This window comes from Hippopotamus amphibius, chromosome 11 (genome assembly GCF_030028045.1).
Source record: "Hippopotamus amphibius kiboko isolate mHipAmp2 chromosome 11, mHipAmp2.hap2, whole genome shotgun sequence".
In the NCBI taxonomy this organism is placed as follows: Eukaryota; Metazoa; Chordata; class Mammalia; order Artiodactyla; family Hippopotamidae; genus Hippopotamus; species Hippopotamus amphibius.
In genome coordinates, this window is record NC_080196.1 from 112,835,919 (window position 1) to 112,957,814 (window position 121,896).

The 121,896-nt window shown below is 46.6% G+C and overlaps 2 protein-coding genes, 1 non-coding gene and 1 pseudogene across 8 annotated transcripts; 3 read left to right on the top strand and 1 right to left on the bottom strand.

Annotated features, from left to right (window-relative positions):
• Positions 1 to 20,981: 20,981 nt before the first annotated feature.
• On the top strand, positions 20,982 to 33,009 carry LOC130830948 (basic salivary proline-rich protein 1-like). Its single transcript, XM_057698222.1, has 8 exons — positions 20,982 to 21,066; positions 21,137 to 21,312; positions 22,085 to 22,717; positions 23,364 to 23,563; positions 31,964 to 32,196; positions 32,261 to 32,443; positions 32,503 to 32,752; positions 32,850 to 33,009. Exons 1-8 carry the CDS (start codon positions 20,982 to 20,984, stop codon positions 33,007 to 33,009), a joined length of 1,920 nt encoding a protein of 639 aa, XP_057554205.1.
• On the top strand, positions 26,215 to 26,315 carry LOC130832126 (U6 spliceosomal RNA; annotated as a pseudogene).
• Positions 32,938 to 118,754, top strand: ZNF236 (zinc finger protein 236). 6 transcript variants are annotated; one of them, XM_057698920.1, is made up of 32 exons: positions 32,938 to 33,225; positions 46,895 to 47,037; positions 48,229 to 48,393; positions 57,862 to 58,040; positions 60,502 to 60,626; positions 60,927 to 61,099; positions 62,959 to 63,102; positions 65,805 to 66,008; positions 66,944 to 67,172; positions 70,436 to 70,708; positions 71,979 to 72,182; positions 78,101 to 78,242; positions 78,889 to 79,149; positions 81,730 to 81,983; positions 82,729 to 82,830; positions 83,330 to 83,481; positions 84,774 to 84,877; positions 86,717 to 86,868; positions 87,601 to 87,813; positions 89,379 to 89,661; positions 91,841 to 91,944; positions 93,597 to 93,962; positions 94,710 to 94,855; positions 94,949 to 95,189; positions 95,589 to 95,768; positions 98,477 to 98,632; positions 104,724 to 104,911; positions 107,216 to 107,347; positions 109,126 to 109,323; positions 111,429 to 111,558; positions 113,483 to 113,659; positions 114,454 to 118,754. In XM_057698920.1, the coding sequence occupies exons 1-32, from the start codon at positions 33,171 to 33,173 to the stop codon at positions 114,576 to 114,578; spliced, it is 5,700 nt and encodes a 1,899-aa protein (XP_057554903.1). In that variant the 5' UTR covers positions 32,938 to 33,170; the 3' UTR covers positions 114,579 to 118,754. The 6 variants fall into 6 exon arrangements, with proteins under 6 accessions (XP_057554903.1, XP_057554906.1, XP_057554904.1 ...); XM_057698923.1 differs by having other exon boundaries at positions 84,792 to 84,877; XM_057698921.1 differs by having other exon boundaries at positions 83,330 to 83,478.
• LOC130832181 (U6 spliceosomal RNA) lies at positions 99,307 to 99,413 on the bottom strand. The gene has a single exon (XR_009048253.1). It is a non-coding gene; the product is annotated as a U6 spliceosomal RNA (small nuclear RNA).
• Positions 118,755 to 121,896: the final 3,142 nt, after the last annotated feature.

The following is a 121,896-nucleotide window of genomic DNA, read 5'->3' on the forward strand; positions in this document are numbered from 1 at the left end:
TTAAAGAGCAAACAGAGATATGCAACAGAATAACTGAAATGAAAAAATACACTGGAAGGAACCAATAGCAGATTAACTGAGGCAGAAGGACGAATAAGTGACCTGGAAGACAGAATGGTGATAATCACTGATGCGGAAAAGAATAAGGAAAAAAGAATGAAAAGAACTGAAGACAGCCTAAGAGACCTCTGAGACAATGTCAAACATGCCAACATTCGCATTATAGGGGTCCCAGAAGGAGATGAGAGAGAGAAAGGACCTGAGAAAATACTGGAAGAGATTCTAGTTGAAAACTTCCCTAACATGGGAAAGGAAATGGCTACCCAAGTCCAGGAAGTGCAGAGAGTCCCAGGCAGGATAAACCCAAGGAGAAACACACCAAGACATATAGTAGTCCAATTGACAAAAATTAAAGACAGAGAAAAGTTATTAAAAGCAACAAGGGAAAAACGGCAAATAACACACAAGGGAACTCCCATAAGGGTAACAGCTGATTTCTCAGCAGAAACTCTGCAAGCCAGAAGGGAGTGGCATGATATATTTCAAGTGATGAAAGGGAAGAACCTACAACCAAGAATACTCTATCCAGCAAGGATCTCATTCAGATTTGATGGAGACATCAAAAGCTTTACAGACAAGCAACAGCTAAGAGAATTCAGCACCACCAAACCAGCCCTACAACAAATGCTAAAGGAACTTCTCTAAGCGGGAAACATAAAAGAAGAAAAGGACCTACAGAAACAACAACAAAACAATTAAGAGAATGGTAATAGGAACATACATATTGATAATTACCTTGAATGTAAATGGACTAAATGCACCAACCAGAAGACACAGACTGGCTGAATGGATACAAACACAAGACCCATATATATGCTGTCTCCAAGAGACCCACTTCAGACCTAGGCACACATACAGACTGAACGTGAGGGGATGGAGAAAGAAAGCTGGAGTAGTGATACTCATATCAGATAAAATAGACTTTAAAATAAAAAATGTTATAAGAGACAAGAAAGGACATTACATAAAGATCAAGGGATCCATCCAAGAAGAGGCGATAACAATTATAAATATATATGCACCCAATATAGGAGCACCTCAATACATAAGGCAAATGCTAACAACTATGAAAGAGGAAATACAAGGCAGAAATAGAGACACAGGTGTAGAGAACAAACACATGGACACCAAGTGGGGAAAGCGGGGAGGTTTGGTGGGGGATGAATTGGGAGATTGGGATACCAAATGGTGCACTCTAAATATATGCTGTTTACTGTCTGTTAACTGTATCTCAATAAAAGTTCTTAACAAAATAAAATAAAATAAAAAAATACAAAAAAAAAGGCTATTCTTGCAGGAAAAAAAATTCTGTAAATAGTCATTCATCTTTTGTATTTGGAAAAAGGTTTAATCAGGTTAAAACCAATTCCTAAACAAGTACAAAATACTGCACGCACAAGTATACAGCCGGAATTCGTTCCACTGGCAGCAGGAGACCTACACCAGTCGATGCTCGTGGTCCTACCACGTAGGGACCACCTGGACAGCAGGTAGTTCACCATCCCATGGAGCTCCCTGCCTGGGAACTTCTTTAGTGATGAGTTATTACTCACATAGCAGCCTTCAGACTCTAGAGCCACCTTCTTCAGTGCATTTAAAGCCCCGTTTCCCAGTGCAGACCTGCAGTGGTTTGCGTCAAGCTGTGCTCGTGGGGTGGTTCCAGTCCCGCCGATTTACAGGCAAAGCAGTGACTCGTGACCCGCTAGTGTGGCGACATCAAGGATGACGGTAACTGAAAATCGCTGAATTTAATTTATAGCTTCTCCTGATGAGCCTGTGACATTGCCACACAGGAGGCCTGGGCAGAGTTCATTAGGAGAGGCGGGCGATTCCAGCAGCACCATGAGCCACGGTGATCTTTCAGATAAATTAGGGTTTTTTTCCAGGTCCCTATGAACGTAAATGACAACCTCGGAAGTGATAAAATAATTTCATTCCACTTTTCCAGTATGAAGGAAGGCTGAAAATATCTGGGGGGCGTAAGACTTGCTCTCTTGTGTGCGGGGCTGCTCGTGTGTGACGGGCGAGTGACCCAGGGGCGGCCAGTCCACAGGGACAGGCCCCGTCAGTGGTGCGTCCTCCGGCCCCAGACACCCTTTGAGAAATGAAATCGCCCTTGAAAGGCGGGCACTGCACGGTCATCGGCAGAGTTGCTGCCTGGCCTCTAAATGCCAGGAGCTCTCTGGCCGCAGCACTGACTTTTCTGAACTACTGGGGTAAAACACACACACGTGAACTGTATCACTCGGCCGTTTCACGCGTGCAGGCCAGGGGCCTTGCACTCGCACTGAGGTGCCACTGTCACCACCGTCCGCCTCCAGAACTTTCTCACCTTCCCAAACCGAAACGCTTGACCACCTTGAATTATTTCTTTTGCTCCGCCTTGTCCCACCGAACAGACTGTTCAGTGTCTTGAGAACAGGACAGAGTCTCCAGGGGTGCCAGCACGTGTCCTGTACGTGACAGGAGCCGAGCAAGTATTTGATGCCTGTGGTTTGCATCTTCAGGGAGCCCGCTTAGCTCCTGGCCACTTCTGCTCTCCAGAGAACAGCCTCCTCGTTCTCAGAGTCCCTGTTTACGAAGATCAGCCTCAGCTCTCGGGCTGTAGCCGACTGCACCAGGGCTGCCCCCCACCCAAGAAGGCCAGTTAAAGTCACTCCGCGAGGCCTTCCTCGAGGACAGAAAGAGTCAAGTTAGTTCTGGTAGTGACAGGACATGCAACATTCGAACGGAAAAGCCACGGAGTCCCTAAAAAAGCAGCCCGTGTGGGAACCTGGGATGAGATGAGAGAGGGGAAAAGGGCGTGTGTGAAGGAGAGTCAGAGTGTGTGTGTAAACGAATGCATTGGAGTGTGTGTGAAAGCGTGTGCATGAGGCTTTGTGCAGAAGAGTGTGAGGGAATGTGAGCGTGACAATGCGAGGAAATGTGTGAGCGAATGTAAGTGTGTCGGCGAGTGTTGTGTGAGCGTGTGTGAGAGAATTGTGTGTGTGCGTGGTTATGACGGTGTGTGGCTGTGTGTGACAGCAGTCGTGAGAGACTGTGTGAGAACGTGAACATTTGTGAGAAGAGTTGTGTTGAGAGGATGTGAGGCATCTGTGACAGAGTGTGTGCGAGAGTGTGTAAACGTGAGTGTGGGTGAGACTACGTGAAGGTGTGAGAACGTGTTTGGGAGAGCGCGTGTGAACGCTTGTGAGAAAGTGTGGGCAGGTGTGTATGAGAGTGGTGGTCATACTGTGTGTGAGCAAACGTGTGTAAGAGACTGTGCGAGAACGTATGTGAAAATAAGTAAGGGAATGCCTCCCAGAGTGTGAGACTGTTGAGTGTGTAAAAGAGAACGTGTGAAAGCTGTGTGAGAGAATGTGTGTGTGAGAGAGACTCTGAGTGTAAAGAGTGTGTGAGAAGAGCGTGGCAATCAGCTATTGCTTCTGGTATTTATCCCACTGTTTCTAAATATCCGTGGAAGATAAGGATACAGCTTTCTTAACATCCTGTCTTTCCTTTCCCCCCGTAATCTCGACTGCTTATTCTTACATTTTGGGGAACTCGCAGACACCAGGAGACTGGAATGTTCAACTGCGTCTTTGTTCTTGTGCTCAGTCAGCAGTTCTCATGGAGATCTCCTCCTGTGAGGTCATCGTGTCTGCTCAGAATTGTCAGGACGTTGCTCCACCATCCTCTAGCATCTAACTCTGCTTTTGAGAGGTCCAGTGCCACTGATTTCTGAACGTTCAAAAAACACCATGTCTCTTCCTCTTTCTCTCTCTTTGGGGAAACCCTGGGACCCTGTCTCCACCCGCACCGCTCTTAAGCCGCACAGGGATGTGCTGCATGTCCGTTCGTTGGGCAGATGCTTGGTGGTCCTTTCCACCTGGAGCTGTTGTCCTGCAGTTTGCGGAACTTGTCTGGTATTGATTCTTTTATGGTTTCCTCCTCCATGGTTTTTTCTTTCTGGAACTTCTGTTTATCAGCAGTTGGACATCCTGAATTTGTCTTCTCTTTTTATGTCTATTTTCTTGCACTAGTTTCTGAGAGATTTCTTCAACTGTATCTTCCAATATTTCAATCAATTATTTTATTTCTGCTTTTATATTTGAATTTCCAAGAACTCTTTTTTTTTACTCATCGATGCTCCTTTTATGTGACATCTTGTTCATGTTGCATGGGTAAAATATATTTTCCTTTCTCTGCAAGGACGTTGATTAAAGAAATACTTTTTGAAATTTTCCTCAGCTGCCTGCACTGTCTTCTTTCCCCAGAGTTCCTTTTCTATGTCTGTTTTGTCTCTGTCTTTCACGATGGAATATTTCCTGAAACATCCAGCAATCTTTTTTTTTTAAATTTTTGTTGGAGTATAGTTGATTTACCCGGTCGTGTTAAAGTGTACAGCAAAGTGAATCAGTTATACATATACGTGTATCCACTCTTTTTTAGATTCTCTTCCCACCCAGCTTATTTTGGTAGGGTTTCAGGAGGATGCCGAAGCATTGCGTGTGTTCAGTTTTCCATGTTTAACCAAAATCCTCCTGGGACGTTTTCACACGTTGACGAAGGCCGTGGGGAGGGTGAGGTCAGGAGAAGGAAACATTTCAAAGGAAAAGAAAACAAAATGGGAAAGAAGAGAGGACTGAGGCCAGAAAGTAGAACATTTACCTTTTGGGTTTTTTCCTTCTAAACAGAGAAATGAAACGTTAAAGCCTCTGTTACGTTAGCCTTCATTCTCTCCACATTAAAAAAAACAGTAAGAAATGAAATAATAAACAGCATTGAGAGGTACATTTTGCCTTAGAGGCTGGAGCTGAAATACAGAGAGGTTTCTCTGACTCACTCTCTCTGTATTCGCGCTCAGAGAAAGCCCCCAAAGTTGTGCTAAACATGAAATATGACCTTCTGAGACCATAACTTCTGACAACAGTCCTGTTTCTGACGATACTGCAGTCTTTCTTTCCTTCCCCGGGAAATTCTAGGGCAGGCATCACGCTAGGAGCAGATGGAAAGGAAGCGCGGCTTCAGGGTGACAGGGCTGTTCATCACTGCCGTCCCGGGCCAAGGTGGCATTGTTACTCCTGCCACGCAGGAGGAGCCCAGCGGCTCCCTCTGACAGGTTCCCGAAGCAGGATTTCATGCCATCAGGACTAATTTTATACAGGTAAAATGCCATGAGGCTCTTTCAGAATTAGATAATTGATTTTTAAAGTGCTGCTTTTTAGAGAAAGAAGAGAAAATAATAATGTTCTAGAAACAAAAGCACAGCATCACATCACCCCCACGACGCCCGCCTTTCCTCCCGCGCACACACAAGCGCGCGCCACCCAAGCCCACGACTCCTCCCCAGACATGTACGAAGTTCTGTTACCTGACTTATGGGTGAGCTCGCTTAGAAGGTCCGTCCGTCTGAACACTGGCCGCGTAGGAACCCTGGAGCCAGGCACTCAGGAGCTGCCCGTCTTCACGGGGTGAGAGCCCGGTGAGAGAGCCTGCCCACGGCGTCCCCCGGCTCCGAGGTGGCACACGGGCAGGGCCCTGGCTGTCAGGGAAGGAGTTCGGCCTGACCGCGGGATCCCAGGCTGCTGCCAGGAGGCCAGGGCGAAGGCAGGGACCAGCTCATGCATCCTGCAGGCCCAAACCCACTGGCTGTTTATGAGCTGAGATCACTGAAAACAGAGACTTTGGGTAACTTGCTCGAGGCCACCCTAGAAACTGGGGGAGCCAGGGCCCCAGCCCAGGCAGGGTGGCCCCGAGTCCTGTCATCTCTGGCAGGACTGTGCTTGCAGCTCCACGCGGCCAGAGAGCCAACGAGGAAGGAGGTAGGACGAGACCCGATCCCGAGGTGGGGAGCCGACAGCCCCCAGGCGTGAAGGTCACCGGTTCTGGATCCACGCTGCTCAGCGGGGCAGCGGGTCCCAGATGAGCCACCCACGTGCTGGATCCCGGCCTCATGAGCTGGGCGAGGCGGCGGGGCCAGCTCATTGGGAAGACCCCCCTCAGCTCTGCACTTCCCTGGTTCACATGCTCGTCCTCTGTGGACTTCACTGTGTTCTGTGGTTCTTTTAAATTATTTTCTGTGAAAAAGAACACAGACTTTTTTTTTAATAATTAAAAAAATTTTTTAATTTATTGGCTGTGTTGGGTCTCTGTTGTTGTGCCCGGGCTTTCTCTAGTTGTGGCCAGCGGCAGCTACTCTTCTTTGTGGTGCCCAGGCTTCTCATTGCTGTGGCTTCTCTTGTTGCAGAGCATGTGCTCTAGGCATGCGGGCTTCAATAGTTGTGTCATGTGGGCTCAATAGTTGTGACTCATGGGCTTCATTGCCTCTGTGGCATGTGGGATCTTCCCGGACCAGGGCTCGAACCCGTGTCCCCTGCATTGGCAGGCAGATTCTTAACCACTGTGCCATTAGGGAAGCCCCAAACACAGACTTCTTAAAAGAAATAAAATGCCTCAGAGGCCAGCTTATATAAGTTACAGGAATGTTTCCACTTTGGTTTCTTCGTTAATACACTTAATATTCTGTGCAGCTTTCAAACTGTTCATCAAACTGTTGATCTCCTCCCTCCAGCACCATGTTCCATCCACCACCCTCGCCCCGAAATATGCAGAATCTGCCCTGAAATATGCAGAATCCTGATATCACCACTTGGCCCAGCTGCCTTCAGGTCCACGCTCCTTCCCTCCAGCCACACAGCTGGGCAGGCCAGAGCGTGGCTCCGAACACCAGCCAGGCGTGTAACTGCCCTGCTTGCACACGCACAGCCACTTGACAACACACTGTTGTAACTCCTAGCCCTAACCTTAAGAAGCTCGGTGTGATCTGGCCTCTCCTTTCCTTGTTCTGTGCCATGTATGTCAGCCTCGTGGATGTTTCTGATCCTTAGAGTCCATCGTTTCCCACCCCTTGAGCTTTTTCCCTGATTGTTTTTTATTAAAGAAAATTCACGTCACGTGAAATTCACATCCTGTAACCATCTCAAACTGTGCCACTCGGTGGCGTTTGGTGGATTCACAGTGTTCTGCGACCATCACCACTGTTTGGTTCCAGAACCTTTTCTTCGTCCCGGGTGGAAAGCCCACACCCTTTAAGCCGTCACTCCCATCCTCCCTGCCCTCTAACCCCCAGCACTCACTAATCCGCTTCCTCTCTCTATGCATCTACCTATCCTGGGTATGCCATACAAGTGGAGTTATGCAGCACGTGGCCTTTTGTGTCTGAATGCTTTTGAGTGTCAGTCGTGGTGTAGCAGGTGTCAGGACTTCATTCCTTTTTACGGCTGAATCATATGCCACGCATGGATTACTGCACCACATTTTGTTTACCCATTCATCAGCTGATGAGCGCTTGGGTTCTTTTCACCTCCCAACTACTGTATATGGTGCTGCTAGAGCATGTGTGTGCAAGGTTTTGCTTGAGTCCCTGTTTTCAGTTCTTTTGGGTATATACCTAGAAGTGGAGGTGCTGGGTCTTATGACTGAGGAAACAACAAGCTGTTTTCCACAGAAGCTACACCATCTTCCCTTCCCGCCAGCAGTGCACAAGGGTGTCAGCTTCTCCACAGCCTTCTCAACACTGATTACCCAGTTCTTGATGATAGCCATCTGAGGAGGTATGAAGTGGTATCTCACTGCAGTTTTGATTTACATTTCCTCATGGACTAATGATGTTAAGCATTTTGTTCTTGTGCTTATTGGCAATTTGCGTACCTTCTTTGGAGAAATGTCCATTTGAATTCTTTATCTATTTTTAGTTGGGTTGTTTGTCTTTTCATTTTTAAGCTGTAGGAGTTCTTTGTGTGCAATAAATATTAGCTTCTTATCAGATATGTGATTTGCAAATGTTTTCTCCCATTCTGTAGGTTGGCTTTTCATCTTCTCGGTACTGTCCTTGGATGCACAGATGTTTTGATTTTGATCAAGTCCAGTTTATCTACTTTTTCTTTTGTCACATGCTTTTGGTTTCATAGGTAAGAATCTGCCGGGATGTTGACAGGGACTACATTGAATCTTACATATCACGCTGGTGATGCTAACAGCAGAACAGCATCTTAATGGTTTCAAGTCTTCAGTCCCCCAGGTTTTCATGAGGCTGGCTCCTCCTCCTTACTCAGATTTCAGCGCTTAACTGTCTCCTTCTACTTTAACCTCAGGTAATACCTGCCACTGCACAGCACTTTCCCTATTTACTTCTGTTTTTGGTTGCTTCTGCTCCATCTTTGTCCACTGGAATGCCGCCTACTCGACAGCAGGGTCACACCTGTTTGTTTGCTGCTTTATCCCAGCACCTGGAATCATGCTGCACCTAATAGACACTTAACAAATACGTGTAATGATGAATGAATGGATGAACCGGTGAAAACCGGCAGGGCGAACAGAGCACATTTGCCAGGAAGCAGAGCCGGAGAATTCCTCTCTCCTAACTGGAAGTGACGGCAGGGGGATCTCGTGCTCCTGACACGCAGACACTGCAGACAAGCCTTGTCCTGACAGCTCTGAGCTTAGGAAATGGACTCACCTTCAAGCATCCGCTGTGAGAAAGTAGGTGGGATTGATTTCCGTGGTTGTTAAGAATTCACGGAAGGCACCTACTTGCTATAACATTTACATTTCCTCCCATTTTGTTCGAAGCTGTGTTTTGTCCATCAACCTATTGATGCTACTGAAAGCCGAATGAGCTGAAACGTGTGTTTTCTCCTCAATCTAGTCTGGAATCCCTGTGGGAAGATGAGCTCTTTGCATCAAGGGGCTGTAACCAAAGCACCTCAGTGCTCCGAGCAGCAGTGTGGCATCACAGGGGCTGCCTAGACAGTGGCTCCCCGTTTTCCACCCTCCTGATGTTCGTACATCACACACCCACTCCCGGTGGTATTTCTCCCTCACTCACCGACTCTCCACGGGCGCAGACACACAGCATCCCAGACCCGACCCCTAGTCGAGTCAGTGGCGTGTCATTTCGGGTACAGAGAGTAATAGGAGGGGCCACCAGAGGGGCTGGTAATGGAGCCTGTGTGCACACGGGGTGGCCAAGACTGACGTAGGGGCCTTTGAACCCAGGTCCGGGTCTTCACAGAGCAGATCTCAGCAGCTTATGCGTGAGCACAAAGCAGAGGCCAAGGCTAGGGGATCACAAGAGGCAAAGGAGCAGGTGTCTGTTCTGAGGCCCAGAACAGAAGCTGCCTCCGAAATCCAGGAATCTCACAAAGGGAGGAAGACTCAGGCGCGTGGCCCGGGCACCTCCGGGAGCCCTGCGGACCAGGGAGAGCGATCCGGGCAAGTGGCTGATTTCTGACCCTCTCTGCTCTCGTTTCCTCTTGCTTGGGAGATGGGGTAAAATGTACAAATATACAAACGTATCCGGAGCCAGGAAGATGCTGAGGCACGTGGGTGCCAGCCGGACCCGACGGTCGCAGCCGCTGCAGAGAGCAGAGCGCCCCTGAGGCAGCAGCCGGCACAGTAGAGGTGCCCCTGTCGGACAGGAGCAGGGCTGCTCAGAATCTTGGGGCACGCTCAGTGGTGGGCCTGGGCGAGCAAACGCCCATCAGTGTGTCCTTGCCGGTTACGCCTTGCTGCTCCAGTCACGGCAGAGGTGCCGGGAGTGCTGGGGGTTGGGGGGCACTGCAGCCCTGCCGCCCCCCAGGTCCTGCACCCACACCTGGAGCTCCCCCCCTCACCGTCTCCTTCCACAGCATCCTCAGTCCCACCCACCCCTCAGGTGTATTCTCTGGAGAGAAGGGCTGGATTAGCATAATTGGAGGAAACCACTTTCTTTCCTGTTTCACTCAGTGAATCGGTCAAAACAAGAAGAAGGAGTAAAATGGAGAGGATGCTCTGACACAAGGTGGGGAAGGAACCACCGGCAGGAGACTGGTTACATCCCTGACCGCTGACAGGTGTCCATCTGCAGCACATTTTAAGGATGAGGTCACGTCTCCATTACAGCAGCCGTGTGAAATCTCTCCCCCATTTATAAACATACCTTGGTTTTACTTGAAAAATAGCAAGTGATTTAAGCAAATCTCTCTTTAGTAGCATGTTATAAAATGATTTGGGTAGAAATGAAAATTTATGTCTTTCTCTTTTAAAGGGAGTCGTATGCTGACCTTCGAGGAGGCCAGGACATTTCCCTGTGCTTCTGCCCTTTCCTTTCTCTGCTGCTCTGCTCTGCGCATGTCCCCCCCATCCGTCCTGGGGCCTCCTTCCCAGTGTTAGACCATGTGTGGGGAAGGACGCCTTTGCGTAGTCTTCACATGGGCCCTGAGTGTGGTGTGGGCGGGCTGGTGGCCCACTGACTGGCCGCCTGTGCACGGGTTGCTCTGCTCTGGCTGTATAACTGACACATTGTCCTCAGCCTCCACGAGGAAAGTGCTCATGATGTCAGGATGGGAACGAAGAGTGGGCTTCTAACCAGGACACCATGCGAGTTCACGGCGCATGTGAGTCTGGACACAATGGGAGCCTTTCACACTTCAGGGCAATCGAAATGTCAAATAATTCTGGAAGCATAATGTGCGGCTTGTCACCCCCTCAAACATCTTCATGCTCTCTGTGTGCTGAGGAGGATGCCGTTGGGGCAGGGGGCGGTGAGAGGGGGCGTCTGTCCAGAGCCCCTCCCACTGGCGTGTTTGCCCTGCAGCACCCGGAGCTCACGGGCACACATGCCCCCGCACAGCGCGTTCCAGGGCAAGGACAGAGGGCCCAGCGTCCTCCAGGGCTCAAAGATGTACCAAGTTCACATGCAGAGACCATGGAGTGCTTTGAATGAGTTACTGATTAATCACCATAGCAGTGTTCTCATGATTAATGTATAAAATACCCTTACAGATTAATAAGGAGGCAACCCAGTGACTCCACTCCCACAGAAAATGGTCAGAGATGCAAGCAAGTATTCACAAAAGAAACACTGGAAAGGACAACGAACAAAAAGAAAAAATCCAGCCTCACAAACTGCTAAAGAAATGTGAAACGAGAATGTGGTAACACGCACCTTGTGAGCTGTGCAAGATGGTGAGGGTTTTTCTCCCCCAAATGGTGATGCTCCGTGTTCCTGAAGGTTCCGGAAGCAGGCACACGGATGCGCTGCTGGTGGGACACAGGTGGGCCATGCTTTCTGGAGTGTGGTTCACGCTCATTGGTATGGACAGAGGCTCCGCTCCAGCGAGATCACGTCCGCATCACTGCTCACCCTTGGGGGACGCGTGTATGAGTGTGACGTGGGCATCTCTCCATCACCATGCTTTCCAAAACTGAAAACTTAGAAAGAACCTAGATGCCAGAGGACAGGACCCCCAGACCCTGCGGGCAGCTCTGTCTCCTCTCCCTTCCGCCCACAGGGATGGGACGTGGTTATGTTTATAGCTATTTTTTCTTCCTGGATTCCTGTGCACCAAATGGAATTAGTCACCATCCTGGGCTCGTGAAACATTGTCCTGCTTAGCCCACGCACAGCGCTTTTATAAATGTGTGCCTTTGTACAATAACACTGTAATAAGCACCTAGGAGCCCACCACTGCCCACGAGTGCTTGAACTTGGCAATAACTGCGTCCATAATATATTAATCCACGTTCCTATCGATGAGTATGTGAAGTGTTCTCAGGTTTTCGCACCTGAGCGCATATACAGCATTCCCACATACACCTGATGGTGTACCTTTGCAATTTCTCTCTCTTGTGTTAGTCTCTCTCCTGGGCCTGTCATAACAAAGTACCACAAACTGGGTTGCATAAAACAACAGAAATGTATTACCTCACGGTCCAGGGACCAGAAGCCTGAAGTCAAGGTGTCGGCCGGACCGTGCTCCCCAGGAGGAGGGATCCTTCCTCATCTCTCCCAGATGCTGGGGGTTCCTGCTGATCCATGATTCCATGTATATAACATTTTTTAGATAACAACATTTTAGAAATGGAGTACAGACTGGTGGTTGTTGGGGTTAGAGATGGTGGCGGGGAAGGTAGGTGGGCCAGAAAAGGGATCATTGTGGGACTGTGTGTATTCAGTGTCTAGACTGGGGTTGGAGGATGTACCAACTGTAACGTGGTAAAATTAGAGGGAACTCAGCACACACACAAATGAACGTGACTGACTGGGGAACCTGAATAAGATCACGGAGTTGCAGACTCTGGTTGTGATTGTGGGGCTAGCCTTTTGCAAAATGTTAGTGTTTAGGATCAAAAAGTGGATCTATTTCCCCCCACGTTTGTTTATATCTTTTTGGAAGAATTGTTTGCCATTAATACTAGGTAAGTAAGCAAATAAATAAGCAAATCTGCTGCCCCTCTGCCCGGGGCTGCCGCCCAGGCCTGCTCATTAAACCATTGGCAGGAAGAGCAAACCCATGCTTGGCGGGTGGGATGCCTGCCTTGACTTTCAATTAGGGCCCCAGGTCAGTACCACTGCTTGCGTTTCTCTGCCCGCAGCAGCTTGGTAGGTGCCGCGTTTCTCTCTAGAGGAGCAGGGACGTGCCTGGCACTGCCCCTCAGGTTCAGCCACTCAGGAGGACAGCTGCCCATCTGGATGAGGACCCCTGGCAGCCTCCAAGTTCAAGCACATGCTGTAGAGCAAGTACATCACCCACCCTAGGGACAAGCCGTCCAACTTGTGTTTCCAATGCAGTCATAGATGGATATAAACCTCATTTTATTTTCAGGAGTATCTCCTTCTGGTGCACGTAAGCAACTGTGACTTCCTTCTTTCCTGTCTGTTTTGCACGTGTTACACCAGCAGGAGGTGAGGAGGAAATGCAGGGGTAGGGAAGACACCTGAGGCAGGCCTGGGTTGGTTTTGGTCGGCCAGGTCCAGAATCTCCTGGGGAGCCTGACCTGTCCCATCGCTGTCCTAAGCCCTCCCCATGTTTGTAGAATAATGCTCGGGGGGAACCTGCAGCCCCTCTCAGCATCCAGACACCTGGCAGTGAAGCCCTGAGCCGGGAGGTGGGAGGTGGTCCAGGCTTGGAGGCCCCCGTGGGGTGGAGCACAGGGGTTCTCCAGTCTGGCCTGGTCGCAGTGCAGATGGCTCAGACCCGGGACCAGGGCATGAGCCGGGATGCAGCTCCACCAGACGGCAGAGGAGCTCGCTTACCGTCCACCTTCTGCATCCGCCCTGTGAGCATTTCCCGCAAATCATCACTTTAGCTGTCTCAACTGCAGGAGCCCAGATACCAAACCTCGGCTCACAGATCAAGAAATAGTCTTAGAGGGGCCATCCCACCTGCCGCAGATCCCGCAGAGCTGAGATGGGGCTGAGCCCCCGCGCACAGATAAGTGATGGTCCTGGGAGCTGAGTCACCCCTGGCAACGCCTGCGCGGCTCCTCCTGGATCCGTGATGTCCCCACGGCCCCTGCAGCAGCCGCCGGGCTCCCTCCCCGGCCAGCCCAGCTCCTCTGTCTGCAGCCACGGCTGCTTGTCCATCTGTCCTGCTACTTCTCGTTGTCCACATGGTTGCGGGGTGACGGGGAAGCTGGGTCCCTCTTGTAGAGTGAAACGCCTGCCCTCCAGGGCGACGACTGCTGGATGCGCGGAGGCCTGCTTTCGTTATTTCCATGTTGGAGGTACCGGTTCAGATGACCGTGGTCAACAAAAATAGCCGTGCCGTGTCCACGGCAGTGCCCGTCTGTGTCAGGCTTTACTTGGTCAAGACAAGACACTGCTTTCTGGCTGCCCGACACCTCCTCTGCCCTCACCATCCAGCACTTTTGTCTCTGTCGTGGCCCCAGGCCGACAAGCCCTAACTTTTATTTTGGCCACAGCACAAGGCATATGAGAAACTTCTGGCTAAAAGGGTTGTTTAATGCAAAATCCAGCGTCTCATCCATGTGACTCTTGCTGGCTTCCCTCTTGCCTTCTCTGCTTTGCCTGAGTGGAGCCGTCCTGGTTCCAGCAGGTTTTCAACCACTTAGCCTGACTGTGCCCTGGTGTCCGGTCTCCCTGAGTCTGAGTCCAGCCCATGTTCTCCCTGCGCCCTCTCTCTGACTTGCAGCCTCCAACAGCCGCCTGGTCCCCCCGCACCGGAGCCGGGCCCATCCCCCCCAGATCCCTACTCCAGGCCAGCAGCCCGGCCTCCGCTCTCTATTTTCTGCTCGTCAGCTCCAGTTTGTGACCCTGTACCTGGTGCTAATAAGCCTTTCTGGTGTTTCTCTGCGGTGCCGAAGCCCTGTAAGCTTGAAGACCTCTCGCATGGGCTCCTCCGCCCTCTCTTCAGCATCCTCTCCGTCCCACTTCACTCCACCTTCCGGGTCCCACGTGGGCTCCGTCGTGTTCTGCAGAGCTGCAGTCGGATGGCACCCTGCCTCACGGGCAAACCACACACCCTCCCATGTTCACAGCCCAGCAGTGTGGGCTTAGGAGGCCAGAGAGTGGACTTCTTGATCAAGTCCATGTGGTATGACTGGTACCCATGTTCTAAGTGACTGGCAGATCCTCACATTGGCTCCTTGTCCTCAGAAGCAAGAGACATTGCTGGTAGGAAGGGCCAAGCAGAAGTCTGTAAAATGAACCCAGTTCCCTTTCAGCCCCCAGCCAAGTGGCCGCATTCCTGGAAGGGCTGCCCGAGGTCAGGGCCCCTGCTGAAGACAGGATGCAGGCAAGATGTCCCCATCACATCTCTGCTCAAATCATCTGTCCAGCAAAAGATTTGTCCTGAAAAAACACACAAGGAAACAGACAAGGAAAGAAAACAAAAACCACCAGGTGTATTGTGGTGAGTGATGGCGGACAACCGTGAGCTTCGCCAGGTGGACTGGGTGACTGGGACCCCACCTCTGCTGTCGGCTCCCATGCCCGTGCAGCAGGCCAGGCCCCGAGTAGCTGCAGTGACAGCCTGGCTCCCTCTCCAGGGCCGAGCCGGTCCTGACCCTGCAGGGCACCCACCTGGATTGTCACTGGACCCACACTGAGCCCCCCAAGGGGCCATCTGCAGGGGATTCGGTGGCCGCTTGGTGGCAGCTTGGACTGACCAGATAGGTATCCCCACCTGGCAGGGATAGTAACTTGTCCTTCCTTCCCGGACCCCAGTGGACAGGAATGGACCCCAGTTCTGGATGGTGCCGCCCTAGGGCCTCTGAGGAGGCCACTCACGCTGAGGCATGTCCCCCCAAAGGGCTGATGCAGGGAAGTCCCCAAGAGTTCTCTCTCCCTCAGCCGGGCAGGTGGTTCCAGGAAGCATTTCATAAGGCTCCTCAGAAGGTCCCCGGGGGGTCCATGTGGCCCCAGCTGGAGACTGCGTCCTCGGGTGGCCTCCCTTCCCTGCTTCTGCTCCCTGGGGTCACCTTCCCAAATACGCCACCGGCACACAAGGCTTCTTTGCAGGCTCTGCTTTTGGTAGAACCAGGCTAAGACCCCTCTACTCCCTAAATGCTCACTATATGGAAAACAAGGGCATGATGGGAGGAGTCCTGTGCGTCACTGACCGAGGAAAACGAATTCTCTCATTACCCCTTCCCGGGCTGACGTGAAGCTTCAGAGGCTGTACAACATTACGTGCCTCGCCGCATTTCTTCTGACATTCTCCCTTTACCGCCAGGGAAACTGCTGGGCACTGAAAGGATGAGGTCCTTGGGAAGTTGAAGAGCATAAGCCCCTGGAGAAGGGAGGCGGACGAGACGGAAGGAAGGCCTCCAGGCAGGGCAGGGAGGGGTCCAGAAAGCAGGGAGGGGCGAGCCCGGGCCAGCTCCGCAGCCAGCAGGGTGCCAGAGCCCAGAGGCTTCCACAGCGGCCTGTCTGGCATAACGAGGGCTGATCTTCACCCAAGGCGGTCCACGTGCTCAGGGCTGCTGTCAGAATTGCACACACGTCATTCACAATTCACAACAACCTCTGAGGGAGGCAGACGGGAAATGAACAAGGCAAGGGTGATTCTTCAGCCCGCTGGCTTTTCTCCAACACCCAGGGCTCGGGGGTCCAGCTCCGGGGGCTGGGCTCTCAGGTCACCTTGGGCTGTGGATGTTAATTGTCTGAAGTGAGGGCAGTTGTCTGATCCTAGACTGAGGTTTTCATTGGCATTTTTCGTGTTTTACTCATATTTGTTTCCGGTGCTAAACATGTTCCGCCCAACACGGGCACACAAAGTGGTCGTCACGCCATTGTCACAGTCCCTCAGATGCGCTTGTGATTTTCTACCTACAACTTTGCTGTCTGTTTCAGATCTGAGCTGAGGATGAAGTGAAAGCTTCAATTTCCTTCCTCTTGTGGAGAAATGTCAGGCTTACCCTGCAACTTTTGCAGACTTTTTAATGTAGCAATTTCCTGTGTCTTAAAGGTGAGCTTCAAAAATTCTTGAATCATAATAGTGCTAGAACTAAAGGGAACATTAGCAATCACTTTCTTTATATTAAAAGAGACATGGTACCTATATATATATATATATATATAGGAATATTACTCAGCCATAAAAAAGAATGAAATAAGGCCATTTGCAGCAACATGGATGACCTAGAGATGGTCATACTAAGGAAGTAAGTCACACAGAGAAAGACAAGTAGCATATCACTTATATGCGGAATCTAGAAAAAAATGATACAAACGAACTTACCTACAAAACAGAAACAGACTCACAGACTTAGAGAATGAACTTATGGCTACTGGCGGAAGTGCTGGGGTGAGGGAGAGACTCATAGACTGGGAGTTTGGGATTGGCATGCACCCAGGGCTATATTTGAAACAGATAACCAACAAGGACCTACTGTACAGCACAGGGAACTCTGCTCAAAATTCTCTACTAACCTAAATGGGAAAAGAATTTCACAAAGAATAGAAAAAAAAAGCAAAAATAAACTTAACTTCTTGAAAAAAAAACTTGCTTTATATTAATAAACTGAGTCTCAGAGAAGCTAAGTGCCTTACACCACGAGTACCTCTAAGTCACCATAAGAACTCTGGCCTCCTATCTCCCATTCAGGGGTGTCACTATAGAGAATGTCTCTTGGAAAGATCTGGTATGCAATAGAAAGTTGTAGTATCTTTGCTATATATCGTTGGAAATTAAAACTCACTATGTTATTAACGAGACCCACCTCTGGGAGCAGTAGGTATTGTTACTGTCGACTGAAAGGAAAACGCACAGCATAAGTGCTGTGAGTTTAAATTTTATTCAGGGTCTTACTGAGGACTGTAGCCTGGGAGACAGCCTCTCAGGAGTTCTAAGTAAACTGCTCCAAAGAGGCTGCGGGAGAAGCCAGTGCTTTGGGGCTAGAGAATTCGTGACATCAAATATACATCCTGGTAAAATGTTACTGCTGGTCACAAAGAACAGATATCTCAGGTTAATGATGTTACTACTTTTCTGTGTACGGGAAGATGCAAGAATCTCGTTCATTAAAATTCTTCCTGAGATATAAAACCTACCTTTCTCGGTGGTCTGCCTGTCCAAGCACAGAGCATCCTGTTTCTATCACTTACGAGGCAGTGGGCACTCTAGCAGGTTAACCCTTACAAAACTGGGCGGTGAGCAAAGGCCCCTGTTCTTCTTTGTTTACATCACGTATGTTAAGGTGTTGCTGTGGACTGAATGTGTGTGTCCCCCCAAAATTCATGGCTTGAAACCTAACCCCCAGTGTGACGGTGTTAGGAGGTGACGCCTCTTGGAGGTGATTAGGTCACAGAGGTGGAGCCCTCATGGTGGGACTAGTGCCCTTGTAAACGAGGCCCCAGGGAGCTCTCTCTCCCCTTCTGCCATGTGAGGACACAGCAAGAAGACAGCCGTCTGCAGCTCAGAGGAGAGCTTCCCCAGAGCTCAATCACAGCAGCACATGATCTCAGGTTCCAGCCTCTGGAACCGTGAGAAATAAATGTTTGCTGTTTATGAGACATGCAGCCTATGGTACTTTGTTATTGCAGCCTGCATGGAGTAAGGTATTTAAAAACTAGGAAATACATATAGTTTAAATCTGCACGTAAGTGAGTTCCCAGGCAGACAGTGCAGAGTGAATGTTGGTGTGTGTTAAGCCTCCTGCTCCAAGGGTCATAATAGCCCATCTGTTTGAAAGTAGAGACGTAACCGAAGCTGCAGCCTGTGAGACATGAGCGTCTGTAAGTGCCATGAGGGTTGTTTGGCTTTAATCGTATGTCTGCAGAAATGGTTCTGTGTTACTGCTGCTATTTCACTTTAATTGGGAGATTCAAATAATATACCCCAAAATGTTGTATGCATACAACAAATGGTATAGGAAATAATTTCAGGCAACAACCCAACAAATATGTTTCATTTAAATATCTCTGTATTTATTTCATATGTATTAAAATGTATTGCAAAATGCATATTGTTTAAAAAAAAGGTACCCAAAATAAAGTTAAAACTCAACAACAAGATAATAAACAACCCAATTTTAAAAATGGGCAAAGATCTGAATAGTTACCTCACAAAAGAAGATATGCAGATGGAAAATAAGCATATGAAAAGATGCTCCGGGTCATATGTCCTCAGAACACTGCAAATCAAAACAGCAGTGACACAGCTGGACACCCCTTCTCTGAACGGCAATCCGGGACTTGGACAGCACCAAACGCTGGCGAAGATGTAGAGCAACAGGAACTCTCACTCGCTGCAGGGAGTGCAAAATGGTGCAGCCTCTTTGGAAGACAGTTTGGCGGTTCCTCATCAGACTAAATACAGTCTTATCATGTGATCCAGGAAGCACGCACCTTGGTATTTACCCAAAGGAGTTGAAAACTTATGTCCACACAAAAATCTGCAGGGATGTTTATAGCAGCTTTATTCAGAGTCGTGAAAACTTGGAAACAAACAAGATGTCCCTCAGCAGGTGAATGGATAAGCAAACTATGGCGCATTCAGACAATGGAATATTATTCAGCAGTAAGAAGTGAGCTATCAAGCCACACAGAGGACATGGAGGAATTTTTTATTAAAGAACTTTGATTGAGATACAGTTAACAGACAGTAAACAGCATACATTTAGAGTGTACAATTAGGTATCCCAGTCTCCCAATTCACCCCCCCCACCCTCCCCGCTTTCCCCACTTGGTGTCCATGTGTTTGTTCTCTACATCTGTCTCTATTTCTGCCTTGTATTTCCTCTTTCATAGTTGTTAGCATTTGCCTTATGTATGGAGCTGCTCCTATATTGGATGCATATAAACTTATAATTGTTATCTCTTCTTCTTGGATTGATCCCTTGATCTTTATGTAATGTCTTTTCTTGTCTCATAACATTTTTTATTTTAAAGTCTATTTTATCTGATGTGACTATTACTACTCCAGCTTTCTTTTGATTTCCATTTGCATGGAATATCTTTCTCCATCCCCTCACTTTCCGTCTGTATGTGTGCCTAGGTCTGAAGTGGGTCTCTTGGAGACAGCATATATATGGGTCTTGTTTTTGTATCCATTGAGCCAGTCTGTGTCTTCTGGTTGGTGCATTTAGTCCATTTACATTCAAGGTAATTATCAATATGCATGTTCCTATTACCATTTTCTTAATTGTTCTGTTGTTGTTTCTGTAGGTCCTTTTCTTCTTTTATGTTTCCGCTTAGAGAAGTTCCTTTAGCATTTGTTGTAGGGCTGGTTTGGTGGTGCTGAATTCTCTTAGCTGTTGCTTGTCTATAAAGCTTTTGATGTCTCCATCGAATCTGAATGAGATCCTTGCTGGGTAGAGTATTCTTGGTTGTAGGTTCTTCCCTTTCATCACTTGAAATATATCACGCCACTCCCTCTGGCTTGCAGAATTTCTGCTGAGAAATCAGCTGTTACCCTTATGGGAGTTCCCTTGTGTGTTATTTGTCATTTTTCCCTCGTTGCTTTTAATAACATTTCTCTGTCTTTAATTTTTGTCAGTTGGACTACTATACGTCTTGGCATGTTTCTTCTTGGGTTTATTCTGCCTGGGACTCTCTGCGCTTCCTGGACTTGGGTAGCTATTTCCTTTCCCATGTTAGGGAAGTTTTCAACTAGAATCTCTTCCAGTATTTTCTCAGGTCCTTTCTCTCTCTCTTCTCCTTCTGGGACCCCTACAATGCGAATGTTGGCGCGTTTGACATTGTCCCAGAGGTCTCTTAGGCTGTCTTCAGTTCTTTTCATTCTTTTTTCCTTATTCTTTTCTGCATCAGTGATTATCACCATTCTGTCTTCCAGGTCACTTATTCACCCTTCTGCCTCAGTTAATCTGCTGTTGGTTCCTTCCAGTGTATTTTTCATTTCAGTTATTCTGTTGCACATCTCTGTTTGTTTGCTCTTTAATTCTTCTGGGTCTTTGGTAAGCTTTTTGATCTCTGCATCCAGTCTTTTTTCAAAGTCCTGGATCATCTTCACCATCATTATTCTGAATTCTTTTTCTGGAAGGGTGCCTATCTCTTCTTCATTTAGTTGTTCTTCAGGGGTTTTATCCTGTCCCTTCATCTGGTACAAAGTCCTCTGCTTTTTCATTTTCTCTATCTTTCTGTGGCTGTGGTTTTCAGTTCCACAAGACAAAATACTGCTGATACTGCTTGATACAGCTGTCTGCCCGCTTGTCAACATGGAGGAATCTTAAAAGCACATTGCTAACAGAAAGAAGCCAATCTGAACAGGACACAAACGGCATGATTCTGACTGTATGACATTCTTGAAAAGGCAATATAGAGACAGTAGAAAGATCAGGGGGCGGTGGGGAGAGAGGTGCTTAGGTAGAACACAGCCAGCTGAGGGCAGCGACCTAGTCTCTGTGATACTATAATGTGTGTACATAGCAGGCATTTGTCAAATGCCATAGAACTGTACAAAAGCGAACCTTAAGGTATGAAATTTGGTTAATGTTAATGTCATTAATTGCATCAAATGTAACACACTAATGCAAGGTGTTACTAAGAAACGGTGTGTATACTGGGGGGAGAGTACATGGGAACTCCCTGTGCCAGACGCTCCATTTTTCTGAAAATGTAAAACTATTAAAAAAAACTTTATTAATGAAAACAAGCAAACCCTCAGGGCCGTCGCTCAGCGCACACTGTCGTGATGAGCGGGGGTGACCCCAGCGCGCACCGCGAGCGGCCGGGGCTGCGTGGCTCCCGAGGACGCGCGGCGCCTGACCTGCCGCCAGGTGGCGCGCCTGCGCCCCCGGCGCGGCCTGGGTCCTCGTTCCCTGTCCGTTCTCTCCGTCCCGCTCCTAGCGTCTCTTTCCTTTCCGCGCGGACACCCTCATCCCGGCCCTAGCCGCCTGGAGGTGGAGCCCCCTGCCGTGTCCGCGAGGGCAGCCCCGGCCGGGGCGCTGGGCGAGGGGCGAGCCCGCTCCACCCGCATCTGTCCCCGGGCCGGGTCGCATGCTCCGCCCACCCCGCCCCTCCCGGTGCGGTGACTCTCCGCACCCCGCGGCTCCCTGGCTGGGACCAGCCTCCCCCTACAGGTCCGCCCGCCGGGGGGCAATGAAAACCCAAAGCCCAGAGGGGAGACAGACCCCGCGCTAACAGGGCAGCGGGTATCAGGGTGACGGGGTGACTGTGGGGCTGCGGGCGGGGCGGGGAAGGGGGCCCCAGAGCGGGGACCCCCGGGTCAGGTCGCCGCAGCGCGGGGGACACAGGCCGCGGGGCCGGGCGGGGCCTCCGGGGGCGTGAGGAAGGGTCACGATGAACAACCGCGATGCTCCGTGGGATGGGCGAAAAGCCGGGTCCACGAAATCGCGCTGGAATTAAAACCTGAATTTCTGAAACGAGAAACCAAAATAGGCCACCGAACGGAAAGTCATGTATAACACACTTATCGGATAAAATATTAGTGTTCAGAATATATAATGACTATAGATCTTATAGTAAAGAATATAAACCTAATGTGTGAGGTGGGCAAAAAGAGGAACAGGCAACTCAGTGAAGAGGGAAAACACATGAAGAAAAGTTCAACTTCACTAAAAATTAGGAAACCTGAAATAAGACCCCAGAGGCGGACAGAAGGTGAGTCTGGCCGCCGCAGACGGTGAGGCGGGGGTGTCCAGACTCGGCTGGTGAGACTGTGTATTCCTGGGATCACGTCGGAAAAGCATTTCGGGTCTAACTCCGCGCCTACCACCCGGCCTGCGTACAGCCGCGTGCCTAGGACTGTTCAGGGCAGTATGACTCTAACAACAGCAGCAACAGAACAGAGACAGCCTGAATCCCACCGGCGGGAGCACAGCTGAGACAGCGGCGGCGGGAAGGAGCGCGCGCCCGCACGGGCTCCGGGGCGAGGCCGCCCGCCTCCCCGCGAGGGGCGCGGGGTCCCCGCGGGCTCGTGACACCTCGCGGCCCGGAGCCGCCCGCAGCCCGGCGACGGGGACGAGCGGGCCGCCGAGCCTGGCCCCGGGAGCGCGCTGCTCGGGGCCGCCGCCGCGCCGCCGTCCGCCCCGGCGCTCCCTGGAGAAACGGGGGCTGCGGGTCCCCGCTACCGCCGCTCGAGGCCAGAGGGACGCCCGACCCGCGACGGCGTTTCCCGGCCGAGGCGGCGGGCCTCGCTCGCTCCCGGCAGCTCCGAGGCTGCGGGAGGAAACGCTGCAGGTTTCCCAGCAGCGGCTCGCTCTCCTGGCGTCCGGGGGCCTTCCTCACGCTCGGCCGGCAAACGCGGTTTTCCGGGGCTCCAGCCCCGCGGCGGCCGGGCCTGACCCACCCCGGGCCGCCGCGCTTCCCCTTCCCGCGGGGCCCGGTCCCCCGCGCGCGCCGCGGCCCCGCGTCCGAGCGCTGTTTCCCTCACGCCGCTCCGCGCTCCGCCTCAGCTGCCTGTGCCCCGTGAGGTCGCCCTCGCGGTGGCGGCCTGGTGTGCCTCGGCCCGCCCCTCACAGACCCGCCCCCACAGCCCACTCCCCCCACCCCCCACACCCCCCTCCCACTACACCCCTCCCCCCCACAGCCCACTCCCCCCACCTCCATACCCCACCCCCACACCCCCTCCCACTACACCCCTCCCCCCCACAGCCCACTCCACACCTCCACACCCCCACCCACCACACCCCCACAGCCCACTCCCCGGCACACCCCATCCCACCCCTCCCCCCACCCCACCTTCCCCACCCCCCACACAGCCCACTCCACACCCCCACCCCTCCACACCCCATCCCCCCACCCCCACAGCCCACTCCCGTCCACCCCCCACCCCCGACTCTCCAGTCGGTTTCTGGCTGTCCTCAGGCAGGCGGGTCCGCGGGGGCCTCTGCCGTGTCCTCGAGCTGCTGAGCGCTTCTTGAGAAAGCGGTGAGGCAGGCAGATGCGTGTCACCGCAGTTCTAGCTTGTTCCTAGTAACCATTGTATTTATCTAATTATCATGTTATTATTTCTGCTATCATGTTATTTCAACTTTCTAGGTGCCCAACTAACTCGGCTCATTTCCGGAAGTACTGCGGGCAGTGTCACCTGCAGGCAGGTGTCGGAGCCTAGCTCCGTCTGGCATCTGAACTCAGCGAGTCTGGCGGGAACTCCGACGCCCGCCCAGAGCTCGGCGGCCGGTGGCGCTTGCACGTGCTCGTCGCGTGCGCGGGAGCCCGCAGGGCCCAAGGCTCCGGGCGCCCACGGCTCCCGGCGCCCACAGGCCTGCCTTCCACGATGAGCTCCAAGACGTGCTGCGTGCCCTCAGGCAGGTTATTCAGCCTCTTGCAACAAACTTTCCTAAAGTGGGAGTCTCCACTTCTATTCCTGGAACAACTGAAAGAGGTTAGACATGTGCCTGGTGGTGGCACGTTGATACCCAGCGTTTTTGTTTCCATCTTCATTACCTTAGCTTGAGAACTGGCTGCTGGTGTTTAATTCTTGGCAGATGAGAAACAAACAACAACAACACATCAAAGAACCTAAACACTATTTCTGTGACTTGAAAACTGTGCTAATGCTAAACTCTTCCATAAAATCCAAGTGGAAGGAACACTTCACAAGTCATTCTATGAGACCAGTATTACCCTGATACTAAGAGCACAAAGACACATTACAAGGACAACTACAGACTAACATGCCTCATGAACTAGATGTAAAGGTTCTTAACAATATTTTAGCAAATCCAACATTCATTCATAAAAGACACTCTCACAATCTAGGAAAAGAAGGGAATGTCCTCTACAAAAAACCTATAGCCAGGGGCTTCCCTGGTGGTGCAGTGGTTAAGAATCCGCCTGCCAATGCAGGGGACACGGGTTCCATCCCTGCCCCAGGAAGATCCCACATGCCATGGAGCAACTAAGCCCATGTGTCACAACAATTGAGCCTGCACTCTAGAGCCCGTGAGCCACACCTACTGAGCCCATGTGCCACAACTGCTTAAGCCTGCGTGCCTACAGCTCCTGCTCTGCAACAAGAGAAGCCATGGCAATGAGGAGCCGATGCACCACAATGAAGAGTAGCCCCTACTCACCACAACTAGAGAAAGCCCGTGTGCAGCAACGAAGACCCAATACAGCTAATAAATAGATAAATAAATTTATTTTTTAAAAAAACCTATAGCTAATACAATTAATGGGGAAAGACTGCATTCTTTCTCTCTAATATCAAAGAGGAAGAATACATTTGCTGTTATCATGTCTATCCATTAGTACTAGAAGTATTATTAGAGGTTCTAGCCAGTGAAACAAAGCAAGAAAAAGAAAAAAGAAAAAAAAGCTCCACATTGGAAAATAAGTAAAATGTTTATTTGCCAAAATCATATTCATTTATTTAAAAAATCCTTTGGAATCTGCAGAAAAAGCTAGAATGACATAAATAAGTTTAACAAGGTTTCAGGATAAGGAGACAATATTGAAAAATCAAACAATCAACTTGAAGCTAATAAACAATATATTTAATAAAACATTAAAAATATGAAACGGGAGGGATATATTTGACAAAAGATGGCAAAAGTTGATCACTAAAAGCTACAAATTATAGCAAAGAGAAATTAAAGGAAACTTGAATAAACAGAGATTCTGTGGTCATAGGTTGGATGACTTAATATTGTTAACGTGTACATTTACTCCATGTCGATCTAAAGATTCAAAGTAATTCTACTCAAAAACTCAAAATTTTTTTTAAGAAATTGACAAGCTGGTTTTAAAATTCAGGAAATGTCAAAATGACTTAGAATACCCAAGACAACTTTGCAAAAGAACAAATTTAGAGAACTTTACATGGTTTCAAGATTTGTTATAAAGGTACAGTATTACAGACAATGTAGCATTGGAGAAAAGATAAGAAAAAAAGTAATAGAACAGAATAGAGTTCAAAATAGACTGATACATGTATAACTAATTTTAAACATGGCATTTCAATGGAGAAATGATAATCTTTTAAATAAATGGTGCTGGAACAATTGGATAGCATACTGACAAAAATAAATCTCAACCCTTACCTCATACCACATACAAAAATTAACTCAAGTTGGAGAAAGGCCTAAAAATAAGAGCTAAAACTTCCAGAAGAAAACACAGAAAATCTTAATGACTTTGACAAAGTTTCTTAAAAATGATAAAAGACATGAAACAATTGGTAGTTTGGACCTCAAAGAAATGAAAACTTATGCTATTCAAAAAATACTGTTATGGAAATAAAAAGGCAAGCCACATACTAGGAGAAAATATTGCAAAACATATCTGACAAATAAATTATATTTGGAATATATAAATAAGTCTACAATTCAATAATAAGATGACAAACAATCCAATTAAAACTGGGCAAAAGATTTGAACAGACACTACATCTAGGACAATACACGGACAGCAAATCAGCAGATGAAGAGATGCTCAACATCATTAGTTACTAAAGAAAGGCAAATTAAAACCACAGTGAGATACCATTACACACCCACTAGAAAGACTAAAATTCAAAAGGCTGACCATTCCAAAATGTTTGTGAGGAAGTGAACCAACTGGAAGGTCAGGCACTGTGGGTAGAAATGTAAGATGGTACAACCACTTTGGAAAGCAGTTTAGCAGCTTCTAGAAAAAATAAAGATATGACTACCATATGACCCTGCCACACCACTCGGTATTTACCCAAGAGAAATGAAAGTTTATGTCCATGCCAGGACTTGACACAAATGTTCATAGCAGTTCTGTCTGCAGGCAGGGCTGGTAGGAGGGCAAGGTAAGTGGACACTGGCACAAACCCCACAGTGAGCGCCTCCTTAAGCTTGTGCACAAGGTGCCTTGTTTCTCTTACCCTAGTCTGCATCCTGTTTATAAGTCAAAACCTGAAAACAATCTACACATCCATCTAAGCTGGGTGGTTAGAGAGACTGTGCTATATCCACACAATGAAACATTATTCCGTGCTTGCTTCAACAGCACTAAAAATGGGACAATACAGAGAAAATTAACATGGGCCCTGCACGAGGATGATGTGCAAATTTGTGAAGCATTCCATATTATAAAAGAAATAAGTCCTAGGAATGTAATGTAACTAGAGTTACTAATGGTAACTATAGTTAATAATACTGTGTTGTATATTTGAAAGTTGCTAAGAGAATAGATCTTAAAAGTTCTCAGCATAAGGAAAAAAATTGTAACTGTGTGGTAATGGAAGTTAACTAGAATTATTGTGATAATTTCACAGTATTTACAATTGTCAAATCATTATGTTGTACACCTGAAACTAATACAATGTTATATGTCAATCATATCTCAATACAAAAAGAAAAGAAATACTATTCAGCAATAAAAAGTAATCAATTATTGGTTCATGCAACAACATGTATACATTTCAAAACAATTATTCTGAGTGAGAGAAATTAGACAAAAAGAATACATATTGTATGAGTTCCATTTATACGAAATTTTAGAAAATGCAGTTCATCTATAGTGACAAAAAGAAGATGAGTGGTAGCCAGGGAAATGAGGAGTAGGAAGTAGGGGAAGGAAGGAATACAAAGCAGAATAAGCAGGTTTCGGGGGTGGTAGGATATGTTCACACCTTGATTGTGCTGATGGTTTCACATCTGTACATGTGTCAGAACTTACTAAACTTCACTCTTTAGTGTGTGCAGTTTATTGTATGTAAATTATATCTAAATAAAACTGTTAAAAATAAAACGAGGCACAATAAAAACTTAAGCCATTAATCCTTATTGGATCCTGATTGGGAAAACAAATTTCAGAGACAACTGGGAGTATTTGAACATGGACTAGGTATTAACTATGTTAGGAGATTACTGGTAATTTTTGTAGGTATAATAATGTTATTGTGGATATGTAAGAAAATGCCAGAATTCTTAGGAGATTTATGCTGAACTATTTAGGGATAAAATGTGATGTCTACAACTTATTTAAAATAGTTTGGACAAAAAGAAAGGAAAAATTAGATAAAGCAAATATGGCAAAAAATGTAAGACTCTTGAATCTAGGTATCAGTATACGGGTGTTCATTTGACTATTCTTTCAACTTTTTTTGTACGTTTGATAATTTTACCATTAAAAAGTTGGAAAAACTTACCAAATAAATTTGAAAAAGAACCAAATTACAAGAGATAAACAGAAGATAACTGAATTATCAAACTCAGTGAATAGATTTAACTGAAGACATAGCAGAAGGTAAAATTGGTGAATTGCAAAATAAATCTAAAAAAAGTATCCATAATGCACTACAGAAAGAAAAAGAGGCAGAAAATTTGAAAGAAAAGTTAAGAAACATGGAGAATAAAATGAGAAGTCCTATCATATATCTGGTTGGGATTGCAGGAGAAAGAAATTTCATTTATAGTTTCAAGGATTCCTGATGAATTGTTGAAAGTGTAAATGGAAAGAATCCACACTTAGGCACACCATGGTGACTCTGCAAGACACCAGTGGCTGAGAGGGGCCTTAAAAACTTCCAGTGAAGGTGATAACCTCCAAAGAACAAAGACTGATAACTGACTCTTCATCACCCACAACAGAAGCCAAGCTAAAAATGGAACGTTTTCAGTGAATTGAAAGAAAGTGATCATCAACCTAGAATTATTTAACAATAAAAAGCTCCTTTTAAGAAAGAGGACATGGGGGGGGTTGGGGGGGATGAATTGGGAGATGGGGATTGCCATATATACATTACTAATAAGAAAAAAAAATCAAACTGTAAACTTTAAATATATGCAGTTTATTGTATGTCAAAAAAATAAAAATACTATGGAAAAAAAAAAAGAATGAGGACAAAAAAAAATTTTCAGGTAACAAAAAATGAGTGTTTGGCACTAGTCATGCTTACTAAGTGAAATTGTAAAGTAAGTGTTTGAGACAGAGGGAAAGAGACAGCAGGTGAAGTGAGATATACAAGGAATGTGGAGAACAAAAGAAAATTACAACACGTAGGTATATTTAGACAAATCAGATTAAATAAAGTAATATAATAATATCTTCCAAAGCTTAAAAGTAGCATTAAAACACAGAACAACAATGGTATGTAAATTAGGAAAAGGGTAAAGATATTTAACATTCTACTTTCATAAGTACCATCTTGAAGTTTCTAGGGTTCCCTCAACAGAATAGAGTATATAACTTTCAAATTAGTAAAAGGGAAAAAGTAGAATGAGAAAAAAATGTCAATCCAAAAGAAGGCAAGGAAGTAGAGAAAAGTAAACTTAGATGATGGGAAAAATTGAAAGCAAAAAATAAAATAATAGGCACAGATATCTTTCATACTGTATTTAAAATATCAATACTGGAAGGCAAGTACAAGACTACTCATAGCAGCATATTGATTTAAAAACAAAATCATATGATCCTGCAGTCCCACTCCTGGGCATATATCTGGAAGAACTCTAATTTGAAAATATACATGCACCTCAATGGAATATTACTCAGCCATAAAAAAGAACAAAATAATGCCATTTGCAGTAACATGAATGGACCTAGAGATTGTCATACTGACTGAATTAAGTCAGACACAGAAAGACAAATATATGATATCACTTACATGTAGAATCTAAAAAATGGGGTACAAATGACCTTATTTACAAAACAGAAGTTGAGTCACAGATGTAGAAAACAAACATGGTTATGAGGGGATAAGGGGTGAGGGATAAATTGGGAGATTGGGACTGACATACACACACTACTATATATAAAACAGATAACGAATAAGGACCTGCTGTACAGCACAGGGAACTCTACTCAGTACTCCGTAATGGCCTGTATGGGAAAAGAATCTTCAAAAAAAAAAGGGGGAGCGGTGGTGGATATATGTGTATATGTAACTGATTTACTTTGCTGTACACCTGAAAGGAATACAACATTGTAAACTGTAAATCAACTATATGCCAATAAAAATTAAAACAAAATCAAAAACAAAACAGAACTTGACATAACCCAAAAGTCCATCATGGGTTGAGTGGTCTATGGTACAGTCTCACAACGAAACCCCATACAGCAGTGACAATAAATGAACTACAGCGATGTGCATCGGCATCAGTGAATCTCATACACAACACTGAGCAGAATTAGGAAGAACTTTAAGAAAACGTTCCAAAGCTGGGCCAACTGATGAATACTCCATTTATTTAAAGACATCTAAATGGACTGTACAACCATAAAGGCGAGGGACATCACAGTATCAGGAGAGCAGGTATCTCTAGGGGGAGGACATTCTCCGTCAGGATCACATGTGGAGCTTCCACAGTGTCAGTCCTGTTTTCTAGCTGTGCTCTGTGTGGTGGTTCTGGGGAGCATATGTTTTATACGCACTTTTTTAATGTCTGATATAGTTCTCAACTTAAAAATGAAAAGGAGGAAAAGAGCGGTCTTCCATGGAACTCTCTGACATCCAGGAGGATGAATTTAGAAAACCAACCTACATACAACCTACTAAGGCTGAATCATGAAGAAACAGAAAATCTGGATAAGCCAACAATGAGTAAGGAGATTGAAACAGTAATCAAAAACCTCCCACCAAAGAAAAGCCCAGGACTAGGTGGTTTCACCAGTGAATTCTATCAAATATTTAAAGAAGAATTAACACCAGTCCTTCTCAAACTCTTTCAAAACACTGAAGAGAGGAACACTCCCAAACTCATTTTAGGAGGCAAGAATCATCCTGATCCTGAAGTCAGATAAAGACACTACAAGAAAACTATAGGTCAATACCTCTAATGAACACACATGCAAACATTTTCAACAAAATAGTAGCAAACGGATTTCAACAGCACATTAAAAGGATCATACACCATGATCAAGTGCAATTATCCCTGGGAAGCAATGGAAAACTATAGATACACCATATTAACAGAAAGATAGAAATCATACATTCATTTCAATAGATGTAGAAAAAGCACTTGACAGAATTCAACATCCTTTCATGATAAAAACCCTCAACAAATTGTGTGTATAAAGAATGTACCTCAACATAATAAAGGCCATATGTGACAAAACCACAGCTAACATCTTACTCATGGTGAAATGTTCGAAGGTCTCCCACTATGACCAGGAACAAGACAAGGGCGCCCACTCTCACCACGTCTACTCAGCATTGCACTGGAAAGTCCTAGCCAGAGCAGTTAGGCAAGAAAAAGAAATACAAGGCATCCACATCAGAAAGAAGTAAAATTGTCTCTGTAGATATGTGTAGGTGTGCGTGTATGGTGAGAAAAGAATCCTATGAAATTACATATGGGGTACACTGATAGGGATACAGCTCTCCTCTATGGATAAGTGAGAATCTTGTAACTAAACATGTCTACTTCTCTACTTGGGCTAAGAAATCTGGAGTCTGATTTTCTATTTGCCTTTTATAACTACATAGGATTTTATTAGTTTAGGTGCTTACTTTATTTTCTTCCATGGTCCTGATTTCCTAATCTATTTTACCCTGATATGGATTACTTCCTTTCCAGAACAAAATAGGGTATACATGCACACATACCATCATGCAAGTGGGTTTATAAATGGCCAAGGATTCTATCTGCCTCCAGTCTATTTTCTCAGCCTTACTCTAGCCCTAATAAGCATATGCTAGTACTGTCATATTTTGTCTAAACTTATGTAGACTGCTTCAACGCAAAGGAGCACAGGATTAACAGGTAAGCAGATTTGGTTTGGGTCTTGGATAACTTGTTTACAGGCTGTGTAGCCTTAAACAAACCATTTAATCTCTCTGAACCTCATCTGTAAAACAGCACCTTGAAGGAACGTTGTGAGGATTAGAAGTATTTTATGTAAGGCACTAAAACATACTAAATTAAAAAACCAGGAAATGTTAATATTTGCTAAATCCCATTTGCCATTCACTGGCGGGCTGATGTTGGAGGTTGAATAACCTGAGCTTGTTTCCTTTTACGACTGTAGTTTTTTCAGGAACTGGATGTATTCTTTTCCTTCTTTACCCTGTTGCTTCTACGTAGTAAACCCTTTACCGTCTGTTAGAATCCAACCACTTACTAAGTTTCAGTTGAGAGGGTCTTTCGTATTTTTCTCAAGGTTCTCTGGATCTGTGTCTGTCACCCCATGTTCCAAGTTTCCTAGGGGGACAGATTCTTGTTGCCCTTTGCATTCCCCCATAATACCCTGCATATAGTTGGTGGTCATTATTTATGGCTGTGAATTAATTTTCCTTAGGATACTAACATAATGTTAGACTGCCTTCTTTTGGCTTACTTGACCTCACCTAACACTTTGCTGTCATGTTCCTGTCAGGATTTTGTGAAAGTTAGTATGGGCAACAACAACAAAAATGAAAGCTCAACACATTTCAAATTGTAAATTTTAATGCATCACATCAAAGGATAGGGACATTAATGACTTCTAGGTACGTCTTCCTCAATCCAAGATCCCCGTTTTGGATAGATTTAGGCTCCCAGGCTTCTTGCCCTCGTGTTTTGCACAAGGGTGTTCCCCAAGGCCTTCCTGAAACAACCCCGGGAGATGAAGCGCTCGGCAGTTTCCCTGGAATTACTCGAGCGCAGACACACACAGGACGCAGACCAGGCACGCGGCCCAGGAAGGACGCTGGCTGGGTTGTTTCTTTAACCTGCCTCCACCTGGAAAGCTCCCTGTCACCACCTCTGCCCATTACAAGAGCACCTTTCCTACTTATTTTCCCGACGACCCTACCAGGTGGGTGACCTCGGCTGCCCAACACCTCCGGAGGCGTCGCCGCCAGCTGACCGCGGCCGCTCGCCCCCAGTGCCGCCGGCCGTCCGTCCGTCCCGAGGCCCCGCCGCCAGGTGACCGTGGCCACTCGCCCCCAGTCCCGCCGTCCGTCCGTCCCGAGGCCCCGCCGCCAGGTGACCGCGGCCGCTCGCCCCAGTCCCGCCGGCCGTCCGTCCGTCCCGAGGCCCCGCCGCCAGGTGACCGCGGCCGCTCGCCCCCAGTGCCGCCGGCCGGCCGTCATTCCCGGGGCCCCGCCGCCAGGTAACCGCGGCCACTCGCCCCCAGTCCCGCCGGCCGTCCGTCCCGAGGCCCCGCCGCCAGGTGACCGCGGCCACTCGCCCCAGTCCCGCCGGCCGTCCGTCCCGGGGCCCCGCCGCCAGGTGACCGCGGCCGCTCGCCCCCAGCCCCGCCTGCCATCCGTCCGTCCCGAGGCCCCGGCGCCAGGTGACCGCGGCCACTCGCCCCAGTCCCGCCGGCCCTCCGTCCCGGGGCCCCGACGCCAGGTGACCGCGGCGGCTCGCCCCAGTCCCGCCGGCCGTCCGTCCGTCCCGAGGCCCCGCCGCCAGGTGACCGCGGCCGCTCGCCCCCAGTGCCGCCGGCCGTCCGGCCGTCATTCCCGGGGCCCCGCCGCCAGGTGACCGCGGCCACTCTCCCCCAGTCCCGCCGGCCGGCCGTCCCGAGGCCCCGCCGCCAGGTGACCGCGGCCACTCGCTCCAGTCCCGCCGGCCGTCCGTCCCGGGGCCCCGCCGCCAGGTGACCGCGGCCGCTCGCCCCCAGTCCCGCCGGCCGTCCGTCCGTCCCGAGGCCCCGCCGCCAGGTGACCGCGGCCACTCGCCCTCCGTCCGCCCAGGCCCGAACGGCGGAGCGCGCATGCGCACGGCGCCGCTCCCCGCCCCCACCGCGCGCCCGCGCCCAAGGCCCCTAACGCGGCCCGCCGGGCCATGGAACCCGCCGAAGTTGGCGCGGTTCGAGCTCTCCCGTTCGGTCGCTCGAACGCCTTCCCGCCGTGAGGCCCGCGAGCGCTCGGCTGGGGCTCGGCGGCCGTGCGGGCCGCTCCTCCCGCCTCCGCCGCCCGGCCGGGCGCGCGCCGCGCCCCCGCGCGTGCGCGCTCCGCCGAGTGTATGTGTGTGAGTGTGTGCGGCCGAGGGGTGGGCCGCCGCCGCCGCCGACGATGCCGCGGGGCCGCCCCCCGAAGCCCAAGGAGAGCAAGGCGCGCGGCGACACCGGTAAGCGGCTCCGGCCCGGCCGGCCGCGCTGTGCCGCTCCGCGCGAATATAGTCCCCGGATGCGGCGCGGGGGGCGCCGGGAGCGGGCCGGGCCGGGGGCGGCGGAGCGGGCCGGGGCCGGGGCCGGGGGCCGAGGCGGGGCGCCCCGCGCCCGCTGCCGCCACCGCCGCCGCCTGACTGCCGGGCCGCAGGGCGCGGGCGGAATGATACCGGCGCGGCGCGGCCGGCCCCTCCGCCGGGCTGGGCCTACTTTCCTGGGCCGCGCGGGCGGGCGGCGGGGCCGGGGGCGAGGCGCGCGCCGCCGCCCTCCCCTCCGCTCCCCTCCCCCGCCCTCGCCGTCCTCCCCCCCCCCCCCCCGTCCTCGGCGTTCTCCTCCCGCTCCCCCGCCCGCCGCCCTCCCGGCCCGGCTGCCGCAGGTCGTGGGAGGCCGTTCTGACGCCAAGGCGCCGGCCCGGCGTGCGGCCCCGGGGTGGGGGCGGGGGGCCCGGGGGACGCGCGATTGGCGCCTGTGCGGGGCGGGCGTCCGGGGGCCCGCGGGCCGGGCCCGGGCTCGGGGGCGCCGCGGCGGCCTCCCCTCAGGCGCGGGGCCCGGGCGGGCGCCGGGCGAGGCGGCGTGTGGGGACGCAGGCCGCCGCGGCGCCCTGGGCCCCGGCGCGTGTGGGGAGAGAGGCGGGAGGCGCGCTGCACACTCCCGGGCGCTGTGGGGGCCGCCGCCCGGAGGCCCCGCGCGCCGGCGGGAGTGCAGGCCGGCCGCCTCGTGCGGGCCCCTCGCCGCCTGGGAGCGGGGCTCGGCGCTCGCCCCCGGCCTTGGCCTTCGTCTGCTCAGGGTCACATTTTTTTGCTGTTTTTGTTAACATGACTTCCGCAAAAAGCAGCGTGCAGTGCAGGGGCTCTCGGGGCTCAGTTACTTGGATGAAAGGCGTAGGGTAGAGGAAGAAGGTAGACCCGACCCCGCAGGAGCGCCCCGCAGTCCCTCCCGTCCGCCTGGTGCCGCCCGCACCCCCAGACAGCCCCTCCGCGCCCCCGCGCGGCATCGCCCAGCTCCGGAGCGGTTCCCTCGGGCCCTGCCCGCCGCTTCGGGCGGCTGCTGGGCCCCCGCATGCTCTCCCAGGCCGGCGCCTGCGGGGCCCTTCCCGCGGGCCTCCGGCGGCCGCCTCGCCTGCGCGCCCGAGGCGCCTCTCTCAGGTGGGATGAGAGGGCCACACCCTGATGAAGCCCGTCCCGAGGCGCCCTCGTCCCTCGACCCTGAAGCCCCACTGCTGCGCGGCCCCGTGGGGCCGGCCCTCGTGCAGCGCTCTTCGCCTGCGCGCGGGCCTCTGGGCCTCGACGGCGCGCAGCGGGCGCCTGCTCGGAGACGCGCGCTCGCTCCTGCGGGTCTCAGCGCCTCGGCTTCCTCGGAGGCCGCCTCCCCCTTTCAGAAAGGCGCTGCTCCCCGCCTCACACCCGCCCTTCTCTACCTCAGCGGTCCTCGGGGTGTGGTGCACGGACCCCTGGCAGGTCCTGGAGGCGGGTTCAGGGTCTGCAAGGTACCGGGACCCTGTGGCTTTTTCACTTGGTTAACGTGTGCACTAAGCGTGCACAGGCCACGAGGGGTGACCCTGGCGACCCCGCGGCTGGAGGCAGGGTGGGGGTGGCGCCACCCCCTGCGAGGCTGCGCAACGTCCCTCTGTTCGTGTATCTCACGGGGGACGGCGCGCTGCGGCGGGGGCGGGGCCGCCTGCGGGGCCGCCTGTCTCCTGGTAAACCAGACCCCGAGAGGCGCTGCGAGAGTGAACGCCCTCCTTACTCATGTTTTGGAGAGTGTATTTTTCATAAAAATACATATTTATGTTAACACGTAATAGGCATATTTTTCAGTAAGTGTTTTAAAAGGTGCCCGGTTTTAATTTCTAATAGGGCGCTTGTCAGTAGGTATAACCTTTCTGAAGTTAAGGTCTTTGGTATTTGATGTTTAAGAATATAATGACAGTTAAGAATATAAAGGGGTCCTGAAGCGAGAAGGTTTGGGGACTGTGGTGCCAACAGTTTACGATTTAATGTTTCTCATAATCGGAAATTATTTTGTTTTTCTGTGTCACCCATTATGAATTTTATTTTAAGAAAAACCTGGAAGGTAGGTGGGGCTGTTTACAGATAGGGAAAATGAGGCTCAGAGAGGTTAAGTGATTTGGGAGGTCCACCCAGCTAGTAAGTGTCAGAGTTGGTTTGTATCTACATTTGAATCCAAAGTGTGCCTTGCATTGTTCTGCCTTGATAAATATAAAGCCCTATGTGGGGGTTAATTCATTTATTCAACAAGCATTTTAAAGCACTTCTTGTCACAGGTGGGCACTGTGCTGGGGGTGCAAGGGTTAAAAGCAGTAGGTCTCTGCCTTGGGTCTGCCCCGCCCATGGCAGGAGCGCTGTTTACGGCAGCTGGTACAGGCCCAGGAAGTCTAGTCTAGGCTTCCTGAGGAAGGTGATGTCAAAACTGAAACCTCCAGAATGATTAGGATGAGTTCTACTCAAAAACATTTCCCTTTTTTTTTTTAATGCAACTTGATAACATTTTTAAAAATTGAATTATAGTTAATTTACAGTGTTGTGTTAGTTTCAGGTGTACAGCCAAGTGATTCAGTTATACATAGACATATATTTTTTTTCAGATTCTTTTCCGTTATAGGTTTTTGCATGGTATTGAGTAGAGTTCCCTGTGCTATACAGTAGGTCCTTGTTTACCTGTTTTATATATAGTAGTGTGTATATGTTAGTCCCAAACTCCTAGTTTATCACCGCCTGCCCCCATCCCCTTTGGTAACCATAAATTTGTTTTCTAGTCTGTGAATCTATTTTTGTTTTGTAAATGAGTTCATTTGTATCTTTTTTTTTAAGAGTCCACATATAAATGATAACACGTGATTCTTGTCTTTCTCTGATTTACTTCACACTTAGTATGATAATCTCTTGGTTCATATGTGTTGCTGCAAATGACATTATTTTGTTCTTTTTTATGGTTGAGTAATATTCCATTGTATATATGTACCACATCTTCTTTATCCATTCCTCTGTTGATGGACACTGAGGTTGCTTCCATGTCCTTGCTGTTGTAAGCAGTGCTGCTGTGAACATTGGGGTGAATGTATCTTTTGGAATTAGAAGTTTTCTCCGGATATATGCCCAGGAATGGGATTGTAGGAACATATGGCAACTCTAGTTTTTTAAGGAGCCTCTGTACCGTTCTCCATAGTTTACATTCCCACTAACAGTGCAGGAGGGTTCCCTTTTCTCCACACCCTCTCCGGCATTTGTTATTTGTGGACGTTTTGATGATGGCCGTTCTGACTGGTGTGAGGTGATACTTGATTATGGCTTTGATTTTCATTTCTCTATCATTAGCGATATTGAGCATCTCTTCATGTGTCTGTTGGTCATCTGTATGTCTTCTTTGGAGAAATGTCTATTTAGGTCTTCTGCCCATTTTTTGATTGAGTTTTTTTTTTTTTTGATATTAAACTGTATGAGCTGTTTACATATTTTGGAGATTAGTCCCTTGTCAGTAGCATAAAAATGTTTCTTAAAGTAATAATTAGCATTAGGACATAAGTCAGGAAGTAAGCCGCCTCTGTGAATTGATGGGGGAGCGTTTGCTGAGCACTTGCTTTCTGCCTGGCACTATCCTGGGGGTATAAAGATGAGTGAGATAGGATTTTTTTTTTATCATTGTTATTTTAGTTTACTCTTAATGAGTCATAATGTGATCTTGGTGAAAACTACATTTTGGGATCTTGTATGGCTTCCGTCAGCTTTTCCAGCAGAATGGTTCAAACCTTTTTTCCCTAGCTTGAACCTTTAGTTGGCCTCTTGCTAAGTTTCTGTTTTCTGTTGAAAGGATATTTGTAATACTTCATTTCCAGAGAGCTGAGACAGGCAGACCTTGAGCCAAATGAATAAACAAGTCCTTTCTTGCTCAGATTACCAGTTCAGGCCATTTTAGATTTTCTGGGATGAAGTCAGGAACTCTGTACTCTTCCTTCCAGGGGAGGAGACTGCTAGCATAGCTAACAGAAGTGGAGCTTGAACTTCTTACAGGGCAGCAGGGGAAATGCTCTGAGGCTTTAAGGGGACTCTGCTTCTCTGGCAAAACTAGATGTTATTGGTGGGTAACAGTTAAGGGGAGATAGATTCTGCTTAAAATAATTATTTTCTATCAATATCAGGTAGTGAAGGATGAAAAGATTCCTTCAGAAAGGAGCAACATGTACTCTCCATAATAGAATTTTTTAGGTAGACAGAAACTTGGAGTATTTAGTATTTTGAAGAAAGTGTGATTAGATAACACACAAAATCTAAAGATTTTATGATCCTGGAATCAAGTAGTTAACATGGGTTCAAAATCTTGGTCTTTGACACAAACCTAGCCTGGGAAGACCATAGTGACCTAATTCTTCATTAGATAGAGTCAATTCAGCAGTTTTAAGTGCTTATTGTATATCAGAGTTTTTACATTGTCTCTACACACAGAGACAGTGCTCAAGGAATTAGCAGTATTTTTCAAACTTCTTTTTGCTAGTAGAACTCTCTTATGTGAAATATTGCAGCAAGGCCTCCAGTGGTGGTTTTCACCCTTGGAGTACATTATGGAGTCACCTGGGGAGCTTTTAAAGCTCTCAATGACCAGGCCTTGTCCAGTGACATCCCAGCCTATGGTGGGACCCAGGCATCACGGCTTTTAAAGCTTGCAGGAGACTCGACTGTGTGGCCAAGGCTGAGAACCACTCTGGTTGAAGGGAGGAAGGTTGGGGGTTCAGAGATGGCCTCACACCTCCGAGGTGCTTTCCCCTAACGTTTCTCTCCGAGAACTTGAAAACTGCTGCTTTCCTGGATTAAAATAAAAAATGTATGTAATCTAATAAACTGGAGGAACACACTGTGCTCTCTTAACACAGAATTCAAAAACTGAGTTGTCTGTGGGTCAGACACGAATGCATACTAACAAGGCAGTTAGAGGTGACAGGTGACAGCAGTTAATAGCTGGCTCTGGGGATTTTGCAGAATTGCAGTTCCTGTTTTTTGCACAGGGGCAGGCTCCTACTTTGCTCCATGTGATTATTGCTATAGCTAATGATCTTTTTCAGGAGAAGCCAGACATGTGTTTTTTGAAACCCCTTTATTATTGTATTTGGGTGATTATTTTCATTGAACATCTGTGTAGAGAAGTGCATAGATTTTAAGTGAACAGCGTGGTGAATTTTCATATGTAGCCAGAGCCTTAGCAGTACCTTAACAGTTCCTCTCGTTCCCTCCGTTACTGCTGACCCTGCTGTCCTCTTTTGATGCCATAGGTGAGGTTTAGCTGTTTTTGAACTAAATCGAGTTCATAGTATGTACCTTTTTGTTTCTGGCTTCATTCATTCAGTATTTGTTTTTATGAGATTATCTTTGTTATTATATAGCAGAAATTTGTTCCTTTTCATAGTTGTGTAGTTTTCTGTTATATGAACATACCGTCATTTCATTTATCCTTTCTACTGTAGATTTTTGGGTTGTTTCCAGTTTGGGGTTATTACAAAGAAGTCCTGCTAGGAACCTTTGTGCACGTGTGGGTCATGGTGGGCAGTGTGACTGTACCAGCTTACCAGTTCACCAGCGGGGTATGAACGTTCCACGTGCTCTGTAGCCTTCGTCTTCTCACTCTCTTTGCACTTGGTATTGTTTGTCCTTTTAATAATTTAGCCCTCCTGGTATGTGTAGTGTTATCTCATTTTGATTTTTAATTTGCAGTTCTGTGCGAATAAGGTTTTTATGTTTATTAGCCATGTGTTCTCTTTTGTGAAGCCCGTGTTTAGCCTTTTCCCATTTTTCTACTGAATTGAGCGTTTGTCTTTAGTTAATAGGCTTTTTAGAGCAGTTTTTAGGCTTGCTCAGAGTTGAGCAGATAGTGCAGAGTTCCTGTACACTCCTTGTTTTTTCTTCTCACAGTCTCCCCTCTGACTAACACTTACTTTAGTGGGGTCTGTTTGTAACAAGTAATGAACCAGTTTTGATACATTATTATTAAAGTCCATAGTTGACATTAGGGCTCACTGCTTCCCTAGTTTTGCCTGCTCCAAAATGTCATATAGTTGGGATCATATAGTAGGTAGCCTTTTCAGACTGGCTTTTACTAAGCGATGTGCATTTCGAGTTTCTCCATGTCTCTTGGTGGCTTGGTGTAGTTCGTTTCTTTTTATTGTTCAGTAATATTTGTTGTATGGAGGTGCCACAGTATATTTGTTTACATCTTGAAGGACATCTTGGTTGCTTCCAGTTTTGGGTGATTATGATAAAATTGGTATAAACGTTCATGTGCAGGCTTTTGTGTGGACATAAGATTGTAGCTCATCTGAGTAAATGCCGGGGAGCATGGCTGCCAGCTCCTACGGTAGGGCTGTAAACGGCTTTGTGAGGGATCGCCAGGCTTCACAGTGGGGGCAGCATTCTGTTCTCACAGGAATGAGGGGGAGTTCCTGTTGCTCTGCATCCTTGCCAGCATTTTGTGTTATCGATTATTTTGGATTTTAGCCCTTCTAATACGTGTGTTATTGGGTATCTCATTGTTTTAGTTTGCCGTTCCCTAGTGACTTACGGTGTTGAGTATCTCTTCACATGCTTGTCGTCTGTATGTCTTTGGTGAAGAGTTATGTGTATTTTTATTCTTGATGCATGGGAGTCCTTTGTGTATGCTGCATGTGAGACCTTTGTACTTTCCTGTTCACTCTTTTAAGGATAGTCTTTTGATGAAAGAAGTTTTTAATCTTAATGTTGTCCAGTGTATCAGTCCTTCATGCGTAGTACTTTTGGGACCTGTTTAAGGAATTTTTGACAATTGTAATCATGAAGATATTTTCCTATGTTTTCATCTAGAAGCTTTATTGTTTTACTTCCCACATCTAGATTTACACCCTATCCAAAAGTGATTTTTGTTTATGGTGAAAAGGTCAAGATTTTTTTCTTGTGGATGTCTAATTAATCTGCACTATTTGTTGTACACCTTTGTTGTAAATCAGGTGACTGTGGAGGTGAAGAATTGTTTTTGCATTCAATTCTCTTCTATTGTTTTTTGGTTTCTGCCTATTCAGTTTCTTATTGTCTTAATTACTACACTTTTAGCCCAGGTTCTGGTATCTGGCAGTGTGAGTGTAAGTCCTCTATTTTGGTCTTTTTACTTTCTTGATAGCATCCTTTGATGCACAAAAGTTTTAAATTTTGATGAAGTCCAATTTATCTACTTTTTCTGTGGTTGCTTGTGCCGTTGGTTTCATATTTAAGAAACGGTCACCACTCCATGGTCATCATACTTTTCCCCTTTGTCGTCTTCTGAGAGTTTTATAGCTTTAGTTCTTAAATTGAGGTCTTTGATCCATTTTGAGTTATTTTTTGTGGGTGGTGTGGAGTGAGGGTCCACATTAATTCTTCTACACATGGGTATCTGTTTGTCCCAGAACCATTTGTTGAAGAGACTGTCTTTTCAGTGACTGGCCTAGGCCCCCTTGTTGGAAGTCAGCTGGCGATGGGTGTGTGGGTTTGTTTCTGGATCTCAGTTCTGTTCCATTGGCCTGAATGTCCGTCCACTCTTGGGCCTCCCAGTCCTGCATTCTTTACTGTCTCCCTGGTCTGGACCTGTGACCCATATTTTAATCTATAGGTACCTCTGTTTTAAGATACATACATTGATACCACGTGTACTGTGTATGCATGTTTTATTGGCAGTCGGGACTGCCTCTCGGAGTGAGCTCTCCACGGTTCTCCCTGGCGCTGTAGAGCTCTGCTCATTGCTGTCGCTGTGCTGCATCAGTTGTGTGTTTTTGGAGATGAAAAACAGAATAGTGACAGCAAGCAGATCAACAAGAAATTGTTCTATATGTTATAGAAAGTTGATTTTTTACATTGTCAAAGGAAGCACTATACTCAGCGGTGCACTGCTAGATCATTCTCATAAAAGCTCTCTTCCGTCCAGACCTTGAGCCTAGAATTCTGTGTTTTAGCCAGAAGGTGAGGCTATAGATAATTAGGGTTTTATTTTGTTATAATTTTAACATACTATAGTTTTGTTAAATTTGGATAACGTATGTGTAAGTCTGAATGTACATCTACATGAGTTTAAAGTCTTTCTTTAAAAATAAAAATTTACAGGTGGTAAAAGCAAAGATTTGCTAGAGGGTTGATAATCCTTTTAAAAATAATGAGAGAAAGTATAGTCAACTGAAGCATGATGTCACACGTACAAATACTGCTAGAATAGGCGTCGAAAGCACACCTGAGTAAAGTGAGCTTGTTCCTGGGAAACCTGGGCTGTGAGAACACGAGCAGCCTGGCCCTGTGAGGGACCAGGGCTATGATGAGCGTCTGACCAGGTGTTTATCTTCTGCTCTGTCACGGGAGTATCTCACGTCGTGTATTTGTGGCACCAGTACCGGTGCTCCGTCTCATTGAATCTACTCGTGCTTTTGCCAGATAGGGACTATGGCTTGGCTCTCAGAGGATGTATTTTATCTAGAAAGGACATAAAGAGGCTTAGGCTTACTATTGATATGTGATGCTGTTGATAAAATCCAAGTTCATCTGCTGTTTTGCACTAGGCACAAGGTGGAAAGTGGGGTCTCACCTCAGAAACCATGACGTTAAGAGGTGTGGAAGCATGCCAAATTAGCCTTGAATTCTGAATTGAAATGACTCCTGGTTGTGCCACTGGCTAATTGTGTGATTTTTGACCAAACAGCTTAACTTCTCCGGAGTCTTGGTCTCCTTAGCTGTGAAACAAGGATGGACCAAGTGACTCACCTTTTCCCCAAGTAGATTTTATTTACTTTTAAATTTATTCTTTTTGAATAGCTAATACATTACAGTTTTTCAGAATTTGAAAATATGGAAGTCCCATTTCCCAGCTCCATTCCCTAGTCAGATAGTTGCCTTTTATACGGGCAACTGATCTTATACATATTTTTTTGTAGTTCTACAGGGATATTTTATGCCCATATAAGCAAATGCATGGTATATGTCTGTCCCAAGAAATGATAGCATCTAGAGCATACTGCCTTTGCTGTGGGCTATATTTTGAGGATTACTTTTCCATGAGTATATTTCATTTCCAAATGAGTACTGCCTTAATAGTAAATGCATTTAAATAGCTCATAGGTAAAATTCAAAAAGTACAAGAGTCTTTCCTGATGCTACCCAGCTCTCTTGGTGCAGGCACTTTTGAGTTGACAGATGTTTGTTCTTTCCTAGGGGAAGGCAGATGCTTATGACTGGGGCTGTTAACCCAGAGTATTTGGTTTTCTGAGTGAGATTCTACAAAGAAAATAACGTAGGTGCATTTCAGCTGGCTCCTAGGAGCAACCAAATGGCCGAGGTATACAGTTGGCCCTTGAACAACCTGGGTCTGAACCACATGGGTCCACTTATACGTGGATTGTCTTCTGTGGTAAATACTACACTACCATACAGTTGTGGTTGGTTGAGTCTGCAGATTTGGAGGAACTGTGTATTTAGACGGCCAACTCTAAGTTACTTGGATTTTCTCCTGTTGGAGGATCTGTGCCCCTGACCCCGCAGTATTCAAGGGTCAATAGCATATGTACAAAATAAGAACAGTTAGTAGGTACATAACGAGCTGGAAGAATGTTAAAGCTGAGTTGGTACTTCTGAGGTGGAGGGCATGAATCAGTGAGGCTAAAAGTAGAAATAGACATATTGGTCTTGGGAGCCTCAAACAACTGGGAAGAGACCGAAATAGTCATTAGCTTTTGTCTTATCTCCACATGTTTAGCAAATATTTGTTAGGCACACATTATAAGGCAGGCCTTGTGTGAAGCTTTGGAGATACAGTGATGAAGCAGAAAGGGCCCATAGGCCTAAACACTTCAGAGTTTTACCTGAAAAAGCCCAGCTGCCCTGAAACCTGAGTGTTTGGCAAATGTGGGAGGAACAATAGAAAATGGGAGGAAAGGAAGTAGAAAGGGATTTTTTTTTTTAAAGTAGAAAAGAGGAGAAACAATGGTAGAGATTAGCCAAGGTGGAACCAATTTGAGGTAGGGGTGATGACTGTCCGCCTTCCCAGAGGCTTGCTGGTGACTTCAGAGGGCATTATGGTGTCAGAGGATGACAAGTGAGAGCAGGGGTGGACAGCTAGAGAGCTGGCTTCTTGGAGGAATGTAGGGAATGCTGGGAAGAGGGAAGTGAGGCTGGTGCCTATGGAAAGCAGGGGATGGGAGATCAGCTCTATTTTGGAAAGAGTTTTGTTCAAAACAAAATAAAAACAGGGTAAAAGTTTAGGGCTTAGTTACTTCAGAAACTGAAAATGCCTCATCAGGATTTAGGATAGCTGAGATCTTAAATGCTCAGTGCTTAAGGGTCTAAGTCAGGAGATGCAAATTTGAGTTAAATCCTGGAATGCTATCAATGCAGTAGGTTTTGCTGGAACTGGGTGTCCCATCAGAGCTGTTTTGTGTGGAAGGGATGGACCTAGGTTCCTCAGACTGGGGATGTGGACCACCTTTGCCATGAAGGTTGGCTGGCTGGCCTGAGCGCTGGGACTGTTCTGGGGAAGAGCAGTGTGTAAGCTGGCTCTTCTTGTCCCCAGTGCTACACGCCAGGCCTGCCTGTGTGTGGACAGTTATGGGAGAGTGTGGTTATGGAGTGATGAGTAGGGTATCGAGCAGCAAGCGTGAGTGTCGGAGAAATGGCTGTGCTCCTGGACGGCCGATAGGCTTTTGTCCCTGTAGCACAGCTCTGCGATAGGCGTTAGTTATTTTGGGGTGGTAGAGAGACAACTATCATTATATACTATTTAGAATCTCTACGTAAAGAGTTACACTGATTTTGAAACTGGTCTTCAGGTTTTTCTCAAGGAAGTAAAGGTGCTCAATTTCTGATCTTCGTATATCAGTGTTAAATCTTGATGGTGATTTGGAGTTCTTGGTAGCGGGAAGGGTGAGCAATTGAGGAGAGTGGTGGGCGTGTCTGTGTGTGTGTGAGGGGATGGTCTGGGTCCACTGCCTGGGATTCTACCTCCCGAGGCGTCCTTGCACCAGGGAAATCTCCTAGTGATTCCTCCCGTCCTCTAAGGGAGGTGGGGGGTGGGCAGAAACACATAGTTGAAAACTGCTGTTCTGGATGAGCTCTTAGAGTTGAGCACTGCTAAATGCAGGTGGCTTTGTGCTTATTCCCATTCCGACTCTAGAAGCCTTAGGACTGCGTGCTGCCCGACACCTCACGGGAAGTTCTCGCAGCCTCTTAGAAGTGCCGCCGTGCTCAGGAGGACTGATGTGAACTGATCACACCTCACTTAGATCCCTAGGCCCTTCACAAATCCGGGTGCCCCTGTGGCTGCAGAGATCCCCCGCACAACCACAATGGATGTATGCATATGCATGTGTGTTTGCGTGTATTTTCTCTGAGTTGGTGCATCTCCTGAAGCCCATCTTAAGGATATGTGAATGTCATAGGCCTCTTTCTGAACAGGTACTCTGGGGACCAGACATGTGCATGAACTTGAAGAGGTGGTGCATAAAAGGGGGTGTTTTGAGGCCTCGGACCCTCCTAGAAAGGGCCAGCTCTGAGCGGAAAGCGAGCCACGTGTGGTGGATAGTGCCCCAGCCCCCGCCCCCAGCCCGAGAAAGGATTTGCTCTTCAATGCAGAGAGAACAGCCGCTTTTACAGTGTTTCCCTGGAGCAAAGTGCAAGTCTGGAGATGCTGTGGATTTTAAATTATACTCAACGTGGAAACTAAAACGTTTTTTCCCCCTTTACAGTTATACTTTAATTTAAATTATTGTTGTTTTAAGTTTGTCTTTGAACCAAATTAATATTATATTATCACAGAGGGAAGGACTTACTGAAAAAATAATTTTATTACATTTTGAGCTTTGTTAAAGAGCAATGTCTTAGTGCTTAAAACTATTTTCTAGAAAAGTCTTAATTCATAAGCAAAATGACATCATTTTTCAGTTTTAAATGGGTTGTTTCTTGTCTCTTAGGGGTTTATCTATCAATTGCAGTTAAATTAATTCTCATTTTAAAATAACATACTATGTATTTTCAACATAGAAGCTAAAATAGCATTTTAATTTTGCATTTTAGAAATTAAGTTGAAGGGCTCTTTTATTATTGTATTCAGCCTTTAGGTTAAAACACTTGCTACTGAGTTCTTAAAACACGGTTTTCAACAGATGTTTTACTTATTCCTTCCTGACCTCTGAAGTGTTTCTTCCCATAGTACAGACTTTTCCAAAGGGAATAATGTATTAATTAATGTGTTCCCAGCAATCATTGTATTTGGGCCTGGGGTGTCATACAACGTTTTGTCACTAGTTTAGTGTAGAGATTTTGAATGTGTGGGCTTTGGATAGAATGTGGGTAGAGCTGAGGGTGAATAGAGTAGAAATCGGGTTCATCTTTCCCTTAGTGGGCCCATTTTGTTTATGAATGAGGTTGCAGTCCTTTGAATTACATTTGTATTTCTCAAAACCGGCGTTGGCTTTTCTCGCGGCTCTGCCAGGAGAGTTTTTGAAGCTGTTGTTAGCTTTCTCCATCCCCTTCTTCTCTTCCTCCAGCATGGTCTCACCCCGCCTCCCATCCGCAGGAATTTCACAGTTCTTACTTTTAGGCAGATTCTGCTGTAGACCAGGAGGACTGTTGGCCAAATAGGGAACTGCAGGCTGTTTGCTCAGAAGAGGGATGGAAAGGTCTAGAGAAAATGCTGGAATGCTGTGTTCACCACATGGGTGTTTGAGAAATAGAAGAGTTTCCTGAGCTTGACTTAGTCTTAAAATTTACCCCGTACCCTACTGCCTCCAAATTTCTAAACTCTAGTATTTGGGTCAAGTTGGACACCACGAGCCATGTGGCGCTGCTGTCCCTGTAGGGTTAGTATGCGTTACACTTGTGCCCAAATTATAAGGCGTAGAGCACATTTACTTATTTTCAAGAATGGAAGAGGTTTAGGACATCTTTATGACATTCTTGGTAAATTTTTTTGATTATTATATATTTATTCTTATTTGAAAATACTTTTAGGAGTTCAGCCATTTACCTAAATGGGTTTATAGAAAGCAGACGGTAAAACCTGAGGACTGTCCAAAGCACCGCAGACCTTTCTCTTCCTAAACCGTAACTATGTAAGAGAACAAAAGTTTTTGCCTTTTTGACTTAATCTTGCTTTGCAGCAGTTGTCAGAGGTAGATTGAGTGAGTGCATTAGCTTTTATATTCCTACTAGAGTTTTATTTACTGAGTGATTTAAGAAACTAGATTATCGATGAACTCTCAAAGTGACTTAGAGGAGAAGTGCGTCTGTGGCTTGTTGTGACTTAGAAACAGTATTGAGCAGGCGGGAGAGGCTAAGAAGCTTGATGGCTTCTGTGTGTGGTTGCGTGGGTGTCCAGCCTCAGGGGCTTAGTTCCAGGGTTCTGAAAATCCTGTTCACAGATGTTCAGAATCCTGTAGTCCTGTGTCTCAGTCATCTCAACACTTCTCATTTCTAACTTAAAAATATGTCCGTTAAAAAGATCTAAGATACCATTAGTTTCATCTGAAATCTCTTATAAATCTGACATAATTTTGTTTCAAAACAATAACCAAATAATTTAGTTTCATTTATGTGCTGAGAATAACAACTGGTATTTATTGTTTATACTTATGCAATTTTATAGATGGAGTTTTAACATTGAATGCGGAGAACGCTAATTATGCCTATCAAGTTCCAAACTTCCATAAATGTGAAATCTGTCTGCTATCTTTTCCAAAAGAGTCCCAGTTTCAGCGCCACATGAGGGATCACGAGCGGGACGACAAGGTATGTATTTTAAGGAGGGATGTCGGAAGTGTGAGCGTTGAAGCTGGAGGAATTGCAGGAGTCCACATGTAAACGCTTTTCTCCTAAACTGTGGGCCACTCCATGTCATGTAATGACTATTTTGATGTTTTGTTTTTAGTTGTAGCTCTATTTCTAGCCATCGTTAGGTAATGAGAGGAAGTGAAGAGCGTCGAGTGCATCTAATGAAGTTATTTATGAGTGGATAAAGAAATAATTGTAAAATATGACTTTCTTCAGTAGTTTCATTTTCCCATATCTTGATGTGCTTTTCTCTGGTCTTGCATTTTAAGAAGGTATTTGAGATATTTTAGCTCATATTTCTGTAGGGAGCCGCACTCTGTTAACTAGGGATTGAATCCTCTGGCGGCGCCTCTTGTGGGTTATGTCAAGAGTTTTAGTGTGCTAATGGAACGAGCTGCCTGATATTTGGAAGGTGGCCGTTAAAAGTACAGTGGAAAGAGTGATTGCCTACTTTTCTCTAGGTTAGGAGGATGTAAGCTAGTGAGCCACCTGAGAGCAGAAAAACACCAGGGATCTCTTTTCTGGTGGACGGACGTGACCGGCTCTGGCCGTGCTTGCGGCATGAATGACGGTGCTGTAACTATGATAAAGTGCTAGTGACACCAGCACCTGCTGGCGTTACTCTCCCAAGTTGAAAGTCTGAAAGTACTGACCCGGCAGGGTCTTGCTATTTCCGAGAGAAATACCAGTGATTACTTTACCTTTCTAAAGTAAGTGGCAGAATACCTGCCCTTTGGGGGACATCTTAGATGGGGAAAAGCAACTCTGTTAAGATCTACTAAATGTTTTCATGATGCTTATTTTACTTGAAGCAGTTTTGTTCATAGCAGTGGAGTTGTCTTAAAAGAAGGGAAAAAATCCCACCCTATGAGTTGAAGTGTCTCACTTTTATTTTCATAGAGGCTACATTCTGATACATTTCTTAGTAGAGATATTTTCTACAGGATGTAGTGTCTTCTTAGACTCCTTTGAGAAATTCTGTAAGGAGCTTTACAGTGTCCATTTTGGATTTATTGGCTTCAGGTCCAGAAGGACTTCAGAAGTTGCTTAGAAAGCTTATCTGTGGGTTATGGTGCTTGCTAATATTTGCATGACATTTATTGTGGAAAGGTTGTGTCTCAGTGGCTCTTGCCTTTTCTCTCCACATAGCCACACCGATGTGACCAGTGCCCCCAAACCTTTAATGTTGAGTTCAACCTGACACTTCACAAATGCACCCACAATGGGGAGGACCCCACCTGTCCCGTGTGTAACAAGAAATTCTCCAGAGTGGCTAGTCTCAAAGCACATGTTATGCTGCATGAGAAGGAAGAGGTAATTATTTCGGCCTGTACTTTGTTCACTGATTTTTAAAATGCTTCTAATCCTTAGGAGGATTTTAGGTTTAAACTAGTTTTAAAAAGCCTTTCGTATAGGTTTCAAGAAGTCAGCTATCATTAAGTTTGCCTTGGCTAGTCTCCAGGTCACTGGTAAAGCGTTTATTTTCAGCTCACGTCAGCATCTTAGGACAGAGACATTTTAGTGTGTAGGATATTTGGAGGATCAAAGTATGTCCATAGTGGCTGGCGGAGGTGACCCTCCTTTTTTCCTTAACAAAAATGAACTTTTGTAGGATTTGAGTGGCCAAAAGGAAATTTTCTGCCTCTGAAGATGGTAGACTCTCCTTGCTTGGCTCCTGGGTCCCCTGACATGTGGGAACGTGGGAGCAGAGAGGCCATGCGTGATGACGCCGAGCAGTTTACGCAGCACGGTGCGTAGTCCGGAAAGGGCCACAGGCCTAGTCTTGGGACAGAGTGGAGGAAGACCGGGGTGCGCTGCTGATGTGCACAGAGAGGCCCGCCTGCTCTTAGGGTGGGTGGGCTCACGGTGACGTGTGAGATATCAGCGCCCCCACCCCACTGTTATCATAGGAGATTAGGAAAATGCAAATGTGAAACGGAGAAAGTAAGTCGCCTCTAATTCAACCACCCAAGGATAATTACAGATAACTGTTTGGTTTAGTTTCCTCCTGAGACAGAAAGGCATACAGTATTTACATTGCATATATAAAATTTGCATCCTGAAAATTGAGTTTATACTTCTTATATAGGTTTCTGTCCTCTTTTTATGTCTTTAATTTTTTATATAAAATAATTTATTTTTATCTTTTAAAATCTTATTGTATAAGTAATACATGTTTATTTTGGAAAAAGTTAGAAACTAAAGATCAACAAAAGTAACATAAAAGAACCAATATCGCACTAGTGGAAGAGACCCTTGAACAACGTGGGTTTGAACTCTGCGGGGTCCACTTAAACACGGAGTGTTTCGGTAAATATGGACGACCGTGCTACGTGGTTCCAAGTGGGTTGACTCGAAGGATGGGGAATCCTGGATGGGGAGGGCCCGCTGTAAAGTTACACTTGGATTTTCAGCCACATGGGGTCAGTGCCCTAACCCTTGTGCTGTTCAGGGGTCAATTGTGTAGTCTTTCAGAATTTTTTTTGGCTATGCATGTGCTTGCCATAAAAGTTTATATATTTAAGAATAGTTTCTTTAGTGCAAATATAGTTATAGACTGTTTTGTAACATGCTCTTTTCAGTTAATCTATTGTGAATACGTCTTTCCCTCTTTGACTTTTACTGAACCATGAGTGTTTTCCCCATGTCACTGTTTTAAATTGCCTTATTAAAGTCTTCAAGCATCTGGATATAGCGTCCTGATGTTTTTACCATTTCCTTTCTTATTTAACATTTAAGTTGTTTATGCTTTTTCAATATTATAAATAATATATCCTTGTATCTTTGTTTCACTAGGATAGATTCCTACAGTTGGATTTACTGAATTAACAAGGCTTTTTCAAGTTCTTTGTAGAATACCATGTTATGTTCTAGGAAGCATGTGCTGCTCTATACCTTCTCCTGCAGACTGTAGGCCTGCCTGTCTCGCTTAGCTGTAGCATGGCCTAGAAATGGCCATTGTTTTCTTTTTAAAAGACAGAAAGTGTTTAATATGATATATTAAAATATTTTGGAATAAGTTCACATAGTAAGACTCAAACAGTAGAGAAAGGTTTAGAGAGTGAAAGTTAAGTCTCCATCAGCCCCCGACTTTCAGTTCTCCAGCCAGGAGCAGCTCGCATACAGTTTCTTCTGCATCCTTTCAGGGGCATTCAAAGCACATACACATCTCCGCATCCCCGTTAATACCACCCAGTAGTAGTATTCTGGGCTTTTTTCTTCATTGACTGTATCTTAGGTATTGTTACAGCAGCCACATGGTGTTACATTGTATGTTGTATACACCTGTGTCATATAATCAGCAGGTCTCTGTGTAGATTGTTTCTGCCCTTTGTGTGTACAGGCAGAGCTGCAGTGAGCAGTCTGTTCTTTGACAGGTTCTGGGTCTTGTGATTTGCTTAAAAATACTTCCCAAGAGTGAAATCACTATTTTTTAAAACCCCACCGTGTCTTCTAATGCAGGTCCACACGGTGCAGGGCACACGCGTGTTTCAGAAATGATGAGTTCTCACTCATGCCTCCAGCCCCAGTCTCTCTGCCCCCCAGTTCCTGTTTGTGTGTCCCTGCCTCCACGTTGGGACATGGCTCCCGGCAGTGGCACACCTTCCTCCCCACATTCACTTGGTCCTGTGTTATACCTGAAATTGCTTGGGCCAAACTCCTGTAAGTGAACCCACTGAAGTGTCTTTCGGATTTGAAGTCCGTACAGGGTTATTGCATCTGTTTGCTTTCTCTTTTAGGCCCACCCCATTCCTGTCCTTACGATCTTTGGCTCTCAACGTACTGCCCTCAGTTAGAGTTGGGCTAGTGTGGCCAGAGACAGCTCCATGCAGGATAGGGATTGAACGCCGGGGAGTTCGTCTCTGAATATTAGGGTAGTAACTGTTAGACGCGGAGAAGACGCAGACAGGAGGCCCTCCTTTCTGTGCCCGCCCCATCCTGGGCTTTCAGCTTGTCTTTGCTGTGTTTCCTTTGTGATGATCAGCAAGTGTCTGCATATTCCTTGTCTTACTTCCCTGGTTTATTAACGTGGACTTCAGAATTTTGCCTGATTAAAAATCAGTTGGTATTTTAATTTTGATTGCATTCAATTTTTAAATTGTTAAAGGGGAGAGTTGTGTTCAGTATTGTCTCCAGTATGGACTCCTGTTGTCAGGACACCATTCAGTGATGTCCTGCTCCTGTGGCTTCAGCACAGTGTTCACATTTGTTCTCAGGTGTTTCAACATTTTTAAAAATATCATTTTAGGAAGTCTTTCAGATGTATGTTATTTGTTATTTGTCGGTAGGAGAGGGGTACATTCTTGTATATTGGTTTTGTAGCCTTCTCTTCTGCCAGATTCTCTTTGAGTTTTCAGGTGTACAACCTCATCTACAAATAATTAGGTGTTGAGATTTGTTTTGTTTTGTTTTGTTTTCACCTAGCACATGGGGGTTTAAAATAAACCAGATCTCAACCCCTTGAATTTTCGAACAATTTTAAAATAGCTGCAGACAGCATGTCACTACTTCACCTCTAAATACTTGAGTTTTATCCCCTAAAAACAAAGACACTTTTCCTCATTATCCCAAAACAGTTCCCACACTCAGGAATTTAACACAGCTCTGATAATCCAGCTGCAGACCTCCCCATCAGGAGGGGCAGGTCACTTCTGTGAGAGTGTGCTGGGGAGGTGAGTTGTGCGCAGAAGACTCACCTCTCTCTGTGACCCCAGAAGAGAAGCGTGAGGACGAGTTTGGAGGGAGAGAGGATGCAGGGTGATAGTGGGAGTCGAGGCCCTTCCTGCTGCCTTAGGGCAGGTTTCCCTTTCTCAGTTCACAGCTTCCTTAGTCTCTGTGTCTCAGTAAGTTCTTCACTGAGGCCAAACACTGAGTTCTTTTTATTGAGTAGTTAAATCTAAGCAGCCTAATGAGTCTTTGTGTCTTAAGAAACTTAGTCATTTGAAAAACTACCACATGTAAGTTGGGTACTGCATGACTTTTTAACCCTGAAATTTCCTGTTTCACATTGCTTTTCACTCGTTCCCTGCTTTTTAACCTAAGCAACTGCCGAAACCCAGCTTCACAAAGTTACGATGTCATCGGAAGTGGACGGTGTTGAGCCAGTCGTCTGTGTGACGCGAGACGGTCGTCGAGGGTTGTGTTTCCCTGAGAGTGTCTGGTGTCCCTTGGCCCCTGTGAGTTTGTCATGGTCCTCGGGCTGGATTGGGCTGCACGGCCTCATTTTTCTCTGTGAAGTGGAGACATTGCAGGTCTTCACAGAAGAATGAGGTGGTTGGAGAGAGGCGTGGGAAGCCTGCTTTTTGGAAGTGAGAGCAGAGCCTGACCAAGGACAGGTCCGTGGACTGTGTTCCATGGAACACAGGGACCCTGCTGCAGACAGATCTGTGTGTGTGGCGGCGGGCGGCAGGGAGCAGGGGATGTATGGTTTGTATGGTTTCCTTGCATCAGCCCCGGTGGGAGTCAGATGGTCGTTTGCATCAAGCTTCGGGTTTATGAAGTGTGTGTGATGGGACAGCAGGAGTCAGGGTGTCAGCAGAGGGATGAAATGATGTCACGTGGTCTAGGGTGGATCAGCAGGGAGGTGAAATGAAGCCTGGTGTGTGTGTGTGTGTGTGTGTGTGTGTGTGTGTGTGTGTGTGTGTGTGTGTGAGAGAGAGACACACACACACAGTCCTCTAGCGGGATGATGGCAGTGGGGTGGGGGGAAGATGGGTGAAGCAGTCCCACCGCCCTGGCACCCTGGGCGGGCCCAGTCCCGGGGGTGGTGGTCCAGGGCGCGAGGGACACTGAGCGAGGCCTCTTGCACCCCCGCCAGCCTCAGACCGCTGACGCACGTCAGCAGGACAGCAAGACCACTGTGCTCCGTCCTCACGTTCGTTTCAGATACACCTTCTGAAAGTTTCTCTACCTTCCTCCATGACTGGAAAGAGACTTGACAGTAATTTATCATTTCTAGGCGCTCTTAGGTTTTCATACGTTGTTTTCAAAATCTTCCCTTCATTTTATTTCCTCTTCCACACACTTTGTCCAGATTGTTTTCCAGTTTGTTCCCCAAGTGGAGCTCACAGCTCTTCTAATGTCTGCTGTTTACCCCGTGTGCTTGTGTCAGTTTCCCGTTGCCGTGACGTCGTCTCCCAAGGTGGTAGCCCATCACGTGCAGCAGCTGTGACGGCAGCTCACGCAGCCTGGTCTCATCTGAACCTTTTGTGGCTTTGATGAAACTCCAGCCGTCTTTGTCTCTCACTGTTGTGGTTGTAAGAACATAAACAGTTCATAGTTTCTGACTCCCAATTTTTTTTTCCAAGAGGCCTTTGAAAATGTGTATTTTCTGAAACCAGTTGATTTTACATTTCTGTCACTGCTAACCTGTCATCTGTTTCCTCTCTTAGAATATAACAGATTCTCTGTTAGATCAATACATAATCAGAGAGGAAAAGGTGGAATAGCCAGAAAAGAGGCTTTTTGTAACTGTGGTTTGAAGCTGGGAATGGAAACTGTGAAGTTGCTTCATCTTCTTCCCTTGCACCACCATTTGTGCTGCCAGGGAGAAGGTTCTGGAAGTTGGGGAGTGATATTCAGTAACTTGACCTTAGTAACCCCACGCTGAACAGGAATTCAGGACCAGTGATTTCACATGAGCAGAACAACAACGGAAAAGCTTACTTTGCTGTGCTTATTTCTAATGTGAAAATTTGTTGGCAATATATGAAAACGGTGCTCTTTTTGAAAAATTGGTTGTGTTAGGGTACCGGTTTGGAGTTTCCTGCTCTCACCTGCCAGTCTGGTTCGTACAGCACAGAGCTGGTGCGCAGCCGAGACAGGCCAGGACCCCGCTTGCGTGCTCTGCTCTCTCTGAATGTCACCTGTGCCATGGGGTGGCTCGCAGTGGATGGGGGGGAGGTGGGCCTGGAGGCGGAGCATCAGGCCTGCTGCCACCCCATCAGGTGCAACACAGTCGCGCAGTCATACCATGTAAGAGAGGAAGAATAGATATGGGAACACAATTATCAGTCTTTTCCATGTGTGTTAAATAATACGTTTTAGCTGCCTTTGCCTATTTTGTATGTTTTGTTTCTCAGTTAATTGATTTGAGTATGGTGTATTAGTATTGACTACAGGAATAATTCCTTACTGTTAGTAGTATTTAAAAATAACTGATAAGAATCTGCTAAGGTGAAGTAGACCCTTTGTCCCTGCTCTTACAGCTGAAGATACCTAGTGATGACACAGCGGAGAGATATAGAAGGACTCTGAAAGGTAGAAAGAAGGGGGTGGGCAGCTGGGGGGTTTCAGGACTTGAGGAGCAGTGTGGCAGTGAGTCCCCTGAGCTGCTTCTTTTCCTTGTGTACATCTGGACAGGATGCTGCCAACAGGCATAGATGAAAATGCGGCAAGAAAACTGGTTTCCCCACGGCCAGAACTGGGCAGAGGGTGGTCTCAAATGAGGAAATCTTGTTGACACTGCCAACCCTATTCCAGCCAGATGCCCACTGAAGACCTCGGCAGGGCTGAGTGGAGCGCGATTGTCTACCCCGTCCTGTCCCTCGGAAGCAGATGGCTCTCTGGTCCCCTGACCCCCTGGCATTCAGTAGGGAGCTAATCTTGCATCCCTCTGCTAGCGGAAGGAGGTGGCACACAGGTTCCCCCCAGCGGTGCTGGGGAACCAGGCTGGTCGCTGGCCTTGCGTCCTCTGCCGGCAGAAGCAGGGCATGTTCTGCTTCCCCGCCTGCACCATCACTCCACCAGCAGCCCTGACTTAGCCGCGTGTTGCAGGGTGGGCCAGTGTGCATGGCGCTGTCCACCGCCGGTGGCCGAGAGGCCCTGTGGGGTGGTCCTCCACTCCCCGCCTGGTTCTGTGCTCCCTCTGAACGGGGTGACGCCTGCTAAGAGACGAGCCTGGGGGACTGTGAGGGGCCCAGTGCTGCCGGTGCTCAGAGGAGGGCGGCGTCCTGGGGGTGGGCTCAGGTTTCCCTCGTGCACTATAGAAGCTCCTGTCAAAGGGGAAATGGCTCCCGAGAGCACCTGGGTGGGAGAAAGGACAGCATTTGGACATCAGAGCCTGGGGGCTCTGAGAGAAGGAAGAGGGGTGCAGGGAAAGGTCATGGGTGGCCCTGGAGGAGGGGAGGCAGGAAGGGCAAGTGTTACAGGGTGAGTGGCCTAAAGCAGTTAGTATTTATTGTATTTTATACTCTATTTGACTTTAAAAAATTCTTGTATCTTCAGCCAGATGGGGGCTGACAAGAATGCCATCCAACCCTGGGTGATCTGCTGGCCACAGAGCGATCACTGAAATACCCCAGGACCACCTGCTTCTGGGGGAGGCACTAGCCGCTGCTTCCACCTGGAGGGCCTGATGGGAACTCTGACTGCAGCGAATGCCATAAAATGGACAGGCCGCCCGCTGCCCCACCCCAGACCTCTCACTCCCCACTAAGCCTTGCTCGGGGCTGCCAGGTCGCAGAGAGGGAGGGAGGCCCACCCTGGTTCCCGGGACTTGCTGGACATAACACAGCGGCAGCAATGAAAACCTTCCATCACGTGGCCTGTTTACTTGTTGGCCCAGCATGTACTTGGTCCTGCTTTCACCATATGAGCAAATTGTACATAAACCAGAGTTTTCACTCAGAAAATTCTGACAAGTTTCTGAGTAACATCCACGTGGGTGTCTCCCAAATATACTAATCTGCTCATTTGGTAAAAAAGTGCGTGAAAAGAAGGTGGGTCTGAGCCCGAGCAGTGAAAGAATAGGGTGGGGGTGGGAGGTTGATTTCGCGATTGTAAGTCTTAGTGAAAGGCAGTTCAGGGTGCGGGTGTCCCCAGTGCTGCATTCAAGACAGGGGGCAAATTTTGTTAGGTGTTTTTTTTAAGCTCTTTATTGGAGTATAATTGCTTTACACTGTTGTGCCAGTTATTGCTGTACAACAAAGTGAATCAGCTGTATTTATACATATATCCCCATATCCCCTCCCTCCTGCGACTCCCTCCCACCCTCCCTATCCCAGCCCTCTAAGGCATCACCCATCGTTGAGTTGAGTTGCTCTCTCTGTGTCATGCAGCAGCTTCCCACTAGCTAGTTTACATTTGGTAGTGTGTATATGTCAATGCTACTCTCTCACTTTGTCCCAGCTTCCCCTTCGCCCCCCCTTCTGCCCTGTGTTCTCAAGTCCGTTCTCTACGTCTGCATCTTTATTCTTGCCCTGTCACTGGGTTCATCAGTACCATTTTCTTAGATTCCATGTATATGAGTTAGCATACGGTATTTGTTTTTCTCTTTCTGACTTACTTCGCTCTGTATGACAGCCTCTAGGTGCATCCACCTCACTACAAATAACTCAATTTCATTCCTTCTTATGGCTGAGTCATATTCCATTGTATATATGTGCCACATCTTCTTTATCCCGTTAGGTATTTTTCTAGACAGTTTCCAAGAAAGTGTTTTCTTTACTATCAACAGGATACTAACAAAATAGTAGTTCAATGTTTCCTTAAATTACTATGATAACACTAATTTAAAGTTATTTAAGGTGAAGTCACTACAAGATTGCTCAAAGTGTTCCATTCACCCACATCTTTTCCACAGGGGATACTCTGAGTAGTGTCAGTGAGCAGCCTCACTTTAATGCTCTTTCTGTGCGTGTGCGGGACTGTCGGGTGCAGTGATGAGAAGCAAGTCTGATGGGAGGAAATAGCTGTATACTGTGTTGTTTGGAAATGACAGTTTATGCTCATTGACAGGTCACACTCATTCTTTTCCATGTTTGGATCATTTAAATAAGTACCTGTAGTATGGAATGTCACATGAGTAAACTCACTGAACTTTGTACTAAGTCGGCAGTTCATTATTGAGTACTTCCTCTGTGCCGTGCACCGTTCAGCATCTTACATGCCTCGATGCACTTAACTTTATAACAACCCTGTGAGAGCAGGCATTGCTGTCGCCACTGTTTCACAGACTTCAAGCGGTCAGCACATGCAAACTCATACAGCTAGGGATTGGCAGCCTTAATGTGAACCAAGACCCAACTCCAGAACGTTTGGAACACCACTATCCTAATTGAAATATGAATAGTTGAAAATTTATAGTGGCTATATTTTCAATTACATAATTTTCAAAAGTTAAAACAGATGAAATAAATTTTAACATACTTGTGAAAATATATCCAAAATATTCTAATTAAAATATTAAAAGTTACTGAGCTATTTTACATTCTTTTTTTTTTTTCCAGTAAGTCTTTGAAATCCTCTGTATGTTTTATACTTATTCCACAGCTCTGTTCAGGTACTTAGCCAGGCATGTCTGGATGGGGTCGCAGACTTCTGTAATCAACTGCCTATAAACCAGATTGAAAGAATGATAGGTGTTTCCATTTAAAAATTTACCAGCTGTCATTTTGTTTTGAGGTAGTCTGTTAAACTCTCATCTTAGTTTAAATTCTTTCCTGACCCTTTTGTGGTGTTGAAGTCATTCTGCTTCTCTTTAAAGTTTTCACAGCATAGATGGACAAAATGCTGTTTACCTAGCAGCCAATTTGATACAATTCACTTTGCTCAAAAATTGTATTGTCCTCTCATCTTTTTTTTCCCTATGTTTCTGTCAACAAAGAAATTGCTTTTATATATTCATATTTGGACATGATGGTATATTTTTTTGAGAGGGAAAATAGCGTTTGTTCCAGAGGAAAGTATACTTTGTGTATCAGCCGTTTACAGCACGAGTTCTTTTAAGATGTGATGGTCCTGAAGCGTTTGCTCTGCTCACGGGTGGTCTTTCCTTTGCAGAACCTCATCTGCTCTGAGTGTGGGGATGAGTTCACCCTGCAGAGCCAGCTGGCTGTGCACATGGAGGAGCACCGCCAGGAGCTGGCCGGGAGCTGCACTCACACCTGCAAGGCCTGCGGGAAGGAGTTCGCGACGTCGTCACAGCTGAAGGAGCACATGAAGACCCATTATAAGATTAGGTGGGAGCCTTTTCTCAGAGTAGAAAAATATTGTACAATATATTAAAAATTGGCTTGCTTTGCTCTGATTGGTTTAAAATCTTGGGCTGCTTTGGAAACAAGAACAGGGCAACTCATCTGGTGTGGTGTGGGGATGTCTTTTATAACGTGTTATGTGTTGTGTCTACAGTAGGACAGATAAGGTGGAAAATCAAAAATAAATGTCAGGCTGTAGGGGTAGAAGTTTTTAGCTGTATTATATGTTAAAAGCTGTAGAACAAGGTACTGGCAATACATTTTCATGGGCTGGTAACAAGGTGTGTAGAGTGGATTTACAAGCACCAAATGAGCACCCTTTTTAATGAACTGGTTTATTTATACCACCTAACTATGTAGAGCTCAGATGTGTCCTACACTGTGCCTAGTGTGTATGTAAATATATAAATAAAATGTCCTTTAATCATTACAGACAGCCCTTCAGGCCAGGGTACTTTTATATCCCCATTGTGCAGATGAGAAGACGTAGGCTAGAGAGACCAAGTAACTTTCCCAAGGTTTTACAGCTCACAAGTCAAGTGTTGGGGATTTAAACCCTAATAGTCTGGCTTTCGAGCTCATCATATGAGCAGCCACACCTATATTTAAGTACGTATACACATTTATTCCTAGTAAAACTTAACATGTCTTCGAAATTTTATATTTGACCTATTCCTGATTATATGTTTTTACTGATATTTCCTTTTCTTTATCACATGAAATACAGAGTTCTTCCTGGCCCTTGGTGCTAAGTTAGCTAATAGTGGTGATCAGTGGTCACACTCATCGAACTAATCTCTACAACAAACTGTAAAAGCCAGTATTAATTAACTTTTTAACGACACTGTTATCAGTTTAACTTGCCACCATTCCAAGCTCCAATATTTAGGAAATACCTATACTTTTTAACAACCACCACCACGACAAAAAGTCCCACACCAGTTAATAAAGTTTGTAAAATGCCTGAATACTTTGTAGTATTTGTTTATCCTCTTAGGCACTGTGTTTTGGAAACGTGGACCGAACATCTCCATGTGATCCGGGTGCTCTCATGTGCCCCACTCCCTCCACCTTACTGATTGTTCCCACCGAACACTTCATCATCTCAGTGACTTTACCCCCAGATACTGCTTGCACTCTATCACACTAGACCTGTTTTGAGGAAGTTTTAACCCAGGTACTTTTGACTTGTCCCCAAAGGTTTGGGAGAGATGATTGGCGATCTTTGCGTGCTCATCATGCACTAGAGCACTCTGGCTTCCGGGTCTTCTGGAAGCCAGGCAGACCACCTCCCTCTCATGGAGCTGTTGTCTCACAGGGAAGACAGACAGTGACCAAGCCAGTGGGTTAGTCAGGCGACAGTTTGGGACCGTGGTGGTGCTGAGGAGGAAGTGAAATTGGACTCGTGGAGGGATGCTCCATGGGTGGGGCAGTTGGTGAGGCCCCTGTTTGGTGCAGACCTTCCTTAGGAGGAGCATTTGACATGGGACTCGGGTGAGGAGGAGACTCAGCCCTGCAGGTCTAGGGAGGTGTGCCCCTGGCATGGGGGTGGGGGGTGGGGGGAGCACATGCCACAGTCTGAGCCGCAGGGGAGACGGGATGATGAGAGCCTGCTTTGGTGGGGGAGGGCGGGTTCGGAGTGGCGCATGGGGCTGTGTGACGAGGATGTTATCCCAAGGGTAGCAGGAAGATTTGGGAGGGTTTTACACAAGATCGGGCTGCTCAGCCTTCAGGATGTGGCGTGGCTGCTGTGTGGCCGGGATTGAAGCAGGGAGACCCGTGGATCAGGGCTCCAGAAAGACAGCGCTGTTCTAAGGCCACAGTGGTACCTGCAGGGTGGAGAGATGGGAGCTTCTTTGAAGGTGTTTTGGGGTGAGACCAGCAGCTTTTGGAGATGGACTTGAAGTCAGAGGTGAGGAAGAAGGAAGAATCCAGTGCAACTTCCAAGATTTAAACTTCACTCCTGGGAGCTGCCGTCTCCTGTCATGGAAAGGAGCAGGCTGAGAATAAACGGTTTTATTTGGGACTTGCTAGGCTGGAGGCTCCAGGTGGCCTTCAGGAGGTGTCAGGTGAAGAGTTTGATGCCTGGGGCTGCTGTTGGAGGAGGGATCCGAGTTGTTGGGGGTGGGACTTTGGAGATCATCGGCGTCTGGGAGGAGCCTGCAGATGTAGGTGTCATACCTGCACAGGTATTTCTGTTTGATCCTCATAGGGAAAGCTTTGTCTAGAAGGGACATTGTGACCCCCCAAATGAATTTTATGGTATTGCATACACAAAACTAATACATGTGTGTATGTGTAGGACACATACGCATTTACATGTGGTTGATTTCTCCTTGAACCACATTCTGATGACCAGTCAGCTAAACTTTCCGATAGGATTTTAATTTAGAAGTGGTGGCACAAGGGATTCGACTTCTGAGCACTTTCCCTCTGTTTATACCAGGGTGTCGAGTACAAGGTCTTACAATCGGAACATCGACAGGAGTGGCTTCACGTATTCATGCCCGCACTGTGGAAAGACGTTCCAGAAGCCCAGTCAGCTGACTCGGCATATTAGGATACACACAGGTATGAGAGACGTTTACTTCTGGGTGGTTTCTGATGGGGCCTGAAGGGAAGAACGTGTGCTCTACAGCCAGCTAGACCTGAAATTTAATCTTGGCTTTTCCATAGTTTGCTGATAACCTTGGTGTTATGCGTGAGATTTTAAGTGGACAGTGGGATGTATGTCTGTGGCCACAGGGAACTGTTCTGCCCGGAGGGGTAGGTTTGGGGTCTCGAGTTTGGGTAACTGAAGTATGTGTGTTTTAATCCACGCGAGGCGCGTGCGGTGTGGAATGTTGCTTTGACCATCTTCTCCCTCTCCAGGGGAAAGGCCATTTAAGTGCAGCGAGTGTGGGAAGGCGTTTAACCAGAAGGGGGCGCTGCAGACGCACATGATCAAGCACACGGGAGAAAAGCCCCACGCGTGTGCCTTCTGCCCCGCCGCCTTTTCTCAGAAGGGCAATCTCCAGTCGCACGTGCAGAGGGTTCACTCAGAGGTGAGCCTCCCACAGGCTGCAGGATGGCCCAGGCCACACGGGGCCCCTGAGAAGTTCTGCCTTTTAGATGTAGAGGAAGTGTGTGCAGAGCAGACCCTGTTTAAAAAACATACATGTATATGTATGTAGACACACGTACATGCGCACACATACATACATATATAGACATATATACACACACACGTATGAACCTTTGGCTTATACATGGAAGAATTATAAAATACTATTTTCTATCATTTTACCAACAGTGTTGTAGCTTTGATGAATAAATATTTGAAAATAATCGTAATGCGGTAATTATGAGAATTACGATTAGTTACGGTCCAGTCAGCTGCATGTTAACCTATGCAGTCCCTTCAGTGAACCTGAAACACAGACACTTCCACGTGTAAGAAATGGAAAGACAAGAAATGAAATTGAGGAGAAAGTGTCTTTCTTGTGCTAGCATTGCCGACCTTGCGTGTGGGCCCGTTCACATTTCCTGTCAACAGAGTCCTGGGTGGTTTCCTTCGCTCCACACTGCATGTTAACTCACTGTCAGCAGAGCCGATGTTCCCAGTCTTTTGTTGTCTCCAGGTGATACTGATTTGTAAACCTCTGGAAGTATTTCTCTTAAGCTGCTTAACCTCCACTCTTATTAGCTGTCATGACTTGGTGTCTTGTTGAGTCTAATTGTAGATTATGAAGAAATATTTAAGCAACACAAACACTTTTATCATGGATCATTTATTTTATATAACTATTTCGGAGGACCAGAATTACCACATTCCTTAAAGCAAATGTGTATCTTTTAATTTTTCCCTTGGAATAAATCCTTAAGTAACACTAAAATGAAGAAAACCCCACATACTTCATACAGTTTATAAACAGACTGAGAATTTCATATGCAATGAATTACTTTTAAAGACTAAGTTTTATTATCTAAGACCCAGAGACACTAGAAAGAGCACACACATATTCATGAGATTACCTTTCGATCTGAGAAGAATAAATTTGGAATGCCTCTGCTTAAAGGTGATTGCTGAGGAATAAGTGATTTAAACGCACAGCCCCTGGGAAAATGGAAGCTTAGGACAGTCCTGGGGTGAGCGTGTTGGTGCTCCTGGGTTTAGGAACCCTTTCAGGGAGGTGGGGACACCTTGGACCTGCGGTGGGGCAGACTTGAATGTTCCAGGAACACCCTCTGAAGAGTGTTTGTGATATTACCTAGTCCTGAGATGGTTCTTAGCAAGATGCTAGGTGGAATGGAGGTTTTACCCAAATTCGAAGCTGGCCAGTATAACTCTTAACAGTAACTAGCGCTGGGTGTGAGTGATGGGGAGAGGATATTGTAGATGCTTTCTCTGTGCCTGGGTGGCCTGTTCGTGTTACTGCTCTGTTGTCCACGTTTGGCTCGGTCATGGTTTTAGAAAGTGGTCACTGATGTGGACAGTTGGAATCAGTGATGAAAAACGTGTACGTTGTACCGCCATCCTCCCTGCCTTGTATGTTTAAGGCTCAGAGTAAGATTATATCTAACTGTCTGGCCTTCATAGTTGAACACTGTGCTTCACCATTTAAGGAATTGAGAACACATCAGATACTTTTTTTTACTAGAGCACAATAACTGAAAACTGATTTTTCACTCCTGAAACAGTTCTAATTCATAGAAAAGACTGAAATTTCAATTAGTCTCATACTGGCAATATTGATTAAAGAGTTGGGTCATTGATTCCAGACCTATCTAACTTAAAAGGTATGATAAAGGGTTAGATTATTTCTGTCATTTTAATTGAATGGTAAATTATGATTTACTGTAATTTAAATATTTTAATCTAACAATTGTAAAAAATTGCTTTTTCTTTTTTTTATTCTTTAAGGTCAAGAATGGCCCTACCTATAATTGTACAGAATGTAGTTGTGTGTTTAAAAGTTTGGGTAGCTTGAACACGCACATCAGCAAGATGCATATGGGTGGGCCGCAGAATTCAACAGGCGCTGCAGAGACTGCTCACGTTTTAACGGTAAGCTTTGTAAGCTGATTGGTAGGAGGTATTCCTTTACCAAAATCTGTCATCTTAATTATGACCTTTAAAATGGAATATTATTTGGAATAGTATTTAGTATCATAAAGATGCTATGAAAGTTTCCTGTATGGAAGTATGATGCTAACTTTATTTGCTTAATTAGTGAAAGAAAATCAAATTTTTAAGTAATATTATGTGATTCCGATTTATGGGCTGTCACCTGAACCAGTTAAAAATAAGACACAATGTAATCATGAATTTATGAAATTGTGGTTCCTACAGTCTGGGTTACTGATGGTGATGATTGAGTAGTCTTCACCCTTATGTTATAACGTAAGGGTCACTTCTCTTTCGAAAGTAATATTTCTCCAGATCTAATGTGACTGATATTTTTTCCTGAGAGCTAGACTTTTGGGAAACTAAGTTGTATTTTCCAGTACACGTATGTAAAATTGCATGACTCCACACATACCCACATTTATTCCTTCTTTGTGGACTTTCGTAGCTGAGCCTCAACCTCCTGCTTTTACTGCCCTCCCAACTGATCACAGATGGCAGGGTCTAATCACGGAGGGTGGTGTCCTAACCAACAGCAGAGACTTTGGACACACGTGTCTCAGGAGTGCTGGGGTAGCTCATGAGCGCAGGCAGCCAGTGGCTTGTGTGACTCAGCAGCTGCCTCCTGACAAGCTAGGCAGTAGGCCCAGGGGGTATTCGGTTCCCAAGCCTGAGGTTCACATTTAGTGTTTGCTTTTTCTTTTCTTTTCTCACAATATTTGCAGCTTGGCATGAGTCCGCAGATTGCTCTTGATCAGGGAGAATGTTGTAAAGAAGTTCCAAAACTAGAGAATAATTAGAGTCTAATAATTAGGGCTTAAATTCTGTTTTGGACTGAGTATTTTTTACATAAACTTTTCAGTGTATAAATCAAGCAAATATTAGAGTTTTTATCATTTCCTTTGGCAGTATGCAAATTAAATATGTAGGTGTAGTGAATTACCTGGAATGATAATCCAAATCATTTTTAAAATTTATATTCTTAATAAAAAACTGAAAATATTGTAGAGGGGTTTGGAAACCCGGGATCCACCCCACCTTTTACCCGCGTTTGCGTGTGTGAGAGCTCTCCGTCAGGTTATACTTGCTGTCTTCCAGGACTGTCTAAGGGTCAGTGTCCAGCCTCCTGAGCACGGTCTCTTATTTTGCCTCTCCCATTTTCTAAATCTTGACCTTTTTGCTTTACTTTTGAGGGTTTTCTTCAACTTTTTCTTATAATTCTTTCCTTGAATTTTTTTTTAAGCTAGTAAGGTTTTTAACTTCTGAGGTCTTTCCTCGTGATCTGATTGTTTCTTTTTCAAGATATTCTCTGGTTTGATGCACGTTTCTTCGAAATCTAATTAGCCTTTTCGTTTAGAAACTCTCTTCTACTCACTGAACTGTCTCTCCCAGGCGTCTCCCCACTCCTCCCTTTTCAGATGTCTTAGAGCCCTGGTTTTCTGTATGTAAGACGGGAAACTGCCGCTGAACTTATTACATGTGAACAGAGCTGGTTGATCTCAGGGTTACTTATGATTGGCCAGGGAGCCAGCTCTTAAAATTGGGGTTCCTGGTAGCAGAATGTAAAAGGTTTTTTTGTTTAATCTAGGGAACTGAGGGCCACAAAAGGTGCCCTAGTTCTTCCCAAATAGTTTTTTCATTTTTATCTGTTAGAGGCAACCCCCCATTTTTTTGTCTGAAGGTGAGACATCTGCCTGACTGCCATCTGTTCTGTGGAGGAACACAGGAAGTGCATTGTCAGTCTTAAGTATTTTTTTTTTAAGATTTTTTTTGATATGGATCATTTTTTAAAGTCTTGATTGAATTCGTTAACCACTGGACCATCAGGGAAGTCCCTTAAGTATTTTAATGAATAGACTTTATTTTTTTAGAGCAGTTTTAGGTTTACAGTAAAAGTGGGCAGAACATACAGAGCACCTTGTAGACTCTTCTCCACCAGCTCACACAGTTACCCTGTTTTTACACGTTGCACTCGTGTGGTGCATTTGTTACAGTTGATGGGTAAATACTGATATATTACCTAAAGTCCACAGTTTATGTTAGGGTTCACTCTTTGTGGTGCATGTTCTATAGGTTTTGAATGATGTGTAATGTCCTGTTATCCACCATTATAGTATCGCACAGGGTGGCTGTCTGCCCCCACCATCTTCTGTGTGTGCATTTCAGATGCCTGGGTTTCTGAGGAATCAGATCAGCTCTCTCCTTACATATTCTTGGTTGTAGCTTTACAGAGCATTTATTCCTTCAACGCCCCTATTTTTCAGGAATTAAAAAAAACTTTTTTAGACCACAGTGATTTCTTTCTTCTTTTCTGTATTTTGTAACTCTTTTCCTCCTTCATTTAATGGACTGACAGGGAGATGAGGGTTGTGTGCTTAATCCCCCATCTTGAGGTGAGTCTCTGCCACCACTTACAAGACTTAAAAAGGCTTGTAGTAGAAAAATTCATCGAATATGTTTTTAAGAGCCAGTTTTGTGTCTGACTTAGTGAGGCAGTTTATTGAAAATTTATGTTTGGGATAGGAATTTTGAGATTTGAATGCTCATAAGAAAGATATGCCTGTTTCTTTCCTTTTTTAAAAAATTGGTGTACAGATTCACATAATTGTTTGTGTTTTTAACTAAACGTTGCTGTGTTTCAGGCCACGCTGTTTCAGGCTCTGCCTCTTCAGCAGACGGAAGCCCAGGCCCCGCCCGCTCCGGGTCCTCAGAGTGCGCAGGCGGTGACCGATGTCATCCAGCAGCTGCTGGAGCTGTCGGAGCCGGGGCCCGGGGAGCCCAGCCAGCCGCCGCAGGCCGGCCCGCCGCTGAGCGTCACCGTGGGGATCAACCAGGACATCCTGCAGGTGAGGCGCACGTGCCTGCTCCTGTCTGGGTTTGCCAGGGCCTGGGTATTGTTGTTGAAAGCTAAATGTTCAGGGCTTGTCAGAGTAAAGGGATCTTCATTAAAATGTGTCCTAAGTGAAGAAATTATATAGAAACAAAATATGCTTGTTTGATTACTTATGGACAGTGCAGAATTTGAAATGATTTATTAATCTATAAATAAAAAGTTTAAAATGCCTGTTTTTCCTCTGTAAGTGAATATTCTTGGCAAGTATAGGCTTTTCAGAACTTTCTTGTCTGCTCCTGTTGATAGAGGGTACGCAACACTTGACTCTTTCCCGAGCTCCTTGGAGACGCTGCCGCCTGTTTTGACAGCGTGTGGGCGGCCCTGCTCGTGTGGGGCGGGGGCGGGTGCAGCAGAGGGCTCTTCCGGTCCTTCCTCCCCAGCCCAGTTCCACAGTCACTGTCTTCATCCCCAAACAGAGACAGCCTTCCTGCTCCTCTCGCTCTGTTTACCTACCAGTCGTAAACACTAACCTCTCCTGTGCCTCTGTGGTGACACGTTGGCCAGGGTGTGAGGAATCTCAGCATGTCACGACAGCCGATGTCATGAGGCTGAACCCACGGTAGTTTCAGACAGTGCTTCCCAAATGTGTTATGACAGCTAGAGTTGTCTGAGGTAAAGTGTCTGAAAGGAAGGTGCTGACCTTTAATCCCTTTAGTGCAGAGATTTGCACACTTGCCATGCCAAAGTTTGGGCGGAGGTGAGATGTCAGATGTCAAAAGGGTGCTTCAGCCTCCGAGAGCTGGACGTTTCACTTGTAGATGGCGACTGGGCGATGTAGGTTTTATGCCTAGTGGGGAGGAGTCAGGCTTGAGCGCGGCTTTGTCATTGACTTTGGCGGGCAGGTGTGGGCAGCATGCGTCCTAACCTCCTAGTTCTGTTCTGTCTCAGCAAGCCTTAGAAAACAGTGGGCTGTCTTCAATTCCAGTTGCAGTGCATCCTAGCGACCCCAGCCATGCCAAGGCCGCAGCAGCTCAGGGGCAGACTCCGGACGCTCCCAACGCTTCAAGTGAGCCGCCTGACCCTACAGACACAGAGCAAGAAAAGGAGCAGGAAAGCCCAGAGAAGTTGGATAAAAAAGAAAAAAAGATTATAAAGAAGAAATCACCATTTCTGCCTGGTAATTTTAATGCTTTAAGGTCTAGACATTTTGGGTGGTATATTGCTGCTTTTTAAGAAACGTGCCCTCCTTCTTCCTTCTGAGGGTGGTAAGTTTGTTGAAGGCTCTGATAGTAGCTACCTAATAGCATTTGTTTGCCGTCAACTGTGTTACACGTACTTCTTCTTGGGCTGCCAGCATCCCACGGCGTGGTTCAGGCCCCTCCTTCCCTCCAGTCTCTGCCCCTTCGCTCCCCGGTGCAGCCACCTGATGCTTCTAAAGCCCCTCTGCTCAGAACCCTGGGCCCTGTCCCGCCATGCCCAGCTCCGTCTCTCGGCCCACAAGCCCTCCGCTGCCTGCCCCCACGTGCACTTCTGTCTCCCCTCCTGGTCACCTGGAGGCAAGCGTATATTATGGTGAGGGTGGACTCCTGCTGTTTTCTCAGCATTCTCGTGTCTTCTGAACAGCACACATTTCCACTGGCTTTTCTGCATCACGGATGTCTTCCTCCCCACCCTCCTCTCCCGTTCTCGGTCTAGACTCAGGCAGTTTGCTCTTTTATCTAACACTTTATACTTCCACTTTTTTATCCATTACAACGTGATCACAGTGATATGTCCAGTTACTATCTGTACACTTTCATATTTTAAACCAAGTCTTTGACTCAGTTTTATTTTTTTGTTTCCAAATGAACACCCAGCTGCCCAAACACCATTAATTGAATGTCACATTTTCTCCACTAAAATACAGTGCTGCCTTTTATCATATCTTACACTCTCAAACCTGTATGGATCTTTTCTGGACTTTATTCCAGTAATCTGTCTTTTTATTCATGTGTTGTGATACCAAATGGGTTTAGCTTTATTGTGTGTCTTATAACTAGGATGCCTAGTCCTCTCTCATCATACTTTTTTTAAAGTATATTTTTTACTGCTTTTGCATATTTATTTTTTCATATGTACTTTAAAAACATCTGCTAAACTTCCAAAACGAGTTCTAAAAAAATCTTATTGGTATTTGCATATAAGTGATTTAATTAGAGAGAATTGATGCCTTTATAACTTTTTGTCTTTATTGCTAAAGAATAGGGTTAATACGGGATTATATGAAATCATGTGTGTGAAACTTTTGAAAATTGTAAAACACTATGGAATTTAAAGAATCTTTCATTCAATAAAAAGAATAAGTTAAGAAAAAAGAGCAGAGTATGCATTTCCATTCACTCAGATCTTTTTTTTTCCGTATTTTAGTGGTGTTCCAGCATCTTCTTCTGGGTTTTGTTTGTAGATATGAAGGATGTTGATTTTCATGTAGTAAAATGTGGGCCTCTTTCTGAGTTTTAGTTTTTTAGGTATATAATTATATCATTTGTAAACAATGATTTTACCTTTTCCTTTATTGCGATTACTGTGTATTTCTTTATCTTGTCTGGTTACACTGACTAGGACCACCCAAACGTGACAAATTACTGGCTGTGTAACAGTGGACTTTTTCCTGACCTTAGTAGGGTTGCTTTTAGTATTTTCCTGTTAAGTCAAACGTTGTATTGGTGTGTCTTATTCACCTCCTCCTGTTTTTAGGCAGTTTTTTAAAACTTAAAACTAGATGTTGAATTTTAGTAAATGCCGTTTCATCTTGAAGATGATTATATATGTTTTTTCTTCTAAAATTTATTAATGTGTTTGAGGAGAAAAACTATTGCCCAGTACCTGGAAAGATTGATATGTGGGAATGCAGAACTGGTTTTCCAGATCATTCAGTTTATCAAAGGGTCAGAAATCTGGATTCAGTTTTCCTTTTCTAACACTGCCTGGGCCAAACAAAATATATGCAGGCAGGTTTGGAGACAGCTTCAGGTTTGAAGCTTCAGCTGCCATTTTGTTCCAAGAAATAATTAGAACCTGGTGACCGTTTTATGTCATCTTATGTAATTAAAGATATATTTTCATTTTTGTTTGGGAAAAAATCTGATTTGGGGAGATGATTTCCAAATTTTAGCTAATAGATATTATAGTTCTCGCTTATATTTTTGTACCTTGCTTTTCTGATTTATAATGAAAAGACCTTTTGGTAATTATTGCACTTTTCTAAATTAATTTCTACCTATTAGTTTTAAGCAATCTTAAGTTTTAGACTTCCTTAATATAAGCAATATCACCTTAAAAGAAGTTTGTTTCTCTCACTTTAAAAACCATTTCCTTTGTTCCCTGCTCTTTTTTCCCCACTCATGGTTTGTGTATGTTTTTAGAACATAAAACATATGTTCTGTTCTTGTTTTTAGAAAAATATTTTTCATTCTTTTACATAACCTCTTTCTCTATGTTAATTAGTCCCACAAAGAGCATTATATTCAGGAAAATACATTTTCTCTCCTTACAGATTCACTTGCACATAAGGAAAATTTTTGTATTTACTGATAGCAAAAAGAAGGAAACAATTTCTTTTTTCCTAATAAAACTATGTCTGTAAAGATACGGTGAAAATTTTGTGATGAATTTCATCAGTGTGGCCAAAGTCTCTTTGATTTCAAGTGGATTCTTTACCTTATTGTAGGTATCTATTTAATTTCTGATGAATAAATCTAACTGAAGTTTAAAAAGGTGATTCTGCCAAATTAAAAATTTGCCAATTTAGATATTATTTTACTTATTATGTTTGCATAAATTCTACTTGTGATTTTTCTTCTGATAGGACTAGCTTTAAACGTGGTTCACGGTTGAACAGTAATGTTTAGGGTTACCAAAGAATCTTCTGCATTTGCTCATGAATCATGAACTCATTCGTGATCAAATACACTATTTCCTTTTTTTAACTGTTTATCAGTTCCTTTCTGTAGCATAAGAACTTAACCATTTCCTCATTATTTGTATTTTTTTTATTAGTGGTAGCAGGTCGGCTCAGACAGTATGTACTGTAAGTTCACTCCTCTCCATGTGGAGTTAGTCTTGGAGCCACTGGATCACACGTACTGTTATTTACATTTGTAGCAGACTGAGTCTGCACTGCTGATTCTTGATTTATATCACAGTACCTGTCTAGCTAGTGTTCTTATATCTCCTGGGCTATGATCTGTGTTCTCACTGGGCTGTTAGGGCTTCTGAGAGACTCAGTCGTAGCGGCTGTCATTTCAGCTTTTATGGAAGTTTCAAGGTTCTCCACAGTTGACCATATATCCTTTATAGGTATGGTGTGCTGTCCAATCCTAAGCGTAGAAGGACATTAATGTTTGATGTAATGCAGTTGCGAGGCCATGTTGGACCGTTTTTGTTGTCATTTTCCTCCAGGGTCGATCCGCGAGGAGAACGGTGTACGATGGCACGTGTGTCCCTACTGCACCAAGGAGTTCCGGAAGCCCAGCGACCTGGTGCGCCACATCCGCATCCACACCCACGAGAAGCCCTTCAAGTGTCCACAGTGCTTCCGGGCCTTCGCCGTGAAGAGCACGCTGACCGCCCACATCAAAACGCACACGGGCATCAAGGCGTTCAAGTGCCAGTACTGCATGAAGAGCTTCTCCACCTCGGGGAGCCTCAAGGTGCACATCCGCCTGCATACAGGTGCGAGGGGCCCTCCCCTCTCGCGCAGATGGTTCACGGAGGGGTCTGCGGTGACATCTGAGCACGTGGAGTGCCCACTGCTCTTTATTTTAAAGACCGTAATAGTTACCTTCTGTAGGCTGGGGACACGGTACATGCTGCTGACCATGTGCCCTTGGTCCTCGTGGAGCCGATGGCCTCAAGAGGGAGCATTAAACTGCAGCGCTTCTGAGTGAGGGCAGGAGGGCGGGAGTGAGGAGGGAGGTGCTGTGGTCGCCGGCTTCAGGTGCAAACCAGGAGGGCTTCCCCAGGAGGAGGCGGGCATCTCCCCTGGCAGGGCCTCTTGGTTTTCGCTGCCATGCGTCAGGCTGGGAGCACTTGGCTGAGACCTCAGGCAGGGAGGGAAACCTTAAGACCTCCTCTACGTTTCAGATATTTTTAGTCAGTATTAAGGCACGAAAACTTTCATATTCAGGCTCCAATTTTGTTTATAGTAGCTTTCTTGGATATAATTCACAAATCATAAAATTCACTCTTTTAACGTGTGCAGTTCAGAATTGTGCAACCCCCACCACTATCTAATTTCGGAACATTTTTGTCACCCCAGAAGAAACCCTGTACCCATTAGCAGTAACTTCTCCTCACCCTGTGGGCTCCTGGGCTGAGCTGAGCCTGTGGATGCGTATTCGAAAAGCTGAAATAAGACTATTTTGATATATGTCTTTCTTTGGAGTCTGCATTTTCATTTACCAATAAAATTATACGTGAAGGAAACTTCCTTCAGAAAAGGGCAGTCATAGGAGAAGAGTGTTAAGAGGATGTCATGACTGGCACCAGCAGCAGCGGCATCTTTATTTACAATCAGTAACAACCACCATTTACAGCTCATTACTAAACACAGCATTCCAAACACAGCAGCAGGCCAGTTACAGACGTGAATGGTTTGAGAGAGGAGAGCAGCCCTACACATGTTAGTTGTTAAGGACTGCTAGTTGTTTGAACATCCACTTTACCATTTTAGGCTTGTCATCCCCAAAAGAAACCCTGAAAATAGTAAATGCTCTTTTTTACTTAAAATGCTCTTATTACATGCCTTAACATCTATGATGTGCACTATATACAAACAAGGGAAAATAAGTCTATTTTATAATATCCATGAAATTATATACATATAGCATAAAATGACAAGGTGAGTATTCAGATTAATATTAAAATACTAGAATTTTATGTTGTCGTGAACTGAGATGTATTTCTTTGAAATAATTCTACAGTCTACTTTTATTTTTATTAGGAGTCAGACCTTTTGCTTGTCCTCACTGTGACAAGAAATTTCGAACCTCAGGCCACAGGAAGACTCACATCGCTTCTCACTTTAAACACACGGAGTTAAGGAAGATGAGGCACCAGCGTAAACCTGCAAAGGTTCGTGTTGGCAAGGCGAATGTTCCAGTCCCCGATATTCCTTTGCAGGAGCCAATTCTCATAACAGACGTAGGTAAGACTCTTCCCTTGGTACCTTGCAAAGGGCGTGTGAATGTTACGGTGCTGCGTAGCTAGGCAGTTGTATGCGTGGTGTCAGCAGAGTTGTTGTTAAGCATTGTTTTGCTTTATGGGCCAGTGTGTCCCACAGTCAAATTAAGATCCTGGTCCTCTCTCAGCTTCTGCTCAGATTATGTTCTTGGTAAGAGGAAAGTGGTGTGTAAGTGAAGATGTTAGTATGCGTCCTCACCGAGGAAGGCTCTGCTGCAGTGGACCTGTCGGGCGGATGGGTGTCCTGAGTGGAACCTGTAGCGTGCTGTGTCGTTTACATGTTAGAATCCCTGCCTGCTGTGTAGTAGATCATTATCCTGGGCTGCTTTAACCTGTGAGTCAGAAAGAACATCTGCCAGCTTGTAAGTTCTTTTTAGGCTTAGTGTTGTTATAATCAAGGTAAATTATGAGTTTGTTCACTAGCTACAAAGAAAACACCATTTATGAGAATCTTCAGCAAAATGTAGGTCCTAGAACAGAATTAAAGAAAACTCATTAAATTCTGTGCAAGAATTTACATTTTTATGCAATTCCTGTGTTTCATCACTGTCTTAGGCAAGATAATCTAGTCTGTGAACAAAAGTAATATCAAACAAGATATGATTTAATATAAATAAAGCTTAAATGATATAAAGAGATATTATAGATTAATGTCAGTTATAGTCCACTAATAAGATAATCAACAGTCATGAGCTTTTATGTATCTAGGAGCTTAGCATCCAAATATGTAAACCAGAAACAGAAGAAAGGAGAAGTATTCAAATTCTGAACCATAGTGAGAGATCTTCAATTAGATCAGTTTAAATACAGTGAGACTGAAGAGGATTTGAAACACATGTATAGAAAGGGTTATTTAATAGCTTAAAAATCTTTTTCTCCAAAGTACACACTCTTTTAAATATGGATGAAATAGAAGTTGATCACATTCTAGGGTATAGAGAAATAATCAGGTTTCCAAAAATAGATGTTGTGCAGGACACGATCTTTGATTACAATTCAATGAAAACATATATTAATAGAAAATAGCTATCTGAAATTTCATTATATGGAAAAGAAAGACTCAAAACTGTAGTTACATACTAGAAATGGGAGCATTTTATAAACAGATTGGATGGACCAAAGCTGTTATCAGAAAAATTAAGACTTTTAAGAAGTATTTCTTACTAAAAAATAAAAATGAAAAATGAAATAGTAACTCGAAAAGGTAGAAAAATGAAAAGCAAGTAGCAAAAAGTAATTAATAAGTATAAAAATTTAAGACAGAAGACAAGATTCTAGTGAACATAATTTTACTGTTTTTAAAAAGTAAACAGTAAAATAGATAACTTGACATGTCTCTAGTAAACTAAAGACTGAGAAAATATAATATTAGGAATGAGAACCAAGCTATAAGCACAGATACAGATGAGATGAAAAACGTTTGCAAATACTCTACAACTTTTTGCTAACACATTTGAAAATTTAGATGAAATGGGTTTTTTTCTAGAATAGTGTACTTACCAGAATTGAATCTAGAAGAAATGGAAAACCCCAAAGGACAACAAGTTTGAGAGCACCCTCCCCAAATACCAGCCTGCAATGGTTTTATGTGTGATTTCTGCTAAGCTTCCTAGGAACTGTGATTCTCAGGGTGTGTAATCGTTTGGGGTATGGAAGCTGGTCGGAACTCCCCTGGTCGGTTGGGATACTTTGATGTCATTGTGCAGTTTTGGCAGCTCACAAAACAAAGCAACAGACCAGCTTCACTTAATGTGTATTTAATCTTCACCATAGTATCTAGGTTCTCAGTGGTTTGTGTTATTCCTAAAAAGTAAAAAAATCTCTAAAAGTCAGGACAGATTAAACACTTATTTAGCAGCGCTAGAATTACCCTTCATGCTTGAGGGTCACCCTCAAATTACCCGTTTTTTCAGGTTGCCATGAATCAGGTTACACACCTGTGGGCTTCTTGCCGTTAAGTTTACAAACCTTAGCTGAGTTAAACTGGAGCCCTGATTCTCCAGACTTCTTCTGAGGTTAAATTGGGGAATACTGTGCTTTTAGCTTCACAGGCATCTGTCTCTTAGACCAGATTAGCAGAAGCAGAATCCTCCTTTGTCCCAGGCTGAGCAGAATACCTGGGGGAAGTGATTCACAGACTGGCTTCACATTGTAAAATGTAAAATACTTAAACATACGTTTCACACTTTGTTGTTATTTGTGTTTGTCTCTTCTCTCAGAATCTGAGCTCCTTGGGGCTACATAGAAAAAATATGACTGTAATTACATTTGGGGGACAGATCTTGATAAAAACATGACAGAGAGGGTTTAGCATAGATTAGTTACAATTATTTGACTTAATTGGGAGAGGAGGTGTTCCAGTTCAGTCTAGTTACTTGATACACAATATGTTTTACACTACTGCTGTCATTTAGGAAACTATTAGAATGCATCAAAAACTACTACACTAAGTAATTTAATCTCTGCACATGAAGGGAGTGTTGTTGGATGGAATAGTCCCATGTAGTTGTATAACTGTAAAAACTTCCAGAGCTGCTTGGGAACTTAAAAGTAGTCTTTCCCAGACTTGTCTACACTGCTCTTCATTTTCACAGATGTGAAAACTGGGGCCTAGAGAGGGTTCTAACGTTGCTTTTAGGGCTCTACAACTAGAGCTCAGGGGAAGAGAAGCTGTTCAACCCCAGACCTCCTGGTACGGAAAAGAAAGGAATAACTAATCATTCTGTTGGTGGGACCTGTTTATGATGGAGAACTTGTTGCCATGGAACATAGGCTCCACAGGAGAAAGCTGGGAGAGTAGTGGGGCTGGAGGGGGGGACCCTGCACAGAATGGGGGTGACACGGAGAGGAGGGACATCTGTGGGCCTTAGAGGGGCTGACAGCTTCAAGGCCTGGCGTGGACAGCCAGTCTGAAGTCTCCAGGTAGATTCTGCCATCCGGCTGCTTCAGTGCAGGCTGGAGGTCAGGCCTGAGGCAGCACACCGGTGGTGAGCTTCCTGAAGGTGCTAAATCAGCTGCAGCCTGGGGCCTGGGACCAGGAGTCCCGCCTGGCTGCTCGGTGCAAGCTGCACAGCTGTGCCGTCTGCCACGCTTTGTGTCTACACTGCAGACTCTGGGGAGAAGTCCACCCGAAATCCTGCTTTATTAACTGGCTTCAGGTCTGATGAGTAGGTAAGCTTTTGAACCCCTGCCCCATCCACACACACCCAATAAGGCATATATATATATATTTCCCTATGAAACAGATGTAAGACACAGTAGGAGGGCTTTTTACTTTTCAAATATTACCGTGTGAATTTCATTTACTTTATCTTCTTCCATAAATCTGTATAATTTATATAACTAATTCATATAACTGCTTAAATTATTTCACTTTCCTATGTTCCTTTTCAATGTATATCTTGTCTAATAAAGTATATAAAATTAATTTCTCACATTTATGTATTTGCACAGTTCATTTTAATTGCGGGAGGAGAGTCTAGAACATTTTTGTTGGTGTTTTTCTTAGAAATCACTCGTTCTGTGAAGCTCAGCAACGAACAAGAATATGGCTTGTCAGCTGTTGTTCGGACGCACAGTCTTAATCAGGTGGTACTTTTATGCTAATAGTTACTGAATCTGTTTGCATAAAATACCGAGTAACTGTGCCTCATGGTCAGTGCTGTGTGACGCATGCGCCCGCCCCGCTGAGCGCTTGAGGCCCACAGTCTCCTGAGCGCAGTGGTGCCCGGAGCCGGCACTCTTGTGGTTGCCATCGTGGAAGACGCTCGCTTGAGTGTCCTGTTCTCTGCGTAGCACCGAACATGATTCCCTCAGAGTAGATGGCCCGTACCGGTTGACCGTAAGACCGTGGATAAACGACCCTGGTTTGGAGTCGTGCGTGTTTCTTTCTTTTCTTTCTTTCTCTCTTTCTTTCTTTCTCTGATTTTGTGGACCCTGAGCACAGGGTCATTCATGTATTTGGTCACACCTCCGTGTCCCCCTTGGCAGGTCTCTCTGGCTCAGGGCTGCATCCGTGACCTTGGGGCAGGCCCCAGGCTCCAGAAGCTGTAGCCCAGGGAGTGGGGAAAAGAAGAAAGAGAGCCAGCAGCGACAAGCACTGGGACAGAATCAGTGAGCCTGTGGAGGTGGGAAAGTGAGGGCTTGTTCAGAAGCGCAGCTTGACGCTGGCTGCATAGGGCATGGAGAGAGATGGGGGCCCGTGCCGGGAGGCCAGGCCAGGTGGCTACGGTGGTTCTGTTCCTGGTGGTAGACCATGGGAGGTGTTTGAGCAAATTGCTGTTAGGGTCACAGCTCACTGTAGTAGGAACATTTTTCTGTTGGTGGTACGAGAAGGCAGAGCAGAACATTAAGGAGGCTGGTCTAGGTGCATATCTGACACAGAGTCACGTAGAAGGGAGAATGTGCGTCTGGGTTTAAAAATCGGCCCTGGTACGGCCACCTTGCCTCTGGGCACCAGGCGTGTCATCCAGTCTACGGCAGACTTAGTACGTGTGTCCTGGGGAAGGTGGTGGGGTGGCCTGAGGGACTGAAGTTTTCTCTTTCGAGGGAGAGAGAGGAGGTGTTGGGAACAAGCAGGGCGACGCCGCGAAGGGTAGAGTGATGCTGGAGCTGCCCGAGGGGGGGGTCTCTGCACGGAACCCACGCGGCTCCCCTAGTCCTGAATCCTGCCGAAATGGCAGCTCTTTGAGTGTGAGCCATGTGGATTGTACACACATCGTAAGGGAGGTTCCGAATTCTCTTTGAAAAGTAAGTGGGCTGCTCATGCAGCATCGGGAAGGGCAGGTCTGTTCACTGTGAGCAAAGCAATTTCTATGTATATACCGAATCTCTGCAGCCTCGCCGTTTCCCCCGTTGCTCGAGATTGGTGGCAGTGGAAACAGAAGTGAGGAAACGAGAACGTTGGCCAAGTGTGAGCTCCAGGGCCGGCACGTGGCAGACTTAGTGAGCGGCCTCAGGACCCTGAAATCCTGGCCCCTGCTGACTAGGAGGGTGGGCTCCTTACGCACAGCTGGGAGGATTGGAGGAAGAAGAGGTTTGGGGGGATGGGGTGAGCTATATAACCTGCACTGTTAGGAACAGTATGTTCGAGTGAATGGTGCAGCTGAAGGAGCAGAGGGGCTGGCCCAGAGTCTTGGCCGGTAGCCGCGCTGTCTTGGCGGGAGGAGGAAAAGCCCAGGTAGAACTGACAGTGTACAGCTTCCCCTTGTTGTTCCAGGTAAATATTAAGTAATTCAGAGGGTTCACATGTATGTGTGTCCTGAATTGTGTAAATAATTCAGTGGCTTGATCAAGACATACTTACTACATGGTCAACCTAAGGGAATTCTTTATTCACTGAGAGTATGTAAAACCCGAAATATTTAAGATTGTAATTTTGCTATTTGCAGATATTCCTTTAATAAAATTTCTATGAAAACCCTGACTTTTTTAGAACAAAAGATCATGTTGGAATCATTTCTGTCTTGAGTTTGTTATGGTACCTGGGGTACAGTCTTCATATTGACCAAATAAGGGACCTAAAACCCTAATTAACCTAGATGTTGATGTAATTGTTTAAATTTCATGCCAGTAGATGCTCATATAGAAAGTAAATGTAGAAATCCATGAAAGATTCACTCTAGAACAAAGAGGAGTACTTGTGACGATATAAATATTTCTTATGTTGAAAAGAATATCTATCTTATATATTAACTTTATAAGTATTTCCTGATAGGTGTTTTTTAAGTAGCCAGTTCCTAGCATAATTAAAATAGCATTTAGTCACAACATTGGAATCTAGCTTCTCAGGATTTTTATCTTCTGGGTAAAGCAGATGCCTTTTGACGTTTAACCTTTTTAGTAGCATTGACGGTGAATTCCTGATTTTCTTTTGGTTTGTAGGTCTTATCCAGCCCATTCCAAGAAACCAATTTTTTCCAAGTTATTTTAATAATAATTTTGTAAATGAAGCAGATAGACCATACAAGTGTTTTTACTGTCATCGTGCCTATAAAAAATCTTGCCATCTTAAACAACACATCAGGTAAGGTAATATAGATGCAGAGATGGAAATTTATCGTTACAGTGATTTAGTGATCCTGTGACTTGTGGAAATACTAAGAATGGTAGTGTTAGCTATGTTATTTAAAAAGTCAGTTTTGACCCCAAAATGTTTATTGATAATTGATATTTTCATTCTTTAGTGGCTTGACCGAAATGTTGTACCCACAAATTGCCGCTGAGTTTTATTGCCACTCCTGCTGTGTTTCAGTATTTGCAGTTTCTAGGGCGTGCCGAGGAAGTGCTTAGTTTGTTTCATTAGGAGTGTGCTCTTTCACAGTTTTTCAGGTGTGTGCATCAGAGTTTAGATTAATTCTTGGTGCTAGCACAGTGAGAAGGAGGTAGAAACCCTGATCACAAGCGAGAGTGAGGGGTCATGACAAGAGGACAGAATGTAGAAGAGAACATGGGTCTGGTTTTGTGTCGGTCATGTCTGAGCCCCAGGACTTCAGATGAGTCAGCTGAGTGCTGTGTCTCAGGGGTCCTGTTGGGGGGACGTAAGAGCTGTGTCTCTGCTGCTGAGCTCAGAAAAGGGGTGGTCGAGTGAGGTCATTACAAGCATGCGTTCCAAATTACAAAGTGCCTGAAAGCGGAAGATGCTGATTCATTCCCATTTTTATTCTTTTTAGATCACACACAGGTGAAAAGCCTTTTAAATGTTCTCAGTGTGGAAGAGGCTTTGTTTCTGCAGGAGTGCTCAAAGCGCACGTCCGAACGCACACTGGACTGAAGTCTTTCAAGTGTCTGATATGTAACGGCGCCTTCACTACAGGTGGCAGCCTGCGGCGACACATGGGCATCCATAACGACCTGCGCCCCTACATGTGCCCCTATTGCCAGAAGACCTTTAAGACCTCACTAAATTGCAAAAAGCACATGAAAACCCATAGGTGGGTATGATTCCCAGATGACGGGGGCGGGGGGGGGAGTGTTTTTAAGAAATAGTTGTCTTTGTTTCCTATATTATTACTTCTAGCTTGAGGTGTATGAGCTAAAGAAACCTCTATATCAGTGCTTAAGGATCTATTGAGAACCACAGACTAAAGCATAACATTTTTATTTTTAATGTAATATCGAAGTAGTTATGTTGGGCCAAAGGCTTTGTAAACTCTCTTAAAACTGATAGTCAGTAGTAGGTAAAATGCTAGGTAGTGTCTACTATAATTAGGTAATGGAGGTTTCAAAAAGGAAAAGCTTGGTCAGCTCTGTGCCTTCCAGGCATATCATTAGTGTTATCTGAATGGTACTATTCTAGGTTGTTGACAAAAAGAACATAAGTTTTAGCTATCACACAAATCCATCATTAAAGCTCACTTAGAGTTTTGCTCGATTAGAGGCCTGTCTCATCTCTAAGTGGGGGTGACCCAGAGGGCCCTTGCAGAGATGCGTTTCTGACTATATCTGAGCTTATTCAGTGGGTGTTTCTGTGAAGCCACAGAACTCTGTATTGTAATGGAAAGCCTGGACAAGGGGACCACATGCTAGGAGACTTTGAAAACAAGACTTACCAGGCTGACCGTGAAAGAATATTAGCCTCTGCCCTAGAATGTTTACCTCTGGGCAGTATTTTAACCCAGGTGTCTCTGTCCAGGTGTTACTGACGAAACAAGACTCCCCACTGTTAGAAGAAGGTGACTGTGAGGAACAGTGTTTTGGTTTTATCTCTCTGGATGCTGAAGCACACATGACAGAATTGATTTCCTTGATGTTGGCTCAGTTAATCGCGTAGCAGAGGAGTTGAAGGGCTTCTCGAGACCGTCTCAGGAGTATGATACTGGTGGTGCCAGTTAGGGGACTCTTGCCAGTTGTATATCCAGTTACACTTTACTGCATTTTATGGGGGAAGTTCTGTGCTCCACACGCATTCAGGAACTGGGGGATTCATGGGTGCAGAGACACTTGGGGCCCCATGTTCCCACTCCCTGTAGCAGGACTGCCTGGGAGCAGTGCCCTTGAGAGAAGTGGGCTGTGGGTACGGCTTGCCCAGCGCACAGTGGATAATGTTAACAGTGTTTCTCTGTCAAGATGCCTGGCCTTCATGGTGTACTTCTGTGGTAATGTCGGGAGTACAGTTGATGGGCTCCCATGGTGGCCTGTGGTGTAATTTCTGGGAAGAGGGTCAGCTGATTTTAGCCAGATCATCTCTGTTCGTGGAGAGCTGCTTTGACCGCTGCTTGTCAAGAGTTCCTCTGCAGGACACGTGCCACACTTACTTTAGGGGTGAGCGTGTGACTTTGAGGTGACAATCTGAGGGGTGGGGGTGGGGTCTGTCATCACAGAGCTGGGGGTTTATCTTATAGATTGTGTGTACTTTGAACCTGCCTGCAAGTGGGCAGCAGCTCCAGTGTTTGATTCCTTTGTTTGAAGTCTTGGAAATTCCTAAAATGCCATATACACTTACATTAAAAATAAATTACTGTCGTGAAAACACTCAGGCAAACAGAACAAGGCTCCACCAGTTACGACGGGGTGACCGAGGCCCCGTGAACCCCACGGCACCCCGGGGTGGTGGCCGAGCCCCCGTGAACCCTGTGTTACCTGGTGCAGTCACCCTGTGGTAGAGGTGTGACGGTGCGTGTTCTTTCCTTTGCTGCTTCTTCGTACATTTTTGTTCCCCCTCCTCAGTAAAAGTAGTCGAGAAATGACTGTTTCTGATATCAGAAAATGAAGAGGAAAGACCTTGTTTGAAACTAAGAATGGAATTCTGAATCGGCAGGTTCACACCATTCTGGAATCCAGCATGCAGTGTAGAGCTTGTGTGAGTCTGACCGGAGTAGCCCTCACAGCTGAGATATTGGACAGCCTGTTAACCAGATCATTGTTTGAGATGGTTTTTTCTTTCTTTCAGTTTTTTGATTCGTTCACTGAATTCATTGTTCATTTTTCTCTTTGAAAGAGAAATTGTTGGCCTTGATGAAAATATGCTGTGTATACTTTCTATACGTAAAAGTAATATTAATAGGAATAATAATCTTGCAGAAAACCAACTCGGCCACGTGCCTCGTGGTCCAGGTTCTGTAGCCTGTGGACCACCGGTCAGTGAGCCGTGCGTGGCCCCGCGGGTTCCAGGACTGCCTGGCCTCTCCCCATGTGTGCATAAGACTGAAAGCAGTCTATAGGGGCTCTGTCTCGTTTCATGCAGTTCTTCTTTTGAACACTTTAGCTCATTGCAGAATTTGACTTGGGCGAGTTTTACTTTGAAATGTGGCATCTTTTGTATTTTTTTAAACTTTAAAAAATTCCTTGTTGCCTTCAGGTCCCTATAATCTGTGAAAGTGCTTAAAGATAAGGGAACATGATTTTTCTTTCAGAACTATTAATAGTGTTTAATTTTCAACTGGATTGCCGTCATGACTTCAACATGAAATACTTTAGAATAAAAACTGTTGTTGAGTAAATTGTCACCACGGGTGCGCAGCCGTGCTCCACGCAGGTGAGGTGACACGAAGGCTCTCGTTGCTGGTTTGAAGGTATGAGCTGGCCCAGCAGCTGCAGCAGCATCAGCAGGCCGCCTCGGTAGACGGCAGCACCGTGGACCCGCAGGGCGCGCACGTGTCCACCCAGATGCAGGTGGAGATGGAGGGCACCGCGCTGCAGCCCAGTGCCGAGGCCGTGGACGCCCCCCCCGGGGCCGTGCTGGAGCTGGTGCCGCCCCCTGGCGTGGGTGCCGAGGCGCCGGGGCCCGGCCAGCCAGCGGCGGAGCAGCCTCTGGAAGCCGGTGAAGGTGAGTGTCGCAGGAGGTCTTGCTACTCCAGTGCACGCTGGTCCTCTCGTCTCTGCCTTATTAAATCACAGTTTGTGCTGTGTCTGTGTGTGAGAGAGGTAGTTGGCCGTGCATTTAGGATTGTAGAAACCGGACCTTTCAACCTGTGCTTTTTTGTAACCTGCTTCTACCCCTGAGAATAGCGAGGACGTCTTTGGTTTTGTTAAGTGTCCCTGTGCATGACGGTGCACGTTCTGTTATGATGACGCCTGACTTCTCAGGGTGGGGCTGTGACCTGGGCGCTGCTGGCCCGGGGGCTGAGGCTCCTCTCCCAGCGCGCTGCCTCCCTCAGGAGAGTCGCTGCAGAAAGATTCCGGCTGCCCTGAGGGCAGTGAGCTCAGGGGCAGAGCTGGCCTCCGGCTTCTGGTCTCCTACGGGTCTAACAAACAATTGGTCGGTCAGCTTGCTGTTTTGTTTTATGGGCGTCCCCAGATGTACTTGGTCTATGAGCAGGATTTTGTACTTCTTATCCAATATATATAAATTTATACACTATATATAAATTGTCTTCCTACTGTCTTTTCAAAGCAGGGAGGCTATTCTTTTTTTTTACGTTTTTTAGCAGAGTTTTATTCATTCATTAATCCACTATGGGGAGACTAATTTTTGAAAACTCACTAAAGTATCCTTTTGAACAAATTGGTGGATCTGAAATGACTTGCACATTTATAAACTGTCCCCCTGACTTTTGCATTTTTGTCTTCAGATAGGTTTGGGGCCCCGCAGCACACCCTGCAAGGGCACGTGGACCAGTTTGAAGAGCAGGCTCCCCCACCGCAGTCCTTCGAACCGGCGGGTCTGTCACAGGGTCAGTGGTGGGTCTTACCTGGGGCTTTTCAATGAGCTGTGCCTGGTTGGGTTTCATTTTGCAACAACCTTGAGTGTTTCTTTCCATGCTCTTCTGAAATGTATGGTTTCAACCCAAGTAATCTCTTGCATGGATAGTGTGTGTGTGTGTGTGTGTGTGTGTGTGTACATGTGCACGCGCACACTATTTTGTAGCCTGTTCAGATTTTCCAGAAAGTGACTTTAATAACCATTCTACCTGTGGTTTCTAGCCAAGGAAAGGTACTTGAGTAGGAATTGGGACTTTGGGGTAAGTGGGTATTTGTGGCTGGACTGTCAGCCTGCCCTGCAAGGATGGGCGCTGAGCGCAGCCTCTTGCCTGTGAGCAGAGCGCTAGAGAGCCTGATTCCAGTTCAGAAGGTGGACGTGTTCCTTCAAATATCTTTATTTGTAAAACTCTGTGTGTGTGTGTGAGACTTTAGTATTTTTTTGTAGAAGTCGTGTTTTCTCGTTGATTTCAGGTTTTGCAGTGACTGATACATACAGTCAGCAGACCCAGTTTGCACCCGTCCAGCAGTTACAGGATTCCAGCACTCTGGAGTCTCAAGCCCTGTCCACAAGCTTCCACCAGCAGAACTTACTTCCGGTTCCTGGCTCTGATACGATTAACGTAGTGAGTGTTGTAGAAGTGTCATCACTGACCAGATTCTGTTGTATTCTTCACTGTAATTGTTTAAAATTTCCGTACTTAAGAGGGCATACTAACTTGTTGCAACTTTAAGATTATTGCATCACCTTTGAAAACTTAAATATTTATCATATAGGGCTTCTTTTCTGTTAAAAAAATTTCGTTTAACTTCAACATTTTATTCCCATGATGTGGCTTTACCTTTTTGGTTAAAAGTCATGAAAGTCAGGAGAGTGTAGCTGACTTCCACACCATCTGAAGGGTATCATGTTGCTTTAGCGACGAAACCTAAACATGTTAGAATCTTAAACATGTTAGAATGAAAATAAGATTATAATATAACAAGTGCTAACATACTAAAGATAAATATTTAATGCATCATTTAAAGATATTGTCTCTTAGTCAAGTTGGAGGCATTTAAGTTTTTGTTTTGATGTTGGTTTTGCCACTTCTGGAAATCTTTCAGTAGTGATGAAAATGATGGCCAATCCTTTTCTCTCTTTAAAAGCCCCTGTGGGCAGCTTTTGCCTAGTGGGGGACCTGGACCCTCCAGTGAAATTTTCAGAGTATTTTTTCCTAGCTCAAAGCTGCGTGATTGGCAGCAGGTGCTGAGTCTGGGCAGTGGGGGGCAGCCTCTGAGCACGACTGCACCCCCACTCACTGGAGGTGCGGTGGGGCTCATCGGAGTGGGTGCCAGAAGCCGGAACCACGCAGGCAGGTTCTCCGCTGTTCCGGCCTGTCCTGCGCCTGCTCCCGTGTCGTGAAGGTCAGCCTGGCCTCTGTCCACCCAGCATGGGTGTCTGCTGCAGACCTTTGCTCTGTCCCTGGGCTACACCACCTGTGGCTGTAGGTGTGGGTGGAGGGGCTGCTGTCTGGAGTCCTGCTGCTCCTGGGCTGGGAACATGCTTTCTCCCCCGTGATTTTGTGACAGGCGAGAAGACTTAATATTTCAAGACAGCAGGGCTTTTTGTTCACCCTCAGTAAGAGTACAGCAGGTGAAAGGGTCATCTCTTAATAGACGTAAAAAAATGGAAGGATCAGTTTCATGCTCAGTTAAACTTTTTATTAAAGCAAGTTAATGGAAAATAAGTATTTCCTTAATAAAATTGGTATAAATGATTTTTGTTATTAATCTGGCCCAAGTGACTGCAGTGACCTAATTGGGGTTTCTCCCTTTTAAGTCCACATTTATGAGTGTTCTTATCCTTAGTTTTTAGGTGTTTATAGTCATTCATAGATATTCAAGTAGTCTGTTCTGTGCCTCTGCTACATTTTAGACAACTCGTTTGATTCAGGAGTCATCCCAGGAGGAGCTGGACCTGCAGACTCCACGCCCCCCGTTCCTGGAGGACAGCGAGCAACAGAGCCGGCGCTCTTACAGGTACGCAGGCCCTCCAGGTACGCAGGCCCTCCAGGTACGTACCGCTCCGACCGCAGCCCTTCCTGCTGCACCCAGTGCCCACCTGCACCGTTCCTGCATCTTCACAGAAGCTCTGTGAAACAGGGTCTGTTATACCCCCATTTTGTAAAGAAAGTATCTGAGACAAAAGAGACTAACTTGCTAAAGCTTCTACAGCTCATATGTGACTTGGGCAGGGTTTGGATGCAGCAGCCGGTACCGGTAAACTGCTCTGCTGTAGCTTCCTGTCCCCGCTGTAGGCTGCTGTTACCATGTTGTCAGAAATAACTTACATGTATGTTGTGCCTTTTTGTCCAAAGCTCTTTGTGTGCTTTATATATAACCTCCTGGTATTTTATTCACACTTTCATTTATTCAACAAGTTATTTGTTAATGTTTAATTTGGGACTTTGCATTAGTATTTTTAAGTGAGATTAATATAATGTTTTCTCGTGATTCCTTTGTGACATCTGCTGGGGCATTCCTGGACTTCTAGCCATTCGTTCATTCAGCATTTATTAAGAAGTTGCCCTTCTAGAGAGGATTTTGGCAAAGCTACACATGTGCTTACCTTTCCACCCAGCAACCCCACTTTTAGCTGTCCACCTTCAAAATACACCCTCCATCAGTTTACAAATACATACGCACAGGGTATTCCTTCGAGCATTGTTTGTAACTGCAAAATCTTGGAAACAATCTAAATGTCCACTCATAAGAAATTAACTCCATAAGCTGTGTGTGCAAGGTAGGGTCGTGGCCTCTCAAAGATATGCACATCCTGATATGCAGAATCGATGAGTATGGTGTCATGCATGGCAAAAGAGACTGTTGCAGTTGTGATTAAGGCTAAAGACCTCAAGGTGGGAAGAGTATCCTAGATTGTCCAGGTGGGTTCATTCGAGTCACATGAGACCTTTCAGAGAGATGCAACCTTGCTGGCTCTGGACACAGGAAGGGAACCACGAGCCGAGGAATGTGAGTGGCCTTTAGAAGCTGGAAAAGGCAGAGAACGCGTTCTCCCGTAGAACCTTCAGAAAGGAACACAGCCCTGCCGACATCCTGATTTTAGCCACAGAAGACCTGTATTGAACTTCTGACCTACAGACCTATAAGATAATAAATTTGTAAAAAAAAAAAAAGAACTTGTGTGTGCTGAGCTGTGAGCTCTGCATGCCTTCCTATCACAGAGTAAAACTTGGAAATGGAAAAAAATAGGGAAATAAAATGGAATAAGCTTTCTAAATTTTTTTTCGTTTTTAATAATATGTGAATAGGAATTTTGAAATTTATAATTATTTCATCCTTAATTTTAATATATTTCATAACAAATGAGAGGAAAATAACACTACATATTTATATATTATTCAAAATAGCTCTAGTAATATCTGTTTTGTAAAGCATTTTAGCAGCTGAAGAGTATATGAAGTGACATTTCCAAGTGTCTAGACTCAGAGGTGATTCTGACCCTAACGCAGCAGAAGAGTTGGCAGTGTCTTATGACTTAGTAAAGAAAACAGCACATAGTAAATTTCCTGTTATGTTTAAAGGAATAGTTTCTAATTAATCAAATATTATTTCTGCTGGAGGATTACTATAGGTTTTACTAACTTTGAAATAATAAAATATGTTTAAGGCTACCGCCTGAGCAGAATTTGATCTAACAAATTTTTATTGCTAATATTTTTGAGTTTTCTAAATGTTGGAGAGCAGACCTAGTTTCTGTAACAATTATGCCTGATCGTTTACTTATTTTTCTCCCATTCTCAGGGGTTGCATTTATGATCATGCTGTGAATTAACGTGGTCTGTGTTGTGTGTACAGATGTGACTATTGCAACAAAGGCTTTAAGAAGTCCAGCCACTTGAAGCAGCACGTGCGGTCACACACCGGGGAGAAGCCCTACAAGTGCAAGCTCTGTGGACGCGGCTTCGTTTCCTCTGGGGTCCTCAAGTCTCACGAGAAGACGCACACAGGTCACTGTCTGCCTGGCCCCAGATGTCGCGTGGTTTTCTGTGTGTTCACGGGTTGTGCCGCTGTCACCACCACCTCATTCTAGAGCGTTCGACGCACCCCACAGGGCCCCAGCCCCAGCAGCCGCTGGCCTGTTTCCTGTGGGTGTGAGCTTGCCTGTTGGGTTTCTCCTATAAGCGGAGCCATGCAACTCGGCACCGTTTGTCACTAGCTCCCTCACTCAGCATGTGTGCAGGGCCCAGCCCTGTTTAGGGGGTGTCACACTTCACTCATTTTTATAGCCGGATAGCAGTCCACTGTGTGGAGATGCCACGTTCTGCTTGTCCAGTCTTCAGTGGCTGGACAGCCGAGTTGTGGCCATTTTTTGGCTATTCAGGAATAATCGTGCTCTGAACGCCTGTACGTTTCTACGTGGATGTAAGTTTTCACGTCTCTATTTAAGAGTGGACTTGCTTGGCTGTATGATAACTGTTTAAACCTTGGGGTTTACCAAACCACCTTCCAGGGTGGCTGCACCACTTTCCGTGTCCACCAGCAGTGATTTCACATCTTGTCAGCTCTTGTTACTGTCTGTCTGCTTCATTATGACCATCCTGAGGGCACTGCGCCAGTCCCTAAAAACAGGAGACCACAGCGAGTGAAAGTTCTTTGATTTTGTGGCTTATGCAGCGCATCTTTGATTACATGTGGTTCTAACTTGAGAAATGTGTTTCGCCTCGTTTCTGGTGTCGCAGGAGTAAAGGCGTTCAGCTGTGGCGTCTGCAGCGCTTCCTTCACCACCAATGGCAGCCTCACCAGGCACATGGCCACGCACATGAACATGAGGCCCTACAAGTGTCCGTTTTGCGAGCAGGGCTTCCGAACCACAGTGCATTGTAAAAAGCACATGAAGAGGCACCAGACGGTCCCCTCGGCTGGTTCAGCACCGGGAGAGGCAGAAGGAGGAGGTGTGATCCCTTTGTTGATTCAGGTTTATTAACCAATGCTAATGTAGTGATTAACTCACTTCAAGATGATTTGTATCAATATATTAACTTACTTCATTTTCTGATTATGAAAGGAATACGTGCTCTTTGAAAGAAAGATTCAAAGAGGAAAACATCTTATCCACTGGTCACCATGCACCAAAATAGCAGCATCCCCACGCAGGGCAGTCTTCCTCCCGTGCATGCTACACGTGTAGGTGGATCTTAACTTCCTAACCAAGAGGAAAGCGTGTCACGTGCAGTATTGTCCGCTTAGTTTTATTACAGACATATTTGGTGTTAGTGAGCACAGGTGTGCGTCAGCTCGCACGGCTGCATGGCGTTCCACTGTGTCTCGTTACATGATTTCCTGTTGCTGGATGCACAGCGGGTGCCCTGTGTTGCAGCGTAACAGGAAGAGTTGGCGGTCAGGGGGCTTCAGCCCTCGACACACATTGTGTTTACCGTGCACATTGTCACCTAACTGACATGAGACACCGTGCCGCTAACCAGACAGCAGACAAGCAGCTGTGCCGCATTCCCACACCAAGTGTAGTGGTCCCAGCAGGGTTGTTTTGTGCTTATTCTTTTTTGTACTTATCCAATGATTTCTTTTTAGCAAGTTCCACAAGCGAAATTACAGTGATTAGAAGGTGCACATTGCATTTTCTGACACTTGACACCAGTACACAGTGTTTTAATTTTTTAACCGAGGTTGTTCCACACACAGTGTGAGTTACACCCGTTTACATGGCGTCCTGGGGCCTGGGCTTCTGTCTGTGCCGTGGCCCAAGGACACCGCGGCCAGCACCGTGCACGCGCCCCGCTGGCACTTGGCGCTCGCCGAGTGAGCGTGCCCGTCAGTCGGTCTTCAGTTCATTGTTTTGGCTCTAGCCACTGTCAGGTCCGTATTGCTATTTACTGTTTCTGTTTTTTAAAAAATTTTTCAGCCATCTGTGCAATAATGATGCCCCTACCCCCGCCCCGCCCCTAGCCAAACCTTTATTTCCCTCTTGGTTACATTTTAACAGCAGCTTATTCTTGTTTTTAATGAATGTAAATATATCCTTACATTTCACTGAGGGAATACTTAAACATACATTTTTTTTGAGGTTTTTTTTTTCCTCTCAGTAAGTCTTTTTAATCGGGGAATGCTAATTATCAGTGTGGTCTCTTCTTTCAGGCTGCTTATTTTCTTACGCTAATTCACTTTGTGTCTGTATTGCTAAACGCATGTCTGTGTGTGTGAAGACGCTGATCGGTTCAGAGCCCGCTGCTGGCCTGGTGGCAGGGCTGGGGGGACACTGCCAGCCACAGCGTCTGCCTGTCAGCCCCGCCCCCACCCCCCCCCCCCCCCCCGCTGTTTTCCCGGTGACCCTGACCAGCTTTTCCATCGACAGTGATGGGAACCCTTACCATCCAGGATGTAGCTGCATTGAGCTGCTTATTTTAACCTTTCACATTCAAGTTAAATGTGTAGTTTTGGTTGTTTTGTTACAGTTTAGTTTTGTATGTGGATTTGATCCTTTTTCCTATGTTTTGTCTAGAGGTGGGTCTGGAGGAGGAGGAAGACAGCGCTGAAAGGTGCGCCGCTAGGAAGGCACGTCCTGAGCTCATCACCTTCACAGAGGAGGAGACGGCGCAGTTGGCCAGGATTCGGCCGCAGGAAAGCGCCACCGTCTCGGAGCAGGTGCTGGTGCAGTCAGCTGCCGAGAAGGACCGCATCAGTGAGATGAAGGACAGGCAGGCGGAGCTGGAGGCCGAGCCCAAGCACGCCAACTGCTGCTCCTACTGCCCCAAGAGCTTCAAGAAGCCCAGCGACCTGGTCAGGTGCGGCGCGGCCTGCTGCCCCCCTGCCTCCCTTCGCAGCGGCGTCTGGACCTGGCGCCTCTTCTCCCGAGTGGCTCGTTCCTTTCTTGAGTTGTGGCTTCAGGCCACCACATGTGTAGAGGCGTCCTCTCAAGCTCATTCAGCGTGTTAGTTAGAAGTTTGCTTGCTCTGTACATTGCTTGTGCTTATTTCTGTGTGACTGTGGTAACAGTGGGGAAAAAAAGTAAATTTACTGAGGAAGACATGGCACAAAGCTTTGTAGGTGTGTAAAACAGCTGCAGGGGCCCGCCCGCCCCCAGGATGGCCGGTCTGTATGGCGCGAGGGCACGAGCACACGGGGAGGTGGCTCGAGTGCTGGGGTCGAGGCCTCGTCAGCCACAGGCAGTAGTTGAAGTGAGGTCTGGCAGAGGGTGGCTGACAGAAGGCCTCCAGGAAGGATGGCTCTCTTAAAACATCTGAAGGTGTGTTATGTACAGTATGGGGGACACATCGTTTTTGCTTTAGGGGGTGGAACTGGTGGTTGGAAGGTGTAGGGTGATTGAAAGGAAGAACTGTCAGGGTTTCTTCATGGGTAGTAGCAGAGCCGGCTGCATCAGACACCAGGTGGGTGTCTTCCTGTTCCTCTTTGCGCAGAACCCTGCACGTGTCGAGAGGGCACACGGCTTGCTGAGGAGCTGCCAGGTTGGAAGGGCTCCTTCCGTGAGCGCAGCAGGAACCGCTGCTTTCACATTTCAGGCCGGGCAGAAGGGGCGTGGGCCAGTGAGGAAGGGATGGGCGGGCAGGCGAGGGGCTGTGGACAAAGCCAGGCCCAGCTTGGTCGCGGGGCCGAGACAGCGTCGTGTCCCAGCGGGTGAGGAGGAGGAGTAACCTAAGAAGTCGACAGTGTAACCCTCCGAGGCCGGGAGTGAGACGGTAGAACCCTGGACTAAAGAGAGGACCAGGCGGTGGCCACCAGGAACCCACAGACTGGCTGTGGAGAGAGGCAGGGTCCCCGGTGGGAGGCAGCGGTGCGAATCGTGGGGCAGAGGGCATCCTCACGCCACCATGAACCTTGCAGGGTGGGCCTGCGGGCCGTGCTGACAAGTCGCCAGCCAGGCCAGGGGGTGAGGGAGGAGGCGGGCCTGCTGATGCGCACGTCACCTGTGAGGAGGGGAGATGGCAGCTACTCCTGGAGACGGCAGTGTGGTACAGCCCGGCGGCTGACTCCCCTTCTCGTTCTGTCCTTCATTTAATAATCCTCCAAGGCTCAGCCTCCCCCGGTGTCTACTGGGCAAATATCCTGGTGAAGCAAAACCACAGAAAAACAGCCTAGGAGGCTACACAGTGAGAACCGCCCCTCCCCAGAGACAAGCACTATCAACAGTTTCTTACGTGCTTTTTCCCAGAAACGTCCACACATATGTTAACATGAACTTCTGCAGTTCAGGTCTTGGTTTAATGTTGATGTATCGTTGAGTCTCAGACAACTTTCTTAGCTGGTATCTGCAAACCTCTTTCATTTTTAACGGCGACATTGTGTTCTGTTGCGTGGGCATCCCAGGGCTTATTTCACCAGACCCCTGTTGATGAAGGTTTCGTTTTCAGTGTTTAATGGCTAGGCCAGTCTCACTGTGCTGTGCTCCGTGTGCGCCTGTGTGGGTGTCCAGGGTCAGTGCGGATGGGTACCCCTGCTGGCCTCCGAGGGCTGTGCTGTTCACGTCCCCAGTCTCTGAACGCCTGCTCCCAGACCGCCCAGCCAACCGTGGGTCGTCGTCAGACGGATGGGAAAGGGGTATCTCGTCGTTTTAACTTGCTGCTTTTAAGTCCTGAGTCTGGGGGAGTAGGCTTTTCATATGGTTTTTAGATGGGTGTGTTTCTTCTCTGAGCGGCGTGTGCACTGCCTGTCTTTATACTGTGGTGTTTCGTATCTCATTGCTGATTTGTAAGAGCCCGTTGGTCTTTCAGAAAGTTAGCCCTGTTTCCATTGGTCTTGCCGGTTACTCTGCTGCCCTTTGGATTTGTTTATGGTATTTTTTATGGAGAGTGAAGCTTAAAAGTTTTATTTTGCTACATTTGTTCAGTACGTAGTCACACAATTTTTACGTATGCGGATAGGTATAAATTTAAAATCAGGAAGTTGTTTGTAAATGTGTATAAAGTTAAAAAGAAAAACACTTACTTGCAAATGCTTTCTGTCTAGGCACGTCCGGATCCACACTGGAGAAAAGCCATATAAGTGTGACGAGTGCGGAAAGAGCTTTACTGTGAAGTCCACGCTGGACTGCCACGTGAAGACTCACACGGGTAAGGGCAGGCGCTGCTCTCCTGCTCGGTGCCTCCCGACAGCATTGGCTCCTTGTCGCCCCCGTGCATTTTGCACACAGACTTTCAAGACGATAGAAAGCTTAAAAACCAGGAGCCATGAAGAAATAAATAAAAGGTTTGTGGTTCCAGACACGGAGAAAACGGTCTCTCGAGCCCTGAAGGAAAGGAGCGAGGTCTCAGACGCGGGGTCGTGAGCTGTCTCACTCAAACTTCAATACCTCAGGCCAGAGATTCAGTTTGTTGAAATTTTGTGAAAACTAGGGAGTTCACAAATTTGATTGCAGTTACAAGGTAGCAATTCTGTTTACACAGGGCAGGGGGACATCCTATAAAGGGAAACAATTAATGTACAAATTTCGTGGCCATTTTCTTCATCTAGTTGGAGGAACTGAAGGTTAACCGTCCTGAGTCAGATGTCTTCAGCCTTTGCTTCTTGGGTCTGTGCGGTGTGCCCTCGTGGGTGAGAAGCGGGCCCTGCGCCTCTGCCCGGGCTGGAGTCTGTACTCACGCGGAGCCTCCCGTTCCTCACGTGGAAAATGGGGCTCGTACGAGTACCCCCCCCGCAGTGGGAGTTTAAATCGATTAGAAAAGAAAAGTAGCACCTGGTAAACACTGAGTAAAGATCAGAGCTGCCGAGTTCTGTGGGGTCATGGTTATCAAACCAGTTGATGCTCTTAAGTTTTGGCCATAGCAGAATCAGCCAAAGGAGCGCAGGGGGAGTTTCACACGCAGGTGTAAAGCCCTGCGATTCTTTTCTGATGGGTTCATATGTGGAATTAAATAAACAAGTACGTGAACTTAGCCTCTTCTCTGGGCAGTTCTGTTGTTTCCTTAGGATCCACGCTTCACCCTCTTGTACAGCACTGAGAGCTGCTGAGGGTCGGGAGGGACCAGCTTGGCCTCTGTGCCCCGTGGGCCTAGCATGACAACTCGCGTGCCAAGTGCCGGCAACACTTGGGACGCCTCTTGCACACCGGGCCTCCGTGCCGGCTGCAGGCACAAGGACTAGAAAGAAAGTCTGAGAAAACACCTTTCAGGGCCTCCCTCTCAGGCAACTTCCGAGGCCCCGAGAGTGTGAGGGCGAGTCCCGCTGTGCCCACAGCAGGTGTTGGTTTCCGGGAGCAGGAGAGGGAAGCACGAGCCAGCATGTTCTCTCCTCCCAGAGACGCCCAGGGCAGGGCCTGTGCTCTGACCCTGCCCCCAGCTCTGCCTTCCTGGCCTCTTCCTCGCGCCGCATGTGTTCCAGCACCCACGCCCCAGCAGCTGGGCACGTGAGCTCGGAGCGCAGTCTCCTGGGCAGGTTCCAGCTGTGCTGGCAGCCTGGGCGCCCCCGTGTTCGAGAGGATGACGCGTGAGGTGCGAACGCGTCCTTTGTGAAACCAGGGGGCAGAGGCCGAGGTGCAGGATGGGCCCCAGCTTGCGTCAGGCCTCAGCGTGCCTCTGTGTCGTGGGGAGACTGAATTCAGATCGTCAGCAGGGAACTGCGCTTACTTTTAAGTTTTCCAGCCACGTATCCCACAGGAACAGGAGGTCCTGGGGCGTGGGGGTCGGTGGATGCAGCGGTACAGCCTGGCCGCTGGCTGACGGGGCCGTGTGCTCGGCGGCTGCTTACTCTTGGCTCCCCCTCACAGGTCAGAAGCTCTTCAGCTGCCACGTCTGCAGCAACGCCTTCTCCACCAAGGGGAGCCTGAAGGTCCACATGCGTTTGCACACGGGAGCAAAGCCATTCAAGTGTCCCCACTGTGAGCTGCGTTTCCGCACGTCTGGGCGGAGGAAGACTCACATGCAGTTTCATTACAAACCAGACCCCAAGAAGGCCAGGAAGCCCGTGTCCCGGGGGTCATCGGAAGGGCTGCCGCCCACGAGTGTGGCCCCGCCACCCTCCTCTGACCCGGGCGTGTTCATCATGAACAGCCCCGTGCTGACGGGGCAGCTGGACCAGAGTTTGCTGCCGCAGGGCCTGCTGGGCCAGGCCGTCCTTCCCGCCTCCGTGTCAGGTGAGCAGGGTGTGCAGGGAGGGGTCTGCTGGGCACACTGCGTCGACAGCAGGACAGGGAATGCGACAGGATCCGGCCCTTGCGGAGATTTTCCCATGAGGCAGTGGAAGATTGAAACCCCATCTTTCAGATGCAGCTGCTTTCCCATTTCCCATTCTTTCTAACATCGTGTCTGCACGTCACACTGCGGCGCGTTGTTTAGTTTGTTGGACTTGAACCTGTTTCTTAGTATTCTCACAAACTTAATAGTGTAATTTATAGCTACCCATAAACCTTGTTTTTAATGTACTAGAGTTATCTAATTGCTCTTGGGTGACACGGTGTTTGAAAACATTAAATTTTAGTAGGGTTTTTTGTGTACTTACAAACAATGCAGCGAATGGTAACAGCTGTTAGACATCTTAAGTAGCTTCCTCTCTGTGTCTTGACCCATGGCATGGTTAAAGCGCAATAAAACAGTAATAGCATTTGTGTTAAGTCTTGGGCTGATCAGTGTAGTCTCTTTGAGCCTAGTTTCCTGATGTGTTTAAAATGGATGATATTATTATCTATTTCACAGGGTTTGTTTTGTGACGATTAAATTACATATATGTGTATATGGTGTAAAGTAAATATTAGTATATGTTAACTAGATCATATTGATATGTGTTTAAAACTTAATGTATTTAGAAATCCCTATATAGAATGAGTTTTTTTCTATTTAAGAAGGTTTTCTGATACCCAGTCATCCCTGTTCTTTCTCTGCAGCTGGTGGTGACTGGACTGTGTCTTTGACAGATGGAAGCTTGGCCACCTTAGAAGGCATACAGTTACAGCTGGCTGCTAACTTGGTCGGGCCAAATGTTCAGATCTCCGGAATTGATGCCTCCAGTATTAATAACATCACGCTACAGGTATGACACCTGCCAGGCTTTTCTGTGCTTTTAAATGGTCTGAGTCACACGAAGGACGTGGACATTTTCATCACAGGACCTCTGTGCTTTCAGATTGACCCGAGTGTCCTGCAGCAGACGTTACAGCAGGGCAGCCTGCTCGCTCAGCAGCTGACCGCGGAGCCTGGCCTGGCTCCACAGAACAGCTCCCTTCAGACAGCGGACAGTACAGTCCCAGCCAGTGTGCTCATCCAGCCCATCTCAGGCCTGTCTTTGCAGCCGACGGTGACATCTGCCAACCTGACCATAGGCCCGCTTTCGGAGCAGGATTCCGTGCTGACCACCAGCAGCGGTGGTGAGTCGCCACTTGGGTTGATTGTGACGGCTGGAGTCGCAGCGCATTGCTGACAGTCACAGATTTGATGCTAGGACACTAGGATGCCTTTTCTTTTCTGTGTAAAGCTTAACAAATAAAGCAGATATCCTGGGAGTAAAGTAAGCTCTTCTTATGATAAGTGATGTGTAATCAATATATGCACAGAGATTATCGCATTCATAGAACTGGCTTCCTATTTCATCATGAGGTGCTTTTTTTAAAAATCTTTCTAGATGAAGGAATTAGAGATGACTGATATTGTATTTCGAATCTTTCTCTTTTTAAAGTAACAGTTTCACTAAAATATTTTAATATGAAAAAGGAGAAAATTATTATTTTTTTAAACCCAGCTTTGTTCTGTTTTGTAATGATGACCAGGGACCCAAGACCTCTCTCAGGTGATGACATCACAAGGCCTGGTGTCCACCTCCAGCGGTCCCCACGAGATCACCTTGACCATTAACAACTCGAGCCTGAGCCAGGTGTTGGCTCAGGCTGCTGGGCCTGCTGCTGCGTCGTCCTCAGGGTCCCCGCAGGAGATTACCCTGACCATCTCTGGTTAGTCTTAAAATTTTTTAAATCCTTTCACCTGCAGTTTAAGTAAATCCTATTTGTATTTTTTTTCTTGCAAGACTGAGCTTTGCATAAATCCAGTGCTTCAGGAAGTGTTTGTAATTTATGTGAGAAATTCCAGCTTAGTGAAAATGTTCCTACAGTTCACATCTGATACTGGGAATTAAACGTAGTGGTTCCTCATGGCGCTTCCAGTTTGAGCCTGTTAGTTTTGTCAAATATTTTTTGTTTAACAAAGAGCAGAAAACCGTGGCTTCATAATTCTTATCATGCTCCTTTGAATTAAAGGAGTTTAATTGGTATAAGTGGTACACTAGGAGGTTATAGAGACCTACTCTCCTGGCCTTTTCAGAATTCCTCTTGGATTCTGTAGAAAATTATTGAAAAGTAGGTAATGGGTAGAAAATACCCTTTGGCAGTGCAGGCCGCCGAGGTTGGCAGGCCTGTGACATGCACGGTCGGTTCTGCCTCTTACAGACCATCGGTTCTCACAACGTGTCCTCACCTAAGTTAGGCTGAAGCATGTTTTACAGGCGTGCTTTGCCCACGTGCGTCTTCGCTATGAACTCTTCGTGTTCACTGAGTCATTCTTAAATTTAGCAACAAATTTTTGATCCTTACTATGCGCCAGGTCCTAGTCTAGTAATTTTGACAAATATCAACACATTTAAGTCACATAACAACCTTATGAGATTGTTAAAAAAAAAAAAAAAAGAAGAGAAACATTTCGCTGGGAGTCAAAATAACCTCCCTGGAGATCTGGTGTGATGGTGGGAAGCCCCCGAGTTTTCCCTAAAAGCACAGGGAGTGTAGTGGCTGCAACACCGGCCAACAGCCGTGTTTCCTGAGATTTCTGCAGACGTCATTATTGGGATAGAAAGAGCAGTTATTGAGAAGGAAACCAAAAGCTTTCTTTTTTAAGGGGTGTCTGTTCCTTTCACTTTGCATGAGAAATTTGAGGAACTATTCCTAGATGGAGCTTTGCTTTTCAGTGACATGCAGTGGTTTTTAGATGCTTACAGGCAGCAGAAATTAACTTTGAATTTCATCTAATTCAGTAACCTTTTTATTTTTTATACATATGTATATTTGAATTTTAATGTTAGAAACATGGAAGAGTTATTTTCAGAAAGCTATTTTGTTGATCGAATTAACTTTTGAGTAACCTTGATATGAGTTGTTCTGCTAGTCATATACAGAAAACACATCATGTGGGATTCTTGCTTATAGTTCAAAAAATATGCTTTAGTGTTTGTGAATTGTACTTCTGTTTCTCCTCTGTTTTCCTGTTATCGATCATTTTGTTATTTTATTGCTTTTTTGTGTATTAGATGAATGTAAATGTAATTTTAAGAAACAAGCTGTAAAATTTTACCCTAGGAGAAATCTTTATTCGTTGATGAAATAAGGGTTGCCCAAACTTTGGGCTTAAGATTTATTTCCTCACTTCCCATTACTGTGTGTAATGAGAATTGGCTGCGGTGATTCCGAAGTCAACATTTTCTTATCCCATTCTGAGAAGTCTAGAAAAACTTTTGATTTGTGGTCACCTGTGGAAAGCATCTAGATACGGTATAGAAAGTTTTAGCTATTTTGTAGAATGTTCTTTTTTCCATTAATGCATAGGATTATAAATGCTTGTGAATGCTAGAATGCAAACATTACTTCAGTTAAGTTGTACAGACCTTTAACACAGCTTTAGCACAAACAGGACCTTTAGCAATCCATAAGCTGTTCGGAAAACAAATTAAACATTGGGTAAAAGGTGAGGATAGGCCTCAGTCTCTCCCAGTGATCTTGTACAGTAAAAGTCCTCTTCCCTGGTGTCTTCAGTCCAGTTATTAATAAAAAGCCACATCAAGCAGAGAGCCAGGGAAGTGATGCCTACGTGATCTTGATGTACCCGCAGGTCTTTAAAAATGGGTGTGCTCTGCTGGTAGGAGTTCTGCGTTTTTTATTTTGCCGACACTTCTGCCCCGTTGCACGTCTTTTGATGCCTTTTCCCCCTCCAGTTTCATACAGTTGTCTTGCTTCCATCTAACTTGACAGCAGATTTTTTTTAAAGCAGCTCATCTTTGTCAAATCTTTGCAAAGCATTCATTCAGTTTGGTTTTCATTGAAACGGCAACAGGTTTTTAATTTTCATGTTCCTCTATTTCCATGCTATTTGATTACATTATAAAATTATAATAGCTAGTGAAGCTGATAGAGGCCACGTCTCTCAGTGGGAGTGCTGAGAGCCCATGTTTGAGCTTACTGTGCACATCCAGAGCGCCGTGGGGCAGTGACCCCCCCCGCAGGAGGCCTGCAGCGGCCACTGCTGCTGCAAAAGAGGTCCTGGTGTCCCTCCCTCAGGCCCCTCGATGCTGCAGCTGGAAGTCCACCACGTTTGGAAATATTTCTAATTCAGTTTAAGTTTTGTTCAACAAAGTGTGTAGCTTTAGATGCCTAAATGCTGAGTTAAAGTACAGCTCTTAACAAGCACTTAGAAACTTTACAGCTTAAAAAGTGTGAGCAAATAGTTTCATTTATGGAAATGTATTTTGTGGTCTTATTTTCATTTTTTTCTGTAAATGTAATTAAAAATGAGATACCTTTCATTTTTCAAAGGATGTTATTATGTGTTTAACGCAATTGCCAGTATGTAAATTAACATGCTCCTTTCAGATGTCACAATATTAATTTCTCTTTAGGTCAAGATCTTATTCAACACAATTCTAATGGAAGTAGTGAACTGAATGGAAGCATAAGATTGTCAGCACCTGCAATCAGTAATCAGTCTACAGGTGCCACCTTGACAATAAGCAATGAGCAGCTTCTCTCCCAGAGTGCGGCATTAAACTCTTCAGGTATGCAGCTACGACCGAGCCACGCAAGGCTTCGTGATGTGTCATGGTTACAGGGCTGTGCTCCTAGTCAGCGGAAAGAAGTCACCTGTCTTTTCAAGTGATGAATGTGTCAGCTGCATGTTCTAATATGTATGTTTGATGTAATTCCATGATGATTAGTGGCTTATGTGTAATTCTAAGACACAGAGCTCTCTCGAGTGTTGTTAACCTTTTAAGGTTGTTGCTACCTTCTAAAGAGTAAAGGTAAATAGTGTTATTCAGATATGCAAGGCACTGTGTATGTCTGCAGGTTAGCACTGATGAGTCCATCACAAAGCTGTTCCTGTCTCACCCAGGCTGAGAGTTTCTCTGGCTCATTACTTTGTGCCCTGCGGTGTGAATGTTTTGGCACCAGCTGACTGTAGGATGGCAGAATTAAAAGAAGGCATCTTTCTAAGGTTTTGAAGTACAGACTTTAATGAAAAAATAAAAGTAAAGGGGCTCAATCAAAATAAAAGTAGATCTCCAATAAAATAAATCATAGCTTTGTAAGTAACTGTTAACAGTTTAGAATGACATACCTGTTTTCTTTACCTTGTAGAGCTTTCATTACTTTCTTAGCTCTCTTACTTTCCAGTCCTGTATATCATTTTTTTAAAATTTTTTTTATTTTTTGGGGGGTACACCAAGTTCAAAAAAATATGGAACGCTTCACGAATTTGCGTGTCATCCTTGCGCAGGGGCCATGCTAATCTTCTCTGTATCGTTCCAATTTTAGTTTACGTGCTGCCGAAGCGAGCACCTGTATATCATTTTTTGAGGAAAAAAATTTAATCTTTAGATATATTTGTACCCTCAGCTAGACTTTTTTTCATGCTTAATTGAAATGCTTTCTTATCCAGTGATTCTTTTATTCACTAAAAGATTGTGGTGTATACTGTACGGTAAGACTTGTACTAAACCTGGGTGTGTAATGTTGAGTGAGGCAGGTACGGTCCCCTTGCATCTTGTATCCTAGAAACTAATAGAGCAAGACATTTATTGAAGAATCCATACTTTGGAGTAGAATTATGGCCATGGTATTGCATGAAGGAGAGAGGAGGGTGTTCAGGGAGCAGGTCACCGGGATGGGGGTGGGACCCGGTAGGGGCGGCTTCCCAAGGTGGGAGCTCTGGGCTTGGGGGAATGTTTCTCCCCTGCGAGCGAGGGATGGATGGAGCTGCCTGGAGCAGCGGGGTGGGGACTTGCTGAGCAGAAGCCGGCGGTGCGCTGGGGCAGCAGCATGTAGTAAGGTTCCACTCAGGACCCTGAAGGACTTTCTGTCCACACTCCACTTTGCTGAAGGGGAAACGGACCCCCGGGTGGTTAAGAGCCTTGTCGGAAAAGAGCGTTGTGTGAATCATGCACTGGTAGATCCGGGCAGACCCCAGATCTGGACTTCCACTGCGCCACTGCTCTCCGTGTTTTCCTGTCTCTGCTTTGGTCTTCCTCTGTCTCCTGTGTCAGTTTGCGTGTTTAATTTGGGGGCCCTAAGAAAATTGTGTCATAGAACTGAATCGTTTTACTTATTGAAATGAGAGGCTTTTGTTTTGTTTTCAATTAAGGGATATTTTGTTTTATATTCTAATTGGCAATGAAAGCTAGTACTTTCAGGTTATGTTAGTCTGTAAAAGGTAAGACATCTGCAGTATGTCATGTATTCCTAAAGTTACATAGTGAACTTGTTTCTATAGATTTTTCCTGAAAGTCATAGTTTGTGTCTCTGTAAAGGACTGGACGTGTGTTCTTTCTCACCATCTCCAGGATTCTGAGCATCTCCCCCACCCTGTGTGGTGTGTGGTGCGCAGTGCGTGTTGCGACATGAAGATGTGTCTCTTGTGTTTGGCCCGAGTGAGTGGTGTCACGCTCTGGTGGGGGTTTCTGTCCTGGAATGTTGGGAGGTCAGGCTCTCCCCACCTCCTGCTTCCCCGCCGAGTAAACTGGCTGTAGGTGGTGGAATCTGACGTCTCCCTGGAAGCTCTGCTTGGTGTCTGTAGTGAGTCCTGGGCAAACCGATGGAAAGACGAGAGAGTTTTAGATGTTTCCATTTAAATGGAGTGGTGTTTGTGCTACTTGGTGACCCTGGACATTCGCTGGCTTGGCAGATTACTTAAAGTTGGTGCTGTTCTGATCAGAATGGAGAAGGGGTGGAGGGAGAGCCCAGGGACGCTGAGGGCTCTGTTCTGGCCACCAGTATTTCTTTAAACCTCTGTCCTCTGTTAGTCTGACCTCAGGTGTTTCACGTGTAGCACAGCCCAGAGCAGTCGGTTGTGTACAGGGCTCCTGTGTGTTTCTTTAAAAACAGCAGGCATGCCTCTTTCTCCTGATTTAATTTTTTCTTTCCTTTAGACTTATTGTTGTAGAGCCAGCTGAGAACTTTTCTCTCTCTTTCTTTTTGATGCAACTTTAGCTTAAATTGGTGCCTTATTAAAAATGTTTTTTCAGGAGTTCAGTTATATTATAAAATAAAAGATGGGCTCGTAATTAAAGAACATTTGTTTAATAATGTAGTATCAGTTATTATAAATACAGGATTAATTTTATATAAGGAAGTTGGTTGTGTTATGATCTTAAATACCTCTGGCATCTTTGGATAACCCTGAATATAGGAAAAGATTTTTGTACGTTGAACCACTCGACCCTTGATGTTAAGTAGATGTTTTTAGGGAGGTTTGCATATTCCACTCATGCTAGCTATAGTTACGTAGCTGGTCTTATCTGTATCCTATTGTCAAGATATTGCATCTTAATGGGCAACATTTTTCTTAGAATCAGTCAGTCCCAGACCGAGCTTCAGGCCACACCAGTAAGAACTGAAATTGAAAATGACTTTGAGATTAAATGTGCCTCTTCTAAGATAAGCACTGAAGTACAGACTCTCGGTGTCACCGTAGAAACTTCATGCTGCGGGTCCTTCTTCAGAGCATGGTGTGCTTCTTGTTATTTTTAATTCTCTTTGTGAACAGGATGTGGTTAGGGCTTGTAAGCTTCTGGGACAGCTTGGGTGCTTTGCTTCTAAGTTGAAAGTAAGCTATTAACCATTTAGGGATTTATGAATAAATTGAAGTGCAACACTGAGTCAGAATGTCACATCCAGGACGAAAGCACATGCTTTTGTTCAAATGTGTGATACGGGTTTGAAGACCATTTCCAAGTTCAATCCAGATAACGCCCATGACAAAGGGTTTTCCTAGAAAATGGTCAAATATGTTTTAAGTACCCTTATAGAGGTAGAAAGTTACTGTTAATGGAGGCTTGAAATTTCACACAGCTTTTTAAGGAGTTTATCTTAAATTGGTGTTATCTTTTTGTTCTTACCTGAGTCTGTTTTTAAGTTAATTTTGATGAATAAATTGAATTTTTTTTTTAAATATTTATTTCTTTATTTATGTAGGCTGCAGTGGGTCTTAGTTGTGGCACGCATGTGGGATCTAGTTCCCCGACAAGGGATGGAACCCAGGCCCCCTGCATTGGGAGCTTGGAGTCTTACCCACTGGACCACCAGGAAGTCCCAAGTTCTGCTTTCAGTGAGAGGAAAGATTAATTTTTTGTTTACTAGTTCTTTGTGAGGTTCTTTTCACCTCCTTTCCTCCTAGATTTAAGTACAATCAGTTGCTTATTTCCCAACAGCTCAGAAATGTTACCAGTCCCCATTTGTGGGTGCACTTAAAACTCAGACACTCGTCCCACTCTGCCTGGGGGTGAGCGCCAGTCAGGGCATCTTTCCTGTTCCCGACTCCCCGCCTCCTCTCGCCATAGCTTTGTTAATCTCAAGGAAAAACTGGTCTCACATCCTGTAAACTTGTGATGAAACCTTCCAAAGTTATCATTGTTTTCTTAGAGGCTTGGAAACTTATCCCAACAAAGATTTAAGACAGGTGGGTTTGATGACCATGGAGAACTTATTCATCCTTTAAAAGTTACTATTTTTGAGTTAGAATCGTAAAGTGAGTAGGGTTTAGATGGCTGTGATGTGTCCTAGAGGAATAGGAAAAATAAGAAAAAATAAGTGGAAACTAAGAGTCTACAGTCTTTACTTCAGTATTGAATCTTAATTTTCCTGTTGAGTAATTTGAGTTTAAAGTTGTGGCTTCTAGAGCTTTAAACAAGTATTTTTGTATTACTAGGAGCTATATATTAAACAAATATAATTATAGCTTTTAATTACTTAATTGCATGCATAAGAAAATCTCAGTTTTTAAGCACAGGTTCTTTTCCACCATATGGAGGCTAGTTCTGCTTAAACTGGGAGCATCCTTCTTGTAGGAAACCTCTTGAATTAAGAACATTATTAAAGTTCCATTCATGACAGTGTTTGAGTTGAAGCATGAACTCTGGCCTTCCCTGAAGTTGCTCAGTCTTTTCTCTGAACTGTGTGTCATGCTTCACCTTAGTTAATGAACCTGCAGGCTTCTGTGTTCTCTTTGCGTTCCCTGTGCTGCACGTCCTAGAACCTTCTACCACATTAACAGTCCTCAGGAAGTCAGACGTATTTCACTGGCTGGAAGGGGAGATCTTGGGCTCCTTAATTTCGGGAGTCGGCGTGAGATGTGGAGTCCTGGCGGCTGAGCCGGGCTGAGCCCTGCCAGCTTGTGGTTTTGCTCTTTGTCAGCGTGGTCCTCACACCTCGGTGCTTCTCCCAACCCAGCGCCTGGCTGGCCGACCCCAGTCCTCTCCTTCGTGATTCTGATGGAACAGTGACTCGTGTAGCTGGTCCTGGCCAGGCTCTGCAGGATCCGTCTTATTCATCGTCGCCCCCCCGGGAGAGTCACACCTGCATGCCTTTGTGAGAGTTTGGGGGTGTGGAGGGGACATCTGGTTACGAGGCGGCCCGGGTACCGCGCCCTCCGCAGATCCACACTCCCCACCCGTCCTGGCGGGCCAGGCACGCGCTGAGCAGACGCGAGCGAGGGGGGGCTTGCGAGGTCCTCGGGAGCCGCGTGGCTGCTTCAGAGCAGAGACTCCCAGCCTCCTAATGGTTGTACTGCTTTTGAAGGTTCCAGGTGTGTGCAGCACAGTGTGGGACTCCGGGAGTGTGGATCTGTGGAGGACGCCAGTTACAAGTAAGTAGCCTGGTTCCCTGCGCCCGATCGGGCAGACCCAGGTCTCAGCAGAGGACCCGCGGGAGTCTCGTGGTGTTTTGTGTTCAGACTCAGTTAGGGAATAGTGTTTGGAGCATCTGCGTCAGGTGTCGTCTTGGGGTCTGGCACCTGGCAAGGAGGCTGATGCAAGTGGATGGTGTCACGTTTGTTAGGTGGACGGACGGGCAGCTTGTGAGAAGTGTGTTTGTGCGTGTGTGTGTGTACACGTGCATGTGCATGTGTGTTGTGCCTACGAGTGGAAGCTCACACTGTGTTTCGTTGGTGCCCACCGCAGCACTCTGCGAGTCCCACGCTAAGCCCGTGTCGTTTGCCGGTAGGTGCATGAGCTTCTGTTTTGTGGAAGAGAAGGCCTCTCTCTGCCCTGTCTGTCCCGATGTCTTCCTTTCTCTTATAGCATTAGCTACAAGGGGAAAATTACAGAGTTTCGTCCTCTAAAGAAAATTAAGATGTCATGCAGGATAAATTAATAGTTAAAGGATTGCATGAGGTTTATCTTGATCACCTGTGTTTCAGATTAGGTAAACGTAAAGGGTGGTGGGATTGTGAATGCAGGCAGAGATGTTACATGCTGGAACTAGTCGTCGCTCAGTGGGCCCCATTTCATTCCTCTCTTCAGGCTGGTCTCTGGTCCTGGATGAGGACAGTGTCCTGGAAATTCTTGTCTGAGTTTCCGTCTGCGCTGGCAGCAATGACTGGGACTGTAGGGTTACTTTTTCACTCTTCTTTTACTGCTCTTTTCTCTGTATTGTACTTAAGAAGCAGAGTATATTTATGTATAAAGATATGCAGATGTTTACAAAAGCCTTGCTGTAATATTACAATCAAAGATGCTATGATTTCTTGATGTAATTTCACAAGCGTAGGCAGTGTGAATGCTGACTATGACAGATACATTCCTTATGAAAACTGTCTTCCCGTGCCGATAAAACACCTGCTTTTCCATTGATCTACTTATTTTGCCCTTTTTGTAGAACTTAATACCACAGCTGGAAGCCTGCCTTCGACGACACCGATGTCCCCATCAGCCATGTCTGCCCAGAACCTGGTCATGTCCTCGTCGGGAGTTGGCGGAGAGGCCAGTGTCACGCTGACCCTGGCTGACACTCAGGGCTTACTCTCCGGGGGGCTGGACACGGTCACACTCAACATCGCTTCTCAGGTGGGTGCCTGTGTCCCCCCCACCCCACGGGGTCGTCCTGGGAAACTCTGCGTGTGCTTCCTGAAGTATGTGTCCCGAATACTTCCTTTCAAAACTGAAGTGGTTTTAAATTTTAAAAGTGGTTTGTTAAAGGAGAAGTGGGGAACAGAGGGAGGTCCAGACAGTACAGGGAAGCACCCGAAGCCCCCGCTGTGCGGATGGGCCGCGGTCGGCCCGGGTGCTCTCGTCCTCCCGAGCCTCCTGTGTGCGCGCACACACGCGTATGCAGACGTCCTCACGCCCGCGGGAGCGAGCTCGTGTGATGTCGTGTGGTGTGCACGTGCCCCCTCATGTCGATTATGCTCTGAATATCTTCCCATCAGCGACGTCGGCAGTGCAGATGTTGTTACTGGCTGCACCGCTTTCCATCTTAGAGATGCGTTTACTGAGGGGCGTTAGGCTGCATCCAGGGTTTTGTCAGTGGTGTGGAGATTCTCGGGCTCTTTCCCGCTTACATTCTTAGATGAACCCCTGCAGTCGACGTGCTGGATAGAAGGCTGTACGTGTTGAATAACATGTGGAGCTTAAGGTGTCGAAAAACCTTTCCGAATTTAACTGGAAACGTCATGAGAAATTACCATGAGTTATAGTGAGGAATTACTGTAATAAAGCTCTCTCGGAGTTTCGACAGTGGACCTGTCTGCTGGTCCCCATCTGTGCACACCTGCTGCCAGGAGGCAGACTGTGCAGCAGGGTAGGAGCTTACCTGCTCTTCTGTCTGGAGCCTCACCGTCACCTCCTAGGCTCGCTGTGCAGAGAAACGCTGACGGCCGTGGCATCCAGAGCACGTCGGCTCTGATCCTGCCACAGCCGTGCTGGCTGCTTGGACTCTGGGAAGATGACTTAGCTCTTCTAGGTTCTCCATCTTTCTGCATGTAAAACGGTGACGTAGTCTAGAATCCAGATGACTTTGTAAGTTTATCTTCTGCGCCCTGTGTCCCATATTCTATCCCATTTCCTCTGTTTCCCTGTCTGCCTTGGGTAGTGTCTTTCCAGTGAGAGGTGTACCTGAGATTCTCTGGTGGAAGAAGTGTCAGTATTGAAAAATGCCATCCTGCTTGTTTTTCACCTCCCACCTGCTCCCCAGTTCTCCATCTTCCCTGTTGGAGCTCAGCTCGTGTCACTCCCGTGAGGACACTAAGAAGCAGCCCTCACCTCCAGCCGCAGGGTTCCAGCAGCATGGGCCATGTTCTCTGTGGGGGGCTGAAGTGTTCTCGGTGACCTGTTACCCCTTTAGCATCATGCATCGATGGGGATTCTTCAAATTCATGGTTCCAAGCGCGTGTTCTGATTATGTGTGGAGTACGCTTAGAATCAGCTTTGACGTGAGCAGTTTGAGTTGTATGCTTAGCACAGACTCAGTATTTGCAGCACGACGTCGGTTCCTTTAGGTCGAGCTTCATCTCTGCACTTGCCCCCTGCGTCCCCCAGCACATCCGTCCTCTCTCTCTGTCTCAGGTTCATAGTCAGTAGATAGAGGTATGCGGCGTGGTAGTGAGACTCAACGTAGTTTTGTATAGTATAGCAAAACTGTATGTGTATTTTTAAACAGATGTTCTATATATATGTGTGTTTTATAAGGTTATTTAGATAAAATATATATACCGTGAAGTTCACCCATGTATTTAAAGTGTGCAGTTTAATGGTCTTGAGTATATTTGCAGAGTTGTACAGCCATCACCATATCTAGTTTTAGAACAGTTCGTCACCTGAGAAGAATCCCTGTACCATTAGCAGTTGGCAGCCACTCCCCAAGCCCCTTCCCCTACCCCAGGCCCACCCCAGCCCTGCAGGTCTCCCCCAGCCCTCGGCAGCCACCGGTCCTCTGTCTGTGTGTAGGCTTGCCTGTTTTGGACACTTCCCATAAATGGAATCGCAGGACATGTGGTCCTCGTGGCGGGCCTCCTTCGCTGGCTGGCGCACGTTGTAGCTGCGTTGTCGTTATTCTGTTTGATAGACGAATACTGTCCCATTCTGTAGCTGAGCCGCATTTTCTCGACCCAGTGATCCATTCGTGGCTGTTGGGGTTCTTTCCCCTTTTCGACTGTCGTGAACAGTGCTGCTGTGGACATTCACGGACAAGGTTTCAGGTGGATGTAGGTTTTCATTTCTCTGCGCGGCATTGCTGAGTCACGTGGTGATTCTGTGGTTAAAGTCTGAGGACCTGCCGACTTGTTTCCCAAAGCGACCGTACCATGGGAGAGCTTTTAAGTTATGACTGGATGTGTGGTGTTCCAGCTGGTAAAGCAGTGCTCATCTCTGCAGGGTCAGCAGTTCCCAGCCTTACTCACGGACCCCTCTCTCTCGGGCCCGGGGGGCGTGGGCTCGCCCCAGGTCATCCTGGTGAGCCCCACCCCACAGCCGTCAGCGGCCGCCTGTGAAGAAATCGCCTACCAGGTATACAGCACACGTTTTATCCACGGTCTCTCATCGTTTTCCAGAAACGCAGCTTCAGAAGGGGTGGGGTGGCGGGTCCTGGGGCGTCCCGCGTGGCCGGGCTTGGGGCCGGCCTGGGGAGGTGTGTGCCCCGGGGGAAGAGCAGCTGCTGAGGGGGAGGGCCCGGGGCGGGGGCGGGGGGCGGCCACCCTGGGTCTCATCCGTCCTGTGATTTCCCCGTAATGTGAGCACCGAGCTTCACGTTCACCACCATCCTCTTCACCTGCCCACCGAGCAGAGTGCAGGCGGCCGTTTCTCACCTCGAGTTCTTTCTGCAGGCTTTTCTGGGATACCTTCGCTGATGCTCTGAAGTCTTGTTATACTTTTCCATGTACATGTTTGTGTGTGTAGATGACCTGTTTGTCATTTGACTAGTCTTTTTTTCTTAAAATGCATTCTTTGGCGGGGGTGGGGGGTGGGGGGTGGTTTAAAGAAGCTTTAAATATTATGCTTAGGCAGTTTTAGCAAATGAGTTTCAACATAATGCCTTATTAGTCTTTCAGTGGGGCCAGGCCTTTCTCCATTAGAAGTTAGACGTAAACAGCAGTGGGAATTTCCCCTCCCTCCGAGCCGAGTAACCAGAGCCCTTCTAGCTGAATTTCAGTTTGTATAACTTTAACACATTTGCCTCAGGGTCCCCAAGACCACGCTCAAATTTCAAGGATGCGCTAGAAGGACTCAGGACTCAGGACTCAAGTTCTGTCATCCTCCTGTTTACGTGTATTGAATGCTCACTCCTTGTGAATGGAATGTGCGATTCAGAAACCATTTTCTGTGCACGCTTTAGTCGCTGTAACCCTTGACACATGCGTGCATGTTAGGGTTTTGTTTTCTGTCATTTTTTTTTAATCAGGTGGGTTTTTACCCGCAGTTACAGGACAGCCTTGAGTATCATTTATTCCAGTGGTTTTCAAACATTTTTTGACCCAAAGAGATATATTGTGTGCAATGAGCTGAGCACACGTATGTGTTCTGCTGTTTCTTTTCTTTGCTCGCGCAGACACGCCCACGCAGACACGTGCACACCTGACACAGGAGTCAGTACACTCGCTTTCCTATGGATGGGACATACCTGCGTTATCTTTGCTCTTCTGATCTTTTCTGTTATATTGCTTTTTTCCATTCCATTCCTTTTTTTTTTTTAACTACACCACAGGTTAATTTTATTCATTTCTATTTTAATATTATGGAAAAGTATTTGATAAACTGCACATACTAAAAATGTTGACAAATCTCATTCATTTTCCTTATAATTGTTTGTAATTTTCTTTCTTTAATCATCACTTACACACTTTCATCTGCAAAACTGAAGTGTTATTTACCAAAGCCGAGGGATAAACGCCTCCTGCTCTGATTGTTTACTGACGTTCCAGATGCTGAGGGCGTCCCATCAGAACGACTTGAAAACCTACTCATGGGTTGAGATCCCAAGTTTGGGGGAAATGCTCTAATCACTCAGAAGCTGTGAAAATACCTTCTGCTACTGAGTATTAGTCATAGTCCAGTTTGTTGAGGAAGCTCCTCAGCCAGAGCAGTGGCTTCTCGTGGCAGTGTTCTCACGTGGGCTAAGCTACACCGGCAGCCCTGGCAGCCCCTCATTGCAGCTGCTCCCATGGGAGGCCGCGCAGCCCGGCCGCCCCCCAAGATGGCAGATGGGCACGCGGGCTGGGGTTCTGGGGGTGGGGTCCCTGTTCCCCTCACGCCAGTCCCGTCAAGTCGGGATGTCTGACCTGCTCCAGGTGACGGACGTCTCTGCCAGCCTGGCCCCGGGTGGCCAGCCCGAGAAGGAGGGCCGGCTGCACCAGTGCCTGGAGTGCGGCCGCACCTTTACCTCGGCCACGCTGCTGCTGCACCACAGCAAGGAGGTGCACGGCCGGGAGCGCATCCACGTCTGCCCCGTGTGCAGGAAGGCCTTCAAGCGCGCCACGCACCTCAAGGTACGCTGCCCTCCCGCCAGCGCCACTGCTTTCCTCTTAAGCTCGGAGATGCTGAACGGGTCTAGGGCTTAGTAAAGTCGAGAATCTTCCTAGTGAGCCACACAATTCCCGTCTTTTCGAGGTAAACACATTTACAGATCACCTTGAGATGCCGTTTCTCCCATCAGAGTGGCAGATACTAAAAGCCCTGTCAGCACCTCTGAGCAGGGCTGTGCGGAAGCAGGACCTTCCTCGCGAGGCTGCAGCTTGGCCTACGTCCTGCAGGGAATTAGGCGGTCCCCAACCGAGCGGTAGCTGCGCCACCTGAAGGCGGGTGCAAAGACATACACCCGAGGTCAGGGGAAGCGTCGCTTGTCGCTGCCAGTCACTGGGACGGACCTGAGGCCCACACGTGGGGACGTGGTTGACTCCACCTGGGACGCCCACGCAGTAGAGGAAGGAGCGAGGAAGGTGCTGTGCTGTGACTTCCAGGACCGCGGTCGGGGGAGGTGCCGGGCGGGGGCCTGCTCAGCCTGTGGCTTCTAGGCCAGAGCCCCTCCCCTGCTGCTGCCTAGTCACCCAGCGTGCGGGCTGCGATGCTGCCTTCCTGCTCGGTGGATCCCGGGCTTCCTTTTCCAGGGCCCTTAGAGGAGTCCTGCAGGCAGTAAACCCAGTTTCTGTTCTCCAGGCCTACACCTAACGAGCACCTCTCACCTCTTTTTCTACCTTGTTTTCTGAGATGAGAAACCCCAACATTAATGTGTTTTGAAAAGAGGACTGCATGTTCGTTTTTAAAGCAAAACCCCGACTATCGACTGACGTCTTCTTGCGAAGGCTGCTGCCGCGAGGTTGGCGAGCACTGCTCACGCTGAGGGGCCCCCGCCGTCCACCCTCCCGGGGACTCGACGGTCACTCAGAATCTGTGCTCTCGGTCAGGCCGTGTAGCATCTGCAACTTCAGTTCCCTGATTTGTAAAATAAGGACGTTAATACCTATATTTTATGGTTATTTTGAGGAATATAAAGTACTTAGCACTACACTTAGTTCACAGTAGATAGTACAGAAATTATAGCTGTGGTAATATTACAGCCTGATAGAGAATAAGTCCTTTTAAAGAGAGAACAGAATAAAAATGGTTAAAGAAAATTTAAGATGTTTAATATTATATATATTACTATATATAAGGCATAACTTTTCCATAAACATTCTAAAGTGGTGTGTTATACAATTTGAAAGACGAAATATGACATTTTAATACTTGTAAGTTACTTTATCTTGATAACCTTCAGAAATTTGGAATTTTTTAAAAATTGCATTGTGCCAGAAAATAAGGAAGTACCCATCTCACACACACACGCACATGCTCACACACACACACACGCGCACACGCACACAGAGCGTATCTGTGACAGGACCATGTCAGAGGGACATGGGGGCAACTGAAAGTTCTTGGGGACCAAAGCTGGAACAGTTGGAGCAAGAAAATAAAGTAAAATTGGATTATAAGCCACAGTACAGAATACCATGGGTCCTTCCTGCTGGAACGTGACTGACTCAACACGTCAGTCTCTGCAAGGCCCCTCCTGAGGGGCGAGCGGCAGCAAGAGCTCATGATGGGAGGGGTGCAGGCGGGCCCCCCCTTCCCTGGAGAAGCCCGGCAGACGCCGCCGGCCCGATCAGGGTCAGTGCCGGCAGGGCGACGCGGGTTGCTATTATGGGATGGAACTGGCACGGTCCCTCCTGCAGCCCGCAGCCCACAGCCCTGGTCTAATGAGAGAAGCATCAGACGCATCTCCGTTGAGGAGCACGCTGCAAAGTCCCCAGCCAGGCACCTCGACACTGTCACAGGGCCGACAGGGAGGGAGGCCGAGACGCCGCCCCGCCCGGGGGCGGCCCGGGGGCTCGGGGGAGCCTGGGTCTGCCCGGCGAGCCGCAGGCCGGCCCCCGCCCACTGCCTGCCCCTTCCGACTCTGCTCCAGGAACGTCCCCGAGGGTCCTGGCCGGCGGCGAGCCTGTGGCCCTCCCCCCGCGGCCCGGCCTTTCTGTGCCGGCTTCCCCCCTCCCGTGTCACGTCTGTGGAGTCTGTTACGATCTTCGGGTTCTTCTCGTGTGTTTGTCTTTACCAGGAGCACATGCAGACACATCAAACCGGTCCTTCCTTAAGCTCCCAGAAGCCGAGGGTGTTCAAGTGTGACACCTGTGAAAAGGCGTTTGCCAAACCCAGCCAGCTGGAGCGACACAGCCGCATCCACACAGGTAGCCGCGGGCTGCGGGCCCCATTTAGACAGCTTTGCGGCAAGCCGCTGGTCGGTAAGAAGATGCAGGGCCGCGTGTAAATGGTCCCTGACGGCACAACACATCATTTGCGAAGCAGGGTCCGCTCATTCACTGTTGTCCTAGTTGTTCACCAGTTTATCTCGCAGCTAGTGCCTTCGGGCAGACGCTGCCGCTGTGCACGTCGTGAGCACAGGACACGGGCTGTTGGGCCGGCACCCCTTGCAGCCCTGAGCCTGGCCTCAGCGCTCCTTCCCGCCCTCCCCCGGGTTCCGCCTCTCTCTTGCGTGTCTTCCAACTCTTCTTTCCTGACTTTCCCTGTCGCCACCTGTCTGCTCAAGTTCATCTTAGAGGGAAAACAAAAACATGAAGGAGCAAACACCGCCTCTCTGCCTCCTGGCCCGTCTCTGTGACGGCCTGCCTGGCCCCGTCCCCACCCCCACGGACATGCTCGTGCCACCCTCGGGGCCTCTGCTGCTCCCTCAGGAACGGCGGCATCCTGGACTCGGCCTGCACCCTCGCCCTGCGTTGGGGCCACCTGGAGCCTCGGGACCACAGGTCCAGCCTCCCTCCTGCTCTGGTCTTCCCTCCCCCGCTCCATCCAGGCCGTGTTCACACGGCCACCGGGCTGGAGCCCTAGGAGCCTCCCCTCTGAGCACCCGGCAGAGCCCCGGCCACCGGCAGGTCTCAGGTCCTCCCGTCCCCTGTGCCCCGTGTCCTCAGGGATGCCTTTGTTTGTCTGCATGGACCTGGCACCCACCTGGTATCTAGCAAGTAGCTTTTGAGTGAAAAACAACCGTGCTGTTACTTCATAATGCATTTATTCAAAAACATAATTAAGAGAAATGATTGTTTGCCCTTTTTAATAACAGATGCACATGAAGGGTTTGGAGAGACCCACTTTATACACATTTCTGGGTCCCTTGTGGCCGTCATTGGGGCCACATCCTGCTTGCCGGGTACCCTCTCCTCACTCCAGGTCCTGATCTCTTCAGCTTCCCCTTCTGTCTCCAGAGAACCATCTGCTTCTCGAAGCGGTGTGATTAGAGTGAGCCCGCGGGAATCTCCCACTTGGTCACCCCCAGTCATCTGAGTAGTGACCTTTGGTTCTTCTGTGGCCATTCTTTTCCTCAGGCATGACGTCCTCCTAGTCCCAGCCCCAGGGAATAGGGCAGGAGACCTTGGAGCCACCTTTAGGACTCTGCCTGCCTGGGCGGGCTGTGGCTGTGCAGGGGTGGCTGGAGGGTGAGGACTGCAGTCGTGCGGGGTGCTGAGCAGGGTCCAGAGGGGAAGCCAGGCAGAGCACGTGGGAAAGAACCCTCTGGGCCAGGGGACAGGAAAGGGCCTGTCCCTGGGGCTGGGAAGTGGGTGAGGGACGGCGAGGGGCGGGAGCAGAGAGGGATGCTGCGCAGCGACAGGCCGGGCCCCGCAGTGTGGCTGTGCGGCGGGCGTTCAGCTGGGCAGGTGTTCACCTGGACGGGCTCCCAGCGGAGGGCACGCTTGGCCACTTTTCCTTCCAGTTTTCAGTTTGCATATCAACGTGAAAGCAATTAAGTGACATTTTAAAAGTATTGTCTAAATCATACTTTTAATTAAGTGGATTTGATATTCCCATTTCCTTAATATCTTTTTGCTTTTCTGCTCAAAACGTATAAGAAACGTTTTGCTTGAACCATATGTGCTCTAGCTCTATTTCTGGATGCTTCTAGGACTTTCTGTAGCTTTTGATTAAGTGGTCTTCCGTGTCTCCCTTGGAGTGGCCTTGCCGGAGCCCCGGGGGGCCGCAGCCTGGGTGAGGAACGTCCCTGGGGGCTGGTTATGGTCGCGTCCCTTCTGCGGAGTTCCTGCTCTGTGCGTGCTGCGGGGCGCTGTCTGTCGGGGTGCTGACGGTGCCGTGTGTCCCCAGGCGAGCGGCCGTTCCACTGCACCCTCTGTGAGAAGGCCTTCAACCAGAAGAGCGCGCTGCAGGTGCACATGAAGAAGCACACGGGCGAGCGGCCCTACAAGTGCGACTACTGCGTCATGGGCTTCACGCAGAAGAGCAACATGAAGCTGCACATGAAGCGGGCCCACAGCTACGCGGGTGAGGTGGCCCGAAGCCTGCGTGTCCGCGTGCAGGGGAGCCGGCGTGGGCTTGGGGTCAGAGTCGGGCCTGGTCTGCACCCGGTGGCCCCGCAGACGGGCCTCCGTGTCCCCACGTTGACGCCCCGACGTTGGTGCCGGCAGGGTGGGGCCGTCACAGTGGTGGCCCTGCTGTGTCCTTCGTCACCTGGGAACGCCTGCAGCCTTTAGGAAGACAGGCCTGGGGCGGGGTTGCTGTACCAGGAGTGGGGCTGGAACACAGTGTCCCCGACAAGTCAGGGAGGGTGAGCACCTGCGTCTCAGGCTCTCCCTGGTTGTCTGGGCGCTGTGGCCGTGAGTGGACGTGGACGGCCTGAGCGTGGTGGGGGGTGGTGCCCAGGGGTTTCCGAGAGCCGCAAGGGGTAGGACCTTTCACGTTGTGCAGTTTTTGACGAAGAGAAAATTTATTCTCCGTCTGCACTCTAGCGCTTCGTGCTGTATCTTCTGTCAGCAAGACCATGCCCGTGTTGCCGATGGTGTTAACTAGTGCTCGCTTGTCAGTGGCGCCACGCTGTACAACCTTTGCGGCACACGCAGTGCGTGAGCACACGGGCCACGTGCTCTGTGCGCTCACATGCAGATAACGGTAGTTGTGGTCACAGACAGGATCGCGAAGCCTGCAGCACAGATGGTTCTGTTTTCACGGGGATGAAGAACAAGTCGACGTAGGAGTTTCTCATCTCCGAGTTGTCCTTATTTAAACGGGAATAACTTTGTGCTGCTGCGTATCTGTGACTTTCTTTGTCATCACTGCAGGAACCTTGCAGGAACCCACGGGCCCCCAGGAGCACGGAGGGGAGGCGCTGAGCCGCACGCTCCACCTGGACGAGGTGGTACCGGAGCCCGCGAGCGAGTGGCAGGCCCTGGCCAACGTGTTCTGACGTAGCCCCACCGGAGAATGTCTCCAGGGTGAAGTGTGGAGGAGAGCAAAGCACTTGGGATTTCAGTTTTGAAGCCTCAAGTGTTAAAGATGTTACCACAATAGTTTTTTTAGCTATAAAGTTGTCTAAAGAATCACTGACTTTCAGACACTTACAGGAAGAAAGCTGGGAAAGGTGGAAGCACGTTGTTCTCATGTGTCTGCAAATCACTGAACTCAGGTATTCCATCAGCAGTCTCAGCTACTCCGTGGCCAGTGCATCTAGTTAAGAAGGAATTAACTGGGTCTTACTATCATCGTAGTGTGATTTCTTTGTATTAGCAAAGACAGAAGTTTATGTGGAAAAAGTCAGATAGGTTTTCCTTCATGCTTTCTGTTATAAGAAGCATGGCTCATGACACAAACATAAGATAGGTGCATGAAGTTCAGAAAAAAAACATCACAGGGAATTTTTTTCCATTTTTTTCTCTGTGAGTTTTGAAATTAGTAGAAACTGACTCTTTTTCGTCTACCGTAAGTTCATGTAACTAGTACCTTGAGAGGTGGCTGGACCAGTTCTCTCTCTGTTACAAATATCTAATCATCAGTGAGGAGAACGCAGTATATGGGGCGTAGACACGGGGAATAGACGAAGCCTGACACCCGAGCGCGGAGTCCACGTCCACGCGGGACGATGCCGCTGGCACTTCACGAGTGACGTGCGGCTGCGTGGGTTGGGCTACCGCAGAAAGCACAAGCCTCTCCTGGAACAGAGGGCCTGCAGCCCTGGCCGCCTCGATAGTTGCGAAGCGTGTTTGTGCTCTGAGGAGAAGAAGCTGTAGGAGCCCCGCAGTTTCTCTCGTGCACAAGCCGGTGTATGTTTTATTTCAGGGAATTCTCTAGTATCATCCATGGTGCCACGTTGAACATGTCCCAAACCAAATCCTACCCCACGCGGGGCAGAGTGTGCGTCGTCCCTACAGCATTCCAAAGACGGAACCTTCTTTACTTCACCCGAATCTCTCCTTTGAAATTATTTATATGTTCTATATATAAATACGTATGTACATACACAGATCTGTGGGCCTCTGTGTGGCTGAACAGTATATTTTGTAAATAAGCACTAGTCCCGGTTGCAGAGAGCAACAGAGTTTTTACCTCCTGATGAGCACTTCAGGTCAGTATTGTATTCATCTTATTAATAAATAGGCATCCTTGTCATTGTGACATCAAGCTGGGGTGGGATTTTTTGTTTTTGTTTTTCCTGAAAAATAATTGCCTTTATTTTCTCTCATTGCCTCACTGGTTTCAGAAGAGAGCAGTTTTATTATAAATATTGTATGGACTTTGTATATTAAGAGAGGAGTTCATTTCAGATTCCTGAAGACGGAGACATTTCACTGTTATTTTTTGAAGAGGCGTCATTAGGTTTTTGTTGTTGTTCACACTTTTGGCATCTGTATATAAGTAATATTGACGGTGATATAAAAACTTTTGTTATGTGAAAATATTTAAGTCAGAAAACTGTTAAATAATATTACTTTTTTTTTCAAACTGCTTTGTGTATTGTATATTTTTTTAAGGAAAAAAAAAAAAGCCTTATTTGACTTATTCTTGTGATACTGGACTTATATATCCTGAGGTTTTTCTCGAATGTCAGTGTGTATACCTGGCTGGAGTCAGTATATTCAGAATAACTGTAATTGTGCCAGAGTTTTAAAGGTTCTGCTTTTAATGCACTTTTCTTTTATAATTTTGTATTAAAATATTTTAGAAATGTTGATTAATTTTGGTGAACAAATATCTCCAAAGGTGAAATTATTGAAATTTTAAAAATTTTGTTCTTGCTAGGTTATTTATTTTGGTTTTAGCATTACCTGTCATCTCAGGTCAGTCTCTAAAAGGGATTTGTTTAATTCCTAATTGTATAGAAAGCATAGTTCAGTGAATTGTATTGGTGCACTGCCTGTTTAAGAAAGGCCTTACCGGGTGAATCTAAAGCCTATTTTTATTTTGGTTAAAGAAAAAAAATATCAATAATCCATTTTGTGAGTTTTCTCAGTTTATTATCAGGCAAACACAAGACATTAATGTATTATTTTTATTTACTTCCTAATTATAAAAGCTGCTTCTTTGCAAAACATTCCTTGAAAAGTAAGGTTTTGTGAAGACATAGTTTCACTTGAACTTTTGGTGGAGTGGAGTACAGGTTGATCTTTATACTTTACTGGTTGATAAAAAGTCTTCTGACGAGATTTCTAGTCTCCTGCATAACCAGGGTTTTGAGGATACGTAATTGTATTTTTTAAAATATCTCATCATAGCATATCTGCTTTGGAATAACAATAAATAAAAAATGAAGTTAGGAAATGTGATTAATTTTTTTTCTTTTAAAATATTTAATGTGAAATAGTTTGGCACATGAATTCATTTCAAGTTCAGATATGTTTTTACAGAAAAGAACTTTCACGATGTTTTCCTGTACCCCTGTGCAGCGCGCATGATGAACGCGACCCTTGCAGGGTCTATTTAAGATCTTCAAACTTGAGAAGTCAGGATATGGTTTGATGACAGGCACACCGTCTGTTTGAGCTAAAAGTGTCTGTTATTTTCGCTGTTGGCCATATTCAACGATACCCTGGTCGTTGAGGTGCCTTTAGAAAGGGCGCTGCTGTCTTTAACTGTCTTCTGTGGTAAAGTAACTGTGTCGCTCTTAAGTGAGCGGAAAGGATGAGTCCCCTTTCCCTGGGTACTGAACCGGAAACGGGGATGTAGTTCACGTGGCGCTGCGGGGGCAGGAGGAAGCTGCACAAGTGGTCATGTGTGCGTGAGAAGGCAGGAGATGAAAATGAAAACATCTTTTCAGAAATGTAAACTCCAGCACCCTGCCCCCAGCTCTGCTTTACCCCTCCTAAGTTCAGGCACGTGGCCGGCTGGCCCTGGAAGAGTGGAGCTTAGCCTGCAGCCTGTTGGTTCACTAAGAAGCCTCTCAAGCTACTCTTTATCCTCTGACAGTGAGTTGCTGATAGAACGAGGAGAATCCGTCCTAACGAGTAGTTTCCATCCTTCCATCGAGATTCCATTTCAGCCAGTGTCAGCATTTAACTGGCGAGTATTTCTTTAGAACAGTATTTTCTAATCCCTACCCGTTACTATTTGTAAGGAAGTGTGAGCTTGAGTTTTAGAAGAATACCAGTATTTACGCACAAGAGATGCACGCAGGAGTACAGGGGGCGGGATGCTAAAGAGGAGGTGTGTGTCTGTTATTCCCGTGGGTTTTCCTCTTTGCAGAAGAATATTCATTACTTGTGAAGGTACACATTTTCAACATTAAAAGGTCATGCCTCAGATTTATGTAAATAACATCTTAAGAAAATGTGTAAGATACATAGAACTGCTTTCTGCTTATTTTTAGAGATACACCTGCTTTTTGCATAATTTTTTTTCAGATGTTTATTTCAAAGTCAATACTGCGTCCACTCCCCCACCCCTAGCCCCCCAAAAAAGTCAATCCAGGGGTTGGTCCCTGCTAGTTTATCCTTTTTCTGAAATCTGTTGTATAAAGGCAGGCAGAGATGAGATTATACAATTGATACTTTTAGACTACTCTTTTTGCCACTTAACCCCTATTCATGTAATGTAGGTATTTTGGAGTTTTGGGAAAAGAATTTCAGGAGTGCCTATCAACACATTTGGGGCCTCTGTATCTTTACCTCACTCTAATGAAAAGCAGCTTTTTAAAATCTAGTTGCATCTCCTTCGCCTTTTAGAAAGTGGAGGCACACGTCTTGGTAAGGTCAGGGGCCCGCGCAGCCGTCACAGCGCCTTTCCTTTCTCCGTGAGAGTCGCAGACCCTGTCACACTTGGCCCATCTGGGCTCGCTGTCCTGCCTCAGGCCCCGCCCCCGGCACACCCACCACCCCGGGAGAGTTTTCTACGGATGACGGGTAAAATAAGTCACAAGAAGAATAAAGAGTGGCGGCAGGCACAGGCAGTCCCCATGAAGGTTTTCCTGTTTCACCTTTTCTGTGTGCAGCGCTTCACGGCATGAGGGCTTGTCTGTTAAATCAAGACTGAAAGTCTATTTGACAAATTCTAAAATGACATAGTGATTTCACTCTTGATTCACTGCTAAAGAACATTTTTAAAGTTAATTTTTTTTTCATTTACAGACGAATCCTGTTTTTTCATCTTCAAAATTGTTTCATGGTCTATATATATTGGATGACATTTATTTAATCCAATTTTGTATTAGAAATGGATAGTTATGCCAAAAGCCACTGTGCTGGCTTTAAGAATAATAAAGTTAGTTTTTGTATTATTTTAAAATCCTGTACATTTACTCATTTGGGTTTTGGGTGAGTTATAACTATTTAAAGATGGATGTTTTTCTCTAGGTAACATTTTCAGCATTAACACAGTACGATGCTGAACTGGGATCGAGGGGTTTGAATAGTCTGAGGGTGTCTTGTTTTCCATCCTGGAGGATATTTTCCACTTCTCTCTGTGTAAGGTATTTGACGGTGACTTGAAATCAAAATCAGTCATAATACCAGTTTCTCTGTTCATGAGATGGGCTATTGGATTTTCCCAGAAATGCCAGTGGAGTTAGTATATATTATAGTATCTAATCCCGTTTAAAGATCTCTTTCCAAACTTTTGGAAGTTCATAGTTGGTAGAGTCATTGTCCTAGTGAAGTAACAACTAAGGGTATCTTTTCCTAAAACAGAGTAGGGGCTCCATACATCTTTTGGACTGAAATAGCTAAAGTGATTTTTATTTTTTCCTGGGCTTTGCTCAGAGGGAATGGCAAGAAATGTGCTGTTCTTATTGCTTGTTTGTACGTGGAATATTGCTCTATTAGTGTTTAAAATATGGCAGGTGGGGGAAGGGGACTGTTCTTTTAGAAATGATCAATTATGGCTCATTTTCTCCCTCTACCGTGGATTGCAGCGATTTGAAATGGCCCAGCTGAGTTTTTCCAGAATGCTTGGTTTTTTGGTGGTGTAAGAGCGCTGATATTTAAACACAATGAAGGGTATGAGTTTACAACGCGTCTTGTGCGTGGGCCGAGCTGGGAAGTCAGGCCTTGGGGCCTCAGGTCAAATTAGCTGGGGCAGTGACTGGCCCCCTGTCTTTGGACAGCTCAGTTCACTTCTCTGGTCTGTAAAATTAGTTGATTAGATTTCTTCCTTCCCAACTTGAGAACTGATTCCTAACGAGCTATGATGTTTCCAGAGACAGTTCTCAATGGGTCTGTCTCATTTCTGCAAGTCTTAGGAGTCAAGCAATGGCCACCTCTGCCCCATGACCTTTTCAAGGCTGTTTGTGCACAATACGACCTCAGGAGAGAGGACCTCTTCCTCCAGAGCAAAGCGACGTTTATTTACTGACCAGCACAGTCAAGAGGAGCCTCACTGAGGCAGAGGTCGGGCCAGCTTGCTATGTGTGATGAAAGATATGGGTTCCCTAAGCCCCGGCTCCTCTCCTGTAACACGACACTGCGTGTGTGGGCATCGCCTGGCCGCTGTGGGCTGTGTCTGGGGCTTGGCGTCGGGTATCAACACGAACGCCGGAGCTCTGGCACCTCCTCTCGCTGTGAGTCATCAACCCTTGGCTTCTGGCCTGGGAGCCTTGGCCTCCCACCAGCACCCAGGGAACTGGCAGGTCTTGTAAACTGGCAGGTGGGCAGAACTTCGGGTGTTTCACAGTTGTTAGCAATATGTTGTCAGTGTACTCTGGAGGCCTTAAAATAATCCCCGCTCAGCTTACTATGTGAATGGAAAGTTTTGTTTACAAATGTCAGTGATTAATTTATTCTACACCATCCATAATGTTATTCTATCACCGCGGGGCTTTTGTTGTCATGCAGTACCTTTAAAGTGTGAAATCCTTCTAGTCTCTAAGGAAAAAGTGAAAAAAACAGCAGCCTCTACAGCCACACACATGCCCCCCCAATAAACAGATGTTTCCCTGATTTTCAAATTCTGAATCAACCAAGAGAGATGGTTCTGTGCCACTATTTTAGTATCAGAACAAAGTAATTGTAGGTTACCCTGGTAACCAGCTTCAGGGGAAGAAATTCTTAGAGATCAGCACAGAATAGCTCATCTTGGCCAGCTCTTTAGTAGTCCTGGGGAAAGATGGACAGCAGCTGGCCATCTGCCCCTTATTACCACGCATTTGTTCTAGGTTCTCCCTGAATTATCTTTCTCAAGTTTAATAACCCGGAATCTTTATCCTTTTTGTGTAAACTCTTTGAAGCAGCTTCAAATGTACAGAAAAGTTGCAAGAGTAGCACAAAGAAATCTTCACATACTCTTCACTAGAGACCCCTTTCTAGTGCTGCCAGAAGTGTGAAGAGTGAGATCCCAGTGCCTGGCGCTCAGCTCTCAAGTCCCTCCCCGCCCCCCCCCCCCCCCCGGGGCTGTAATTACCCTGAGAGCCACGGGCCCATCATTCAGCAGGTCCCCCCACCCATGTCCCGTGTTTCTTCTGGTTGGGCCGGGCCCTGCGCCTGCAGTCAGAACATCACAGAAGTGATGCTGTGCTTGCTGCATGTTATCAAGGTGACATGCAGTGTGCATGTGTCTGATGACGGATGCTGTTGACGTTCACCCTGTAGCCATCTCCCCTCTGTAACCAGTAAGTATTTGTGAGATGCTCTGAGACCACACGGCCAAAGCCGCATCGCACTGACACCCTCCGCTGTGGTGCCCACATTTCTCCCCGCCTGCTGGTCCCTTTATTCCCTGCAGCCGGGAGCTGTGTTCCACCTTAAGGATGGGCTTTCCGTTCTCCCTTGGTGATTTATTCTCCTGTTTATATTAGTTTGGGCTCGTGGCTTCCTATTTTACTTAATGGGCTCCAAGCCATCAGGGTCCTTCCTTATTTTGGCCCTCAAATCGTCCTGGATTTGCCAGTAGGGCCTCCTTCAAGGTAGCTTTGAGTCCTTTTGACATGGCCACGTTACTCTGTGTGCTTTCTTACTTTCTGGCCCAATAAAGTTATTTTTCTCTGTCCCAGCCCCGGAACCAGCCATTTCTTCTAGAAGCACTGGTTCCCTCTAGTGGAAAGTGGTATTTAGGAGCCAAGAGCTGAGTGGTAGGGGGGGGTGTGTGTGTGTGTGTGTGTGTGTGTGTGTGTGTGTGTGTGTGTGTGTGTGTGTGTGTGTGTGTGTGTGTGTGTGTGTACGAGCACGCATGAGCTCATCAGCCATCTGAGACTTCACCCGTCTGCACGTGAAACGGTGGGTTCACATAGACGCTGCAACACTGCGGCGCCACCCCTCCCCCTCCAACAGTGAGCGACCCGCCTCCGCCCCCCCAACACCTGCTGC

Excerpts from the sequence above, each read along its gene's own strand:
- LOC130830948 (XM_057698222.1), top strand. The coding sequence starts at position 20,982 with ATGAGCGGGGGTGACCCCAGCGCGCACCGCGAGCGGCCGGGGCTGCGT. Across the intron at positions 23,564-31,963 it reads TGCTGCGTGCCCTCAGGCAG|GTGGGTGACCTCGGCTGCCC; the intron begins GTTATTCAGCCT and ends CGACCCTACCAG. Across the intron at positions 32,753-32,849 it reads TCCCGGGGCCCCGCCGCCAG|GCCCGAACGGCGGAGCGCGC; the intron begins GTGACCGCGGCC and ends CCGTCCGCCCAG.
- ZNF236 (XM_057698920.1), top strand. The coding sequence starts at position 33,171 with ATGCCGCGGGGCCGCCCCCCGAAGCCCAAGGAGAGCAAGGCGCGCGGC. Across the intron at positions 60,627-60,926 it reads GCATATTAGGATACACACAG|GGGAAAGGCCATTTAAGTGC; the intron begins GTATGAGAGACG and ends CTCCCTCTCCAG. Across the intron at positions 78,243-78,888 it reads CATCTTAAACAACACATCAG|ATCACACACAGGTGAAAAGC; the intron begins GTAAGGTAATAT and ends TATTCTTTTTAG.